General features: G+C 37.4%; 5 protein-coding genes across 7 annotated transcripts; 3 read left to right on the top strand and 2 right to left on the bottom strand.

The window, feature by feature from the left end:
• Positions 1 to 6,127: 6,127 nt before the first annotated feature.
• LOC311278079 (uncharacterized protein) lies at positions 6,128 to 12,522 on the bottom strand. Its single transcript, XM_084388660.1, has 11 exons — positions 12,487 to 12,522; positions 10,836 to 10,951; positions 10,478 to 10,642; positions 10,195 to 10,266; positions 9,914 to 10,060; positions 9,550 to 9,621; positions 8,243 to 8,272; positions 7,962 to 8,108; positions 7,592 to 7,681; positions 7,346 to 7,417; positions 6,128 to 7,212 (listed from the first exon to the last, which is right to left on the bottom strand). Exons 2-11 carry the CDS (start codon positions 10,906 to 10,908, stop codon positions 7,205 to 7,207), a joined length of 876 nt encoding a protein of 291 aa, XP_084244786.1. The 5' UTR covers positions 10,909 to 10,951; positions 12,487 to 12,522; the 3' UTR covers positions 6,128 to 7,204.
• Positions 12,523 to 18,833: 6,311 nt separating this feature from the next.
• On the top strand, positions 18,834 to 61,072 carry LOC311278275 (uncharacterized protein). Of its 3 annotated transcripts, none has more exons than XM_084388994.1 (13): positions 18,834 to 19,185; positions 27,269 to 27,362; positions 28,446 to 29,760; positions 30,223 to 30,301; positions 31,646 to 34,852; positions 35,117 to 35,239; positions 53,371 to 53,486; positions 54,880 to 55,033; positions 55,692 to 55,863; positions 56,041 to 56,180; positions 58,057 to 58,193; positions 58,290 to 58,379; positions 59,505 to 61,072. In XM_084388994.1, exons 3-12 carry the CDS (start codon positions 28,454 to 28,456, stop codon positions 58,369 to 58,371), a joined length of 5,517 nt encoding a protein of 1,838 aa, XP_084245120.1. In that variant the 5' UTR covers positions 18,834 to 19,185; positions 27,269 to 27,362; positions 28,446 to 28,453; the 3' UTR covers positions 58,372 to 58,379; positions 59,505 to 61,072. The 3 variants fall into 3 exon arrangements, with proteins under 3 accessions (XP_084245120.1, XP_084245122.1, XP_084245121.1); XM_084388996.1 differs by having other exon boundaries at positions 18,904 to 19,139; XM_084388995.1 differs by lacking the exon at positions 18,834 to 19,185 and adding an exon at positions 26,862 to 26,943.
• A 1,554-nt stretch (positions 61,073 to 62,626) lies between these two features.
• crybb2 (crystallin, beta B2) lies at positions 62,627 to 65,489 on the bottom strand. Its single transcript, XM_084389955.1, is given in 5 exon segments — positions 62,627 to 63,049; positions 63,171 to 63,313; positions 63,716 to 63,848; positions 65,195 to 65,346; positions 65,349 to 65,489. Coding segments are annotated over 5 exon segments (720 nt in total). The 5' UTR covers positions 65,472 to 65,489; the 3' UTR covers positions 62,627 to 62,880.
• Positions 65,490 to 72,060: 6,571 nt separating this feature from the next.
• kazald3 (Kazal-type serine peptidase inhibitor domain 3) lies at positions 72,061 to 76,855 on the top strand. Its single transcript, XM_084389454.1, has 4 exons — positions 72,061 to 72,672; positions 73,856 to 74,016; positions 74,479 to 74,626; positions 74,721 to 76,855. The coding sequence occupies exons 1-4, from the start codon at positions 72,174 to 72,176 to the stop codon at positions 74,804 to 74,806; spliced, it is 894 nt and encodes a 297-aa protein (XP_084245580.1). The 5' UTR covers positions 72,061 to 72,173; the 3' UTR covers positions 74,807 to 76,855.
• Positions 76,856 to 84,426: 7,571 nt separating this feature from the next.
• Positions 84,427 to 105,340, top strand: dok2 (docking protein 2; the record flags this gene model as incomplete). The annotated part of the gene is given in 8 exon segments (XM_084390367.1): positions 84,427 to 84,465; positions 84,467 to 84,520; positions 84,522 to 84,581; positions 86,588 to 86,719; positions 88,092 to 88,259; positions 93,885 to 93,987; positions 102,669 to 102,844; positions 103,790 to 105,340. Coding segments are annotated over 8 exon segments (1,728 nt in total). The 3' UTR covers positions 104,786 to 105,340.
• Positions 105,341 to 125,319: the final 19,979 nt, after the last annotated feature.

Here is a 125,319-nt window from a genome sequence, read left to right as displayed (position 1 = left end):
CATTCATTCTGCACTCGTCCTGTGAGTGCCCTCATATGGAATCAAAGTGGAACTGCAACCATTTCAGAAGCCGGAAGTGTAGTGAGAGTGAAACTTCTCGCCTTATTAGACATTCTCTGGTAGGGCGACAATTTGTGTGAATGATTGTTTTAACCCACTGTTTGTTATGAATTTGAATGTTCATTTATAGGCTATTGACAACTTTGACTAAATTTGTTTACGACGCCGTTGTTTATGCTCACTGGGAAACGTGAAGCTAACGTTATCTTGCTATTATTGCGTCCTTGTATGGGAGCTATAGTTATAACTTCAGATGGCGAAACGATTTTAAGATAATGTTTCTCTTTTTCTGCATTCTGTTCTGCAATATATAAAAGCATTTATCTAACTTGGCGACATTACACATTGAATGAAGTATCAGTAAAACTTAACTTTGTCTGTAGTGACTACTTTGACTTTCCTTTATGCCGGAAGGGAGGGGAGGAGGGAGGAGACGGGATGAGGAGGAGGGAGGCAATTCCCGGCATCACTTAGAGCACCTTTAAGAATTGCAATGTGAAAATCACAAAAGCAACAGCAAGTGATGGAGATTGAGCAAAGTGAGCCTTTTTATACATGCATGTACTGTGACGTCACATTCCAAATTACATTCCAATAGAGCTGGTAAGTCCCGCCCCTTCCGCTAACCCCACTGGACCTCTAGGTTGAAAAATCATCAATGCAAGTGAATGGGAGAAAATAATAATTTTCTGGTCCCGTTTGAATTGTGCCATGAATGTGAACATATGTTGTCTGTGAAGTTTTTATATAATTTTTCGTGTAAAGAATGCTACAATTTAGCGGGTAGAAGTTTGATACGGTTAGACTTTGTGTGAGAGCACTTTGTGGACTACAACTCTTCGCTGCTTTCGACGCGTTTGAAACGTCACCACCACTCGCACACGGACACTAGCTCACGGATCCCGCTAAACATGACTGTGTCTTTGGTGCACTTCACCGCCTTCTTTCAGGGAGAGGACAAAATCGTTGAGGTTGGCGAAAACCAAGGGTAAGTCAACTTTATGGGGTGACGTCACATAGGCGACATGTAGTCTTTCTCGTTATGTCTTTTCCACAACTGCTAGCCGAAGAATCATACCATATACTGTCAAACTCGTAACATGAAAAATTATATAAAAAATTCACAGACAACATATGTTCATATTCATGGCACAATTCAAACGGGACCAGAAAATAATTATTTTCTCCCATTCACTTGCATTGACGATTTTTCAACCTAGAGGTCCACTTGGGGTTTTACGGATGGGCGGGACTTACCAGCTCTATGCTGCTTGCAGAGTGTCATTTTTGGGCGGGGCTTCTGCGAACCCACTTAATAACTCGGAGCTTTTATGTTTTTTTTTTTACTGTACTTTTAGGAGGAACAGATTCAAAATATTTATTTAGGAAATCATCTTACCGTGCTGTTTAGTGAATCAATGCTTTGTGCTGATTTAATTCGTTTACAGCTAAGAATGGTCTATGTCTTTTGCGCTGTAAATGATGTGGTGTACTAGTCTCTCATTCATTATTAGCCTACTGTTATTATTGATGATATACTTGCTGGATTAGGCTAATTAAAACAGTGCACAAAGACTCACAGGTATTCATTTTCATTTATGCATTTTTATTTCGTTTAAAAAACTTTTGAATGTGGTTACATAACTGCACAATAAAGCCTTTAAAATCTCCTGATAACACTGGTCTCTGACAGGAGCGTGAGCCATGAGGCGTCTACAGCCTGAAATTGCGCGTGGCAATCTCTTTTGTCGTCATATTTTTGTCCGTTTGTTTTCAATTAAAATCGTGTAATTATTGTTGTTCTGTTGCTTTTATATGAAAATAAATAAAATTAACAAGACACCCAAAGTACTTGTTATTTAATTCCATTCCAAATACATGTTTATCAATAATTTCTTCTTTAATACAGACATATGTTTTTTTTTTTTTTTATAAAAATTAAATTGCATAACCCAAAGAGATTGCACTGTCAGATAGTTTGAGAATATTCACACATAACATAATAAAACATGATATTAGAGTTTTAAAATCAAACATTTTAAAAGAGAACAATACATCACAGTTGTTTAAACCAATGAGCATTAAGCTGTGTCGTCAGCAAGTCGTTTCCCATCATGCTTTTGATCAGCGCAGTCGGTGGAGAGCAAAGTGCGCTCGCCTGCAGAATCCGACACGTCTGCCTTGCACTCGCGAGAGATTTTTGACATACGTCAGCATGACATCAGAGCAAGGCGGACTGCAGTCGGACACATTTCTAACCGGCATGCATCTCGCGCTGATCACCGGTGATCGGTTCTGCGCAGATTTTGCTCATCTCAAACAAGCCTATTGAAAGTGTTATTATAAAAGTAGTATTTCTTATTTAGTTAATATTTTATTTAGCAATAATAAATAATAATCATAATTATTATTATTAGTCATTAATATATCAGCACAACATTTTTGCGAATTTTAACCAGAAAAAAAATAGGATTTACCAGGATTGTCTTTACTACAACCCGTCAAAATAAAAGTTCGGTTTAACTAGGAAAAATTATGACAGGAATATATTAGGCTACTATTGTAGGCCTAATAGAATGTACTTCTCAAAATAATAACAACAGCAATAATAATACAATTTATTTAAACATTATTTAAGGAATATTTTTTTTGTCCATGGTTTAATTCAGTAAATCTGTTTTGCAGCAAAAAAAAAAGGATAAAAGTTTACATTTTCATTTGATTTGCCACTGTTTTTGACAACATATTTGTGTTAAATCATAAAAAAGAAATGCATTTCATAGGACTAAACATTTTAATAAATAATGTTAAAATAAGTTGTAAATCTAATTCATTATCATTTATTGAATTTAGTTTATTAGACATGTTTTAATGAATTTTAATAAACAAAACCAACAAATGGTTTCAAGTTTGTTATAATAAAAGCATGTTCAACTGAGAAAAAATGTAACTCATTTTAACTGATGATAATAATAATAACCAATGTAATAATACTGTTTATTTATTTAATCATTGATTAATACTGTAAACCGTGATATTTTTGCAGACATTGTCATACTGAAAATCTCATACCGTTACAACCCTACACTGGAGAGTCCCCCACCCCACAGGTAAAAAAAGTAACTCAGTAACTTTTACTCTTGAGTATATTTTAAATGAGCTACTTTTTACTTTTACTTGAGTAGATTTAGTCATTTTACTTGTACTTAAATTTAATTGAAGTAGTAATACTTTTACTTGAGTAGAATATTTTATTACTCTTTCCACCTCTGGTAAGATTTTACAGTTCAAATAAATAAGTATACTGAAACATACTCTATTGCTCTCTCTCGGCTCATTTTGTTGGATCATTTAGAATTTAGGCAAAAAAAAAAATAATAGGCAATGTTTTCAAATTTAGTCTCACTTCAACTTAAGTTATGCTGTAATAATAAATAGTTATTTTTCCAATACCTTTCACGCAAAGAAAGAAGCTCAAAGAGTGGTTCAAATAAATATAATTTTAAACAGGATGGGACAATAAGAGGTTTTGGGGCCTTCATATTCTCATAGGGCCCAACAGTAACAGAAGTTACAGGGAGCCCTCATAGTTCAATTGCCTATGGGACACATATATTACAGCATAAATTAAGAATTATTATTAAATTTTTTTTGTATACTCAGCAAACTCCAGTAAACACAAAAGAACTGCTACAACAACATGGTCATGTCCACATTAACATACATAACACATCAATATAGAGTAACGCTTGACCAAAAAGTCTCTCGACTTTGTATGTGAACTCAGTAGTGAAATTCATAAAGGATATCAAAATCCACAGCTGCTCGATCTGAGCAGTAAAGTAGAAGATGCACGAGCATCCTGCCGAGAAACACGTTCACAATCTCACGAGGAAGCTGAAACCAGACACCCAGCGAAGTTAAAAACATGCATGGGTTAATCTTCGCTCTACTATGAGAGGACAAGGTAAAAATCTGCATCTCCACTCGAGCACTCCATCTGATCTCCTACACACCTGTGCCACTTTAAAGAACTGCAGATTAATAATATAAATGTATAAAATAATATTTTAATATTGTTGCAGTGTTTTTTTTTTTTTTTTAGATTTGTCTTTATCATGCTTCTAGGTTGCAATATTTGTCTCAGTGGAAATTTTAAACAATTTACAATAATTGATTATATGCAATTCAGGTCATTTTATGATCATGATTGTCTGACTGTACATTGTCATTCTTATTCAAGATTTTATTTGTCACATACACAGTTATATACAGAATATACAACCAGTAGTGAAATGTTACAACCTTATGTAACATCTTTCTTATGTTACATAAGAAAGAGTTTTGTTCAGAAACATGGTGTCTTTCCCTTTAAATTATGCAGTATAATGCATATCTCAGTGAAAGGTGTAAATGTTGCAAAATACTATTATTTAAAAAGAAGATTGTTTCTAAAAGAGGACAATCTTGAACTTGAACATTGTTTTTCCTTCTGGCTTTACTCCTGCACTTACCCACTGCAGTAGTGTTTTTATGTTAAATAGTATCTACAGTCATGGTCAAAATTGATGGCACCCCTGATAAATATGATAAAAAATGGCTGTAAAAAATAAATCTGCATTGTTTATCCTTTTGATCTTTCATTAAAAAAATTCACAAAAATCTACCCTTTCATTGAAGTAAAAGAACTGAAAGTGGGGGGTAAATCACATTATGAAATAAATGTTTTTCTCCAAAACACGCTGGCCATAATTGTTGGCACCCTGTTATTAAATACTTTCTGCGACCTCCTTTTGCCAAGATAACAGATCTGAGTCTTCTCCTATAATGCCTGATGAGTTTGGAGAACACCTGACAAGAGATCAGAGACCATTCCTCCATACAGAATCTCTCCAGATCCTTCAGATTCACAAGTTCATGTTGGTGCTTCTTCTCTTCAGTTCACTCCTCTCATCAGGTCAGGGAACTGGGACGGTCATGGCAGAAGCTTCATTTTGTGCTCAGTTACCCATTTTTGTGTTGATTTTGATGTTCGTTTTGGACCGTTGTCCTGATGGAAGATCCAACCACAGCCCATTATAAGATTTCTAGCAGAGGCTGTCAGGTTTTGATTTTTTATCTGTTTGTATTTGCTAGAATCCATAATACCATGTATCTGAACAAGATGTCCAGGACCTCCAGCAAATAAATAGGCCCACAACATATAAGATCCAGCAGTATATTTAACCGTAGGCATGGGGTACTCTTCATCCCTGTTTGCACCAAACACATCTGGTGAGTTTGCTGCCAAAAACTAAAAGCCCTTTTTTTTGTTTCATCTGACCACAGAATCCGGTCCCTTTTGAAGATCCAGTCATGTCTGACAACTGAATATGCTGGAGTTTATTTTTAAAGGAGCGAGGAGGATTTTTCTTGAAACCCTCCCAAACAACATGTGGGGATGTAGGGGTTGTTTGATAATTTTTTTTTGGCTTTCTGACCCCCAAAACTCGACTAATCTCTGCAATTCTCCATCTGTGATCCTTGAGTCTTTGGCCACTCAAACTTTCCTCCTCACCATCCATTAAGACAATATAGACACACGTCCTCTTCCTGGCAGATTCGTAACATCTTTAGTTGATTATAACTTCTTAATTATTGCCCTGATGGTCAAAATGGGGATTTTCAATTCTTTAGCTATTTTCTTACAGCCACTTTCTATTTTGTGAAGCTTAACAATCTTTTGCTGCACATCAGAACTATATTATTTGGTTTTACTCATTGTGATGGATGAGCAAGGGAATTTGGCCTTTGTGTTTCCTCATATTTAAACTCCTGTGAAACAAGAAGTCATAGCTGGACAGTTTCATGTTCCTAGTCAACCTGGTTACTTAAAAATGTAAATATTAATGGGAATATACTTCAGAGATATTTTTCTCATAAAAAATTCTAGGGGTGCCAACAATTATGGCCAGCGTGTTTTGGAGAAAAACATTTATTTCATAATGTGATTTACCCCCCAATTTCAATTATTTTACTTCAATGAAAGGTTAGACTTTTGCAAATTTTTGGAAGGAAAGATCAAAAGGATAAACAATGCAGATTTATTTTGTACAGAAAATAATATATGACCTTAAAGTACAATTTTAACATTACAAAATGCATATTTTATAAAGTACTGTATAAAACACAAAAGCTGTTCAAGAACATTTTTTTTTTTTTTTTAATCTTCAAACTTGGACATTTACTTGGACAGTTTTATTCAGTCAAAAATTTACAGTATTATATCACAACTAGGAAGTTACAACAAGTCGGCCTACACTCTTCCACTCTCGTGCATAGGTGTTATCCAGCATGATCCACATTGCACTCTCTAGCAATGTTTCATTTCAGTTGCCTGTATATGGTAACTATAAGCTAACTACAAGCACATGACACATTATCACAGAATCATTTTCATGAGCTAAGCCTTGACTTTAGTCATTGCAATATATTCCTTTTCACAAATAAGTTAGGCCTAATGGATGAATATCACATACACAACTCAGTTACTAGGTAGCTATAAAAGCAAAACTATGGACCAGAATCAGAAGATTTGGATCAACTCACTGAAGCAAAAATTAGCAAAGATGATAGTAAGAAAGAATAAAGACAATTAACCAGTCAGACCACTGGAATGCAGCTAATTTCTGAAATTCAACCTCACTTTCTCAATTTCAAGGTCAATGTCTTGTTTTCACATTCCAAAAAATTACTGAGTAAAATGTTCATCAAAAATGAATGCAGTTCAGTCCATTAAGACAAAAGGGGAAAAAAAACCCGGCTCGCCAGTCCAAACCAGGGATAAGAATCCACAGCCAGGGCAGGATTCAGGATCACAGCAGCAATTTTTCAGACACTCATAAGAGAAAAATAACACACACACACACACACACACACACACAAAAACCCTGGCCTTGCAAAAACAAAGCCAAAACAATCATCAGTAACTCATTCAAATAAAGTTTCAAATGACCAAGTCTGTCTGTGCTGCTGGTCTTAATTGAAGTTGACTTTTCTTTTTTTTTACTTGTTCTCCTCATCATTTTCATTGAAAACTGAACTGCCTGAGCATTTTCTTGAAACATATCCTGAGTCACATTAACGGACAGAGCTGATAAGAGTCCTAATGTACTGTGAAGGAAAAACACGTTCAGATTAGCATTTTTGTCTTCATTACTAATTATGAGTAATAAATCTAATGCATGATACACTTTATACTCAGTTTACTTAAGTGATGTTTTTTCATTTTCAGTTGAATACTCACACATATCGTCAGAAATCCTCACATCGCATCCTGCACTGAATGTCTTCTGTTTTTGGTTTTCACTTATGCTCTCTGTGAAAATTGATTACAAAAATTTCACTGAATGCAAATTGTGAAAATATGCCTTTCAACATATTCATTGAGTAACTCAGATGAAGGACTACACATTCACTCAGCACATAGAACACATCACTTTGAGTATAATTACTGTTAATTACTTAATGCCATTTACAATGTCATACGCACCAGATTCAATTCTTGAACATGCAGGATGTAAAATCTTTAAGTCATCTGACATACTGGTATATGTTATTTCCACTGTTTCATCAGGAAGGACTAAAGAAAAGAAGAAGAGACACGGGACCGATGAAAGAGAATATTTCACTCTTGTATAAACTTCCACACTGGCTGTATAATGCCCATTACACAACAGAAAAGGTTTGTTCAGTAACATGTAAACTATTTATACTGTCGATTGGCTTTTATTAAAGTGTTAAAGATACTGGCTTCTCTTATTTGCACTGAAAAAAAAAGAAAGAAAAGGAGACCACAAAATAACTAGAGAATAAGAGAATAAGTCAATATGTTATGAACTTTCATGTATTGTATGACTCACAATTAAGAGGATAGTCCTTGCTCTTTTTGACATCATCATACTTGTTCTCCTCATCATTTTCATTGAAAACTGAACTGCCTGAGCATCTTCTTGAAACATATCCTGAGTCACATGAACGGATAGAGCTGATAGAGTCATTTCTATGTGCTGTGAAGGAAAAACACGTTCAGATTAGCATTTTTGTCTTCATTACTAATTATGAGTAATAAATTTAATGCATGATACTCTTTATACTCAGTTTACTTAAGTGATGTTTTTTTCATTTTCAGTTGAATACTCACACATATCGTCAGAAATCCTCACATCGCATCCTGAACATAAACATACAAACTGGATAAAAATGATCATTTTAGAAGAAAATTTCAGATGGCACTTAGAGGCAATTGGCAAATAAAATAAACAAAACTGGCATAAATCTAAAAAAATGTACATTTAAATCAAGGTCTGGTCCTAGAGCATAAACCCAAAGTGGAACGAACTTTCTATCTCATACACACACACACACAAACACACACAAACACACACAAACACACACATGTATGTCACTGCAACAGAGAGCATTTTTATAGAAATTGGCAAATAAAATAAATAAAACTGGCATTAATCTAAAAAAAATTTACATTTAAATCAAGGTCTGGTCCTAGAGCATAAACCCAAAGTGGAACAAACTTTCTATCTCATACACACACACACATAAACACACACAAACACACACATGTATGTCACTGCAACAGAGAGCATTTTTATAGAAATTGGCAAATAAAATAAACAAAACTGGCATAAATCTGAAAAATGTCACATATGCAACATGGAACAAGCTTGTTCCCACACACACACACACACACACACACACACACACACACACACACACACACACACACACACACACACACACACACACACACACACACACACACACACACACACAGTCATGTCATAGTGGTGACTTGTAATGTTTCTGCAAATGTATGTATAATAATTTGATAATAATTATATAATTAATATTATATAATTATAATAATTAATAATTAATTTGATAATAATAATTTGATTTTTTATGTATTTCAAAATGTTTATATTAAAATATATATATCAAAGTTGTGAAGAGAAGTTGAATGAGTGAATGAATGGTTCTCTATGGCCCTCTATTGGATACATTTGGCCATTGGCCATTAATTCCTTACCCATAAGAAATAATTTTTTTCGACTAACCTTTAGATGGCAGTATTCTATCCCTAACACATAGAGCAATGTCCAAAAACTATTTAGATTTAATTAAGATCATCATTTAAGTGATTTTTTCTTTAAAAAATCATTTTTCATGAGCCAATTTATGGCCTAGTTATGTAATTGTGCAGTAAATAGGTAAAAAACTTCAAAATTTCCACAAAAACACAGCATAAATGTATAGTTGAGAAGTAAATAAAAAAAATGATATATAGTTTTCCATATAAAAAATGTATATTTCCTTATGTAATTGCTCTTTAAAAGTTTGGGGTCAAAATGACCCCAAACACCTTAAGTGTTATCCTTTTTTAACACTGATTAAGGGTTAATTACTTAATGCCATTTACAATGTCATACGCACCAGATTCAGTTCTTGAACATGCAGGATGTAAAATCTTTAAGTCATCTGACATACTGCCACCTGTTATTTCCACTGATGTTTCATCAGGAAGGGTTATAGAAAAGAAGAGGAGACAAGGGACCGATGAATATTTCACTCTTGTATAAACTTCTGCACTGGCTGTATAATGCCCATTACACAACAGAAAGGTTTGTTCAGAAACATGTAAACTATTTATACTGTCGATTGGCTTTTATTAAAGTGTTAAAGATACTGGCTTCTCTTATTTGCACTAAAAAAAAGAAAGAAAAGGAGACCACAAAATAACTAGAGAATAAGAGAATAAGTCAATATGTTATGAACTTTCATGTATTGTATGACTCACAATTAGGAGGATAGTCCTTGCTCTTTTTGACATCATCATACTTGTTCTCCTCATCATTTTCATTGAAAACTGAACTGCCTGTGCATCTTCTTGAAACATATCCTAAGTCACATGAAAGGACAGAGCTGATAGAGTCATTTCTATGTACTGTGAAGGAAAAACACGTTCAGATTAGCATTTTTGTCTTCATTACTAATTATGAGTAATAAATCTAATGCATGATACTCTTTATACTCAGTTTACTTAAGTGATGTTTTTTTCATTTTCAGTTGAATACTCACACATATCGTCAGAAATCCTCACATCGCATCCTGCACTGAATGTCTTCTGTTTTTGGTTTTCATTTTTGTTCTCTGTGGAAATTGTTGATTACAAAAATTTCACTGAATGCAAATTGTGAAATTATTTATTGCTTGTGTCAATGATGTTTTAAAAATAATGCCTTTCAACATATTCATTGAGTAACTCAGATGAAGGACTACACATTCACTCAACACATAGAACACATCACTTTGAGTAAAATTACTGTTAATTACTTAATGCCATTTACAATGTCATACGCACCAGATTCAGTTCTTGAACATGCATGTAAAATCTTTAAGTCATCTGACATACTGCCACCTGTTATTTCCACTGATGTTTCATCAGGAAGGACCATAGAGAAGAAGACTTTTAAACAAGGGACCGATGAAAGAGAATATTTCACTCTTGTATAAACTTCTGCGCTGGCTGTATAATGCCCATTACACAACAGAAAAGGTTTGTTCAGTAACATGTAAACTATTTATACTGTCTATTGGCTTTTATTAAAGTGTTAAAGATACTGGCTTCTCTTATTTGCAAAAAAAAAAAAAAAAAAAGGAGACCACAAAATAACTAGAGAATAAGTCAATATGTTATGAACTTTCATTGTATGACTCACAATTAGGAGGATAGTCCTTGCTCTGTCTGGTATTGATTTGTGGCACATTATCATCAGTGTTCTCTGCCATCATGTCCACATTCTCCAGCTCTGTGATCCAGCTCCTTTGATTATTTCTGTTTTGAAACAATGTGTATTGTGAAAGATACAAATAAATGTGGCTTTTTTTGAGATTTTTGAGCTTATCACTGATTTCTCATCCAAGTAGTGCATGAAAGTATATATATATATCAAAATATAAAGTGCATGGTAATCTCTTAAATCTGATTTGCTATTTTCTAAGTTGATTACTACGCATATTGAATTTCATTCTATGTTTCTAAATTATTTATGCAAATGTATAAGAATGTGTTAACATAAATCTACAGTCCCCTCTTCTGGCTTGTGTAAATACATCTTCCACAACACACCAGATTGACCTGGGCTGTGTTTTCCAGGATATGGTAAGCCTAAGCAAATCATAATTGGCACCAATAGTCATACAATCCACTAGCAAAGAATGTAAAACGAGGCACATATTACTAACGTTAACTGACGGTATAAAAGAGAGCACACGCACTTCTGTTGCATGCATATTCTTTTTGTTTCTCTATCTAATATATTTAAAAATTACAAATAAAATGAAAATATAGGTATTGGTATCGACAGATAACATAAATGAAAGAATCAACATCGGGCTCGTTCTGGAAAAAGTGGTATAGGTGTATCCCTACTTATGATGTTTTTTGAGAAATGCAGCCCTGGATGTTTGACGTCAACTTATTTAACCTCTCCATTAATCTATAATATAGAATACACATCAAACTGTGATCTGTTATGCTTTGACTATGTAAATATTATATGAAATATCTAATTTAACATTAATAATAAATATTACAACTCTTAGTTTAACTGTTTACAAACATTTCATGGGAATATATTTATAATATAAATATATAGGCTATATAAAATATAATTAAACATCAAAAGATACAGAGTAAGACCTTGAGAAAATTCTGTACAGTATGACTGTACATAAAAAGATTAATCACAATATTAATTGTACAGTACAATATTAACAGTTCTTTACAATGCGATAGGCATATAATACTAAGAACCGCTGAATAGAAAACTTTAAATGTTTGTACGCAGGATTAAATCACTACACATGAACCGGTTTAAGACCAGAAATGAATAAAGACAATACACAGGCATTATTGAACTCAACAAACTAGGAATCGTAACCAGGAACAACCATAAAGAATGACTAAGCGAAGGTTTAGGACTCCAACATACAAAGTTGATCTGAATAATGAAAACATATTATTTCATAGAAAACATATACAGTAACTGCCAAAATGCACCTAACATGACACATAGTGTCATAACTCAAAACTGAGGATTAATTTCATACAACAAACTCTTTGTCTGTTTCTTTCATTAGTGTACTACAGCAAAACCATGTTAACTACCAACACTGTGAATTTGTAGTGCAACTAAATCACTTCCACATTACATTTTCATTTATAACAGTGTTAACGCAGACAGAAAAACTATAGCTATTACTATAGATAAACAGGTACTCATAGACGGAAGGATACCAATGCTCATATTTAGCAAAATACGTATTTTACATATGAAATTTTGTATTTGTTAATATAAAATGTCTTACCTGACATTAATGACACAATTCCCATCACTCTTCTGAGTAGACGGAAATGCAAACAGAAAAAAACAAAGTTCCTTCTAATGTGACATAGTAGACCTTCTGGTTAAGCAGGAAGAAGTATGCATGACACACATGAACATATGTGTACCATACATACTTCTTCCTGCTTAACCAGAAAAAGATCTAAATAAGAATATACTTATTAAGTGTTTTAACCACAAAGTTATATAAAAAATGATTATTAGGTACAATGTTTTTTCGTTTATGTTGTATTGCAAAACACTTTTACTGCTATTGATGATATGGTTAGGTTTAAAAGTGGGTTAAGGTGGAAATAATGGGTCAACAGTGTAATTATAGATACAAATTAATGCATTACACTGTAATTTCATGCAGGTATTTATATCATATATAAGTATTGTAAAACATGTATATGTACACAATAAGTGCATTGTATCATATGTATTTAAATGTTATTACATAGTAGTAAAGAAAAGACACTTAATATAAAGTAAAGACCAAGTACACTGTCCAAATGTAAAATCAAACCTAAAACATGCTTCATCTAATTAGAAGTCAAAAATATGATTTAACATGACCAACTCATCCTGGCTGCATTAGCTTCCACCAACAAAGGTCAGATCAAGCAATAGTTCATTAAAAATAACAACTACCCACATTTACTTTTAAGTGTACTTACAGTCATGTTTTGAAAGCCTGAAAGTCATAATGCTTTAGAATAAATATTTAGCAGCTCAAAAACATATGATCAACATTCATGCTCTTTCGTGTATTTCAGGCATTTTACTTGATACATCAAACAAGTACATGAACTTCCAGGTACATTATATTACAGTAGTGTCTTGTGTAGTCAGTAGAATTATAGAATTACTGAATCTCCTATAGATACAACCAAAAAATATGATGACAACCCACCATATCCTGAACTTGTAGACAGAAATTTACAGGCGTCTGAGGTTTTCATATCATCATATTCCACCCAGCTAAGTCACCGTGCAAATGCTTGAATTTCACATTCACCCTTCCTTCAACCAGTGTTTGTTCCCTGCATTCATTTAATAAACTTTGTGTATACCTGTCTGTTCTCTTCCGTTGTTTGACGAGATGTTCCCTCATCCCAATCCAACTCTGTATTTCTGTTTTCTGTCAGAAATGAGATGGTGAGGTGTGATACTGGCTTTTGATACTATCATTGGCACAATCTCATCACCTAGTGGAAAGGAGAGACACACAGACGCATGAGTGGTTATCAATTAAAATGAATCACTATGCTTTGAGCTTACTGTTATGAATATTAATTGCTGTTACTTAGGCAAGCTTTTGACTCACAAAATGTAGAAAATTCCATGCTGTTTGTATGATCATGTTAGTTGATTCATATTTTTTCAGCATCCCCAAGCTTTTATTTTGTCATCTCTATTTTCTCCAGCTCTGTGGCCTGACTGGCTTCCTCAATGTCAGAGGGGTCACGACTTTTGTTTTCATCCTCCTTTTGTGACTTCATTTTCATAACCATGGTGGTCCTCATTAAAAAAAAAAAAAGTTTTACAATACAATAGTTTTACAATACAATAGTTTTATTAAAATGAAATGCTAAATCAAAGTTTTCTATTAATTACTTCCTTCTGAATGCAAAACTTGGTTGTGTGTGAAATCTCCTCTTGAGTAGGAACTCATTCTGAACAAGTAATTACTTCACAACCGCTAAAAAAGTATGTTCTATATAGTATGAGTGTGTGTAGTATGAATGTAATCTGGATGCTGTAGGCTACATATGCCATGTTGTCATTATCATGTGACCTACCAGCTTCAGTTGCCATTCCACTTCACCTCCATTCACAAATCCTCTCCTGTGACCTCATGGGATAGTAAAGTGTCCATTGTATGCACACTTCAAAATCTATGCTATACGGGTACTTTTTGTCAATTCTTTTGAGTAGCCTACTGTGGATTCAGACATACAACTTTTGTCACATAGGGTGAATTGCCCTAATGTGGGACATTTTTTGCACTTCGGACTTCTGTGACATATTTCGATGTGTAACCAAAACATTAAATCCACACCCAATACCATTTAAAAAAACCCAGGATGTATCCTAATCAAATCAAAAGAGAAAATTCAGATAACCCATTCATAAGATAAATTATAGACATATTAGTGCTCTTATTGCAAGTCGTCTGAGAAAAACTGCAGCTTCCTAATGTGGGACAGAACGTGTCCCCAATGTGGGACACTGAAAAATCTATGATAAAACACCAAAAAAATCACATTGATACATGTTGAATAGTAAAATCTTTTATTTTAGATTCACTGGAGAGTAGATTTAGGGACATTCCATGCCCTGGCCAACAGTCTCAGCTGAGGGACCCCACCATCCTCAACAATCTGCCTATAGTCCACTATGGCTCCTCTCATCCTGTCCTGCCTCCACTGATTAAGTTTCTTTCTCTTATCCTTTACCTGTTTCTGCATCTGACAATCTGTCCCTGTCTTTATCACCTTTACCATTGTGATCTAAAATGCATTTCATTGAATTAATCAGATGCATAAAATAAAGTGGAATTGCTTTATTGGTTTTCTACGGCATTTTTAAATTCAGAGCTATTTTTAATTTTAAGTCAACTATACCTTTTACACATACATGACACATACATGACACACACACACACACACACACACACACACACACAGAGAGAGAGAGAGAGAGAGATAGAGAGAGACACACACACGTATGTAGGCATGCACACGCACAAAAGAGCCTTCAAACCGCCCTCCAAGAATAAAAAATTCACATGACTGTAAAAATCTGCATTAACAGTATTGTAATATTGCATTACAAGACTAAAACCATGTAAATAACCATGTTTGTCCCACAAACCATGCCCCACCACACATTTTTGACTCAATGAAGTACTGTCCCACATTAGGCTGATCATACTGTCCCGGATTTGGAAACCACATTTCCTAATGTGGGACACTAAGAAATTTGATAAAAATAGAAAATATATAGTTGATACGCACAAAGTTAGACTATTTTTTGATGGACAAACATTTCATAAGCATATTAGGCTAAAAAGTTGCAGGATTGCATTGTTTAAAATGTATTTAACTCCTTAATATCAAACTGGTTAAAACTCTATGTCATTGGCCTTCGGATGGTCTTCACACAAGGTGCCTCCTGTTTGATGATTGCTCCAACCTCAAATATTATTGGACATTTGATAAGTCATGTGATTTTGATCACATGACACCACAGCTTTGTCTAACCCATAGTTTCACTCAGGGTTCTCAAGTCTCACGCATTGGCCGTGAGACACACGCAATTCAACCAGTTCACACGCTCACACGCCACACCGTGTATTTCTCACGCTGAAAAGGCAATGCCAACCAAGTTGTCCTGCAAGCTTTATATATAACATTGTATACGAGGCGCAGGCACACAAAGTGAAGCTTCCTGCCGCCAGCACGTATCAGACATTCTCTGCACGTATCTCGGCCAGATTGCGTTCGTTACTAGGCAACATAGATGCGCGAACCATAGGCGCGAACACACGGAAGTTGACGGAAAATTCTCGGCCGCCGTACGTTCGTTATTAAGTAACCAACAACATCACGCGAACACACGTCGTGATGGAGAAGGTAAGTTGGAATTAAGAAAGCTCGTCTAACATTTTTAGGCCAGAACATTAAATATATCAATGTTATCAAGGCGTCAAAATGTGCAACAAACACTTACAACACAAAACACATTTCATAAGCTGCAGTGTATACTCTTGTGTACACACACACACATACACACACACACATGTAGTGTTTTAATTTTTTATGGGGACTTTCCATAGACATAATGATTTTTATACTGTACAAACTGTATATTCTATTCCCTTACACTAACCCTACCCCTAAACCTACCCATCACAGAAAACTTTCTGCAATTTCACATTTTCAAAAAAAACATAACTTTTTTGATTTATAAGCCGTTTTCCTCATGGGGACCAAAAAATGTCCCCACACGAACAAGGATTTCGGATATTGCCATCCTTGTGGGGACATTTTGTCCCCATAATGTAAGGTTTACCAGGCCACACTTACACACACACACACACACACACACACACACACACACACACACACACACACACCTTAATACTATGTCATTTGTTCACAATGTCCCACCACACAATAAACCATTATACCATTACGACTAGACACATTCAAAATGCAAAAAGATTTGTTTTTCCAAACTGTTTGGAGCAATTTGTTATATTTTTGTATATTTGTAATTTTGAAATATAACATTAAAGAGTATATTTGATGTGATTAATTGCTCTGTCATTTATCAGATTTACCAATTGTTATCATTTCAATTTGTGCTGGTTAATTATGAACAATGGTTAAAATTGGGGGGTGGGGATGGACGGGCGGGGGCGGGGCTCCATTAGGGCTCCTCCCCTAACCGCATGTGATCTCACTCCAAGCTTTTGATAAAACTTGAGAACCCTGTTCACTGTCATTCATGTATTTATGGGGGACCTACAAACACTAGACCTTAGGTGTCCCACATTAGGCAGTGTCCCACATTAGGGCAATTCACCCTACTGCTTTTTGCCTATAATAGGGAAGTATGTGATTTCGGATGCAGCCCTTTGCAGCGTTTTAATTCGCCTACTTATACTACGCTCTAAAAGTATGTAGGCTACTCTTTTTTTGTGAAAAAGATACTACTGAGTGTGTAGCAAAAGAGTAGCCTACACAAACTTTGCTTTGGGACATACTATCACGTCATAAAATTGTGTCTTTAACGGTTGCTCCATAGACTGTAAAAAAATAGGGGTTGCTCTCTGTCGCATCCACAGTAAACTGGCCTGTCAATCATATTGTCACAGTTAAAATCCTCCACATTTAATTTAATTTAATTTCCTACCGAATCGGAGAGAAATGCAGTAGAAAATTCTACTGCAGAATTTTGATCTGCAGTCGCGGGTCTTTCATGTGGAGAACTCTCCTCAATATTAATGCATAATTCATTTAAAAGTTAATGGCCAAACGGATATTTCTAAAAGTTCACTTTGTTATTTCAGATTAAATGTAACACATATAACAATATATATAAATCAATATATATATATATATATATATATATATAAATCAATATATATATATATATTTTTTTTTATCAGGTTAAACTTTGATTAGTCACTCAAACCTTTATCTAAACCTCTCACCGTCGGTTGCGCACATCCGCCATGTTTTGTAGTTTTTATTACACATTTTACTCGTGTTTGTAGTTCCTCCTCCAAAGCGCAATAGGTTGTGGGCAATATTAGCCTTTAGAGTTAAGCCGGGGACTTTTGACATAGGCCTACTCTTTTCAACAAACTATGCTTTGGGACACACTTATTCTAATCTCACATTTAGGATGGATAGTATGGACATTGGGACGCATGGAAAGTCTTTATTTAAAAGTGCAATGGCCCCCTCTGCTGGCTACAGAAAACACCTCCATTCACAACTAGATAAACACCTATTGATGCCATCATCTGTAGGCTACTTCCACAGCATTCATTTATAAAACAGAACAACAAATTAAGAAATAAATACATAAGACATTGCAAAAAGAGACATTCACATGTATGGAACACATTTTATTATTATTAATGTTTTTATTTAAAGTTATCGGCTAGTTTGTGTGTGAAGCATGTTATTTTATTTAGATATGTCTTAGACATATCTACACAGAATGCAGATATTGTATAACCAATTTGTAGCTGAGAGGCTGCATTCCAACCTGAGGAGGTCAGTCGTTGTAATACTTATCAGGCAATGGCATGCTTGTGGAAAACACTTAGTGTCTTTTATCTACTTTTATTAGTCTACAAACCACTACACATACAGTATGTACACACAGCCTTCAAAACTGAGGACATTCAAAACAATATATATATTCTTTTCACATTTCTGTGCAAATATGTTTGTCAATGTAGGTCTTTGTGAAAAAGAAGTGCACTTTAGAAATGAAATAAGTAGGCCTACACTAAATAATAAAGGTATATAGACGTTATAGGCATGCAGGCCTAGCTTGTTATGACTAGGCCTACTATCAAGCGTGCATATAAATATGTGTTTTGCTTTTGTGAAGTAAATGATTGCAGTGTCTGCCTAACTGATTAAATCTGGGAGTTGTCACGGTCGTACTTCACCCACGCAACAGGCTTGAAGGAAATAAAAATCCGTTTTTGCGCCAAGCCAAGCGTCAATCGAGGACATCTTGGCCTATTTTATCATCACCCACAAGGGGGCACACGGACTCACTCTCCCCCTCCACACTGTCCCAGTCTGGCGTACCAAAACAAATCCTCCATCCTTCCGTGCAATGCGATCCCATACCGCCTTCCGGCTCCCTCAGCAAGTTTGTGTGAGCCAGTGAGCCTGTGATAGTGTTTATAGAAAGACGGCCGTTTATACAGCGGTACAGGTGTGAGGAATGGTGTCCCGGTGCGATTCATGCGGGATGAAGCTACTGAATAACGAGGAACATTAACCAGCGATCAACAGGACGACGCTCGCTCGGGTCTATCCCGACAGACAGCAGCGAAGTTTGGTTGAGCTCAGATCCCAAACTGCTCACACACAGGTGGGACAGACAGACAGACAGACGGCTATTTGAACTTGACGAAAAGGTGTGTAAAGTGAAACGTTGTGCTTTTATCACTTTGCGTGTGTTTAACCTGCTTTATATCACGTTGCTTCTGTTTATCTTAAGACAAATGAGAATAATAAAGCAGGCTAGTCAAATCAGCTAACAAAGAAACTCACACGCGAGCTATTTACATTTCTGACCATTGCAAAAATACCACTGTAACCAGTGTTTGCGGCGAAATAATATGTTTACTTTATGTATTGTTAATGGAACAAAACTTTAACGTTTTCATAGGGAACTTCTAGGTATTGTCGTATTAGCTAACAATGTCAACACAATAGAAATTAAACAAAATTACAAATATTATGAAAGCTGTTTTGAAGGGGACCATGATCCCATAACTGATTTTCAGTCGTTACTATGGTATTCTGTTTTGGTACTGTGGTATTTTAAGTGTCTTTGTGGTTTAATGTCACCATTATATGGATGGACATTTCCAATAAGCTTGAACTGTGGTGGACTTTACATTTCTGCCTCTTGTATGCTTTATTGTACAGTGTAACGTTACAATGATGTAGCCTGCTTCAGTCATGCTTGCTCTGATTTGTTTTGTTTTTCTCAGTAATAATTTACATTTTTCTGTTGCCAGGATAAACATTAGTTGTGGTTTATTTCTGGTAGTTGTTAATCAAGTTTTTCTCTATTCAATCAAGCTGTGGATCTCCAGTTATTATGACCTGTGATTCTGTGCTTTATGCATGCCTTACAAGTTTCTCAGTTTGTCTTGAAACATTTGCATACAGTACATGAGTTTGTCTTTAAAGGGAGGGTATCAGCTACACTGCTTTTTAAAGATTTGAGGTCAGTCATATTTACACTTTTGTTCAACAAGGATTCGTATCGTACACTTTACTGATCAATATAATTATAATGTTACGAAAGATTTCTAAATGCTGTTGTTTAAAACTCTGAGAATCCTGAGAAAAGTGTAATTTTTTTCCCATAAAAATATTAAGCAGCACAACTGTTTTTAATATTAATGATCAATTTAATGCATCCCTTTGACTGTCAGTGTAATCGTAATTCCTTGAGCACCAAATCAGAATATTAGATGTGACTCTGAAGACTGGAGTTATGATGCTGAAAATTCAGCTTTGCCACTACAGAAATAAATTAATAAATTAAAATATATCCAAATAGAACAGTTCTTTTAAATTGCAATAACATTTCACAATATTACTCTTTTTACTGTATTTTTTATCAAATAAATGCAGCCTTTATGAGCATTTGAGACTTCTTTAAAAAACATTATAACTTTTGAACTGTAGTGTTTGCATCTAAAAGCTGTTGATCAACGTAGTTCAGTTGAATCTTAATAAGTCCAAAATGAACCAAATACAGGCATATTTATGTATCCTTTAATTTTTTTTAGAATTTAGATTTTTCTTTGTGATTCCACTTTCCCAGTAGTCTTTTCTGACAGGTTAGCTTGTAAGGAGATTTCCACCCAGATATATGCTGAATGGCGTCAGCTGTAGTTTGTGTACAGGTGATGGGCTTTATCGTGTGTGTACTGAAGCCCTGCCAGTCATGCTCATTCATTGGTGTTGTTGCTCAGGTAGAGCATGAAAAGTATTTTACTTCTGCCAAACTGGCTGAACCAGAGTTGTACACACACACACATACACACACACACACACACACACCATGAAAAAAAGACAGGAAACACAGTGGCGTAAAAAGGCTTCAAGGGAATCAGTTGGTTCTTGCTGAACTGGGTTTTTGCCAGATTAGGTGAAAGATAGTAAAACTATACTGAAGGAAACAGTTACATTCCTTCTTAGAGCGTCAATAACCTGGGCTTGGCCACCTTTTTTTTAAGAGTATGGACAAAAGTATTTTTATAAGTAGTTTGACTTGTTTTTTAATAATTATTTTGGCTTAGAGATTCTCTTTGCAAAGTTAGCTTGAAAAAGGTTGAGGTTATAATGGGTTATTGTTGTCCTAGAACCTCAAGTTAAAGAATGGATACTCTGTCAGAATTGTACTCAATAAAATGTCAAAGTATCTAACCCAAAACATACTTGAGTGAAAGTCAAATAAAAGTGTTTTCACACTTGGCATGTTCAGTTTTATTAAAATGAACCCTTGTGCGATTGCTCAATTAGTGCGGTTCATTTAAATATGTGTGAACGCTGCCATCCGAACCCTTGTGTGCACCAAACAAGCGGACTAAGACCGCTGAAAAAAAATTGGGTCTCTGGTGCGGTTGAATGAAATTTGAACGCTACACGGACCAAAGACATGTAAACAAACCAAAAACAGGACATGATGTCACAAGATGTGACCCTTAAAAAGGACAGGATGCTCAAGCATATCTTTTTTCTTTTTTGTCATAGTCGCGATGTTGCCCATCACAGTTCGGCACAGCCTCCAGAACCGCGTCTCCTCACTGCAGATCTTCGTTTCTGATTGACGGAGGGATTCCTGCTGCTGTTTTGACTCCTTTATAGATTTTATAAGCTCTTCACGAGTTGTCAGCTCCATCATATACCATCATATGTACACACATAACAGCATTGGTTTGGATGTTTGACAAGTTCCATCGCAATATGTCATAAAATCTTTTTTTTGTTTTTTGTTGGTATCTTTAGGTTCTGTGTTAAAAAATGACAGTGTGAATGCTAAGCGAACCAGGGCTAAATGTATTGTTGGTCCGGACCAAAATAACCAAGAGACCCGAACTACAAGTGTGAACTAAATTTCCACTTTTTATTACACTCAAGTGTTTAAAACTAAAGTAAAAAATTTTTTTCGCTTTTAAAATTGACTGAAATTAAGAGATTTAAATTTTCCTATTAAAATACATTGATACAGCAACTGTACAAAGCAGCTTGTTTAATCACAATGGACGTTAAACTGAAACCGATTTCCAGAAATCTGTTACCTGATATTGTTAAAGTAAAATTCTGCAGCTGATATTGATATTTTTTGTCACTTGAATATAAGATATGAAATAGTGTGTTCACACAAGAGCCAAACAGCACTTGTATGGGGTGGCCCGATATAAGAAGGTTTTGAGAAGTCAGGTGACTGGTTGAGTAGTGGCCCCGCTCCCGAATCTGAGTTAACTAGTTAACTCCATTTAACACAGATTTAACACATAACCTAAATGCATTGCTTTAGGTTAAAGACTCTGTTGTGGGACTGATGACAAGTATGAATGATCATAGTTTTGGCCTATTACATTTCACATAAATGGTAACATTCACTGTAGTGTGAGCTCATTAAGAGTATTTTTTTTTTCTTGAGAACAAATTTATGCCATGATGACATGTGGCATATTTGTATTTTCAGTATTTAAATGAAACTGAAAGGGGTAAAAAGTCGAGTTTTGAGTCTGACCTAGGTCAGATGAGACTACCCCTCTCTCTTTCCTCCACTTTCCTACATGTTGATGTTCTTGTAAATAAACATGCAATAAGCCCAATTAAATAAATGTAATTGAGTAGTTACAATGGATGTAAATTCCTCCAGATTCCCCAAAATAATGCCAACATATTGTAATGAAGTACTTATGCCCATGGTTTGTCACTGCATTTAAGAAACAGGCTTGTTTAAGGCTTGGTAATTTTAAATAACCTGCAAGTATGATTTGATTCCTGATAATTTTTACTCATTATCTCTCTGTATAGAGTTCCCAAAGCCATTAAATCTTTATGGTTTTGAATTGATAACTACAGTACTACACAATGATTATGTGTGTGAACCCAGTTACTCTTTTATTCTGCCACTCGTAGTTAGAGAGCACATTTATCATCCAGAAGAAACACCAGTCTGATGATCTGATCTTCACAGGAACTCTGGAAGCTTTTTGTTAATCGAAAAATGTTCATTTACAACTATAATGCATTGCCTGAGGATGGTTTTCCTGTTTAACTTTCCACTGGAATCTGAGTTGATCGAGTGCTTTTTACAGCCTTGGTTTATGTACCTACTGTGAGCTAGTTAAGGTGCTGACATTTTTATTATTGTTTTTTTTAATAATTGATTTGATAGTGAATTTTGAGAACAGGTACATGCTGGTAAAGTTTGGCACTAAGATTGTAAGTTAAGTTCTGTATGAAAATTATTTGCTAGTATACGATGCACCGATCGCCCAGTCAGGGTCCATTGACCGGAATTGGCCAATTTTCAGCATGATCGGCCCGGGCCGGTGACCGGCTGGTCAGTCTCACGTCTTTCCGATTCTAATCCGGTCTGTTTTGTTGTCAGCGAGTTCTTGCTCTCTTCTCTCCGATGGCGAAGTGACACACACCCGCCTCCTCTCACTCACTCGGCTCATTCGCAGATTTCGCACCAGTTAAATAGTGCTTGTATTGCGCATAATTGTAGTCATTCCCGCAGGTTTCGCGCTCACACCAAAAACGTGTGCATCACTGATGTATATAAGTGGAGCGCACAAGCCGCCTCTCAGTCTCAAACAGATTGTGAGTCACAAGTACAAAAATGATTGGCTTACTGCGCTTAAACTGTCAAATACAAAATTATGTCAAAATGCATGTCTTGGCGAATATTCAGTTTAACACAGTCAGTTTTGGAACGTAAATATAGTTGATAAAGATAATGCATGTCGTGTAACAGTATATTGGATCTGTACATAAACTATTAAAGTGACAGCAGCCTAATATTCCTGCTGCTGTCTGTCATGTTAATAAAAGAACAAAAGACAAAGAAAATCACTCTCTGCTCTTGAATGAATAAGTTTTATAACTTTTAATTTGATTAATCTGTAGGTCTATTTAATGTTTGCAATGAAGACTATTCAGTGTTTTGATACACTGTATCAATACATTTGATTACTTTAATTTCTGTAGTAATTCTTACCTGAATAATAACCTACTGTTAGACCCACCTGAAAAATTTCATAGCTCTCTTTATTCTATTGCATTTATTTGTGCTGTTGTTTGCAATTTGTTTATTTGTTCTTATTTAATTACTGACTTGTTACTTTTACTTTGTTAAAATTACTTTGTTTTTTTTATGAAAATAAAACTTTGCATTGAAGTAGATTTTTGTCTGTGCTGTCAATTATAGTTCTTAGAAAGAAAATCTGAATTGACAAAAATCGGTATCGGCTAAGAAAATTACATTCGGTGCATCTTATTTTGATTGAGTAATAATCGGATAATATTTTTTTGTGGTAATAAAAATAGAACTAAGTGAACAATAGCCTTAAAAATGCAAATTTAAATAGGCATAGGCAATAGTAATTTTTTCAAAAATAATATGGTTTTATTGAACAACACAGTTTAAAATACATATTTTAATGTACTATAAACAACTTATTTTATGTATGTGTTTTGGGAAAAAATCATAATCATAATTATTTTGGTCAGTATTGAAATCACGATTATGTAACACGATTATTTTACATGACTTTGGGAACGTGTTGCATTTATTAAAAAGACACCTTTCAACAATTCTTAAAAAAAATCGAAATTTTAACATTTATTGTACTTTTTGAACTATTAAAATAAATAATATAACAGATACTACTTCAATAAGTATTTTAATAATTCCCGCAGGTCTACTACATATAATGCGGGAAATTCCCCCGCAAACATTGATTCACTTTAGCAAGCAGATTGTATGAGTAGCCTAAATTAATCCACAGATTATAAAATCAAATCAATCATTTTAAAACTTTCTCCAAGACGCAATTTCACAAACCGCATGAGTGTTCAGCGGTGCTGCGTCTTCTCTCTCTCTGTCTCTCAAAATAGGTTGGACAAGGCAAGTGTCGAAACTACACTCTCGCGTTTAGGAGTCGGGACATGACGGAATTGTCACTTGCACAATCGGGCCAGCATTTCATTGTAACTAAAGTTAATCAATTTCACTTCTTTTTAAGTCTTATCAGTTTAAACATTCAAGCTGAGAGAATTTATGGCTTCGGGAGGGGTGGATGCCATGTACTATTTTGGTGATCGTTGGGAGCCAAAATCGAAATTCAATTAATTGCACAGCCCTTGTGCCAACGGCCAACTGATTGTTGTTGTTACACTTTACAGCATGATCAAATCCTTGTTTAACTTTTTCCTCTGCAGCTTTTTTTTTTTAAAGTTGCCAGACACCACCAGCATTTTTGATAACTTTCACAAAAATGCCCCCTGGAATATTGTGTTGTATAAGCGAACGTGAGTCGCAGCACAAATCCGCAGCAGGAGTCAGATTTAACCTCATTTAGCCCATTTAGCCTCACTCTTGTCTTGACTGACAAGACGACGGCAGAAGATTTGGTCAAAGCGAAATGTAAAAGCGCCTATTTAAGCGAGTTGTTGCTGTTGTTGTTGCGTTTTTCATTAAGAATAATAATGAACCCACCTTTCAAGTAATTGGAACCTCCGAATTGCCACTAATCATAATGGTGCGTGTCCACTGATGCGGAGAGAGCGGAGCAGAGCGAGCGTTTTCAGTTCATTCCTATCGAAGTTGAGCCTCCATAGGAATTACCTGAAAACACTCGCTCTGCTCTGCGCCACCGCCCCAACACCACCACCACCACCACCACCACCACCGATACATGTAGTACAGGTGTTGTCACATATTTCCCCTAAAGTTTCATAGAAAAAGACACATTTTGAGCAAAAATGCTGGGAAAATGAATTTTTGTCAAAGACTATATCCAGATCGGATTCACAAAGATGATCAAAACATAGATGGAGTAGATTGAGTCCATCAACACCCCCAAAGCTTGCATAGTCCTATACCTCGTCCTGGGTCGACATTTCATTCGGTAATATAAGGCAGTTTTGATTTAGCCTATATGCTGATTAATGTTGATAATCGCATTGTTTTACATAGGCAACTGCTTATATGCTATCGCTTGTTTCTGCTTTTTTTTTCACATCTTTTGATCAGGAGATTCAGTACTCTTTCAGAAGATGTGTAATATCACCCCCTACCGTATAACAGTGAAAATACGGAAAGTAGGCTTGCTACCATTGAGGTCCATTGATTCTCGTCCGTGGAATGTGCCAATTCTGGTCTTTTGCTTGTTTAATGATATGGGTAAATTACAATCGAGGATTACTTTCAACCAAGCTTTCGAATTTAATAGAGGAATCATGACAGTCCTATCTTGTAACGAAGTTTGAGACAGAACAACATAATGCAAGCACTGTAAAATGTTTTGCTACAAACTAAGACAGCTTTCACCTCGATGAGAAATAATGTCACGTTCTTGTAGCACTTAGATCTCATCACCACCCTACAATTCGACCATTTAAGATTATTAGTTATATTTACTGTAATTGTCTGTATAGTTATTTTTTTTAAAGGTGTGACATTAGCATTTTAACTGCCAAGTTTTTGCCAAGATTAAGATTTGCAGTGTAACTTATGTGAGATAAGTGCTGCTATAACTTTAATACAGAGGTGTAAAGATCAGCCTTAATGTTTCTAGGTCAGTGACTAGATCATGTTTGTGTGTAAATGTGTCTCTACGGGATGCCAGAAATGACTTCCCTAAACACTCTGGTTTTGAAGCTGTAGATATTAAACATTCCAGCTGCAGAGGCGTTTCCTGTCAACAAGCGAACGCCAGTCCATGCACTCTGACCAGGATCCTCCTCCTTTCCTTCCTTCGCAGTCATTCTCCCTCTTTCTGTTCATCGTTGGCCGTCCCCCTGCTTCCATGTCCCTTGCGTAACCACACAGCTAAGATTTCACTACCGGAGACATATCAAATGTGTTGGTTTGTTTGGTAATCTGTAGATATAGGTCAATCGTGCTGGTAAATATCTTGCTTCGATCTATGTGTGTGATTTATGTGTATTTATTTGTTTGTAAAAGAGACTGATAAAGTCTAATTTTCATGTTTCAAAAATGTGCAGATTTCGTATACATGTTTATTTGAATCTGTGCTGTGTCTCAAAAGTCTTTGCCAACATTCTCATTTGACTTTTCAATTATGATATTCAACGATTTCAACAAGCTGCGCCATTGACAACAAGTGTACATGTGCGTGCATGTGTAGAGACTTCACAATTACGACAGACACTGATACCCTAATTGAGCTGAAGTAACCGTGTCTGACCATGCTGTATTCCCTGCAACAGAGTCTGGCTCCGCCTCTTCTCCATATGATATGACATCACTCTGCGGTTACCACAGAAACCAGGGCTCCACTGCAGACGGTTGACAGCCAGGCAGGTGAGTTATTATTGTGATGTTGGAAAACTGCAGACAAAGCACAATTTGATAACTGCACGGGGAAGCATGGCAATTGCATGTGCATTTACACAGGTATGTGAATGTGTTATGAATCACGGCTTTGTTCGGTGTAAAATGTGAGTGTCTGTGTGTTGTAAAAGTCTGCATGGCAATTTAAGTGTGAACACGTGTTTGTATTAGCGCACAGCTTCCAAGAGCGACATGTGTATTGCATTTGCAAAAATGGCTCTCTGGGTTATTTTGTGAATTCCTTTTGTTTGATGTGTATTTGCCTGTAGTAGCAGGATTTTTATGCACAGACCTGTCTCAGTCTGGACTCTTAATTCAGCAAATTGATCCCTCCCTCCTGGGCAATGTCCAATCATGCTGATTTAATACACCCGCACACACACACTCTCTCACAGCGTGATTAATGATGTGTCAGTAAAACGTGCATTGTGCTCTTGTGAGCTCTTTATCTCCCAAGTCCACAGTGGTGGAGAAGAAGAGGGTTAGATAGCATTTTTCTTAAGGTTCATAGACACCCCACTACAACAGCATTTTATAGAACACTGTATTTGTTTTGTGCTATAAAATTATAGTGCTGGGATTCTGCTCGGCATGTTGGATGTCAAGCAGTGCTGAAACTGACCAGTGGTTTCAACTGACTCCAGACTTTTTCCAACCAACCTAAAGGAAGGTCTACACTGACAGCGATTACCTGCGATAACGTGACCGGATATCATTCTCATTTTCAATGAGAGCTTGTGATTTCTGGTGACACGAGTGACAGTTGGCAGTGAGACAGCGTTGAGCAGAGCTTAACTTTATGCAAATGAGCAGTGAAAAGATTTGGAAATGACCAAAGGGAGTGGATAATGTGATCTGTGGCCAGATACAGTTGAATACCATGACAGTTTAGGACCGCCCTCTACAAACTGACAGCCTAGGGACTGTGCTATCTCCAGTGATTTAATCACTGTTAGTGTGAACTCAGCTTGAAATGTAATATGATTAATTTAAATGATTGTTAGCTAACTCAAAATCTGTTTTTTATTTATTTATTTTTATTTCTTGTTTCAGGTGGTGTGATGGCTGCCCAGGTTGAGGTTGATGCTGGGCGGCCATGTGTGGTTGGGAGTCGTCTGCACCTTAATCCTCTTATAGACTCTAGCAACAAGAGTTTGATGGAGAGTTCAGGTGGCCCCCAGGGGACACTTACTATTTCATCAGAGCCTAGAAAACCTGTCCCAGGCCCCAAGCCCAGACTCACTCCAAAACCTTTCACTGTGAACAAAAATCCTACTATACGCCCCATTCTTGCTCCCAAACCACAACCAAAACCTAGACCTGAATCCAGTAAACCAGTTTCCTACAATACAGACCTGTCCAGTACACCTAAAACACAGCCAGCCAATAAACTCAGTTTACCATCTGCCTTTAATACAGGCCCGAAGCCCAGCGGACAGACAAACAAACCTGTGGCACAACCCTTTAAACCAGCACCTACTATTCCCTCTTCTGATTCCAACAAATTAAGAACATCCCAAACTGGGGACGTGCTGAGAAGAACAAGCTTTGGAGCTACACCGGCACCACACCGGCGCGATGGTCAGGCCTCCACTCCTGGTGTTGAATGGCCTTTTGCTTATCGGAAAAAACAGGCCAGCCCTTCGATCACTCGTGCTAAATCAATGGGCTTCCTATCAGAGATAGGACTTAATTATGAGGACAGTAAAAAAGATTCTGGTACCAAGGAAGAGTTTTCTCCTACAGTTCTTCGGCCCCAATCTAAAGGTTCAAGGCCCAGGCCGGTGTCAGCTGTGTTCCTCCAAAACCCCAATCAGTCTGAGCCTCAGGTTGTATCCCCTACACCTGCCCCTCGTTGGGGAAAAGGACGACCCCTTTCATCTGACCTTACCTCAAAGTTTGAGTCAATTGGGCTTTCCCTAAACTGGCGACCTCCCAAGGAGGACTGCAAAGAAAACACTCCTGAAACACCAGAGGGTGTTGGAGCTGTAACTCAAGAGAAAGAACATGGTGCTGAAAGGGCAGAAGGGCCGAATAAGGCCCCTGTGCTTGAGAAAAGTACTCAAAAGAAGGAATTGAAAGATGAGGACTCCAAGAAAGACTCAAAACCTGAGGATACTGGAGGTAGCAGTATAAAGAGACGCATCAGCCTGCTTTTGGACTCTTCTTCCACATCCTTCTCAGTGGCACGTGTGGATTCTCCAGGGACGGAGCCTCGGTCACCGGGGCTGTCCATCTCTGATACTGATGGAGCGGTGGGGGTAAAACAGCGCATCAAGGAACTGACCGAAGAAGTGCCTACTACTCTATCAACACTCCAGAAGCCACAATATAAGCCACGAAACATAGTATCTGACCGTACTAAAAGGTAATATCCAGTGGTTTTCAGCATTCATTATAGAAGTCTACAATGTTAGTGCTACATGTTAATCTGTTATCAATTTTATGTTCATCAGTTTATCAGTGTTGCTGTAGTTTTACTGCCTTCGGGTCCTCCTGAAAAGTTTTTATGAATAAGTTTCATAAGTCGCAATTACACGACTGCTGCAAAATTAGTATTAGTGGATCTGCATTATGTGCATAAGTATTTTTTTGTGTGTTTGTGCTGGCACAGAGAATTCTAAAAAGTGAAATGATGTCTCAAAACATGTTGCCTCATAAACCAGCACAATTAATACCAGTTTGCTTTCATCATGATTTACATTCTCTACTCTGAAAATCAAGCCTCAAAGAAAATACAGTTTCACACTGGTAATAATGTGGTGGCATTCATTCATTAGGTTCTTAAGATCATTCCGATCTTTTTATTTTATTTTTTATTTGCTTACAGATTTGAATCAGAGCTTGACAGCCTCACTTCCAATGATTCCAAAGGCCCCCAGCTGTTTGAGGAAGATCTCAGCACAAAGGTATGGGAATATGAACCACTGCCATTAGTCATACTCCACTAATCAAGTATCTTTACAAGGTGCAGTAAGGCACACCTTGTTTTTGTTTTTTAAAGTACATAAGAAAATTCTACATTTTCTTGAACCCTTTTTTTTTATTTTTTTTTTACCAATGACACCACAGCATACTCAGTTGACTATTACATAAAAGTCAATCACAATTTGGCTGAACTAGCTAATTGATAGTTAATAATGATTTATAATATGTATGTGTATTAATATTTGACATTTTCTGCATTTTTCACGAGTACATGTAGCTCTTTATACAACGAGAGAGCATTCTATGTATTCTATAACAGTCACATGTGCTTGATAAATTAAAACGATATATTTTTTTAAATGAATAGAAAAATCTTTTATGACATTTGGGACAGTAACTGCCTAATTGCGGTCACAGTCTCAAAATGAACATTGCTCACTCTTTATAAAAATAAAAATAAATTTCACATTGATAGAGAGAGGAATAACAAAGGAGGTTGAAAAAGGCACTTCTGATGTCACAGAAGGTGCGGCACTCCAAAGACGTGTAACCTGAGTTGTGGCGTTAGTCATATTGTGATTATGAAACATGCACGCTTCGAAGGGAGGGGGGTGGGAAAGGTCAGTTTGTGAGAGAAGAGGATTCTTTGATTATGGCCCCTTCATTCCCCACCCTGCTTTATGAGCTTTGACAAAGAGCATACGGATCCCATTTCACTGTTCTCAGTCACACGCGTCAAGCTCCTCTCCCTTTTCATGTGCTCTCATGTTTGCTTCTTTCTCAATCTCCTCTTTTCAAGACTTTCTATGTCAATACAATCCACATTAGTTGTTTCCAGCTGTTTCGTTATCTTGTACTTCCTCCTTCTTGTTATCTTTTTTTTTATAACCTCTCTGTGAAAGAATAACTTAGATGAGCAATTTGCAAGATTTGCTCTTTGGAGTAGAAACATATTCATTTCCCTCCCAAAGTTTGACTCAGTCTACATCAAATCAGTCATGTAATACACATACTGCACAGAGCATCCACAGTAATGATAGCTTATATCTAAGCAAAGAAAATGTTACCTGTAAATGGCACACCTGTCAGGTAGGTGAGGGAGGAGGGGGGTCGACAAAGGCTGCTTCTTTAGGGATCACTGTTGTAGAAAATCTCATCTTGTCTGACTGAAAGTCAAACCAAGTTCCAGGTTCTTGCTTACTTTTCAGAGACTTTTCAAAAAGTCAACATCTGCAAATAAATCCCCAAACAAGTTTTGCTTAACAAAACCAATGGTAAATGAAATGTAAAAATATACTTAATTTCATCTTTATTTTATTTTTTAGTTTGATTACTCCACGATTGAAGGACAGTTCAACAAACAGGAGGACAGGAAAGTATCATCACTTGGTGTTCATGACTTGCCTACACACTCTGCTTTTAATAGTGATGGAGTGCAAACAGTGCGAGCGTCTATGTTTGAACATGTGGTGGAGAGGCATAATGTTCAAGTGATGGAAGATAGCATTTCACAAGGCCCAAGAGCACAGCGGGAAAGCACAATTAAACCCATGCCCAGACGGAGCCACTCTTTGCGAATTCAGGACAATATCTTTAAAGCTCTTGAAGATGATGACCCTGGAAGTTTGGTCAAAGCAACCTATAGAGAGCAAGTTTCTCCTTCCAGCCCTGTGCGTGTGGAGCATGTCTTTGATACTGTAGCTTTGCTTGGAGAGAGCCGTGCTGTTAGTGAGGCTTTGCCAACCGCTCAGCTTGAGGACAGAGCTCTCACGCTACGTTCACGGCGATCAGCTCCTCAAGGGGAAGGCGACAGACCTACCCATGAGATAAGTGACCTGCAAAAGGATGAAGCAGCCATTCCACGTTATCTCAGGGTAGGGGCACTACAGAAATGGACTGCCACAGAGGCAGACCGAGAGATTGAAACCGAGAGGGAACGACAGAAAGAGATGGTGAGAAAGATGGAAGAAGAGATACAGAGGCAAACAGAATTGCACATGGCTGCAGCAGCAGCATTGGCGGAAGATGAGGCAGAGAGTGAAGCAGAAAGGATGAAACTGTTAGAAGCACAAAGGGACAGGGAAAGGGAACGAGAGGAAGTTGCTGCACCCAAACGGCCTAAGATGCTAGATGCTGAAGAGCAAATGAACAAACCCAGAGCCACTTACTTTGCTCTGACTGGTCAGATTCAAGAGCCTGTGCATCAGGGTCAGAGAGTGGATGACGAAGTAATTTTTGGAAGAGGTAAACAAAGTATGGTGGGTGGAGAGGACAGGGGGATGAAGGATGTTCCATTTGAGGATTTCACTCTTAGATCAGGGAAGTGGAGTCCTCAGAATCCAACTGCTCAATTTAGAAGAAATCCTTCATTGGAAGCTGCACTCCAGAGAGATTTGCATATAAATGACACTGGACTGAGAACAGATCCTAGATTACAAGAAAGGGAACTGCAAAAACCATCCAGGGAGGAAATAGAGAGACAAAGACTTGCAGAGTTTGAAAAGATGAAGGAATTGGAAAGGCAGCGAGAAATGAAGAAACAGAGAGAATTGGAGGTTGAGAAACAAAACAAAATTGAAAGGGAGAAAAGGAGAGAAGCTGAGATACAGAAAGAGAGACAAAAAGAGCTAGAAAGACAGAGAGAGCTAGAGAGGGAGAGACAAAGGGAGTTGGAGAAACAAAGGGAGTTGGAGAAACAAAGGGAAATGGAATGGCAGAAACGAGAGAAGGAGCGACAGAAACAAATTGAATATGAGCGAATGAAGGCTGCAGAAAAAGAACTCGAGCAGCAGAGAGAGTTTGAGAGGCAACGACAAAAAGAGTTTGAGCGAGAGAAAGAGAGAATGCTCGACCAAGAGAGGCTTAGGTTGAGAGAATTTGAAAAACAGAAGGAGATAGAGAGAGAAAGAGAGAGACAGCTGGAGTTGGAGAGACAGAGGGAAATTGAAAGACAGAAGCAGAGAGAACTTGAAAAACAAAGAGAGATGGAGAGGCTAAAAGAGTTAGAAAGGCAGCGAGAATTGGAGAGGCAACGAGAGCTGGAGAAACAGAAAGAGCAGGACAGGGAAAGACAGAGACAGTTGGAAAGGCAGAGAGAACTGGACAGGCAAAGGGAACTTGAGAGACAACGAGAGTTAGAGAGACAACAGGAAATTGAAAGACAGAAGGAGATTGAAAGGCAGAAAGAACTTGAACGACAAAAGCAGAGAGAGATAGAGATTGAGAGATGGAAGCGGCAGAAAGCAGAGGAGAGAGAGACCAAGAGAGAGCTGGAAGAACTTGATAGGATCAAGGAGCTTGAGAGACAACAGCTTCTTGATTTTGAGTTGCAGAGACAGCGGGAAAGGCCACTCCAGCAAGAGAAAGCTACACGGAGATCAAAAAAAGAACGAGAAGAGAGAAAACAGCAGCCTGAATGGCAGAGAGGAACAGAACGACATTGGACAGAGACAGAGCAAGAGAAGGCAACACATACACCTACATCTCCACTTCGGCCTAAAGTTCTAGATCTGGACGCAGTGTCTCTGGGTGTTAGGACTGGTAGAGATAGTCACGAGAATAGTCCCACAGCTCGATGGAAGCAGCCCTCACTTCGTCCTGATGAGGTTTACAAACCAGCCATCTTAGACATTGACTCGTTCAGGAACCAAACCCAACCTGATACGTTCCCTTTACCTGGATTTGGAGGTTTAGAATCAGGAGGTGTTAGTTCAATGACTCAAGCTCGTCCACAGGCCACACAAACGAATATTCTCCAGCCCCAAACAGCATCTCAAGTTCAGTCTCCTTCTCATCCCCAGTTCCACCCTCAGTCCCAGGCTTTCTTCCAGCCCTCCCCAGCAGAACGTATGAGAACTCAACTCCCGCCACCTTTGCAACCTCAAATTATGCACCAAGTCCAACCTCATTCACAGCCATTTGATACAGAAAGACCTAGGCCACAACCTCACTCATTGATTGAGACCTCAGATTGGGCCTTTGGCACTCAACAGCCCATCTCAACTTTGCCATCTGCACACACTAATGTTTGGGGACATAATCAAGCAGAGTTGACCGTAGATGAGCCTCTTTGGGTATCAGCCATGGAGGGATCCAGAAGACCAATTAGCACTAGACCCGGTGGTCTTGAGCATCAAAACTTGCACCAAGAGGATAGAGGCTTAAGTATCATTGTGACACCCAGTTCGACCTCTTCCATGATTCCTGTCTTTACTCCGGTACAGCATCCTTCTCTTGCACCACCCATGGTTCAAATTCAAACTCCTATGTGGACTACACAAACAAGTGTTGGTCCCTCTGTAGCCCCTATACTGACCCCAGAAAGATGCTGGACCTCAGTACCTTTGAATGTGGGGTCAAGTGGAGCTTTGGTTCCTTCTCTCGCAACACCATTAGCTAGGAAAGAGACATCGGTACCCACTGGTCAGGTTGCAACCTTCTCTGTCACTGATCCTTCATCAAGTCCAAACTGGGAGCTGGCATCCCAGGGGCTGAGAGAGAACCGTGCCTCGCACAGGGACAAAGTACAACAGGTGAGGAAGAACTCACTTTCACAAACACCCATTCCCACCATATAGTTTTTTTGTGTGTGTTTAGCAATACAAAATGTAAACAGTAATTATGTGCACCATCTTAAATTGGTCACTTTAATTGCAGAACCACCCAACTATCGGTATTGGCAAATGTACTTTAGAGTGATCAAATATCAGTGTCAGCGTATCCCTATTTGTGTTACATTGAATTTTCCTTGAATGGACTGAAGAAGCTTGACTGTAGGCCCTTCTATGTTTGTGTAGAAACGTTCAAGGAGTATGTGTCGAAGATCTGCCCCAACGGAAAGCTCTGCTGATGGTCCGGTTGTCCACGTGAGAACTCGCAGAAGTCGCAGTGCGCACAAAGAAAAATTTGGAGATAGATCGGTAAGTAAAAGTATGCTGAGAATTTTGTTTTGTGTATTATTCCTTGTCACTCATTTTCCCATACACATGCCACATACATAAACCCATTAAGAATACATTTTTACTAATCTATTTAATATTTACTCAGGGATGCGTCAATATCAAGTTTTGTCTAATACTGAATTTACCATGTTTTGTCGCTGCTGATTTTAACTTTTGCGATCGGATTGCATTTTTGTACGTGGATTGTATTTTCTCTGTAAATCAGTTACACCATTTTTTTCTGATGTTCTAGGTACATTCAGACATTTTGGTTAAACGATTCTGAATTACATCTGTTAATTGGATGAAGCTGAAACTAGTCTACAGTACATTATAATATATGAAAAAAAGTAGATATTCTAATATGACAAGTTTGACAACTTTTCATAGCAGATTGTCATGCTTTTATTTTTATATTTGCATTTCTAAACAATAATGCACCGCTTTTTTTTGTTACCAATTGTGATTTTAAACTACTTAACTTTTTATAATGTAAACTTACCTTGCCAATTAAGGTGCAAGCTTCTGCATGATATTTTTCTCTGTTAATTTTTCATCAAAGTCATCATATATGTAAAGGAACAATGACTTTTTGGTCAGTTCCTAACCTAAAACATTGTATGGCTTCAGAAGACTTGTAATGTAGCACACAAATTGTTTGAAGCAAGTAAATGATGAATGAATTTTAATTTTTGGGTGCACATAAGCCATTGCAAAATGATTATATCGATATTGAGATATATTTCAGATACTGTCAAAAGGCTGAAAAATATTGAGATGTAATTGCCCAGCCCTACATTGCACATGGATAAGCATGCATCTTACATAACAGTCGATTTCCTCACCGTGTTCTAATGGAAAGTGTTCAAAAACCAAAGATGGAGAAATTGCTTGTTGGCTTCTGATGATGTCACCAAACTTTAGAGACCAGATGTTGGAGTAGTTCCCCAACAATCTGAATAACAGCTGTCATATGACCCTTTCTGGCATGCAGTGCTTGGCTAATGATGTTTTCCCATATCTGATGGACTTGTTAAAGTGCAGATTGAAATAGTTATTTTGGCTGAGGGTCATTAAAGCTGAATGTTTATATTTATATGCATGTTTGTTGGGTATGGAGGCTAACTCAAGCTTGTGTTTATATGTGTGTGTGTGTGTGTGTGTGTGTGTGTGTGTGTGTGTGTGTGTGTGTGTGTGTGTTAGTGTGGGTGGTGCAGGAATGCAGTCTGATGACAGAAATGAGTTGTGCCTTAAAGTTTAGTGTGTAATGGTAGAGCATTTTCTAACAAAGATACACTGCTAGTAGCGAGTAAGATTGTGTAAATCAAGGCAAAACTGATTTAATAATGATCACGTAACAAATGTGTGGAAAAGTGTGAACGCATTTGTGGACAACATTAAGTTTAAACGCGTTAAAGAGCTTAAGATCGCCTTCTTGTTTTTGATTGACAGGTTCATTGAAATTTCTTAATTTCTTAAGAGTAAAGGTTATTTTTTTTAATTTTTTTTTACTGAGAGACTTTTGTCTTTTTTTTTGCAGAGGTGGTCTGAGTGTATAAATATTGCCATCTGCTGTATGAATTGAGTTATTACAGTGTTGATTTTTATGATTCACAGTGGCTACACATTGTGGCTTATCTGACAGCTAATAATATCCTCTTAACCTTTAATTTCATTCGAAATGGAAAACTTTCCAGGACCGATAGTGTGTTTATTATAGTGATGTTTGGGGTTTTTGTTGTGAACCTGTTATGTGGGTGTCTGCTCGTGGCCTTAAAGAGGAAGCTCTCTCTCTCTCTCTCTGTTGCTCTCTCTCATCTTTTCTCAGTATTGGTCATCATAGGAAGAGTCATTTTTACATCACCATTTACTCACGAGCACAGGCGAGTTACAAAGACAGAGAGGTACAGAAGTAATGAACATTCAAATAAACTTCGCAAAAGTAAAGACTGTAGAACATTATTTTGACCTAAATAGAAGGATTTGCTACATAGAAAGATGGCTTATCACTTTTGTCCTTCCTGCTTTTGGTGGCTATGGGTAAGCTTACTTTTGTTCTTTTTTTTTTTTTTTTTTTACTGTGAAGATGGTAATACAACTACATATATCAAAATAATTCATGCTATCTGAGACAAGTAGACAAATCTAGGTGGAGGTCTGATAATATTAGACAACACACAAGTTGACTGATGTTTGATTGTTGGAATTAGTTATATTTTGAATTATTCCTGATGCTCTTGCTGATTTTTGATCAATTGTTTTTTCTAGAGTAGATACTGTACATTCACAATCTTTATTACACATTGTTTGCTGAAGTTGTTTCTTCCCCTGTGATTTGTATCATTCTGCTCAATAATATTATCTTCATGTGACTAAGGTGAGGCCTCTGTAGATGCTTCCTGTTGTCTGACTAATTAAATAGACATTCTTTTCACTCTTTTCTTTTCATTTTCTTGGAAATTATTCAAGTTTTTAGTTAATTTTGAATTAACTTAGCCTCCATAAAAAAGGACTGTTCTTCAGTTTCTCTCTCCCCAGAATTCTTTTAATGAAAAATATATGGTTTTGGGCTCAGGTAGTACAGTTTCTGTACGAGCCTTGAACCCATGCTCAGTATCATAAACATATATATCATAAATTAGGGATTATAAAGCTATAGATTTTACATTTTAAATCGACTGGCTATGTGCATCCTCCAGCTAGCCTAAAACATCTCTGTAGCATTAGTCTTGTCGCTTATGAATCATTTTAGTATGCATAGCACATGTACGAACCAGTTATTTCAATGTAAATGCCCAAGCCTATCTTAAACAGTGCACAATAAACTTATTCAAGCAACCAGGTCCAGTTCCCTTCTGTATTTTCATTGCATCAACTGTGTCTCTTTAAACAGTCACATGACTGCCTATAGGAGCAGATTAATATAAAGAAGCTGCCTCATTATAAAAGTCAATGCACCTGCACCATGGACCTCTAAATTTGCATTTTTAGTTACTTTACAGTTGTGTTTATGAAAGAAGTGATTGGTATCAACATAGTATTTAATTAGTTAGCTGCTTTTAGTGCTTTTTTTTTTTTTTTTTTGATTGTCTACTTCCCGAAACCAACTGAGCTTCTTATTTAGAATACATTTATTCAAAAAATGTATTTTATACATTATAAAAATACATTTTGAAATGCAAGCAAATCTTTTGCTTCAACTCTTAAAAGCTGTTCTTTGCTGTGTCAGAGGACCTGTTCACTTGTACTGAGTCATAATACTGGGCTCAAATTTTTGGTCACCATTTTGGCCACCAAAACTGACCATTTTTGGTCATCGTCTTTCTCACAGATTTTGTTAAATGTGCATGGTTTGAAATATGAAAAGCCAACTACCTGTGTATGCTGTAGCTTTTAGCATTGATGTGTTAAGTGTTGACAAAGGAAGTAGCATTAGCCTTCCTGTATGTGGCCATGTGTGGTTTAAAGAGGAACATTACACTATTTAGACCACTTGTTGCTTTTGGACTTTAGAATTACTCTGTTATCTTGATGTGGTTAGGATAATAGGATGTGACATGCCTAGTTATACCTATAACTGCAGATCACATCAACCTTGATGGTATATTGTTGTCTGACCCTTTAAAATGTTACTGGGATATTGGAACAGGCGACTCCGACTGATGGAACCGAAAATGGGGTCATGTCATTTCATATGAAATATACCTACACAAAGTGTACACGCATACACACTATTGGGGATATATTTATTTGATGACTTAACTGATGTAGTGTAACTTAAGTCATCAACAGGATTTTGAAGGTTTGCCTTTTCTTTCAGTTGTCCTAAACTAAATTGAAAATTGCAATCTCAATTAATATACTGTATCAAAATAGTATTTCCAGAAAACAGGATATTCTTGTTCTCTAGGTGGTTTTACCATCAGGCAGATGACTGAATCATGAGCAGTGACTCTGTGACTCATTCGAATACCAGGATGACTTTTGTTGAGATGATACATTCATAAAACTATGGTCAGCAATTTACCACTCCGCACTGTGGCTAATGTATGCACTTGATCAATATTTGGATATAAGCCAGATCCCCCTAATGTCATTTAATATTGTAGCTGTATTTGAAATCTTTACCTCTATCCTGTTTATCTTGTAATGTGGCTGTGTACCGATTGTTTTAAAGGAAGGAAAGCAGATTTTGTCTACATACATAATAACCATTGTTGTCTCAATAAAGGGAACAAAAACTCATTGCTATTGATTAGCTTTTGCCATGTATAAGACTCTCTTGTCTGACTGGTTCTTAATCTAATCTTAGTGATATGTGTCTCTTTTGTGCCAACCGTACTTTTGGAACTGGAGTCTGTAGTTTTGCCATTTAAACAGCAATCATGTTTTATTATCTTTGTGATTGAAGGAGTTCACATGCAAGTTTGCTTGTCAGATTAGTGATCTAAATAGTGCATAATTTAACATATTTCATATTAATTTTACCTCACAGTATGTAAAACTTGTGGAGCCCACTGTATGTGCGAACAAAAACTCAACTGTCTTAAACTAAATGCTTTAGAAAGCTGTAATAGTTCAGTGGTGTGGTTTTATTATTATTATTATAGTAGTATTTAGATGTAGATCTAATGTCAGATTAGTTCAATCAAAATGTATGATGTTCTCCATTAATATCATAGTGTAACTCACTCTCTGCCCACTAGTAGGCGCTAATGTGCACCACAACATTTCACTGGCTCTGAACCCCAAAAATAAATTAATCCAATAATCTATTATGATGTACAGGAAGATGTACATTTTAATGTTAATTTTGCTTGTAATCTGTGATGATTTCAAAGGCAAGGCCAGGAAGCGATTATGGAAATAAATACCAGGTCAAAAATGGACAGCAAGGTTTGGTTGGTCTTCAGTGATGTTTGCATGATGGATGTGTCAATTTGCAAAGCAAACTAACTCAATGTGCCATGTGCTTTTAACTCCTTATAAGCCATAGTGATTTACTCTGTATAACATGCACAGGTATTTGCTGGCAATACTTTTTTTTTTTTTTTTTTTTGACCATTTCTTAATTTTTTTGTTACTTTACATCAAGCATTCTTCTCTCAGCAAAATGAGCTGCTGACAATATTGCATAACCAATGCACCTTTCTCCAGCTGTCTCTCTCTCTCTCTTTCTCTCGTTCTCTCTCTAAGCTGGGACAGGAGCAGGGAATACTGCAGTGCATATATCTTCCTCTCTCTCTCTCTCTCTCTCTCTCTCTCTCTCTCTCTCTCTCTCTCTCTCTCTCTCTCTCTCATATATGCTCATATTGCTGGCTTCCCTTACCCCTCCCTCTCTGTCTCTGCTCTCGTTTTCCTCCTCCCTCTGTTTTCTCCTTGAGCACAAGTCCTGTAACACAGGGGGACAGAGGCAGGAAAGCTGACGCATTTCTGTTCTACCTGCCAGTACCTGCAGGGACACATTTAAGGACGCCAAAGGAAGAGACCACCTCGAAACAGTATATGTATTTTCCTGTCAACACCGGTCAAACCACCTGGATACTTCTGGCTTGTAACTTCCATGTTTTATGGACAGACTTTCATCCTGGACCTTTTTTGTATACTGAGCTTTCTAGCAACAAAGAAACAAGGAAACACTCCTCTTGGTCTCCAGCTTTCTGTTTGACCGTACATTGAGAGTTGTGGATGTTCTCTGAATGGACAGGTGGACAGTTTTGATGCCTTTTAGGAGATGAAGTTGTGATGAAGCAGCGCACACTGCCTGATAGGTTTGAGACTTGACTGGGAAAGTGTATGTGTGTGTGTTTGACAGCTCTGATTCATGAGTTTACTTGCATTTGTTTGAGTATGTGACTCTGCTGACAGATTTACTCAAAAGACTTTCAAACATTCATGTAGGAGTGATGCACTGCTCATTTCAGACCTTCTCTTGTGACACAGCTCAAAGCAACATGACATTTTTCTATGAAATTTGAGTGGCATTGTTGTTCGTTCATTGATGCATTGATTGATTGAAATGTAACTAGGCCTATTTAAGAAGTGTCGTTCACGTCAGTAGGTAAGAATGGCGTATTGAATCAGCTTCCATGACATCACTTTAACCTATTCTATGTTTATGAACGTAATTGCAGGTACCTTTGTGGTTACATAATAACTGTAACTTTGTTTTGTCGCTGAGCATGAGGCATTGCAGAACTGTTGTGATCTGGGACAATCCCGTGTACTGTATTCCAGCTCTTTCTATAATGTCTCAGGTCACAGAAAACTGCATTGTAGGATAAGGACTCGTATGAGCCTAATTGGTCCATCTAATTTTGAATAATATCATAGAGCATCTTAATTTGGGAGTACCTGAGTGACTTAATGTTACTATATGTCTTTGTCTCGCTGTTGAAGACGTAGGCTACTGAAAATGGTCCGCAAACTTCGGTCAAGCACGGTGGGAAGTTAAGATCGCAGTCGACTGCCTAGTGGCAGTTTGCAGTTTGTTTCGTACTGCAGTGCAGAGTGGAGCATAATCTGTCCTGGCCTCGCTCTGGAGACACTGTGTACCAGAACAACGCTTGAGTTGATGGACTGGGCTAAAGAGGAAGGTCCTCTGTCATAAAATGTTATCCACCATGGAGTTTAAAAACAGATGCACTTTCAACTGGACCTGACTGGACTGGATTCCCATGTAAATTAAGGCTACTTACCTGAAGGTGAGATTGGACTACCATCAACAGACCTTAGAACCTCACTGAAAAAGCTTATCTTGACATTTAGCTCCATAAGGGCACAAACCTCTTGGGACTCACTCTGAAACAGTGGATAGAGATGGAGTACCTGGGTGACAAGTTGTCGGTGGCCCATTCGCAAGTGTCGGGCTGGATGGGAAATGTACGCCGTTCCCTTCAAGGCGCTCTCAATTTGGTCTCCAGCAACATGGAGAGAAGATCTGGAGGAGGAGATGGAGAGGACGGAGGTGGCTTTAAGAGGGCCGCGTCTCTACGTAGCCTAGCCAGTCGCAGCCGTGATTCCTTCCGCAGATTCAGCCTGCGCAGCCAAAATCGCTTGTCCCTGCGCAGACGAACCACCTCACTGGCTTCACCGGGCACTCACTCTTCTGTAAGAAAAGCTATTTGCAATTTCTATCACTGTATTACTCAACATCATTATCTCTCAAACCATCCATCACGCACCACAAATACAGAGTAGTGCACATGCTGATTTCCCCCTGGCACCATGTAACCCTCAATCTTTGTGTAGGTGGTCACTTTCCATTTAAAGAAAATTGGTTAATTGCTTTTTCATTGTCTGAAACTGAACTTTTGTCTCAAGTTTTATGGCAGAGACGGGCAACTCCAGTCCTGAAGGGCCACTGTCCTGTAGAGTTTAGCAACATTCCTAATCAAACACACACCTGAAAAATCTAACTTAAGTCTTCAGGATCGCTTTAAAATGGCTGGCAAGTGATAGATTAGGGATAGAACTCAACTTTGCAGGACAGTGGCCCTCTAGAACCGAAGTTCCCATCCCTGCTGCACAAAGCTACCAAAGCAGGGTTGCTCAATCCTGTTCCTGGATATCTACCTTCATGCAAAGTTTTGTTGTCATTGTCATGTGACTTAGCCGTCAGTTGTTTCACTTCCCCTCCTTTAACAAATCATTATCCGTGTCTTCATAGGATAATAAAGTGGGCGTTGGATGCACACATTCGATTTTTGGCAAGAATATCATATCATCTGGGGACTTTTTGCCAGTCATATGAATACTATGAATTCAGGCATACTTCTCTTTTCACATACTATTTAATAGGGAAGTAGGCATATTTGGACGCAGGGTAAAACCTGAAATGGATGGGTCAAATAAGGGAGACATCCAAAATATGTATTGTTGATGTGCATACTGGAACAGGGTTGGGGAACATTGGGCTATAGCAATGGAGTTTTATTGGAGATGAATTTAGAGACCTCCTGTATGTCATTCTGTCTGGATAACCTTTAGAGCTCCAACAACTGCTTATTTTTATATGATCTGTTTCTATATGTTGTATACATTTTTCTTTCTTTTGTACCTGGTACCTCTCCATCTCCCAATGTCTATTTGTTTACATGTGTTGTTGGATTGACCTTTGCAGTGGTATGAGAGAAGCTTTGAGATGCACAGGGAGCCCAGAAGGGCATTCTGGGAACGCTAGGTCACCTTGATAGACACAAAATGTAAGCAACGTCTGCATAGATACGGTTTCATGCATACCGAAGCCTTGTACATAAGAGATAACCTTACAGTACATTGCAATGGCAGTTTGCATATACACTTCCTGGATTTTTACATGCATGTTCTCAGCAGATATTTTCTTTTAACAAAAGATCACATACATTTTTTAAGTATTTGTGCTGTTGTTTGAATTGTGCCTCATAATCAATGCCTGTTGATATTTAGGTATGTATAAGTTGGGTTCAAGGGTTGTTGTCCATGCGTGCCAAACAAAACAGTGAGTGATCTCAAAAGCAATAAACTGCTGATTGTCTTAGACAGTGAGGTGAAGTGAATTAGGCAATGCTGGTGGGCAGGTTTTCAACTAGATTATAATACCCCCCGATAGCTGTGTTTCAGTCATGTCACATCTCATAATGCTCATTCATTCTACAGTCAGTCAAGGGCTTTTCCTTCATCACTCTGAAAGAGTGAACTAAAGGAAGAACTGCACCGCACATTGATCCTTGCATTCAGTGTCACAGGAAACAGGCAAAACAGGTACATAATCATTGTAACAAAATTAACTAACCATAATGAGGTGTTTCCTGTGTCCTTCAGTCATCAGCACTCAGCACAGGCAGAGTGCTCCATTTCCCCTTCAGGCTTACTATATATTATCACACATGAACAAGCTGAGATATGAACACTTTGCCTGAAATAGTTTGAACTTCATAACAATGGCTCAGGGTTACAGGCTCAGAATTATTATTATTATCTCTGTGAGAGATATAAATACAACCATTCATGATGTGCATTTTTAATGGATTAATAAATTAACTTGGTTTTAAAAACCAAAAGAATTGTAGAAAGATGTATTTTGAACGTTTCATCTGCTGAGCGATTGGTCTCTGGGTGCATAACAGTGCATATACCACAGTACTATATGAGCATATTGACTGATCTTGTAAATTAAAAATGGTATTTATTTTGACTAAGGTCCATTCTGGAAGGGGATTCAGAGTGATGCCTGTTTTTACGCGCCTGCGCACATATATTCAAATGCACATGCCTATAGACTGAACTCGTAATACGCATGTGCACGCCATCGGCGTTCTCACTGGTTCACGTTTTTGAAGTTTGAGCATAAAGAACTTCAGAGTTTTCTGTTAAAATGGTGTCGTGTTAGCGGCCCCTAAGTTAATAACTAATGATCATTGCGACGGAAGTGAATCAATCAAACTAACTTTAGCTGGACAATAACTTTATTCTAGAGCTGCTATTAAGCCAAAACACTTTACTTTAATTTCTTATTATCAATGTAAAGCTGCTTTGGAACAATCTACATGGTTAAAAGCGCTATATAAATGAAGATGACTTGACTTGACTTTTAGGCTACATATTCCAGAGTAAGTCCTGGTCTTGCTGGGTTGACATATTTTAAATTCAGTCCAGTCTTAAAATCATCTTACACTGCTCCTTCATAACACAGGAAACTCAGCTGTTAATGTTTGATGTTCCCTGAGGTAAATGTCGCCACACCTTTGGTGGGAATTTGTGAGAATGCCAGGAGATGAAAATGAGAGGCTGTGAGCAAATACACACACCTATAAACACGTCCATGCACTACTGGGAATGAAGAGAGGTTTAAAAATTGCGTTGAGTATGAAAAGCCAAAGAGGAGATTCAGATTTGGAGATGAGACTCGCAAGTGTAAATAGAAACACAAACGCATCCATTTTTACTCCCTATAACAGGCCAAACATCAGCTTGTTGGATGGTAAAGTGACGACTACCCTTTCTCTCATCTTTTCTTTCCATCCGTTCATTGTTTCTTTGCTTCCCCTGACTCACACTTCCTGTTCATGTATGAGATGGTGAGAGGTTTTCGAGTTCTCTCTCCCTCTCTGCTGTGTATTTATTTTCACACTGAAAGGTTCAGATAAGAGTGTTCTTATCCAGGGCTTTGCCCTTTAAAATAAGATATTGTTCTATCTAGAGCCTACACCCTTATATTGTCAATGTGGTCCTTTAGGCAGTTACAACTAATGTTAGTCCTAAGTACCACTCCCTCTCAGCGCGTGTGTGTGTGTGTTTATTCATGAGTGATCGGCTGGCACAGAATATCAGTTTCCAAGGTGATCAAGCAGTTCATAGGTGTGTCATCATTCGAAGTGCATAGCTGTTATTAGCGAGCTTTGTTTTTGAGACTTGGAAGATCTACATGCCGTGAATAAACTCAAATTGTTTCGATAGCCAAAAATTAAAGCATTTATAACAGAACACACCCATTCCACAGTTTTTGAGGTTTGATTTATGCAAAGATGTGCAAAAGTTCACACAGACATTTTGCTGATACATTGTTTTCATAGCTGATGCTAAGGAATTAGCGATGCAGTGCATGCTAAAAGCTTTAGGTTAATCAACCACCAGCTGTTTAAGACATTCCTCTTGGCTTTTCTGGTCAAGTGATTAGCATAAAAAGTGTAATTCCAGCCTGTATTTTGGATTTGGATTAGTTTTTCAGGAAATATTTTTTTTGTTTTTGCTTAACACAAAGATTAAGAGAAGCTTTGTAAAAATATATTCTGTTTCTTGTATTTTCTTCAGTAGAAGCGTCCATTGTATTACCTTAGTATGGTACTCTTACAAAAATATACCATAGTTTAAGTTTAAGCAACTATGGTTACCCTGGTTTGACTTGAGGTTCATATTTTAGTGACTCTAGTGGTTACTATCACAGAGCTGTCTGAATCATTGTTCTCTTGTTTTTGAGAGGATTGTACAGTCATTTGTTTCTTTGTTTGCTCCAGCATGTGTTTATGACTAGTGGTCATACATACACTCACCTAAAGGATTATTAGGAACACCATACCGTGTTGTGGCTTCACAAATGCTTTGCTGCATACCTCGGTTGTAACGAGTGGTTATTTCAGTCAAAGTTGCTCTTCTATCAGCTTGAATCAGTCGGCCCATTCTCCTCTGACCTCTAGCATCAACAAGGCATTTTCGCCCACAGGACTGCCGCATACTGGATGTTTTTCCCTTTTCACACCATTCTTTGTAAACCCTAGAAATGGTTGTGCGTGAAAATCCCAGTAACTGAGCAGATTGTGAAATACTCAGACCGGCCCGTCTGGCACCAACAACCATGCCACGCTCAAAATTGCTTAAATCACCTTTCTTTCCCATTCTGACATTCAGTTTGGAGTTCAGGAGATTGTCTTGACCAGGACCACACCCCTAAATGCATTGAAGCAACTGCCATGTGATTGGTTGATTAGATAATTGCATTCATGAGAAATTGAACAGGTGTTCCTAATAATCCTTTAGGTGAGTGTACATCGACATGCACTTGCACTGCGGTTCATCTCAAATCTGACAACGCATATGCATCTAAAATATGGTTTGTTGAAAATAAACAAGACATATATAGTTAGGCTAATGTATATTTCTCGATGGATGCGCCATTTTGGCTTCCCCTGAACTTTGTTCAGTGCGAGTACCGCTCTATGCCGAATACTCAAATTTAAACATTTGAGTGCAAGACGTGAAAGAGAACTCCTAGCAAACATTGTAGGCTATGTCTTAAGTGAACATAAACAGTCGATGAAGAACGCATGTGTACAGTATCAGTGTACTGGCTCCATTCATTATATCTTAAAGGGACAGCAGCCTATATATTCCTGCTGTCTGTATGTGTTTTTAATGTTAATCAAATAACAAAAGACATGTAAATCACTCACTGCTCTTGAGCTTTAGCTTTTGTAACTTTAATAATGATTTATCTTTATTTAATTTATACAGTGAATATTATATGCAATGTTGTTTTACTATAGTTGACTACTTTATTAAATTACTGTACCTGAAAACTACTGTTTAAAATACCTAAATAATCTGAGAAGCACTGTTTATTTTATTTGTGTCTTTGCTCCATTTTATTTTTTTGTTCTGTTGCTTGTATTTTTATTTTTTTTAACTGTAGACCTTTTTTCTCTGAACATACCAAACCGAAACTGTGACCAACCGTGATAAAAACTGAACCGTGAGTAATTTAGAGAGAGAGAAAGATGCTCTCTGATTCTCACTGCTCTGTTGCCTGTTACTCTTCCTGACAGGAAAGGCAAAGCTGATAAATGACATCCTGTACTGTGTTCTCTAATGCAAACAGCCTCAACACACATTCTCCCTCTCATTCAGACACTCAGTATTACTAATGACTTGATGCTCAGGTCGATACCTGTCGTCTTAATTTCTGAATTTTGCTCTGGGGACTGTGTGTCAGTTAGTTCCAATATTTTTTTTATGTGAATTTGAAGTGATTTGCTCATGCCCCACAAAATGTTGAATTCAAATGGCAGGAACAGGAATTTATTGAATGGACCCTTTGCAATTTGGTTTTCAGGTGACACTGCGCTTGTGGGTTTAATTAATCAAAATAAGGTTGAAAATAGGTTGAATTATTTGTAAAATGTTTTTTTGTTGTTGTGGAGAAGACCAAGGAGTTGATTTGTCACTCCCTCAGCCATTGTGTTAGAAACACCCTCGCAGAAGGTGTTAATTTTGTTTTTTGTAATTTCCTGCCAAGGTGATATAACACAAAGTATAGGTCTGGTTTCACAGACAGGGCTTAGATTAAGCCAGGATTAGGCCTTAGTTTAATTATAACATCTAATGGCGCTTTTCCATTACTAGTACCAGCTCGACTCGGCTCGGCTCGCTTTTCGCTCCGTTTTCCATTGCAGATAGTACCTCCACAATGGTACCTGGTCGTCATAGCGACGCCGCAGGAAACTGCCGTGACTTAATCTTCTACGCGACACACACCCGACACAGGACAATGGAGGAAATCGAGTGTATGCTGTTTTTGGATGTTTTTGTTTTTGCTGTTTTTTATTCAGGATACTCCGTCTGGCGCATGCAATGATGACGCAGTGAATAGTGACGATTCTCTCTGACCAATCAGCAGTCTGCCGTGTTTTCACGTCACATTTTAGTATCGCCTCAGCTCGCTCAGAACCTCGCCGGAGGTGATACGAAAAAAAGTACCTGGAAGCAGCTTACAGGTACAACTTTTACACAGTGGAAAACCAAACAAAGGCGAGTCGAGTCGAGTCGAGTCGAGGCGAGCTGGTACTGTGTGGTGGAAAAGCGCCATTAGTGGCTTTTATAAATGTGCCTTAGAAAAAAATAAAAAAGACTGATGTGCATCTTGAGACAAAACAATGGCACTAATATATTTTAAGATATGCCAGTGCAAGTTGTTTGTAGTTAGAACAGCTTAAACATGCTTTTTAAAAATAAAATAAAAATATGAAAATATGACTAGATTTGCAATGTTGATAACTCTGGAAACACATCATCACAGTCTGTGAAAAAGGTCCATTGTAATTAAAAGAAAGTCACGCGTCAGAGAAACTTTATTATTTCACCACAACAACAAATTGACAGGTCACGGGTAATGTTAAAGGTGTCTGTCATGTAAACCTGCTTCATGGTGTTTGGCTACATTTTGAAGAGGAATTAGAGCATTATGGGAAATTCTGTTCTTTCACCATGGTTGATATGCATATACAGACCCTTTCCAAAAATGTTTAATATTACATGAAATCACACAGTGATACCATGGTCATTGAACCAGGTTTTGGTTCTTTTGGCAGTGTGGGCAGGTGCAAATCCTGCTGGAAAATGAAGGAAGCATGAAGTGCTCTGAAAAGGTCCTGGTAGACGGCTGCGTTGACTCTGGATTTAATAAAGCACAGTGGACCAAAGTCCTCTTTTCTGATGAGAGCAAATTTTGCATCTCATTTGGAAACCAAGGTCCCAGAGTCTGGAGGAAGAATGGAGAGGCACACAATCCAAGATGCTTGAAGTCCAGTGTGAAGTTTCCACAGTCTGTGTTGGTCATCGGCTGGTGTTGGTCCACTGTGCTGTCCACTCAACGCAGCCGTCTACCAGGACATTTTCAGAGCACTTCATGCTTCCTTCAGCAGACAAGCTTTATGGAGATGCTGACTTCATTTTCCAGCAGGATTTGCACCTGCCCACACTGCCAAAATAACCAAAACCTGGTTCAATGACCATGGTATCACTGTGTAATTACTGTGTGATTTCATGTAATATTCTAATTTTTTGAAATCCTATTTTCGTGGGTTTTATGAGCTGGAAGCCCAAATTATGTACAAATAAACAACTAAATACTTGAAATCGTTTAAGTTGTGGGCCCTGAATCTATAATCTATGGAAGTTTAACGTTTTGAATGGAATTATGGAAATAAATAAACTTTTCCATGATATTCAAATTTTTTGGAAAGGGTCTGTATATGAAATATGTCTATATGCAAATAGGCAATGCAAATTTTATAGATAGCATTTAAAAAATTAATCATTAATATCATCTATTAAGTAACATTACATACTGCAGTTTCGTTATTGTTAATGAAAACTATTAAAAAGTGTTTTTGCTCATTGAAATGAAGCTGAAATAAAATATAAATATTAGATTAAAAAAAACATTTCAACATTTCAAATTTGCATTCATTTTTTTTTTGTTTGTTGAAGTACTAAAATTACTAAAACTAATACAAATACAGTAAAATAGAAATATAAAAAAATGGCAAAAGCATATAAAATTAATGAAACTTAAGCTAAATTAAAATGAAAATTCTCCAGGCATTTTCAATTCAATTCTGATTGGCACAAACCCCTTACTGTCACATACACAGTGATCACACTCAGTTCTGCTTGTGATCAAGGAGCTGATGACTGTTTGTGTGTGTGTTAGATACACTGTACCCTCTGTAGTCTCCTCATTAAAAGAGGCATGGTTGAATAGACACACTCACCAGTTCAACCAGTATATTTCTATGAGGTCATTGAACTACTTTCATGGGAGTCTCACCAGTGTCTTCATGTCCTGTTTTTCCTTGTCATTCACTTTCACTAAGTGTTTGTGACTCTGTTTCAGGTTCATTTCCTGGTATCACATTAATGCCCTTAAAATATCAGCAGCTGCCCAGCTATGACACTATGGAGGTTCTGAATACTTTGTTACAGGATGGCGAACTGGTGATGGTTGGGTTTATAGTTGAAATGTGGTCGGGGTTAATAGTCCTGCTGCTCTGTTCTGTGATATGTACAAGATGGTTTTATGCCCTGCTGGACCGATTTCATCTCTTCACTCAGTAATTGGCTAATGTCCAGCTCTTGTGCTGTGATGTCACACCCAAAGGGAGTGGCTGCTTTTTTATGACTGGCTTGTGTTGAGCATGAGATTTAGCTTCACCTCGCGGTTGTTTGCAGTGCTGCAGCAGGATTGAATTCCCTCTCCATCTTCATTCAGGCTGTTCCACTATCAGAAGCATCATGCCTATTAATAAAACAACAACAACAAAAAAACATGGTGCTTTCAAGTTCAGTTGCAGTATTTTTGTCTTAATAAAGAAAATGACAATATTAAAGGTAATTATATACACTGACTTTTGGGTCAGTAAGATTTTTTTTTTTTTTGAAAGAAATTAATACTTTAATTTAAAAGTTGACAATAAAGAATCACCTAATAGAAATTGCATGTGTACATAATAAAAGAATTTAGAAAAAGAATCCGGATACCACAAGAATGTTTATTTGTACAATCATTTTCAATATTGGTAAAAATGTTACATGTTTCCTGAGCAGCAAATCAGCATATTAGAATGATTTCTGAAGGACCATGTTTTCTTAATCCTGCTCCCGCAACGTGTGTGTTCCAGCCCCTCCCACACCTGCAATTCTGTTACAGCTTGTAGAAATTGTGTGAAAAATGTCACACACATTATGGCTATGCTAAACGTTCAGAATAGCAGACATAAAACATTGCGTTTAACTAAACTGACCGTATAAAGTACTGCAAGCACCAAACATGACAAGTTTTTTTTTTATTAGACCTATAAAAATATATTAACTTTTAAAACAAAACATCACAACTAGTGGAGCCTATTTAAAATATGAGTAACAACACAAACCCCTTAAACAATTGTTAATGGGATAGTTCACCCTGAAATGAAAATTAACTCATAATTTACTCACCCTGGTGTTGTTCTAATGCTGTATGCCCTTTTTTGTTTTATGACCACAAAAGGAGAATAAAAAAAAAATCCTGCTCGCACTTGTCCACATAATGGCAGTGAATAGCGACCAGTATCAAGCTTTTTAAAAAAGACGCAAAAAAAGTATCACAGAATTATCCCAGGTGGCTAATTCGTACGAATTCATGCGACCTCACTCGTACGTTTTTTGTTAAATCGTACATATTTTACGAGTTGCCCAATTCGTATGAATTCGTACGAATGACATAGCCCTGACCCCGCCCCATCACTGGGGTTTAGACAAATTAGACAAATTGTACAAATTTGTACGAATTGGTCTTGAGATAGCGTTGTCTGTGCATGACTGTACGTTCATGATACAGTGCCGCAGTTCATTAGCCTGGTTCTACCAGACTCTCGTACATTTCATTTGTACAGAGAGTCTGGCCTCTCTCCATTGACAAGCGTTAACTTCCTTGTAGGCGGGTACTCTGTTGAAGTTTAAAACTATTGGATCTGACCAGAGTCACTCTGGATCTGCCATAACCAATTGCTAACGTTTGGTCGTGACGTATGTCAACTCAAACTAGCGCACGATCTCAACGTCATCGTTCTCAGCCACTCCCTCTGTTCGCTGATTGGACCGGTTAAAAATTGATCGGAGAAAACCAAAGAATACACCACAATCCCAGACGGAGTTACTGAAGGAAAATGAAATTGAGCGGAAGTACGTAGGAGGGCGGAGCCAGGCTAGCAGTTCATACCGACTCGCCCAGAAAAACATGCAATTGGTGAGAAATCAAGATGTACAAAAACGCAGAAAACACAAAATACAATCCACGTACCTTCTTCTCTGAGGTGAATATATCTGTTGTGTTTGTCGTAACAAGAAGTTGCGCTCAACTCAGTCAACTGTTATTCTGACTGTCATCTGACAAAGGGAGTTCGGTCCGGGGATATTTAACTCAGTGAAGAAAGTTTACTGACACTTTGTTGGGGATTTCGAGACGTTGTGTTTCATGTTGCGTATTTACTTAAAGGAGAACTTGGTAACTTTTTTAACTTAATAAAACTGTCTAGAAATCATTTGGATGGTTAAACAACCTGTTCTAGTGATATTGGTGACTTTCCCCGCTCCCCCCAGCGTTCCCAGGCGGAAAACCAACCTTGCAACTTTGGGACTACCGTCCCGGCAAGATAGAAATTGGAAGTCTCGTGAGAAGCGAGAACAAGAACGAGAACGAGCGCGAAACACGAATTGCTTTACGGCAATTCAACATAAACACACGCACATGTATAATGATTACCCACCTCGGTAGACATAGCTCCACACGATACAGTTGGCTTGCTCCGATCAAAACAAACGCACATGAGCAGCGGTAGAGAGGGGGAGGAGGCCGCCGCAAGTGAGTTTCTTACGACAGTGTTGTTATATATAAGCACCCCCACAGCTGTAGGGGGAGCTCGTGGGGAAAACATGCGACAACAAAAGGGAAAATCAGCGAAGAAGTGACTAGAGTTCGCTAGAGTTGCCGAGTTCAGCTTTAATGAATGAATAAAAATAAGAAATCACTTGGCCTAGCCTACTACAAATTGCTGTGGAGGAAGAGAATGTTACTGATTGACTGTGTGAACTTCATTTGTTGACTCATCAGAAAGCATAACATTTTTTTTTTTTTTTTTACTGCTGAAAACACATTTTAACAAATTAGTGGAAATTAACTGCTTTTGTCTCGTCCAGACAGCCACAGGTCTGGGAAAAAAGAAAAAAAACAGGTTCATGACTTTCCTGGGTAGAATTTTAGATTTTAAGTTGGTATCTTTTAAGTTAAAAACATCCTCTTTTCTTCTTTCTCTTTACAGGAGCTGGTAAAGCAGAGTGTTAGTGGACAGGAGGACATTAAAGACACAGATAATCTGGTGCAGGAGACCGACAGTCAGTACGGCACATGGGAGACGGGACTTCGCACAGATGACAGGTGAACACACACGCCTCACCAAAACCAAATTCATTCTTAAAAGAGCCATTTTCTCCCCAACTTCCCAACATAGACACTGTACCCGAACGACTCCAAAAACTGACCTAAGCCACTGCTTGTAACTCAACACCAGGATCAATTGCATCTATTGAGTGGGTCATCTGTAACAGAGCTATAATGCTTTAATGATCTCATGGACAGACACACAGGCAGATACATCTTCATTACAGAGCAGACTTGGTTTGTCAGAGAGGCTTGGATACAGTAGAGACTAATGCAAGAGGGATTCAGATGAAATGAGAGCTGATGAATGTCGATCATTGGGTTGGATCTGTGTTTTGAAATGGTCTTTGGATGCGTGGACATTGTGTTTGTCTGTTGACAAGGATGTCGCAGAGGCAATGTATCCACATTTAACTTAAGTGAGTTACTCATCATAGTTAGCTGGTAACTTTATTAGGAACTGCTAAATTAAATCAAATTATACGAACGGGAGTCTGACCATCATTCAGGCTTAAGTGATGTGTGCAAATCAAATTAAATACATGGGCTACAAACCATCTGTTACTAAAACTGTGATGTTACGGAAGTAGCAATCTTTGAAGTAGTCTTCCATATCCATATGTAAAAAAAGTTGGAACTTGATACTGTCCATCGGTTGTTGATTGGATATAGGCAGATTTGAAGGAAATGTAATCTTGCAGTCGATTGTAAGAAAGGGGCAGGATTTAATCAGTCAAAATTATTGGAAAAGTCCATCAAGAAGCTTGTCTTTCCGGAAAATTTAGTTAGGACATTATGATTAAAAATTACGAGAAAAAAAAAAGGATAAATTGCTCAGAATATGATAAATAATATGCATTTATAAAATAGAGGGTGAAATTTCATTTCAAGCCAACTTTAAATATGCTACCACTGTTGCTACAAACTACTTTTACTTTGCAGAAATTTGCCATAGGGTGTTTTATCGCCCAGCTATATTTGGTCAAATGTGACATTCTTTATATTATTCCAACAAAAACAGAATATGACGAGCATGCACGAACATGTCCTTAAAACAACCCTTAACGTTCGTTTTCAAAACTGTGCAACTCACCGAGTGGTTAGTGGTGTTCGTTGTTCGTTTGTTCATTTTGAACAAAAATCTGAGAGAATATTTTTTTTATATCAAATTCTACAACGTGCATAAGCAATGCTTTTATCGCTTGTTTCTTCTTCTTTTCCCTGTGTATTCTGCACTCTTTTAGAAGATGCATAATAGCGCCCCCTACCTTATAACAGTGAAAACCTGGGGAGTAATATTAACTAGTCATGTTTTTTGCTTTCTCTATGCATTTTCTGCACAAATTAAACATGACAACATGTGTTCAAATATCCCTTTTCTCCTCCTCAGCCTCACTCCAGCTACACCTTCATCTGAAGGAAACCTCACCCTGTCTCCACGGAAGGCAACCCCACCTCACTCGGCCGAACAATCCCTTCTCTTCGACATACCCGATGGCTTGACCACATCTCCTCACAAGCAGACAGAGCTCCCGTTCCCAGAGGTCAGTCTTCATCCTTAGACCGTAAAGGGATAGTTTATCCAAAAATAAAGAACTCACCCTTGCGTTGTTCCAAAACCATCTGAAATACAAATGAAGATATGTTTAATGAAGTAGAAGAGATTTCTGTCAATCCAATAAAAATCCAAGCAATCAAAGCTTCAAAAAGTTCATAAAGTGTTTGTAAAAGTAATGCATGTCAATAGAGCTGTTTAATCCAAGTTTTCTGAAGAGACACGATCACTTTATGGGATGAACTGATTTAATTTAGGTGGTACATAGGTCAAATATTTATTTAGATGGTCATTGAGGTGGAACAAACATAGGTGGCAAACGAAGCTAAAACAATAGCTCTTCCGAAGACTTATCAAAAAGTTAAAATTATATGGATTTCTATTACGATGCCTTTATGAACTTTTTGAAGTGTCAAAGTTTTGGTAGAATGGACTTCTGATTGACAGAAATCTCTCAGGTCTCATTAAAAATATTGTCATTTGTGTTACAAAGATTACCCGAAATCGCATATGTCTGGAATGACATGAAGGTGAATAAATGAAAATGTTTTTATTTTTTTGGGGATGAACTATCCCTAGAAAACACTTATAGACCTTAATTTGAAGGCAAACACAGAAAACAATCCATGGCATTTGTTTTTCTGTAGGCATCCACGACACTGTTAGACTCTAGTGCGCTACGGGCCAGGGTCCACTTAAACAAGAAGAGCACTCGCAGAGCCCCTCCCTCACGAGCCGCCCGTCACAGCGCCCTCTTATCACAAGTACCCGAGGGAACCGAAGCAGGAGATGATGAATGGCGCTACAAGGACTCAACAGGTACTTACACACATCTTAGCAGCTGGACACGTGCGTACCTGTACATCTCATCCCATGGGTTTGGATTTTAAGTAGGTTGCGGGTCCTCTTTGGGTCATAATTGTCTCTGTAGTGTAGCGGAGCCTATAAAAGCTTATAGTCCTCGACACTCACTTCAGTCTTTCTCTCTGTCTGTAGAGGAGAAGAGTGACTCTCCTAACCAGGGGGAGGAGTCCGACTCTGAGGAGCAGGCCAAGGGAACCGACTCCCGCACTTCCTCCGTGTCTCAGCCTCAGAGAGTGGCTCTCTTCCCAGGCATGGACCCATCTGCTTTGATGGTAAGACTTTTGGGATTTCCCCCCCATGCAGTTGCATTTCTTTAGCCCTGTAAAGCCTGACATATGAAATAATTATCTGAAAAAGTTTTTTTTTTTATTGAACAGTTTATCGAACTTTTAGACACAATTGAAAAATATGAGGAAAAGGTTTACGTTTTTTGTTGCTTTTATAGCCCATATAGTATGATATAGGAGAATATCGGACTGAAAAAATCACCTCAGTTTTATTCAGTGCCCGAAACTGAGCAAAAATATGCAATTTGATGCAGATCCAAAAAGTAAGATGAAATTCTGATAGCTTGAAATGGAAATCAATGAGCAATATAGCAGACTGTTTGCATAAAATGCATAGAAATATCAGTTGTTAATCTATATCTCGGTATATCTTAAAGTTGCGATCATGTTGATCATTTAGAGGCCTTAGACAAATGTCTATGTCAAATGTATCAATTATAACAGTAGGTTTTATAGAAGCTCTGTTTAGCCAGCAACACACAAAGCAACATGATTGCATTCTTTTTTAAATGGGAACTGGCAACTTCCTCAGATAAATTATGTGTAATATTATAATTGATAGTTCTTGCTAATTTTATGGTGCAATGAGAAGTTTAGCACTTCTGCAGTTTATAGCAAAATTATTTCCCCTGCACAATGTTCATTATTAGGGACACAAGAACACAAATTCAAATTACATTTTTGGCATTATGAGTGAGTTTATTATATAGATTGTGTAAAGACAAATACTGTATCATACTTTTTACATTTCTGTCAAGGTCCTTGAGTAGAAAGTAGTAACATCAATCAGGGGATTAATTTTGGTTGCGGGTGTTGCATTTTGGTTGGAAATGAAAGCCGGGTTGACGACTTTAAATAGGGCACTATTTGAGGGAACAGCCATTTTGGGTGTCCGAAACCATTGTGCACTTATTCAATCTCACATTCAATCCCACTACTGGAGCTGTGTTCTAGAAATGAATTTGATATTGATATGAGGGTAGGCAGGCATAGATTCAGAGGCATAAGGTACTGTAAGTATTACATGCAACAATGCAACAATAATAAAACAATGCATTGACATTGACTTTTTACTGTGTTGATACTTAAGTACTTTTAAAAACGAGTACTTCTGGACTTTTACTTAAAAATAGGTCTTTACAACTTTTACTTGTTATATTTGACAAGTAGTATCTGTACTTTCACTCAAGGAAGGAAGTTGCTTGTACTCGTACTTCTAAAAATGCTCCGATACCAACAACCGAAACCACGCAGCGTGTGTACAGTGCAGGTCGACATGTGTTTTGACTGAAAAATTACATCGGCCATTACCTACAGCCAATGAGAGTGCAAGATACAGGGCAAGGGAAGGTTCAGGGGAAGGAGTCATAGACCTGCAACAGAACATCAGCAAGCATGGCTTCTGCAAGCAACCATTCTTTCCTTCATATTCTTTTTTTTTTTTTCTGTAAATCAGCACACAGACAACTTGGATCACAAGGTTCTTGTGTCCATTATTTTAACAAGATAAAAAAATCCAGTCTCAAGCGTGGTCTTATGTTATTTCCTCCATCAATTCTAGCGTGGTTTGATGTGAAACGTAGTTTGCAGACCAGAAAAAAACATTTCTGCGATTCTTCCTATTGAAGTGTTTAGTGTGACCCCCCTGTCGCCAATCCGTCGTATAATGTGCACACAACAGCAACTAAATGATGGTACCCCAGACAGTCGTGTAATGTGAGAAGAACAGCGATCTGATGACTTTGAAAAATGTCCCAGCATAACAATGTTTGTTTTAGGCCTTACATGCCAAAAATTGCATGAATTTGTAAGGAAGCTTACAAAAGAAGCGTGTGACTTGAGGCTCATTTGTTCATTTCAGGCTCAGCTAAAGAAGAGAGGAGAGTCAGACAATCAGACAGACGGCCCCTCGCCCTCTCAGCTCTCGCGCTCACCGAAATCTCCATTCTTGCCTCGAGCTGCCCGTGTGCTGCCTCCTGCTGGCGGTAAAGAGAACGGGTGAGTGCTTTGTTAGGTTCATGGACATCAGAAAGTTTCAGAATCATCTCTTGTCTGGCAGTCTTGACCAGTTTTTCTGTCTCTGTCCCCTCTCAGAGAAGAGTCCTCACCTCAGTGGCTGAAAGAACTAAAGACTAAAAAACGTTTGAGTCAGTATGAAGGCGACGGTACAGCCTGAACAAGCAGGTAAACGCTCTTATGTGTCTGTATGAGTAATTGCATTATAATTAGACTTATACTAAATCACAATACTAAAACTTCTGTAGTAAATGGCAATAGCAATGGTTGTTTTTTTGATACCACAGAAAAAAACTATTATAAAAATTGTAAAATATTAAGAAACTAAAACAAAAATATTTGTACAATTTATTTAAAATGTTAAATATTAGTATAAATATTAACAATTGATTCAAAGACAATACTATGGTGCCTTAAAGTATTTCTCATTTATACAAAACTTGCTTAGTTTGTTTTATTATTATTCAAGCAATATATCAAAAAAAGACAGCAGAACAATGATTGCTTTAAGTGCTCTAGGTTTTTGGCAGCAGCATTGAGTGTTCAAGTAGATGAAATACAAAAAAAATAAAATAATAATAATACAATTCTAAATAACTTAAATTAGTGGCATGATAGTTTTCACTGCATGATTTTTACATATAATACATTCATACTGATTAAGTTCTGTCTTTTTAATTTTTTTATTTCAATTATTTTTTACGTTCACTTAAAGGGATAGTTCAGCCAAAAATGAAAATTCTGTCATCACTCACCCTCAATGTATGACCTTTTTCTTCTGTGGAACATAAAAAAATAATATTTAAATCTGTTTGTCTTTTGTGTGCGTGTGCACATGCTTTGTTTTTGTGTCCAAACAATGGAAGTCCGTAATCCCCAAAACTTTTTTGGTCGCCAACATTTTTTCAAAATATGTTCATAATTAATTTTGGAGTGTACTGTCTCTTTAAGAACTCAAGGTCCAGAACTTTACTGATAACTATAAAAAAGAATCACATTAAATAAACCACCAGAACACAGGCAAAACACATCAAGGTAATGAGCAAAAATCCATGTAAGATGATCAAGTTTTGCTTAAAGAGTTTATGACCTTTGACCCCATAAAAGTACATAGTATAAGGCATTTACATGACACATTGGTGAGTTACTAAGCATTATTGATGTGTTTCTATCAAAAAGCAGTCAGGAAACGTGGAGGAAAAGTGATCCTTTTTTTGAAATACATTTTGATTTGCACTTTTATAACGTATTTTACTTATATATTATGTGTTTTTCTCCCCCCCACCTTCCTAGGATGCCTTATAACTGCAGTATCTGTAGCTGTAAACTCGTGACTGAAGCCTTAACCTTTGACCTGGACTTGACGGGAATTCTGCTGCTGCCGCCGACTACGACATCATTCAGTTTCGTTGTTTGTTCTGGCCTTCCTCTCCAGCCTGAGTCGTGTACATGTGCATGGTGCCTTTCTAAAAGATTTCTGGCTGACATAAAGGACGAAGCAGAGATCTGTGTTTGAAGCGTGTGTCCATGTGTGTGTTGTCGAGTTTCTCTGCAGTCCTTCGTCTCATGAGAGAGAATTATTTTTGCATAGAGCCACTTTAACCTCTAGTGAGCGAGCGATCATCGTTTATAGTGGAACTGTGGGACCACACGCACCTACAAGTAACCTGAAGTGCTTCATATAACTGGAGTATGATGCTGGTTGATTTTTTACCCTTTATGTTCATATTAGCACAGTTCTCATGCTTTTTTTTCATTCACTTGATGATTATAGGCATCAGTTGCACATGCATTTCCATAGACGTCATGATTTTATTTCTAAACTTTATTAGTCAACCAATCATTAATGAGCTGTATAGAAAGTGTATTTAGTTACGACACATGTTCATGTAATCACAGAAAGTTATATTTGTATTAATGTCGGTTTGAAAGAGGTAAATGATCAAAAAAGGAGTCGAAATTCTTCATTTGAGAAGAACTGCGGCCCTCTGACCTGTATGTGTGTTGATGTGCGAGTGTGAACCTGATCGGATGGGCCACCAAATGAAATTAGTTCATCATTTGTTTGCACACGTTTTCACTCCCAATATCCCATATTTTGCGTTCAGATTCGGGGCGTTTTCACATGCAACGGTTGCCGTATAATGGATCATTTGTTTAGTTTCATCTTTTCAGTTGAATCCATAATATCATGATTGGAAAAAAAAAAAATTGCGCATGTACAATCAGTCATTCCCTTTCTTTCACTTTATTTTTTGGTATTTGTATCCCAATACTTTACTTGCTTTAATGATGGGCCAAAAATGATGGTAGGAAATTGCACAATCAGCATATAAATCTCTTTTTCTTCCCTTACAATGTAATAATGAATGAATACAAAGGGAAAATGTTTTATTTGTGTCCCTCACTCACATCTTAAGTTTTTTTGTTTTGTTTACTAGTTCGCTTAAGGGAAGTTTGAAATGTCAAAGTACTGTAAACATTGTTCACATTACATTGCACACTAGTTGTTACCGTATTTTTAAAAGAAAAAAAAATGCTGGGTCATTTTGCCACTTAACAAGCACTTTCCACCTGTTAATGAACAGCGTTTCTGACCAATAGTCACTTTTGTAACGCATGAATCTTCGTTGATGTCTATGTTGTGATGTTGGTATGCCGACGGTATGTGAGTAATGTGTCCTACGGTTCTTTTTTTTATTATTATCAGCTTCTTTTATTTGTCTGCCTACAGTTGTTATAGTCTGTTTAAGGGTAATTTGTCCTTTTTATTTTAAATTTGACTGTAAAGATGTTCATTGCACTGTTGTAATGCCAGTGTCCAATACTGTAAATTCGTAATAAAATTTACTATAAATTGATTTATCCCCCCTTCTTTTTCTTAAAATTGTTCTTTTCAGAACTTGGGAAGAGCTCATCTATTAACACCATTTTTGGCAGACAACTTTAATCACAAAAGGTCATGTGATTTTAAAGGTCAATTTCCATGCACTTAATTTTCAGTCACACGACTTTGCCTAAATTTATGCACTGTAATACATTTGTTTTTGTTTTTTTAATCTTCAGTTCATTTCATCTAAGGCTGTGGCTGGAAGTGAGTTGTAGTTCTTGTGTTTCTCTTCAGTGATTCTGCAGGTGTTCATTACTAATGCCCAATCATCACTTAATTAATCACTTAATCAACTCATTAACTTTAACTCAGAGTGTCTTTAGAGTGGGACCATATGTACTCTGAGCAAAGTTGATTTAACTCTGGGGATTTTGCTGTGTATTAACTCAACTTTTTATTTTTAATGAACTAGGCAAAGCAACCAGGTAACTTACTTTTTTCAGTTAAACCAACAATATAATTTTACAATGTAAAAATACGTATTAATGGTTAGTAAGGTAGTTGTCAAGTTTAAGTATTAGGTAGGATTAAGGAATAGAATATGTAGGATATGGTCATGCAGAATAAGACATTAATATTTGTTTTATAAGTACTAAACAGCCAATATCCTAGTAATATGCATGCTGATAAGCAACTAGTTAATCGTGAGAATTGGACTCAAAACTAAAGTGTTACCTAATTTTCTGATTAAAGCTTATTCTGAAAAGACGTTAACATGCTTAACAGCTATTACTGTAATCATATAATCAGAATATTCCAAATAAACTAAGACATATACACAATATTTTTCTGGGGAATGTTTGGTCTTGAAATGTACACAACCATTCAAAAGTTTGGGGTTAATTTTTATTTTATTTTTTAAGAAAAACTTTTAGCAAGGATGCATTACATTTCTCAAAAGTGAAAGTAATTTATAATGTGGCAAAATATATCTGTTTCAAATAAGTGTTCTTTTGAACTTTATTCATATAATAAACCCACAAAAATATTAAATGGCACAACTGTTTCCAACATTGAAATAAATAAGAAATGTTTCTTGAGCAGCAGATATTAGAATAATTTATGAAGGATCATGTGACCGAAAACAGCAGTAATTATGCTTAATTATTCACAGGAATAAATTACATTTTAAAATATATTAAAATAGTTATTTAAAACTTTAATAATAATTACACAACAGGAATACATACATTTTAAACTAAATCAAATTATATTCAAATTCAAAGCAATTTCACAAATATTAGGTGGTCACAAGAAACTGAAGGCGTGCAATATGACTGCTGCGTATGACGTTAACATATTTTTTTTCTACAATTTTCTCATAATGTGATGTCTTATTAATATTCCATTTAAACGTTTTCTCTGAGGCAGAAGCTAAAGTGTTTTCAAGATGCCCGTTTTTTGTTGCTGTTGTGACAATGAGGTCAAGTACATATTTGTGTAGGGATGCCAAAACGAGTCCCCTTTTGACAATATTTAGTGTTTTGTATATAGATAAAGAAATAAATATGAATTAGTATGTTTTGAAAGAGACTGAATTTAATAAATTAATTATAAATCCAATCAATCAAAAAGTCCAATCCACTTACAAAACAGTACGAATGCTCAAATAAAAGCTCCGAAACATTCATAACGCAAAATCACTTATTTATTTCTCAGCAGTAGCAAATGGAATCACTGACACAATTGAAAAGGTCAAAGATAAGCATTCAAAAGTGAAGAGTGGGGACAGGAGGGGGTGTTTCAGAAGCTTGGGTGGGGGGGTTAGAGGCTGGGAACTTAGTTAGAGGGTTGAAATGCCCCTCTTGGGTGATATTGCATGTCACGGATGCGCCTCACAGATTGGATCTGAGGAAGCAGGGCCCCGAACTCAGAGCACTCCTTAAACTCTCCTTTCTCAAACAAATACTGGTAGCCTCTGTATCCTGGGTACTGATAGCCCACCCAGCTGTAATGGAGATTAAAACAAGAAGTGAAGCAAAACTGTTATTATACAGGAGGACATGGAGAGTATCAGAAGATGTGAGATTAATGTATCACGTCAGCGATATTTTTAGGTATTTACTCACGTGCCACTCTGCACACGAACTGAAGAGACTTTCTCATGGTATCCATGAGCGTGGAAGCTGGGGACATCATCATCTACGATCTCAATCTTCTTCCCAGCAAAGTTTGGGTTCTCGTAGAGTACGATCTTGTGTTCCTGGCTGTCCTGTGGGGACATAAGAAGTGTAGAGAAGTATACTGAAAGAACCCCTTTGGGACAAATCAATATACACATTTGGACATGCTTGACTGAAATGATGAAACTGTGATCATAAAAATCGTTTGATCTAAAGATGAATGCATAAACGCTTTGAAATTAGTTTTGTAAATTTTTTCCAAAACTACTTTATATAGGCAGCAACTCTTTTTATTGGATGTACCTCAAGGACATGTAGAACCTAAAATGTTACTTGGCTTTGACTTAATATCACATAATTTATCAACAATTTGTTTTTCATAGGTTTTACAATGACCTTATCGTTATTCTAAAATGTGTAATATACTTATAATGAAGAATAAGTGTGCAAAATGTTGACTGGTTACTGTATATTAGCTATTTATTAGTTACCACTTTAATGGGGCGGAAGGCGACGATGCAGTCACTGCGTCTGCTGTTGGTCCAGGCGTCCCAGCGAGGATACTCACCCTTCTCAAACACATACTGTTCCCCCTTACAGCCGGGCTGCTCATATCCCACCCACCTAGAACAAAAAGTGAACTTCTTTGTCATGGTTTCTCACTCAGTCATTTTAAAATTTCCCAGTGCTAATTTAAGAGCACTGGGACATTTTACCCTTTGTATCACTCCGCTTGTGTTTGTAGCGTTTCAGAAAATAGTCTATGAGCGATAATGAGTTGTTGGGACAGGGTTGTCTGGGACAGGGTTGCCAGATATGTGTAACAAAACCAGCTCATTGGCCAATCAAAATGGTTCCAACGACAGTTTAAAGGGATAGATCACCCAAAAATGAAAATTCTGTCATCATTTACTCACCCTCAAGTTGTTTCAAACCTGTAAGAATTTCTGAAGATATTTTGAAAAATGTCTGTAACCAAACAGTTGATGGACCCCATTGACTTCCATAGTAGGAAAAAAAAAAATACTATGGAAGTCAATGGGGTCCATCAACTGTTTGGTTACAGACATTTTTCAAAATATCTGCTTTTGTGTTCAGCAGAAAAAAGAAATTCTTACAGGTTGAGGGTGATGGCAGAATTTTCATTTTTGGGTGAACTATCCCTTTAAACTAATCCAAATACCACAACTCAAAATATGCCACTCTTATACCTAAACTATGTATTTTACAGTCACAATTACTATAAAATCTATGTATAGAAGTAATCATAATCAGTCTGTTTTCAAAAATAAATTATCTTACCTAAGACTGACATCCTTTTGTGGGGTTAGTAATCCTTTATTTTTTTTTACTTTTTCAAAAATAAACTATTTACAGTGTGTAATCTAAACTAAACATTTCAAGATATTGAAAATTCTTCCATAAATGACATGATAGTTTTGTTTTTTGTTTAAGTTTACTAGCAACAATCCAGATTTGCCAATCTGTTACCAGTGCTACTCCCTCACAATACCCACCTGGCATATCATCTAAAGAATTGTATCATTGTTAGAATATAAGTTGTTTTCAATACAAGTATTTCTGTCAAATATAGTGTATGTAATATGTCAAGCCCAATTTTCGCGGTAAAACGGCAATGCTTTCTCTTAACTCCAGGACCACTTAGTGCCAGGACCAGGACCGTTTTCTCTAGTGAAATTGAAAAACCGAAGTGGAATATTTGAGCTGTTGCTTCGGTCCACATATTTAGTTCCAGTCCATGTGTTGCATGGTACCAAGTGAAGCTTGAAGCTGTTGCTTCGTCTGAATTCATTTCCCTTGGTAGCGGAACAAAATAACCATTCAAACTGAACTTTTATGTTGTTCCTGTGTTTAAAACTTCAGTTACTCAGTATTAACTTCTTGTTAATTGAAATTAATGCAATATTGCATTTGCATTCAGTTGTTTTTCTTCTCACACACAAACTTACGGTCCACACAGCACCAGTATTGAGCCCACTTTCTCCACGTCCGCCTCCTGGAGGTTGTTACAGGGCCCAGTCAGCTCATGACAGCGTCCTTGAAAGTTTTCCTGTTCGTAGATCACCAACTTTGAAGGAAGAGAGAGTATAAAGGAAGATAAGTAGGATTAACGGATAAGTAACATGCACCACAGGTCCTCTGAGTCTGACGACGTGTTTGTACCTTGAAGGCACTGGCAACTGGTTGTTTTTGCTTGGTTGCAGGGTTCAGGTGATCAGTTGCCATAGTGAACCAGGATGGGTGTGATGAGCTTTGTTCAGAAATCAAATTAGGAATAGAGTAGGAAGCAAGCAATAATTATTAGTGTCGAGAGTGTAGATGACTGAATATTGCAAAAGCATTACAGTCTGCATGAATGACATGGCTGAGTTACATTCCATACTTAAGTAGATAAAACGGTGGAGATGAAAATAACACAATAACAATAATAAAGCAAGCAATAATATGTATGTCTTACCAGCTCCGGGGTGTGTCAGTCGCTGTGTGGTGGCATCAGCGGCTCAATATATATCGGAAGCTCAGGGGCGGAAACACTGCCAAACATATCTCTGTCCAGAACACGCTCATAGTCTGGTCCTAATAGGCTGACCGGCTGGCACTGGGAGGGCTGAAGAAGTGCCAGCCAAACATCCTAACCCTCGCCATACTACCCTCCCTTTTCTTTTGATACCCCACAAAGTTATTTCATTAGTTGTCAGTTTTCGCCCAGCCACGCTTTGTTCCATATCCCATGATTCAGCACAACCTGTGCCAAGAGTCGAGGACCTACAACCAAGAGTGACAGACTCTGGATGTGGAACTGAAAGAGAGAGGCAGATGCATCTTTGCTATTTAGAATTACTGTGAAATTTCTGTGAAAACATCTTAGTTTGTCACTAAATGTGTTTCAGGTAATATTATACATATATATATTTTATGGCGTATTGTTTGAATCCACCTTGCTGTTAACATTAATGCAAGTCTATTTAAATGGGGCTTAAAAAGAGAGATAGAGTTAGCAGATCTGATATCCCAGTGGAAGCTTATACAGGCCTTTACTGCAAAGGCTCTATAGCAGTGGTTCTCAACCAGGGCACCTCAGAAAACTGCTAAATGGGCCTCAGTTTAATGGTACTGGAGGAGAGCAGGTATGAATTAAGGTGTGGGAGTTTATTCAGGAACACAAATCAACAAGGCTTTTGCAACACAGTCTCGTTAGCCAGCCTTTTGCAGTCCTTAAATATGAGGCAAACATTTAATTCAGGAATGTATTCACTGACACAGTTCAGAATCAAACATCAACTTAACTAGAAGTCCATTCGGAGAATAATCCATTCATGATCACAAGGAAGATAAGTCCATACTCATTGAGCAAGGTAAGTATCCCTTACTATGGCCAGACAAAAACTAAGGGTGTGTCCCAAATCGCCACCTATTCCTTCAAATAGGGCACTATTTGAGGGGACAGCCATTTGTTGTGTGGGGAGGGGACACTCATTTAATACCACAATGCACCGCAATAACGAGTGTACAACCGATGTACGATCAACGGCTAGAGAATACCCATATTGCACTGTGAGAATCACGCACTGTAAGGCCTGCCCAGTCGGTCCAACGACAGTTTCCAATAAGCGGGTGAAGGTTTCAATTTAATTAACAATTTAATTGGTTATTGATCATTTATATAATAGTTTAGCGACACATTTGATTATTCTATTTAACTCTTTACTCTTATTATCCTCGTTCATTCGGGTGGAAAAGTTGCACAGGGTCCTCACACCGGTCGTTAATATTATGCAGGCCCACAATCACAAACTAGAGTTTTTGGTCACTAAACAGAGGTAACTGGCTAATATCTTAGGCGATTGCATTCACGCTTACTCAATCTAAGATATTTTGTACAGCCCCCTGTGGTCAGTATACACTTGAATTAAAGTAACGTTTACTTTAGACAGAGGTCATGGCCATGGCAAACGGTCTGTGAACCATCCCCAAAAACTAGCCTGGGTTACCCCACGCTGCCGCTGAATTTATTCACACTGCTAGGCAGCCTGGATTCCATGGACCAGATTTTCGCCTCAGCGAGGGGACCAATCACAGAACGGGGAGGGAGCAGCAAGACGATGACGACGTCTATGCGACACACCGAAGCAGTTTGTTTATATCTATGAATCCAACATGGCAGCAGACGTCTTCTACCCTCATGTTTGTCTTGCACAAACGGCAATAGTCGCTGAACGCCATCGTGTACACATAAATCTCTGACCCATCGTCTTCTTCCTAGTCGAATTTCTGTCGCTCTACATACGTCATCTGGTATAATTGAAACGACTGGCTATGAGCTACGTACAGGCGCATTTGATAGACATTCGTAGCGCCCAATAAACGGCTCTGGGCATTCATAAACCACGCCTCAAATACGAGAAAATGAACATGTGGTTCCTAGACGTTAGCCAGGCTACCCAAAAACTGCAACTAACATCCGAAATGCAGCTAACACCGGGCCTCTGGTTACAGGACACATGAAGACTGATAAGGTTTATGACCCAAAGGAATTTTAGAGAGAGGTTGAACTCTCACTTAATTCTTATTGAAAATGACAGATTAAACCCATATATTCTAAATATAACCACTTAGGAAATGTATAAACATGTATACAATTTTCCCATCTCAGGAGTGTCCTTTTATAGGGATATAGATATAACTTTTCTATGTATTAATTCAAAGTCTTTTGGATTAATGTTTCAGAATTGTATACTATGGTTAACTAAGATCACATGTGTAGTGTGTTTGGTATCTATGAACTCCAGTTTTCATTCCCTATTTGTTAATTTACATTACATTAGGCTAACTCTGTGACATATTAGCATTATAAGAATCTTGAAGGTTCTTCTCTTAAACACCCAATCAAATTACATATGCAAATGCCCTGCTAGAGGACAAAGGGTCGTAAAATTTCCGTCCAAAGGAACAACTTCTTACTGGCTCACATACCCCCAGAGGGTGTGACATCTTCACACTTTAAAAGATCACTGATCATAAGATCAACACAGTTTTTTCCCCGATTCTGAGAAATTCTAACATGAAGATGATACTGATCTAGAAAGCTACTACGGACCTAAGTTTGTGCCAGGCTGCGGTCTTGTTTGCTTGATGCAAGCAAATGGTGGTTTTATTATTTTATGATTTCTATGCTGTTTAAATGTCAGAATATATGATCATGTAACATAGGCTATAGGCTTATTTATAAAAAAAAATATATATTTTTTTAGTAAATGCACTTAAACTTCCAAAAACCTCTAGAGTAGTGGTCTATAGGTTCAAAGATTCCGACATGCAAAGTGAAGCATTCACGTGACTGGAAAGAAAGTGAGGCTTCGTTTTTCGTTTGATCAAGTGTTTCTCTGAAAACAATACGCGCTCTGGCACGGAGCTTCATGAGAAATTGCGCTGCGAATTCGATACATGCTTTGAAGCTTCAGTGTCATATGTAACATAACTAATGTCAAGTCTTTGTTTTGTATTTTGATCACGTTTGGATATAAATAAACTGCACTTGGGTTCTGCCCAAGTGGACCTCAGTGGACCTCATTACAATGTTAGATTAGTCTAGTTAAAGGGGTCATATAATGCCATTTTTGTACAAGCTAATATAATTCTTTAGGGTCTAAATTAAAAGTTTGTAATATACTTTAATTAAAAATTCTCATTAGTATTGTAAGAAAACACAAATTTTACCTGGTCAAAAACAGCTCTGTTTTCAGCATGCCGTTTAAGTGCATGTGTCTTTAAATGATAATGAGCTTTGCTCACCCCGGCCCTCTGTTCTGTGCGTACTGCGTACACAGTTTTAATAACACAATAACCATAACGCGTTGTTCATTATAAACGTGGGATTATGAATTATATTGAGAACGTCGTACATAGAAAACATGCCGTAATGTACCCTGAGTGTAAACAGCCGCATTCATTGTGAAGCGTGCTAGTGATTTAAGAAAGATTAATATAAAGATTAATATAAAGGTTAATAAAACGTTACACTCTGGAGGTGCAGCAGGAACACGAATAGTTGGTACCGATCCTTTTTCAGGAGCAGCTTCTTATACTGACCCTCGTTTGTAAAGCAGTCTGGTGTGTGAAATGATTCGCGCAAACATGAAAGCATTGACGTTGATCGTGGGGAATATTCCCTTCGAAAACAAAACTCAGCCACTGCGTCTTCAGCGGTTCGGATTTAGGAACATCAAAATGACTGCTGTGTTCCTTATTACACCCAAGAACAGAACACCACAATCGTTTAGACGCCATTCTGCTCATAGACAGTGCTCCAGCGTATCAACAATGACCGCGCGGACTATGATGACAGACAGCTCGCTCATGAGCGAGGGCGGGTCTGTGTTGAAACGCTGCTGTCAATCAACAATCGTGGGAGGGGCATCGATTTTGTGACGTCACAAAATCGAACGGCGTGATTTGAGACAGGGGAAAACATATAAGAAGATAAAAATAAAAAACACTGGATGGATTTTTATCATTTTATGATGGTTGTGTACAGGCACTGCCAACACACATTTCAGTACAATCAACTTGTAAAACTGCATGTACCATTACGTATATGACCCCTTTAAAGGGGTATAATGCCCTTTTCACAAGATGTAAAATGTGTCTTTGATGTACCCAGAGTGTGTATGTGAAGTTTTAGCTCAAAATACCCCACAGATATTTTTATATAGCATGTTAAAGTTGTCACTTTTTGAGGGTGAGCAAAAAAGCACCGTTTTGTGTCTGTGCAAATGAGCTGCTGCTCGCGGCACAGACTGGTGGAGCTTCAACAGCTTGTGTCATTTTTAGAAATGCACTGAAAATTTCTAAAACCTTTAGCCTTTTATGTTCAAACCGGAGTCAGATTATGTCAACGATGGAGAGTCAAAGATGGAGAGACTCAAGAAGAAGTGACAACATGTAGAATGCAACAGGTCATCTCTGAATGGTTAGTTGATGAATTTATGTAGCTTATGTGTAGTTATCTTCTAGTCATTGATTAGCATATTCTGTCTTGATAATCATTAAATCGTGTTCAGGGGGCGTGGTTTATGTAAATGATAGGGTTGGTGATGTCACTAACCCTGGAGGAATGTCTTGTAGTCCCTACCAGCCATTTGTTGTAGTCCTTAAAAAGCAATTTCTTTAAAGGCAAATATCTCCCTTTGCTTTGAACTTTGAGCATTGTAACTTTGCAGATGTTGTTTATGCTCAAACAGCAGCATTACACACTAACTAAAGTTAGAAAAGTGAAATTATAATCAACCACCCTCTTAATAAATTCTTGTTTGTGTCACATGTAAAGTTGTTTGTGGTTCCTGCTCATATACTGGAGTCCTTAATTATGCAGATTTTGGCTACATGCTCTGAGTAGTACTGTTAAAAAAAAAAAAAAAAAAATATTTTGCTGCCAGTGGCAACAGTTAGCACACATCATCATCCAATCCACTTTGGAAGCAGTGAATAAGAACATGATCATCCCTCGCCGTATAAGGTACCAATACCCAAAGACCTCCTCCACATATTCTTCAATCCTCCTCCCATCCCAAAATATGGTGCAAAGGAAAGCCTGAGGTTCAAGGAAACCTCCAGCTGAATTCGTCACATACAGTCTGGCCATTCTGTAATGATACAAGAGGATAGCAGGTATATGAATCCAGATGCGCGGCAGTTTATTCACAGGAACACAAATCAACACAGTCTCATTAGCCAGACATTCCACATCACTCAGGTAAGTATTCACAGGATAGGACTTTCAAAGTTGTTAGGAACCGAGTACAACAAATAACTAAATTAGGTTGGGATTTTCAGTCTTTTAAGCGTGGCATCCAACCTAACATAAATCTGCATTCACAGAAGTATGTTGAACTCAAACATAACTCAGGTTTACATTAACAGGAAAAAGTATTGCACAGTCCTTGAAAACGAGGCAAAAACAGTTCAAACATCAACATGACTATAGAAGTCCATTCAGAGAATAAGAATTATTCGTGTTCACAGGAGAATTCGCCAATCTAGACCTGGAAAGTCATGGAAATTAATAAAATGTTAAAATGCCTTGGGCATTTTTATAATGAATATTATTAAAGGTAATGGCAAGCTCTAAAATAATTTATCGGGTAGAAACTGAATTGATTGATTGATTGATTGATTGAATATCCAATAAATGATGAACTACTGGAAGTTTCATGCAAATTCATCGGTTAAAAAGAGTGGGAGCCTTGGGGAACATTTTGCTTCTTTGGAATCCTGAAATGTAATTATTTTAATTATAATAATTTAGGAATGTTTTTTATTTTTTTATAGAAACTATGAATGAAAAAATCTAAACAGAAATAATCAAAAAAGTTAATTAAAATGATTTAACATAAATTGGTTCAAGTTCACTTGTTTCAAAAAGAATTCAGCTGTGTTTTAAAATGTGGATTTTTATTTTATATAAGCTATTTTAAAGTCGTGAAAAAATACATTTTAGAAATCCTGAGAGAACGCATGGCTCAAAATTGGCAATCCACTTCCGGATTTCATGACTACAGTAGGCAACAAACATTAGAATTCACTTTGAGGTTAAAGTTTAGAGATATACCGCCACCTAGTGGTCGTTAGCTTTCGCCCTCTGTAATTAGCCTACACTCCTTTAAACTCAATGTATCGTTTCGTAAACTTCTAACACACCACAAAAAAATCACCATGATTTTTTTTTTTTTTCTGCAACTCTGGCATCCAATAGCTGAAGCTGTAAGTTGGCGGGAGTGGGGGAGGATATCTGTGTTTATTTTCTTTCACAGCCACAGATGGTTTCAGGGGCTGTGAGACTGACTGACACGCAGAACGGCTGTCGGGGATGAAGCCGCAGAAAAGTTGTATTTATTGGATGCATAGCTGGGGCACGAGACATAAGCTCTCATGATGTTAATGCAAATAGTTATTTTTGCTGTTTTGAGCGTCAGACCCGGAGAAGGTTTCCCCAATTACAAAGATGACTACATGGACGAGGACTTGGCCACCTTCGACTATTACAAAGGGACGGATGAGTTTGATGAGGGGAACAGGACGCAAGAGTGTGAGGAGTGTGTGCCGGAGCTGTGCCCGCTGGCGCAGGGCTGTAGAGCGGGGCTGGTGCTGGACAGTTGCGGCTGCTGCTATCAATGCGCCAACCTGGAGGGACAGTCCTGTGATCTCGGCCAGAGAAATCTCTATTATGGATTGTGTGGAAAGGACATGGAGTGCAAACTGGACAGGTCAGATGGAGCGGACGGTGAGGAGCCAGAAGCTCAGTGTGTGTGTTCGTCTCAGAAACCTCTGTGTGGATCAGACGGACAGACCTACATGAATCTCTGCAAATACAAAGAAGCGGCTTATTCAAAGCCTGGACTCAATGTGAGCGACGGGCCGTGCAGGACAGGTATGAACAATACAAACAACCAACACAGCATTTTACAACCATATTTACTTGTTTGTTTACTTTCGTTTTAATGCATGATTTTCTTTCTTTCTTTCTTTCTTTCTTTCTTTCTTTCTTTCTTTCTTTCTTTCTTTCTTTCTTTCTTTCTTTCTTTCATTTAATTTAATTTAATTTAATTTAATTGTCCACGCTTTTTCTTTAATAAATTGATAATACATGTGTTTCAAGTGTTTTTTTTGTTTGTTTTTTACCAGCATTTATTAATTTAGGCTAAATGAAGTATATGTCAAAAGTTTTTTTTTCCCAACAATATTTTCTTTCTTTCTTTCTTTCTTTCTTTCTTTCTTTCTTTCTTTCTTTCTTTCTTTCTTTCTTTCTTTCTTTCTTTCTTTCTTTCATGGGGTATAAGAGTGTTTTTACCAACCTTTATTTATTTATTGTTTGTATCTCAAGAGTGTTTTCCATCAACCATTATTTAATTTAATTTAATTTTCCACGCTTTCTTTAATAAATTGATAATAAATGTGTTTCAAGAGGTTTTTTTTTACCAGCATTTATTAATTAATTTAAATGAAGTAGCCTAGATTAAAATGAAGATGTCAAAAGTTTTTGTCCAACAATATTTAATTTCTTTCTTTCTTTCTTTCTTTCTTTCTTTCTTTCTTTCTTTCTTTCTTTCTTTCTTTCTTTCTTTCTTTTCTTTTTTCCAAACTTTATTTATTTATTGGAGTAGTATCTCAAGTGTTTTTCAAACCGATATATAGTATAATTTAAGTTTTTGTTTTTCTTTCTTGAATGCATAGAATATACATTTTTCAAGTGTTTTTCTATCTAACATTTATGCATGTATGTATTTCTTTAATAAATAGAGTAGAAATGTCTCAAGTATTTTTTTCCAAAAAGTATTTATTTATAATTTTATTTTATCTCTCTCTCTCTCTTTCTTTAAATTTTCTTTCACACATGGAACTGAAGTGTTATATCAAGAGTGTTTTTCTCTCTAAGCTGCCAGCACTTGGGAATTTTGGACCTCGCCCCTATAATTTTCCCAGTGACTTTAAAGAGTGGGTTTATGACCTTTAAACTGCTCTTCACATCAAGCTGACATAGGAAGTGGTTTCTGAATGTGATCTCTAAAATGTCCTCTTTACCTCTTTCTGTTTCTCTGTCTATTTCTGGTAAGCCCCTGTCATCAAAGTGCCGCCGCATAATCTGGTAAATGTAACGGGCAGCAGTATAGCATTTCTCTGCGAGGTGTTTGCATTTCCCATGGCGCTAGTGGAATGGAGGAAAGATGGAAAAGAGGTCATTTTACCGGGCGATGATCCCCACATATCTGTTCAGGTAAAGTATTTCCATGTAAGAGCATTGTTTTAAACAGAAACTCTGTGACTTATGTCTATAGGGCCACACAGAATCTGCAGCCACAGAACTTTATAAGCTCTACAGATTTCCATGCCATTCATAAAAGTCTACTCATCTCCTTCCATGTGTCCGTTTATTAAGTATTTAGGTTAATATGTGATACCACGTTGAAATAAATCATTCTCAATTACACAGTTTTTTTTCCACAAAACGAGTGCAGAAAATGTGATTAAAGCCAGCAGATTTGATTGGATTATTCATGTCTAACTGCAGATGTTTATGGTTTCAAGATTTAGGACATTCCTAGTTATGTGCCTTAATGAACTTGTCAAGAATTACAAAATATATATATGGATCCCCTTCCTCAGCAGATTTAGGAAAAATTTGATATATTACAGGATCCACCTCAGCCTTTCCATTTCTTTTTCCGTTTTCCTGTAGTCACGAGGTGGCCCTCAAAAGTATGAACTTTCCAGTTGGCTGCAGATTGAAGAGGCCAGTCAGATGGATTCTGGCACATACAGGTGCATTGCTCGAAATGAGCTTGGCCACATCTCAGCCACAGCAATCCTAGGAGTCCTGCCACCAGGTAAAAGATATACCCTGAGCTGTAATGGCCCTCACATTAATACTTCCTGTCCAATTACCTTTATAATCTTTTTTTTCTTTTCTTTTTTACTCAGATGAAATGTCTGCCTATGTGGAACAAAACACGAATGAAATGATGGGCTATGACCAATTACAGGACTATGACAGGGATTATTACTAAACTTCCAAGACCCTCAAGGGAAACAATGTTTTTCACTCATAGACATTAACTTTGAGACATGGCAAGAAGACACTCAGGCATTGACTGCAAAAAAGTAATAAGCCAGTAAAAAGAAAACATCCCCCCAGAGCTTTTTCTACATCTGGATAATCAAACATGGAGGCGGCGGGGAAGAAGCTTGAATAAATTCCCAATGGCACAGGCCACTAAAATGGATGAAAAACACACCATGAGATGAGCGGAGGAGCGATTGGAGCAGTTCGGGAGCTGCTAGAAGCTCTAAAATTCGGCACAGAGAGTAGCTACTGGAGCTCAATGTCTCTTTTGTTTCACCAACACTCTCCTTCAAAGTGACAAGTTGAATAACAAAACATGAATACATGTGAAATGTGTGAGATCTGCACGATTATGACAAAAATATATATTTGTTGATCCTTTCTTTTCATATTAAAAGTGCAGTTATGAATTTTGATCTGTAGAATTTGCATTTCAACACTTTTTTTCGCTTAGGTTGTAAAATTTCTTTTTGAACGTATTGTAAATACAACATTACGACTCAACTGGAGTAGACAGAAATGGAATGTTGTAACCGTCCCTTTCACGATTAGTTAATCGTAGAAGCTTTAATTGTAATTTTAAAAACTATACATTTATACAACAGTTTAATAACTCTCATATTAGACACAATAGTGCCAGTTAATCGGTCTAGTTTTTGCTCGATCAACGGAAATAGTTCCAAACTAAGCCACAGAAGAACTGTTCTGTCCCCAAGCAACATTGCTGTTCGTGAATAAATCAGTGATTTTTGACAAATCTGTTGAGTGAATGATTCAATGACTCATTCATAAAGAAAATCACTGGCTGCATCCAGATATGCATACTTCCCCAGTAGACGAAAAATAGTTTGTCTGAATTCATAATTAAAACCAACAAAAATTACTCAAAATTTCCTTTGAGATGCTGACCTGCGTATCGAATAGACACTTTAATATCCCATGAGGCCAAAGGAGAGGTTTTGCAGTGAAGTGACACAACTGTCGCTGGTAGGTCACATGACAATGACAACATAAATGCGTCCGGATTTCATTCACACTGCACACATTCATGCTATAGAACATACTTTTTAACAGTCACAAATTACTTATTCAAAAAAAGTATCTACTAAAGAGAATACGCAATTTCAGATGCAGCCACAGGATTTGTTGCTATGGATTAGTGCCTTAAGACAACTCTGTTGATTCTGTGATTAACTCTTAAAGACAATGCAATAAAAGTCACTGATAAATCCCCACCACTGAAATGCACAGATGGACAGTCTTATCTTTGAAAGGGCACTGTTGTTGGAGTCTCTTTTGCCGTCTCTTTTGTGCCAACTCAGTTCTTCACAAACCATCCCTTTCTACTCAAAGAAGAATGTGCATCGGTTTATGTAGGCCTGTGTTTCCACATGTGGCATCCCTCTTTTACTAGCCTTTCCTTTGAGTGTGTGTGTCAGATCTGGGTGAACCATTTGAGCACACAGCTGGCTTTAATATATATATATGATCTCCTGTCTTAAGACATAAACACAGAGATCATTTTCTTCAGTACATGTGCATACAGGTCGCACTCATGGGACTTCTTTTGATGACAATACAACAAACACCATCAGGCTACTTATTAATATAAACATCTCTTAACCCTCTAATTTCACCTCTTAGAGGTGAAGAGACCTGCATTTAACAGAATGGCTGTGGATAACGGAGCTTTTTAACCCTCATTCTCTCTTCTGCCCTCTCATGATGTTCTCTGGTGCTTTTAACTCAGAGTAATTATGGTTACTTACAGCTATGCATGCAATGTTAGGTTATGGTTTTGATGCTACATTATTTAAACTGATGTGCAAAAGATTCCTATTTTGACACTATGTTTCAGACCTCTGTTTAGAAGACCAGGAAACTTTGGATGATGTTTTACATAAATGTTCTGTAATTTAACTGTAAAAATACTAATGCAGAGTTATACACCATTCTTTCTTTTCAAAAACAGTAAGTGTAATAAACCAAATGTAACAACATGTGGTTAAAGGGTCCATTTGCATTGACTTCCACCCAACAGTCAACTGTTAAAGCAATTAGTCTGCAGTAAGGTCTAAATCATTTCAAACGGAGAGCACCCTGGGAATGCCGGTTTCCTCTGGCCTTAAACAACCAAACATTCTGCAAAATCAGAACACTATGGAAGCTTATGTCTGCCACATAAGAAAAATATATATATAAAAAAGGGAATTGTGACTTTTATACCTTGCAGTTCTGATTTTACATCTCACAATTCTGACCTTTTTCTTTAGAAATCAGAATTTCTCAAAAGAAAAATATAAAAATAGGCAATTGCGACTTTTTATCTCCCAATTCTAACTTTTTCCCCCACAATTGGGTTTATATCTCAGTTCAGAATATTTTTCTCACAAGTCACAATTGGGTTTATATAAGTTATAAACTTGAAATTCTGAATTTACATCTCACAATTCTGACTTCTGTTCAGAATTCTGTGTTTACAGCTCACAATTCCCTTTTCCCCCCTTGCAATTCTGAGTTTACACCTCACAATGGACTTTTTTCTCTGAATTCTTGGTTTATATTTTACAATTCTGAGTTCTTTTCAGAATTCTGAATTTACATCTCGCAATTCAGATTTAAAAAAAAATCAAAATATATAATATCCAAAAGAAAAGTACTTACAAAAGTCCAAAAAGGAACCATCATTGGGCATTCCCAAAACATGCCCAAATAAGAACGTACTGTAGATTTATGTAGATGACAGTACGGATCAGATTCAACCTTCATTTTATACAACACACAAGTAATATAAGCCCTATTAATACATTTATAATGGATCATCTGGTGTGCTAGGTTCTTAGATGCGTGAAATATCAGTGAAATATCTGGCTCATACCACGTCCCAATCAGGTTTAACTAAACCTTCCCTTTCTCATAAGTAGATAGCTGGGATATAAGAGTACTGCCAGAGAATGTCTAATAAGGCGAGAAGTTTCACTCTCAGTACACTTCCGGCTTCTGAACTGGTTGCAGTTCCACTCTGATTCCATATGAGGGCGCTCACAGGACGAGTGCAGAATGAATGGAGGGCTATGGCAGTATACCCATCAAAATCCACTTTTCTCAGGATATCATTTTTTGTCTAGTAATTTGAATGTTGTATTCGAAAGGAGATGCAAAGAAATTACACATTGCTGGGTGTTAGATTTTTTAGAGTCACTTATTTGCTTTAAAAAGTCTTTTAAAGTGTCAATGACGTCATACACATCGTACGACCAGAGATACTGCTTTACGGCAATCCTTCAGTCACTCTGGTGCTTTCGCGCTCTGCACTCTATTTTCTCTGGAGGCATCGACAACACAGCTGACACAGGTAAATACACGTGCTAGACGACTTTTTGTTTTGTTTGTTTCTGGTCCCGCTTCGGATGCCATCAAGCGGTATCTCTGGTCGTAATCAGTCCTTCACTGACCAATCAGCATTCATTAGCAGAATGCTAGCGTGTTATGGGCAACAACAACTCAACCTGTAAGAAATCGAAAGGACATAAGTACTCGTTCATTCAACTTTCGACCTATAACCCATGTTGAACTTGCAAAACCTACTATCGAATCTGAGATTTCTCAACGGCAATCGGGTGAAAGAGACACATTTAGCCGTCTAGCCCCATAGACTCCCATTCATTCTGCACTCATGGCGATCGCCCCCAGTGGAACTCTGGTGGAACTACAACCAAAATTCGGTACAATAGGACTTAATAGGGAGTGGGCAGGCTCTCCGTAGACGGGCTCTGGTACTGCAATAAAATAATTTAATTATAGACTTAGCCACTAGAGGGGGTATTGGAGTCCAGCCACTCCCACAGAGGATGTGGTAGTACGTTATTGGCCCAAGGAACACCATAGGCTTTCAGGGCTGACCTCAGTCTTAAATTTAAAAAGAAAGAAAATCCAGGTAAAGAAAACTCTGTACTTAAGTACTGAAACGATATGATGCCCTTATCACAGAAATTGTCATTCAGTGTATGAAGGGTTTGTTCAAACAAACAATTATTATGTCATAATGGTGTCTGGGTGTATAAGAAGGGGCCTCCCATAATTTTCTCAACCTTTTTCCATATATCAAGGGATATATATCCATATATCTTCTTCATCTCCTAAAGGACTTGTTACTGTGTTTTGTTATTGTGGACAGTGTTGTTTCTCCGTACTCACCTTCATCTTCATCTGTACTCCTGTATATTTTCTCCGACTCAAATAAAGGCGAATTCATCACAACTTATCCTTTTGTCTTGTTCAACATCACATGACATCAACATTATCAAATTTTTTTCACACAAATTTCTAGACACCTGACCTGACTCATGAAAGTTTACATCTCGCAATTCAGACTTTTTTCTTCTCTGAAGAAAAGTTACAATGTGAGTGTTTAACGATTTCTTTGTCACAATGACATTTCTCCTCAAGACAGAAGTGCACATCTAGCTGTTTGAAGCAGTTTAGGTTTTGAAGCAGTCCTATTTCATTGGCATCAGTTATTTTTCTTCCCCCAAATTCTATGGAAAAACTGAAGAAATATTCAGGGTCTCGTGTGAACCTCCAGAGCCAGAAGCGAGGGGCTTCCCATCTCTGCCCAAGAATCCGCTAATATCCTGTGTCCTGAAAAGACATTACTGGCACAGAGATGATACCAAAAACAGACAGAGAAATTCAAACAAACAGCTTTGAGAAATGCAGTAGACAACTAAAAAGATGTGCAGAAGAATACATATGGATTGTGATGGTTGGAAAAGCATTGTTTCTGATGCAAAGAACAAAAAAAAGACATGGATTGTCGTTCATTTTTTTCTTTTTGGTTTCCATCAACTACAGTCACCACAGGCACTCAAATCCCCTTGCAGGATTCACTGCACGCCTAATGCTAAACCATGATAGCCACTTAGAAATGCCTCTCTGCTTTCCAAAAGAGCTGTCTCTGTCTGATTTAAATAAAGCAAAGTAGTTCCAGACTCTTAAACAAGTCATTTCCATGCTTTTGTTTTCTTTCCAGTTTTGAGGAAAATTAGATCCATGTGCTGTGTAAAACATCATTAATCTTCTAAGTGGATTTATAGTAATCAATACCGTGATAGTCGAAGACAACAGGAAGAGTTCATGTTCACTACTGCGGAAGAATAACAGACAAATGAGGAACAGCATAGGCAGTAAAACTTATAAAAAAATAACTATGCACTCAGATGAACTTATGAAGCAAAAACATAAAGCTGGCAGTTGCTAAGTCATTAGGGTTTGTATCTAAGAGCTTTGTTTTGTCAGTGGTTTATTATCTTTTAGTGTTGTCAAATTATATCTGTAAGAAATTTGTGATGATATATACTGTCAATCATGTGTTTTTGTGTGACAGCAGAAGCGTGTGCGGGCCTGTGTGGTTCGTGACAGATCATGTGCGATACTGATTTAAGGCCCTAGAGGGCAGTGAGAAGATACTGCTTACAGTCAATGCTAGCAGCCAGAAGTCTTTCATACTGTCTTCATCTTTCATGAAGTCTGATCGTATTTATGATTAGAGTTTTAAACGAAACCTTAAACATTAAAAATCGGCATATATTTAACTCTGCACTGTTTTTAAATCCTAATACAGACAAGATTTAGGCTACTACACCTCAAAAGGTGAGCTATTTCTTTTCAAAGCGATCTGCTCTAATGATAAACTAAGCAACTTAATCTTGCATTGACGGATGAATTTGAATATCACAGAGACTCATTTCTGCTAATTTCTTTTGTACTAGAAAGCAACCACCCAAATGAATATAACAGGCCTCGAGGGCTGCCAACTCTCACGCATTCAACGTGAGACTGACGCATTTAACACTTTTCACACGCTCTCATGCCACGCATCCATTTCCTCAGGCAGAGAAAAATCGCAACGCAAAGAGGACACAGAGGACATGACAGAGCAGGTTACTTTTGATATGAAACAAATTCTCAGCTCTCAGATTGTGTCAATTTTTCTACGAAATTCAAACAATAAATAGCCTACCATTTTGGCGCTTGTAATGTGACGTGACAGATCGCCTCAGTTCAAGCGGCACGTGAAGCGATCATCTCTTTACTAGGCCACTACACAGCAAACACAGAACGTTGGCACAACATAGGCTACCCAACCTTCTAACAAAGTTTTAACAACAAGGTTGCTATAACTACGTTGTGTTGTGAAGGTTGTTACAGCGTTGTCACGATGTTGACATTGAACCACAGTTCTGTGCCGAGGGTGTCTGGACAACCACTGGACTACATATGTAGCCTACTCACTCCCCTAAAGCGTGAAAATCAGCCTTTAAAATTTTATTTGGGCTCATTGTGTCGTCTCATACTTCATTCAAACACAACCTACAACTTCCTTGTCTAATGTGACATTTATTTGTTCAGCCTAAATGAAGGGACAGAATAACATTAGGTGCCCATGTTAACAGATTAGAACATTCACACCCACGCCCCAGCAAACACATTTACGTAGTGGCAACGTCTGTGGCACGTTGCATTTCTGCTATGGCAACGTCCAGGGTTGCCAGGTGCCAGCAAGGTTTTCCAGCCCAAAACCTCGTCAAAAACCGCGAGAATGCACAAAAAACCACCCAATTTTTGTGTGTGGCTTGTTTCTCGTTTAAACACATTTACATCATCAACAGGCTTTAAAATGACCCATTTTTCGACTTAGCCTATCCGATTTTAGAAACAATATTCAATTAAATGAACGCAAAAGTAGGCTACACTGACTTCAGTCAGACTATTCTACTATTAAACTATAAGCTTATGTTACGGAAAATAATGCAATCAACTTATAGGCTATCGATGAGTCTGTTTATTGTCAATAAAAGTCGCTTGGAACAAAAGCATTCAGTAGGCCTAACATAAAAACATTGAGTGGATATATGGACATAAAAAAATAACCCACTTTTACATTTCAGTTATTTCAAATGGCAACATGAAACATGCATATTAGGGCTGGGAGAAAAAATCGATTCACCTAGATACCCTATTTTTTCTCTGTGCGTTCCCCCCCCCCCCCCCCCCAAAAAAGGAGAAACGTTGCAGAGTACAGATGTCATCCAGTGGTTGTCAAGACACCATAGGCACAACCTTAAGCAATGGCCCTGAACGGTGGTTTAATGCCAACATTGTGACAACGCTGTAACAACCTTCACCACACAACGTAGTTATAGCAACCTTTTGGCCATGTTGTTAAAACGTTGTTAGAAGGTTGGGTACGTTGTGCCAACGTTCTGTGTTTGCTGGGGCAGAGGTGGCGCGGCAGCGTATAGCAGGAGCAATGCAGAAGCAGCAGTGCCGCGATTGTTTCGGTACCGAGTCTATTTTTGCCTCCAGGATCATAAATAGACCAAACGCTAACGCCTGCAGTGTGAAACCGGCGTCAGAGATCTAGTTGTATTTTTTGGCAATAACGGTAACGGCGTTATTAAGATGAGAAGAGTAATCAATTAGATTACTCGTTACTGAAAAAAGTAACGCCGTTATTCCCATCACTGCACTTCAGCACTCCTTGAACAGTAATGTTTTTTTTTTCTTTTTTTGAAACGCACAGAGAAAAATAAATAAATTGTAACCGCTCGCACACCTGTTTAGTTTTTCCTTTGATTTGTCTGCTATTTAGTCTCATTCGTTTCTTTGCTCCTCTGGATTTGTTGATGTTTCCTGGACTGATTCCGGTTACTGACCTTTATCGCCCGGCTTTCGATGCTCCCCTGTCTGCCATGTAGCATACAGAACCCGGTTTTGTTCATGAAATGTTCTGATCTGCCTTTGCTTGTTATGTTTTGTTTATTATACTTAAAATAAATTTGTATATTCGTTTATTCGTTTTTTTCTTTTTTCACAAATGTATGACTTTTGGAAGTGCAATTTGATGATTACCATATGCCGTTTTAATAAAGTTGAATTAACGTAACCTTCTGTCATTTTTACTCTTCAAAGTGTACACTTTCAGGTGTTGATTATAATTAATTTACTGTTAGGCCCATTAAATAATAATGATAAACAATATTTAAAAAGTATATAATTATCTAACATCTGACTAATTAAAAATTAACCTCAAACCATAACATGTTAAATGGGGGATATCTCTAGCATAATTATTATTTTTTTTTTTAATTGTCATAACGTCCTCTGGCATGCTGAATGTGGCGCCAGCATGAAGACAGCGACGTTGCCATAGTAGAATGTTTGCTGGGTAGTTAATAGTAAATAAACACAAAGGGATAGACTTACCGTGTTTTCAATTGAATCCACGGTAAAAAGCTAGGTGTGAAGCCCCTAGATCTCTTATAATGTCTACTGAAGTTTCTTGGAAAGATATTTTGCAGTATTTCGTCAGCAGAACAATCCAAAAACACATTGAATAATAGTACAACCCACTGAAGGGATGTATGTCTTTCCCTCACAGTCCCGCTTTCATTCCCTTAAAAATCAAAGATGGCGCTGCTGTGAATAAGGTCTACAGTTCGCCGGAAAACATGCATTCTCGTCATCGCCATCATTGTGCCAACTTTTGCACAGGCAAGCATCTCATTTTCTTTACACTATTTCTGATTATCTTTTTTCTTTATAAAAATCGGTTTGATTTTTGATCAACTAAATACAAACATCCCTTGAGAAAAGGGGGTTGTTAATAATAGGTCTGACAGCTGTGTTTCATTAATGTTGCAGGCCAAAAGGCAGAGGCCTACAGTGGCATTGGGTCATTACATGATGATTAAAAGCATTTAATTAAATACGTTTTATAACAAAGGCCTTTATTGTGTAACCTACAAATGCACATAAAAGTGTTTTTCACTATTTATTTTCTTTTAAAGCAGCTTTACAGAAACTCAGAACTCACACTACAATAAATACACACATGCTAAATATTATCTAGTTACACAGTAAGCCTACTGGTATTGTGTTCATTAAATAAAATAAATTATTTATGATGATTAAAATTGGAGAGCAGCACACAGTGGTCAGCTCCCCTCTGGCTGGTAAGTTGGTTTGCGTCTGTGTGTGCGTGTGCGTGCGTGTGTGTGATGGAAACTTGACACATCATAGAACAGGAAGTTTTGCAGTTGACCTCAGACCCTGAAAAAATAAAGACCTCAGATCTTAAAATAGCTCTTATGTGATAAATATAAATCAGTGACAGTACTTATACCTGCTTGATGAATACTTTATAAATGCATACAAATTTAGTGATTAAATTCTCTCTCTCTCTCTCTCTCTCTCTCTCTCTCTCTCTCTCTTTCTCTCTCTCTCTAAAAAAGAGACAATAATACGGGAATCCTCAGGCTTCGTGTAATCAACCAAAAAATGTAAAATCATTGAATTTGCAATAAACATTAAAAATAAACATTTAAAATGTTTTCAAATGTTAAATCCGTTATTGTTTCCTTTCATTTAGGTACGACATGAGGAAACTTGTGATCTTGAGTAATCATGTGGCTTCGACACACACTGACGCTCTTGCACAGCTCTGCAAAGAAGTGTAAACTCTTTGGGCTATACAGGAAGTAGATATGGCGGAACTTGGAGATGCTGTTTGCGTCACAAGCAAGTTCAGCAGAAGAAGTATGATACACTAGATGAGACAGTCTCTAGGAGCTGGGTCGGAGACAAGACCGAGAGAAATGGAGGAGGACATTAGAAAGAAGGGGATGCTGTATCTACAACAGCAGCGGTTTGGGAAGGTAAGACAGAACATGCTTTACTTACCAGGGGTTTCGAGTTGGGGGAATGTTTAGAGACAAAATCAAAGAACGTGTTCTTTCAGCGTGGATGTTTTTGAGAACAGTAATGGTCTGTCTGTAACTATTGGCATATAGCACAAAATGAAGGCTGTACTAAAAAGGCTTAAATCAACAGGCCTGAGTGCAGGATGTAGCCGCTCCATATCATAAATGACCACAAAATAATGAAACCAATGAATATTGTATAAACCCTTTAGTTGGATGCTTGTCTACTTTTAAATTATATCCAAATCGAAGAGCTTTCTGTTGCAAAATACTACTGGACAGTTACCCGTTCTTTATTTCCCGTGTAACACCCACAATTTTGTATGCGATTGTTTGTAAAATTGCACAGCTGCTGTTCATATTGCAAACAAGTAGATGAAAGAATAAAATATAAAATAATAATAGTAACAAAACGTTGTTGATATGTGTGCAAATTTGGTTACCTACCCAAACATCAAGGTCTCATGGAAAGAAACCAGTAATGTACTCTTGATGTTGAGTAGTAGTGCAATGAAAGCATGTAGATCAGTTCACAAGGCTATTTTCAATTGCTTTTCTTTTTTAAACCTTGGGGAACATATTGAATTGGTTGTTATTTTCATTAATATCCAATACTGAAGACTTGTCAAGGACTGATGGAGATTTGGAGATCAGACATTCACGTCTTCATAAGGGTACAAACGTATGTGTTCTTACAATATGCGTGTTAGTAGTGTTTAGTGTGCCATCAAATTCCAAAGTCAATCAAATGAAAAAGATAAATATGTCATCAAAACAGGGCTTCTGTATTATACATTTGTATTGAGCTTGATGGGCTTGGTCTATCAATTTCAATGAACTGCTTTCACACTGGTTTGAACCACACGTTTGTCGGCAAATACCCCATATCTTTAGAGCAATTACAATAAGAGAGACATTCATGAATCATATTAAGCTCATGGGCAGTGTCATGAACAACTTCATGAACTGTGAACATGATCCACTTTAAAAAGTTCATATTCTCATCTAAAACCATTTTCACTTCATTTTGATTGATGCCACTGATAATATTGTTAGTTCCGCCATATGGGACTACACTAGAGAATTATGGCCTGCTGGAGTCCATTAAAGTGAGCTAATGTTAGCAATAGGATCAGGGCCGTCTCTTTAGGAAACCATAAGGAGAATGTTGCATCTGTAATAGATTAAGTGTTGTTTGAGGCCATGAATTTCTCTGAAAGGGTTGGTAATGTCCGTACCACAGAGATTCTCTGTACAATCTCGTCTTATTATGGGCATTTCCTGAATGAGGAATCTCACACTTTAAATGCTATCACATGATGCACTTGTGATACAACCGCGCTTAGGCACTTGAACCAATGTTAAAGCAGTAACAAATTCTCATCTTTTTCAGTATTCTACATTGACATGTTTTCATATTTTACCTTTGGAATTAGTTTGCTTTTAAGTAAAAAAGTCTTTATTGGTCTTTTCCAATAAAGAAAATGCTGTCTTTATTGTAGGAATTCAGCACTTGGGGTATTTTTATGTGCCTTGAACCACTTCCAGTTTCACTTCCAAAGGTCAAAAACAAGCTAAATTGCAAAAATATTGGTTATACTTTGGAACGCCGACGTTATAAAAACTATATTCGGTTTAATACGGGGAAGCATGGGATAATGTGTGTCAGTGGGTAAGATGTGTCACCCTAGCTGTGGATTATGTCAAGAGCTTACTCGTTTAAATTACTCAGCTTACTGCTTTAAATGTGAGACAAGTTGTCATAAGACCATTTTTCTACAAGTCATATTTTTATGGCTGTAATATGTTAGAGGCTTTCTTCTAATGCTGGTTGATAGTAGACATCCTGAAATATAATAAGGTCCATTAGTTTTATATCTTATTTCTTCATGCCTACAGAACAATGCAAGTAAAAGTGTCACAGTTTACATCACTTTCCATTCTTCTTCTTTCTCTTTCAGAAATGGCGAAAGGTTTGGTCCGTGTTGTACCGCGAGAGCTCCTGCTCTATCTCTCGCCTTGAGTTCTTTGAGTGCAAAGATGGAACTGGCAGCACGCTGGAGAAAGCCAATCGCAAACAGGAAAACAAAAAGGTGAACAACAAACTTAGATTTTCCCTCCACTGCGTACATAAATAAGTTGCGGTGAATCTGAGAGTGATGCAATTCACTGATGTTTCACGGAACACAAACAATCAAACTCTGTGAGGGGTCATGCACATGCCTTGTGTGTGGGTGGACAAGTACAAACAATTTGCAGGAAGTACCATTACTGTCACGTTTTGTTCCTTGTTCCTTGTTCCTTCTTCTTCTTCTGATTTTTAATGGCGGTTGGCAAACAACGTTTTAATGTGCATTACCGCCACCTACTTATAGCCTACTTTACTCACTACTAATTAAATAAATAAATACATAAATATCTAATAAAATTATTAATATTAATACATTATCATTCACATCATTATTAATACAATTTTAATTACAACTAAACTCATATCCTTCTTGTGAGCTCCAGTTTTGTCCAAAAAACTAAATATTGCTCTATTCCCCACATGCCCTGAATTCATTTTTAATGTCCTTCATTTCAAATCTATTTTTTTCTTTACTTAGCCTATCTTTCAGAATCATCCTTTCCTGCTTATATCTACGACAATTAATAATTACATGTTCTAATGTGTCACTTCAATTACACTGCTTACACAACCCAGGTTCATGTTTCCCTATTATTTTAAGCATACTATTTAATCCAGTATGCCCAAATCTCATTCTCGAAATAATGTCGTTCCTTGTTCCTGTTTCATGTATGTCATGTGATCCCTTGTTCAAGTCATGTGATCCTGCCACGTGTTCCCTTGTCATGTTGTCATTGGTTCATTGTTTCATTGTTCACATGTGTCCCTTGTCTAGTCATTAGTCTTGTGTATTTAGCCCTCATGTTTGCGCTGTGTCTTTGTCTAGTATTGAATATTTCATGCAATGTTGTGTAAGTTTATGTTCTTGTTTTGAGTTCCATGCCTTTGTTTTATGTTTGATCATGGTTTGGAATAAATTGCATTTGGGTTTTCACTACTACTTGCTTTCAGTGGTTTTCAGTTGTTACAATTACATATGTTCCCATTTCTGCTATGAAATATGACAAATAAAAATAAAAAATACCCCAAAATACCATCACCCAAAAAAGGGTTGTCAAAAAAATGCTGTCTTCTGCAATTAAAGCATTTGGATGTTGTTTATTTCAGAAAAAATAAAAAAATGTAAAAGAAAATGCTCACACATCAAACCACCCACCCAAATGGCAAATCTGGAGCTTATTTAAATTGTTCTGATGTGTATGACACAGATTCGCCTTGTTAAGTTTTTGTAAGCAGTTAGAAGGCATATTGAGTATATAGGCTGTCCAAAAGTTTGAACTAAAGCACCCCCCTCCCCACACCTCAATTCCCGAGTTTCTTATTGTTCTTTACAGGTGATAAAAATGACCGACTGCATTCGTGTTTCGGAGGCTGATGTCGAAGGCTGTCCACGGGATTGTGGACCCTTTTTGGTGGAGACAACTGAAAAGACGTTTGTTTTCGCCGTTGAGACAGCTGAACTGGAGGATTGGATCCAGAAACTGTGTGAAATCGCATTTCCGGTATTTATCACTGAATTTAAATTGTGCGATTGTCTCTTTCCAGTATTTTTTCCTGTCATAGAAAATTGGTGTAACGGCTCACTTAACACCTGATTGCAATCGTGTTGAGCGGTTACATCAAAGTTTCCAGGTTTTGTCCTCGCTTTTGTTCCTGGCTTTGCAACCACAGTTGTACTCAAACTCTTGTTGCATGGCAGTGTAATCATAGACATTGTATGTCTAACTTCTGCCTTCAGCCAAGGCTAAAGAGGTTGTTATTGCTAAAAGCTTGTCAGCTCCTTACACTAAAATTTCTGCAGACGCAAGGATTCAAATTACAGTGGCTTGCCACTTGCTAGGGATTTTTTGTCACATCAGCAAATGTAAAAGCCCTTCAAAGCTGATCAGAAACTTGCTTGTGACTCACAGTGCTCCTCGTGCTGCTAGTTAATGCTTGTGCAAAGAAGAACAACTGTTCCCATGAATTTTGTCTGATGTGTTTTTTCTATATTTAAAGAAGGGAAGTTGTTTTCATATCTCATTGTACCACATATTTGTGCTGTGGCTGACGGTTTTAGTTCAAATGAAGGAAGTGCATGCCAAGTAACATTGACTTAATGGATTCTGGAGGTACATAAGCTTTAATCGGATAGTTGCAACATGCAGAGCCTTGCTCTAGCCATGAGTCAGAGTAAATGCTTCATGTCATTACATGAACTAAGAAGTAAGTTTGGAGCACTGGGGCCTGTACTCAAAGAGTTAACCGTTACGAAAGGTTCTCCACTTATAACTTCTCATTTTATCACTCACAGCAGTACTGCAGTGTGACCCACCCGATTGTCTGACCTCACACTCTTTCGATTGAGCTAAAATGCTTTTATAAAATTCCTCTCTTTAGTTCCATATCCACTTAAACTACATTTAATAAGGGATAATGTACATCCAGCCGGTTGTTCTCTCAAAATAAACCCCCAACAGGGTGATGAGGGGTCTTGATCAGCCTGAAGGGGGTTTATTTTGAGAGAACAACCACCTGGATGTACATTATCCCACTTATTACATGGCTACTTGCCACATAAGTAAATAATTAGACACAAAATATTGATCTGAGTTTAAATATTTTATTGGCTCTTTAAACGCAAAGCTTCGTGGAGAGAGCAGCTGCAGCGCGGCAAGTTCAAACTAGACGGACATTCAAGAGATACAGTTTACAGTCATACCACTTATTACACAGCATTTCGCCTCATAATTAATTATGGAGATAAGAGATATTGCTGTCAGATTAAACTTTTAAACGGTGTACAAAACAGTAGTCACAAAATGGCAGCAGCGTTTGTATGAAACGAGAGAGAGTATTTGTTTATTTTATAATTCAATATTACGTTGATCGTTCGCTGGTTCCCGTCTCCTTCTTCCCAGAGCCTTGAACATTGTTACACTTTACTTCCTGTACAAGGATGCACCAGAGTCCGAGTGCTTTCACATTCATGCAAACGCAACACACTTCCACAGTGGAACCGAACTTAGGCGGCCTCCTACAGGTAGTCTTGGGTTCGGGACCCCGGTGCGCTCCCGAGTCCACTTGACAGCTTTCACATTGCCTGTTTTTTACGTGAACCATGCCCTGTTTCAAACGAAATCGCAAGTGTGAAAGCACCCTTAGAGGTTTGTTCAAATCCCTAGCCTGGGAAACAATAATAGTGATGCTTGTCAGACAGATCAGTCAGATATGAATTTCAATATATGGGTCAAATCACAATACTGGTCGTGGCTTGTTGGTAAAATGGACAATTAATCGGTATTAACAGACAGAACACCAGTTCTGCAGCATATTGCAGATGTTTTTTTGTTTTGTTTTTAAGAATTGTCATATTAATTCTATAATTAATTAGGACTGTTGTTTAGTCTGTGATTCTGATTAAAATATCTATGTTACCAACTAAACCCTCAATCCCTATTCCCTACATTAGTCCACTAATACAGCAGTGAATGAAAACGAGGGAGTGAATTCGGACGGTCGTTGAGTGCATATTGGCTGTGCAGTCTTTATTGCGGTGCAATGTGGGATTGAATGAGTGCAATCAATAACGTCCACTATGGTTTCGGACACCATTACAAATGGATGTCCCCTCGAATATTGCCCTATATGAGGGTACAGGGGGCGATTTCGGATTCAGCCCTGTATTATGTTTTGACCCATATTGAAATAAACTAATGGGAATGTTGAGATTATGTATGACGTCTCAGTTTCCTCCAGCTTTTTAGCTTTTCCTGAAAAAAGGCTGCTGTCTTTCAGAATTTGAATCTGAAGAGGTGCTACAGAAAGCCAACACTAAAAGCTGTGCTGTGCCCATTGAATGAGGAACACTGTGTGGAATAGAAGCGCTTGATGTAATGCATTTGGGGAAATGAATACGGCTTTATGCTGTGAAGGTTTCTGTCGTGCAACATAATGATCACTTTGGCACAGTTTTGGAGAGTGTTTCTTGGCTCATCATGTGGTTCCTCAACAAAGGCCATTTGTCCAAACCTCATGTGGTGAAGTTAAAGTGCATTTCAGCAAATGCAAAAATAAAAGTGTAAAGAGAATTTCCATAGCACATACCACTGATGACACTTGCAGATAGAGGGCTAACGGTGTGAAAAAAGAGCATATTTTGCTGAGCTGTAATTGTTGTAGTTATAATGGTTCTCAGCTTTTTTATTTAGGACCAAGATTTTATAATGGACAATAAAGTTGTAACCTACATTTAGTTTTTTACTTAAGTTGTGCTTCAGCACTGCTGTCTGATGGTTTGAGGTAATTCCTACGGTTGCCTGTGATCACCACATCAGAGCTGATCAGTAATATTTTAATATAGTTAATATGCTATTATATTTTTTACTGATATTGTGAAGTAGTTTTTATAAGCATATTTTCACTTTTGTTTTTATATTAATTTTAGTTTAATATTTTAGCAAATTTTTATAGCCACATCAGTGGAAATTCTACTCAGTCATTTTTTTTTATTGAGTAGATATTTTTATATTACCGATAGCAGGGTTTCACTATGAGTGTTTTAATGAGAAGAAGGGCATTTGCAGGGAACCTTGTAGTTAGCAAGGTTTGTGGCATTGTGTCTTAATATTAATATTTAGAACATGATAAATATACACAATAAAAGTGTATAAACTAAATGCATATATGAAACATCTATATGATTATTTTGATAGTCTAATTAGTCTTAATTCATTTTTTGTTTTAGCTTTATTTCAGTTAGCAATTTTAATACTTAAACATTTTGAAAACTTTAAGTTGATCTATTATTTCTATTTTATTTTAGCTTTATTTTAATTAAAGGCACAATATGTAAAATTTTTGGTTTAAAATATTCAAATAACACTGGAACTTGTGTACTTACATTATCCCAAATGTTTCCAACAATGTTTAAATGCAGACAAAACAGCACTTTTAACCAGTGTAAAGGCCCAGGTCATTGCGCCACCTGTCAATGACATCATATCTGTGTTACCCTCGATTTCCGTACTTCCGTAGAAACCATGGAAACACCAAATACGCTTTAATATATGATGTGTTTAATTAGACAGGTGAGCAACTGTTTGGATACCTTTATCGACAGAAAATAATCTGCCAGGTAACATTAATCATTGTTATATAGCTCAACACGGTTAGTCTTATTGTTTGAATCTAATATTTTCTTGATTTACCGTAAGTAATATGTTTGTGTCCCATGAGAGTGTACTCTGTGTACCTCAGAGACAATGCCATTTTGTCAAGTGGCTAACGTAATCAGAGAGAGCTTTATTTGTAATAACAGTAATACAGCATTTTCTCCACCATACAATATATTTTAAAATCAATTGCATTCCATTTAGCAACACAAGTCAGCGTTGCAAGTGGCTTTGCATGTTCGTGGTATTACCCGTGGATTTTACTGTTATCAGGCAGTTCTTGTATATCGCGTACTCTTTGTCGATTTTGTTTGTCCCATCAATGGTATAAAAGCCGAAGTGGGTCCAGACTTTGGACTTAAACGTGGCTGGGGAATCTATTATTTTACTCACACTGCTGTCCGCCATCCCGTTAAAAAACTATTTTTCTTAGGCTAGTTAACTTATGTTCACGTTTCCCTCATTCATATTTTGAGCGCCACCTCGAGGAGCCAAGAAATAGCAACGCTGGGAGCAGGGAAATCTATTTAGAGTGCCATATGTTATTAATTAAAATATCAATATTTGCCGCCAGCATATTGATTCTCGTATCGCACGGAGAAGGACAACGATATATTGCCCTATCAATATTTTATCCCACTATCTGCACGTATTGTAGTATGATTGTTTTGACCAAGTAAAACAGCTCTGCATTTCCCCACAATTTGAATTCATCAGATAAAGTGGCCTGTATGAGTAGTAATTCAGAACTTACGGCTGTTTCATTAGAATGAAATTAAAATAACGTGAATTTAAGTGATCAAACATAACTGTAACAAAGTTTAAGTTCTGGAAAGAAGAAGCATTCGCTCCAGCGGCCTTGTTCCACTACCAAGGCTCTCGGCCTCACCCTGCTTCATACCACAGTAACATTAATAAAACTTCATTACATTAGCTCATCCGTGAACATTATTCAACAAAGGCTCATTGGAAAAACCTACCTGTGGCAACATTTTTGCAAAACGCCAAAAACTTACACTATACGTACATATCACTGCAGTTTCCAACAGAAATGAACTCTAGAGGCAGTAAAACAGCAAGAACTTTTAATCGTTTTCACACACAATAATGATTACAGGGCAGATTATGGATTAATAAAGACTTGTTTTCATGCGGCACCTTGCACAATATAATGTTATAACCTCAAAACATTTTTTTACCATAGTGCATGATTTGTAAACAAATATATTTTGGAGTTTGAATCACTTAACCAGCTCCATATGTTTCGGTTTTACTGGCGTACTAAGCTTGCTCGGTATTGCTTTCCATCGGCTGTGGAGGTAAAGATGACAGCTCCCATGAGTCCACGCTCATTCACGGCATCATCAAGCTACGTCTTTGTTATTGTTTTGAATAAGTGACCTTTAGCGGCGAAACTTACATACTGTGCCTTTAACAAAAATGCTTTCAATAGATTTATTTTTAGTGACTGATAACACTGGAGCAGATCTGTCATTCTACACCAAAATCCCCTAGACAAAAAGACACACTGTATATGCTAAATATATTTGTCTGAACAAGCAAGTAAAATCACCATAGTAGCCGATTCTTCTTTTCTGTGTTTTTGGACATAACACTAAAATCCAGGTACAAATGATGCAAACATTAAGGGCTGGTTTCACAGACAGGGCTTAGACTAAGCCAGGATTAGGCCTTAGTTCAATTAGGACATTTAAGTATAGCTTTTATAAACATGCCTTAGAAAAGGTTGAGACAAAACAATGGCAGTGACATATTTTATGTCAGTGCAAGTTGCTTTCAGTTAAAACAGACATGCATTTTAGTCTGGGACTAGACTTAAGCCTTGTCTGTGAAACAAGGGGAGAATTTCCTACCAAATCCGATGAGACCAATCAAACTATAAATCATTGATATAGACTTATAATTTATGTGTGATGCCTGTTATAAACTGCCGTATATTTGGGTTCATTGTAGATGAGCTGGACAGAGAGAGGAGCAGTGAAAGGAAACAGTTTACATGGTGAATTTGATGATGTAACAATGGCGGACAACACCCTCTACTGCAGCAGAGAAACTGGTAAGAAAGTGTACAGAATGTACAAAAACACAATAGTTGTTTTGGAATTATTTTGTTTAGTAATTTTATGACCGAACACACTACTAAAGTCACCAAAGGAGTTACATGTGGCACTGCTCTGATGGAGGAGCTGGTAAAGTACCTTAAAAGGTCACACAGCCAGCTCATCTGCTAGTTCTGTGAAAAAAGACATGCAGAAAGTCAATCTCATGGCAAGAACAGAGGTCATTTCTAACCGATTAGGTGCACCTTTTGTACACATCTGACATGCTTATGAGATTGGCTTGTTCTCTAGTCTGACACCTCTAGTTTATTTTGTGCTGTGAACATCGTGAACCAAGAGCTAACTTCTTCATTCCTCTATTACGTAGTGGAAAGTTGTGGCTCATCTTTGTTCACTTGTGGTGGAAAGAAACACAAGTGTCCGCCTTGTTTTGCAGATTGACCACCTATCTTTGTAAATGTGCAATATCCTGCTGTTCTCAAAGATGGTTCAGTACCCTATTTGACTTCCTTTACATCCGGTTTTATTTTTATTTCTTCATTAATGATGGGTAAGTGCTGTTTTTTATGGTTAATTTAGTCTTCCGTGTCATTTGGAACATTATTTTGGCTCTTTTGCAATTACACAAAACAACAGCACTTTTTCTACAACAGGTGTGTCTCATTGTGACTGTGCATATTTTCTCCTTAATACGTCAAAGCTGTGTCTGATTCAGAATCAGCTGATGTCCTCAATCAAATTATAGTCCTTATTTTAAAATGTTGCAATGTTTGAGGATGTAACCATGTACAGTAAATACAGCGAGGTCCAAATGTATGTTTATATAAACTACAAAGTTTGTACTTAGTACTATGTACATTTTTATTTGATCCAAAAATACAGAAAAACAGTGATATTGTGAAATATTATAACAATTTAAAATAACAGATTTTTATTTGAATATATTTTAAAATGTGACTTATTCCTGTGATGGCAAAGCTGATTTTTTTAGCATTAATACTCCGGTCTTCAGTGTCACATGATCCTTCAGAAATCATTCTAATATTCTGATTTGCTGCTCAAGAAACATTTCTTATTATTACCAAAGTTGAAAACGGTAGCTGCCTATATTTTTTTTTTTGGTATCGCTTTAGATTACAGCCCGGAAAGTACTGCATAATTAAGTCGAAATGACGGCGTAACTTTTGGTAATTATAGTGTACCTATAAAGTATTTACAAGTAAGGAAGGAATCAATATGTAACATTTTGGGATTAAAGGGGTAACAACCAGGAGAATTAACAAATTATTTATACTGTTAGTATTTTAGAACCAAGGGGTATTTATTCTACAATTATGATAGGGCCTACAACAATCTTACATTTGGGAGCAATTAAGTGAGAACATACACTGCGTACCATTTTTTTATTTTTTTTTATAATAGTGTACCAATACATACTGTATAGGCTTTTTAGAAAGATGTTTTAGTTTGGGCTTACATGTTTCAAGGCAAGTAAGTAAAACTATTGCAAAAATGTTTTTTTAAATACTGGGGAAATATACTCTTGTCCCATGTAGTTACAGGGTTGCATATGTTACACTTACCCTGTAACTACATGGAACAAGAGTATATCTCCCCAGTATTTAAGCAAACGTTGCAATAGTTTTAGTTTTCAGTGCACTTTTGTTAAAAACAATTACTGTATAAATGCACAGATATGTACCCTGTAATAATAAAAAAAAAGCCTATATGTATTTGGTACACTATTATTACAAAAAGGTACACAGTGTATGTTCTCGCTAAATTGCTCCCAAATACTTAGTTTAAATACTTACAGTATAAATAATTTGTTAATTCTCCTGGTTGTTACCCATTTATTCCCAAAACTTTACGTATTGTTCCCTTATACTAATATGTAAGTACTTTATAGGTACACTATAATTACCGGAAGTTACACTGTAAAACGTTTTAATTACAAAGTACTTTGTGGGCTGTAATCTAGAGCGTTACCATTTTTAAACAATTTATTATTATAAAATGCCCCAGCTCAAGTAGCATGAGGCTGAACTTGAACTCTCCATTAAACTCTCTGCATTTTCTTCTGTCGTGCTACTTGTTTCTTCTTCCATCTGTTCAATTAAAGTGAGAAAATTGAAAAAGAGGCCAACAGACAAATCCATAACAACAAAATAACCAAAACACATCCCTTAAGACAGAAAAGACAGATAAAAGTCCTCAGTGGACATGTTTCATATTGTGGCTCTCAGCAAGATGACAGTCAAGAGGGGAAGTGGAAGTGCAAAAACACGCATCACTGATGCAGTGCAGGTGCCAGCCAGTCGAATTTCAGCGGTATTTAAATACAACCCTGACTGTTAAAGCTCGGTTGATTATGTTACTATATGTGGCCGCAAATAGTGCTTAAATGATCTAATGATCCCTATGTCTGTCTGAGCTTCAGCGTTCTGTTGCTTTTTCCTCTTTAGGAATATATCAGGCTTGGGGGAGTTTCAGATTCAGGTTGTTCTGTCAAGCGACAGCAGGGTAAAGGGGTGCACAAGGAATTAGATGATCAGAAGGGAACTGTAAAACTACAGCTTTATGTACAGTACACACAAATGTTTATGTCAGGATTCACCATTTTTAGAACAAACACAATTGAGCTATTAATGAATCAATTCAAATAAATTATAAGTGAGACTAAAATAACTGTAAACCACATCAAGTAGTAGCAGATCTAATAACATCTGAAACCACATGCCAGATTCGAAAACAGTAATTGGAGCTCAGAAAATAATGTGGTTTACTATCACAACTTGACTACGGCAATTTATTTCTGATCTCAGATTCAACACATTGGCGCATTCATTTACACTATTAGTTAATACTAGGTGTTTATAGGGAATTAATCCACAGTGACGTATTTAATAATAGCAATTCATATATGTGACCTTGGATCACAAAACCAGTCATAAGTCGCACGGGTATATTTGTGGCAATAGCCAACAATACATTGTATGGGTCAAAATTATTGATTTTTCTTTTATGCCAAATATCATTAGGATATTAAGTAAAGATCATGTTCCATGAAGATATTTAGTACATTTCCTACCGTAAAGATATAAAACATTTATTTTTGTGAGTGAATGCAGCACAATCGCGAACATAAATGGACAACTTTAAAGGAAAGTTGTATCTCGGCCAAATATTGTCCTATACTAACAAACCATACATCAATGGAAAGCGTATTTATTCAGGTTTCAGATGTATAAATCTCAATGTAAAAATAAAATTACCCATGTGACTGGTTTTGTCATCCAGGTCACATATGACTTAAACTCTTAATCAGATTTATTAGTAGGTGATGCAGCAATCATTAATGAAGGGTTTAGTTCTTCATGAGTCATACAATAACTCAAGATTATCTGTGCATTAGTTAAGCGTGAATTAATGCATATTAGTGCGCCATTGTAAAGTGTTACCAATATTTTTGTTGTTGTTGTTGAAAGAAGTCTGTTGTGCTCATCAAAGCTGCATTTATTTGATCAAAAATACAGTAAAAAACTGTAATATTGTGAAATATTACCATTTAAAATAACTGTTTATACTTTTGTATTTTGAAACAAATTTATTCATGTAATCACAAAGCAAAATTTTCAGCATCATAGACTGGAGTCTTCAGTGTCACACGATCCTTCAGATATCATTCTAATATGCAGATTTGCTGCTCAAGAAACATTTCTTATTATTACCAATGTTGGAAACAGTTGTCTTGCTTAATATTTTTGTTGTTGAATGTGAAAGATGTCCCAGAATGTGGAAAACGTGATTCATTTTTTCAGGATTTCAACTCAAAAGTTCACAAGAAGAGCATAAAAAAAATAATTGTTGATAACATTATAAATGTTAAATGTGAGTTAAATATAAGGTAATCTACTGAAAAAAAAAAAATCTCACCAACCCCAAGACCATCATATTTATCCCCTGAGAAACCTTTGAGTTGTTTGCAATCGAACGCAACGTTTCTTGGGGGAATGCAATAGTTTTTGCAGGGCAATGGAAAAGTTTTGCAAGTGAACCTATAGGGGCTCCATAAAAAATAGTGCTTGAGTCGCAAAATATTCTATTTAAAGGCCTCGTTTACACTGTCAGTGACCCAATTCCGATTTTTTGCTCATATGTGACACAGATCGGTTCTATGACGGTGTAAACAGGAAAAAAACCCTGCATGCATTCGGATATTTCGAGTTCGGTTTCAGGCCTCATTTATATTGGAAATAAATCAGATACAAATCAGATATGTGATTTCATGTAAACGGGCAGATCGGATTTTCTGAGGCATTAGGCAACGTCTCCGTGGTTTAATGACTAGAGCAATCTCAACGTGCATCTGCAAAGGGACGGATGGCCCAATGAAACGTTGTGTCGTCGTAGGAGAGGAATGTGGACAAACGTTGACACAACATATCAAAGGTTGGCTTGCTCATCCTAAAATTTCGGACACACTGCTCCTTCGTTAAAGCCCGCCACAATGTGCTCACACCATTCCTGAGAACTCTCTCGCACACAATAATTGAAGTATATGCGCAATGATACAATGATGATGGCCCTTTCCGTCCTCCTCCGCCTCAAAATCATGGTGATGTTTGGCATCGGCTATATCGCAAAGCTAGCATCAAGCATATTTCACGTTTGTCCATCTGTGCAAGAACCCCCTTTAAGCATGCACGATGTTTCAGATAGTATGGCAAGTGTGGGTCACAACTGAAAGAACGTGTAAACGGACGGTCGGAAAAATCGGATATAGGCAACAAATCAGAATCGGGCATCAAGACCTGCAGTGTAAACGAGGCCTTAGATTAGGAAGGGGTTCCTGTGGCTGGTTGAAACCTTATGCTTGACTAGTAGCCACTGGCTAGTGACCTTCTACTAGCAAAGGATGCCACAGGAAATCCTACATCTCAGCTGATAAAGTTCTCTGTTTATGCCGCTTTACATTGAAAATGACATTTAGACCCCACTCTAAATACTTACATGAAATGTGTGTTGTTGAATAGAACACAGAACTTCCTGAACATAACTCACACCTGGAGGGAGAATGAGATAAAGTGTATGAGAATGTTATGCAAATGAGGTCATGTGGAAAGTGAGGTGGAAATGGGGGGTGGTTCAACCACAAAACAGTTGCCATAAATTTGGTGCAATGCCAAGTGTAAAGCAATAGAAAGAGAGAATCTTGCATATGAATCTTACCACTTGTTGCTCATGACAACAGGATGTAAATGTGGAAATGCATCTCGTTACATTTTTACACTAGTCTGTGTACACTGTGGCTTTTTTTGTTTTGTTCTTTTGCAGGAAGTCTCATTTTTTCATTTGTTGAGAAGTGTGGAATGTTCGCTTCTGTTCTGACAGCTGCAAACAGAAGCTAGCATTGTCTTTGCAAAGGCACACTTCCTCTCAATGAAGTTTGACTGTGGCTGGAGTAGCCACAATTTTCAAACGGAAAAAGATACCTCCAAACCACATCACACTCTTTGTCTTTCTCTCCTTCTTCCCCTTTCTAGTATATTTATCAAAAGAGTTATTTAGTCCTTTGTAGCTATGGCATAAAGTAATACTTGTAGCTGTATCTCAGGCGACCGGAGGTCAAATCACAGCTGGAGTTCCCTCCTGTTGTTACCTCTCTTGTCTATAATGTCCTATCCAATAAAAGCCAAACAAATTCAGTACTTTAAAGTTACTTAAAAACTTTAAAGGCACAAAGAAATCTTGCCATGTTATGGTGAATTGTGAAAAATGTCCTGGGACATACAGTTACAAGAATAAATTTATTGACAAAACACTGTAACATGCGATTGGGTGGTTGTTAAAGTTTTATTTTATTATATTAAGGTCACTGTCTCATTCACTAATAATTGCATGGATTATTTGTATTTATACGCACAGGAGAACTTCTCATGAACATTTTTGCCTATAATTCACAACACGCGTGTATTGTTCTTAACATGGATTTGTTCTTAACCTCATTCTAAGGGATCGTTTACACGATTCTATTTCAACTAACAATGAAAAAACATATTTTGAAAAATAAAATAAAAAATACAGTCAAAAGTGCACATTTTGAAAACAATCCTATTATCGTCTCCGTTTAAACTACAAAAACGCAAATTTGTGAAATTGATGACAGCATGCACATGCGTATTAAGTGTTTAGTCTAAAGGTGCATGCTGTTTCTTTACAAAGTGATATCGCCAACTACTTATGACATGCATAATACAGCATTTTTAGTCATTTTTGCAGATCTGTGCAGTGAACAGGAAAAACTGTAACCAGGATAACGCTCAGAGTTGCAGTGCAACAAGACTTTGCAATGAGAGACTGAATAAACAAGGCTTGTATAGGCAGAGTTAACAAGGGTAATGGGAAACAGGTGGTAATAATCAGAACATAATGAGTCTGGGCAAAGGTTTATGGGAAATGTAGTTCATGATGGAATGGCAAAGGACAAGGGAGGAGTGCTCTCTGGTGGAAATCAAGGGCATTCCAGCTGGTGGATGTAACAAACAAGAATGAAACCCAAAAATTGTTTATTTTATTTAGATATTTTTATTTTATTTTAATTTAAGTGATAATTAAATAACAATGTTAGGGTAGATTTAAAGGATTAGTTCACTTCAGAATGAGAATTTCCTAATAATTTACTCACCCCTACTTAATCCAAGATATTCATGTCTTTCTTTCTTCAGTCGAAAAGAAATTACTTTTTTTGAGGAAAACATTCCAGGATTTTTCTCCATAAAGTGGACTTCAACGGTTATCAACGGGTTTAATTGTCCAAATTGCAGTTTCAATGCTCAAGTGAGCATCTTGCACTAGCTGTGATGCGCCACACATTACATAATCATGTTGAAAGGTCACGTGTGACGTAGCAAGATGAGCATTTGTGGTTAAAAAGTATATAGGCTATATATATTTACAGACCCTTTCCAAAAAATTAGAATATCATGGAAAAGTTTATTTATTTCCATAATTCCATTCAAAACGTTAAACTTCCATAGATTCAGGGCCCACAACTTAAACGATTTCAAGTATTTAGTTGTTTATTTGTACATAATTTGGGCTTCCAGCTTCCAAACCCACGAAAACAGGATTTAAAAAAATTAGAATATTACATGAAATCACACAGTAATTACACAGTGATACCATGGTCATTGAACCAGGTTTTGGTTATTTTGGCAGTGTGGGCAGGTGCAAATCCTGCTGGAAAATGAAGTCAGCATGAAGTGCTCTGAAAATGTCCTGGTAGACGGCTGCGTTGACTCTGGATTTAATAAATATATATATAAATACAAATCAAATATATATATATTATGTTTTTTTTTGGTTTTTTTTATGACCGATCGTTTCGCTAGATATTACCCTTATTCCTCGGCTGGGATCGTGTAGATCCCTTTGAAGCTGCTTTGAATCAGCAATTTGGACCTTCAACCCGTTGATAACCATCGAAGTCCACTATATTTCTTTTCGACTGAAGAAAAAAAGACTTATCAGGATTATCAGGAAATTTCAATTCTGAAGTGAATTAATCCTTTAACTACTGATATGAAACACTATAGTAACAGGTCCCATTAGTCAATATTAGTTAATGCATGAACTAACAACGAGCAATGCATTTGTTACAGTATTTATAAGCTTTGTTTACATTAGTTAATAAAATACAATTGTCCATTGTTAGTTCATGTTAGCTCAGGTCCATTAAATAATATGAACAGATACAACTTTTGATAATAATAATGTATTATTAAATGTTTACATTAAAACATTAGCTAAAATGAATAAATGCTTAATAAGTCATTTTAATTGTTAACTATGTTAACTAATGTTAACAAGTGAAACCTTATTGTAAAGTGTTACCAATACTATTAAAGCAGACTTTGAGAAACATCCACATTTACAATAAATGAATGCAGAGCCTATTAATTAATAGTCCACACTTTTGGCCTGACTATTTTTGGACTGAATAGCATAAGCAGAAAATCTCCTTTTGACACTTCACCTCAGGAAATTAATGGAGTCTCATCACCCATCTCGGCTCCCGTGTAGAAAAACATCTGCATGGCGAGCCCTCTATTAGACAATCCCTCTGGAGAAGCAGCAGAATCCTGCGCGCCACAGAGTTCACCCTAGGTCAGCAGTAACGAATGGGGTGTTGACCTTTCTCAGCAGAGAATATCTAATAAGGTGCTTGTTTCTCAGCAGCCATGTGCTAAATCTGTACAAAAACAATTATATTGGGTATATTGTTTCATCAAAAGAAATCTGCTTTGGATTATTGTACATATGTGAGAATGTAACCTCTGATACATACAATCTGCTTGCAAAAAGAGTTGAAAACAGGTAAAAACCCCACCAGTCGACTAATACTCAACTAACATGCTATTTAGAGTTAGTAGGTGCAACGTTACTTATAGTCAACAGAATGTGTTAAAGGGACCATCAAAATAAAATGAAATCCAATCTTTTATTTGGAAGATATATGGCAACGAGACTCATAAGCCTTCAGGAGGCCACATGTGTGCTGAATCCACTGTTTTACATCTGAGAGTATCTTTGAGTGTAAAGCGGCTATTACTGTTTACATTGTGTTCTTTTGGCACGTTGTTAATATAAAGCTTCTCCTCCCTGTTGTCTTCAGCAATGAAAGATTTTAAGGTGACAGTGCGGCGCACGGAGGCTTCTGACAGATGCAGCCTGAAAGGAGTAGTGCTGCTACGGACTGATTCTGATAGCCTTCTTCTGAAAGAACCTAAGACAGGAGAGGTTCTCTACGCCTGGCCCTACCGTTTCCTCCGCAGGTTCGGACGAGACAAGGTATGGCTTTCACAGTGACCTGCGGTCAGTCATTTAATGATAGTGAGGCAAGCAGGGAGGGTGATCTCTGTGTGAGTCCAGTATAGTGATGATACTGGAAAAAGACACTGTCCTTTAGACAAGATGTTAAAGTGATGTCAACAGACTAAGCTAGTTTGCTGGTCTCTGTTGCCTGGTTTAAGAGGGGTTTAGACACTTTTTATTTGGTCAGCCTGGGAGACCATGTTAAGCCATCTAAGTCTAACATACCACAATAGGCCAGTTTAAGCTGAATGATTTTTTTTATTTTTTATATACGTTATAAACCATCACTAGCAATCATATCTTTATCAGTCAGTAAAGCTATAAAAGTACAAAGTTTTATTTATTTATGTTTTATTAATGCTTTTATTTAGCAAGGATGCATTGAATTAATCAAAAGTGATAGTGAAGACATTTATAATGTTACAAAATATTTATATTTCTAATAAATGCTGATGTTTTAATCCTTCCTTTTATCAAATTATTTTGTTTTTTAACATTGATAATAATAATAAATGTTTCTTGAGCAGCAAATTACAATTTTCTTAAGATTTGCTACAGATTTAAGGATAAATATTTCAAAATACTTTACAGTTTTTATAGTATTTTTGATCAAATAAATGCAGCCTTAGCGATCATAAGAGAAATATATAAAAAAAATATCATGCATTGCTTTTGAGAATTAAATTCTAAAAAAAATTGTCATTTCAACTTAAATTACATTAAACTGACAAAAAAAAAAAAAAGTTGAATCTCGAATAACTTTAAAAAGTAACGTTTAAAATGGCTTCACTTATTTTGATGAGTTGAAGTAATGAAGAAAACAAAAACATTATTGTCATGACGTATTGACCATGTCATTTTTTGCAGTGTATTTACTACTAATTTGACTTCTAATTACACATATAATTTCTCAATAAACAGGCAACATTCTCCTTTGAGGCTGGGCGAAGATGCGACTCTGGGGAAGGCAACTTTGAGTTCGACACAAAACAAGGCAACGCCATCTTCCAATCCGTAGAGGCCGCCATCAATCTACACAGAGTCCATTTACCTGTGAAGCAGATAGCAAGTGTGGAGCGAGATCCCATGTCCTCTTCACCTCGAATGAGAGCTGAAGAGTCGTCTGTCTACAGTATGGTGACTGAGGGAGCAATCAGAGATGGTCTCAAACAACCCCAGAACCCTCAGCTTTCCAGACTTGAAGCCCCTACAGACAAGCTTCTGACAGGGGTCAAGAGTCTGAACCTGGACACCAGGCCTCCGCCACGTAAGAACCAAGTCAAGAACTTCCGCAGCTGTCCCTTGGCCAACACAGAGGATGAGATGTATTCCCGGGCCATGGCGCCGGCGCCGGATCCAGATCGGGGAAGTCCAGGGGAGAAGAGAGAACCAAAAGACAGACGTTCCACGTGCTCCAACCCCGAGGACTCAGACTACTCGCTGCCCTTTGACATCATTGCCAAGAATGTTATGGTAGACATTTTGTCCGCATCAAACCCTCCACCCTCTTTAGTAGAACCCAGTTGTGAAAATGACAAGAAAGGCAACGTAGAGAACACAGAACCGCTTTATGACATTATAGATGAAACTGCTATCAGAACCCGTTTCACGAACAAAAAAACAAAATCGTACAAAATGGAGCACATCTATGATGAACCGGAAGGTTGCGGTGTGGCCCCAAGTGGGCCTCCATCTCTCTATGATGAACCGGAGGAGGTCAAAGGTCACGCTTGGAAGATGTTGGGGACAGTAATGGACCCGAGTGGTCACGAGTACCCGTACAACGCTTCTGTCGATGACTACGCGGTTCCTAAACCTCCCAGAAGAGCCTTGCTGTCAAAGCAAAAGGACAGTGAGGAAGAAGAGGGTTCACCATATGATAACATCATGGTGAAAGTAACGCAAAAAAATAACTAAGAACTGCTTCAGAATCTTATATATGAGAACCATAATGATTGGTGATGCTCAGTTACGTGGCATCACCACTACAGAGGACAATGAAGTGTGCGAATGGATAAATGAATGAATGCAATATTTAATCAATTAATATGCTAAATGGATAATAGTTATCAGAGTGCTTTACTGTTCTCCAAAAAGCTTTGATCCATGGAAGCTTGTTTCCACAGGGGGAAAAATAAAAAAAGTAATTGCAACAATTCAAACTTTTTTTTTGGAATTGCAAGTTAATATCTCACAATATTGACTTCATAACTCGCAATTGTGAGTTTAGATATAAGATATAAAATTGCAATTTTGATTATTTATCGAACTTAGGCTTTATAACTCACAATTCTGACTTGAATTGTGAGATATAAACTCGCAATTTTGACTTAAATACGTTATCAAATTCCAAGCTTATAACACACAATTCTGCTTTTTTTTTCTTCTGAATTGTGTGATATAAACTCGGAATTGCGAAAAAAGAAAAAAGAAAGTCAACTGTGAGATGAAGTTATGAAGTCAGAACTGCGAGATAGAAATTTGCAATTGTCAGAATTGTGAATTGATATCTCACAATCCATACTTTATAACTCGCAAGTTTATAAATTAATTGCAAGTTTATATATTTTTCAACTCTGAGAAAAAAGTCAGAATTGTGTGACAAAAAGTCGCAATTACCTCCAGAGCAAAACCCTGAATCTTATGCGCTAATCGCCCACAAACCAGTTTAACAAATAACTGCGCTAAAATGGAGCTGTCTCAGGAATGTTTAAACTGTCATTCTTTTAATCACAGACACACTCCTTTTTATGTAAATTAGACTCGTTATAGCACATTATTCACAAATGGCATTTGTCAGTGCGATAAACGTTGCACTGTATTAATCATGTGTAAATGAAGTGTGAAATAACCAGACATCTATTCGGATGAGCCCACTTTTGGATTTATAAAGAACACCCATAATTCAGATTAACCAGAAGCTAAATTAGTTAAAATAGGGTTGCACAATGAATATTCCTTTTTTTGAGTGCAAACACACCTCTATTTTATGTAAATTAGGTTCATTATAGACTGCACCTTAGTCACAACACACATCGCTATTTTCCGGAGAAATTGACGTTGCATTATGTTGATCAGGACAGTTATTTGTAAAAAACATTATTCAGATGAGCACACTTTTGGATTTTTAAAGAGCACCCATAATGTAGTTTAACTAGACGCTAAATGCTCTAAAGCAGCGATGAATATTCTTATTTAAGCACAAACACTCCTTTTTTATGTCAATTAGGTTCATTGTAAACTCTTATTCACAACACGCATCACTATTTGTCATTTGTGAAATCGTTGTGTTATATGTGAACATTTTATTTGTCAAATTTGATTAATTTAGACAAGCCCACATTTGGCTCTTTAAAGAGCAACTGCAATCCAGTTTAACCAGTTGCTAAAGTAATGATGCAAAGTGAATATATATATATTTTTAAAGGTTTAAAAGATTTTTTACTTTTTTTATATATATATATATATTTGTGTGTGTGTGTATGTATGTATGTATACTGTACATGTAGGCCTATTCAGATGAGCACCCGCAATCCAGTTTAATTAGGCTCATAGATAACGTATTATTCACACAACTTTCGCATTTTAAAGAGCCAACTCAGGTGTCTGAATCCATACAAAAAAGTATAGCAGATTGTGATAGTCTGATGTATCCTCCACAATCTAGCACTTAGAACCAACCAGCAAGATGGGGATTTATGCTAAGCATTTGCATTCAGCGCAAATTCTGTGGGCGTGTTTGCACTATTAACTAATTTGCGTAACCACAACTGCACAAGGGCGTAGTGCATTCCTCGTGAATTTCTCACTACCTGTCCAAGTAGCAACCATATCTACTGTGACCTTCACTATCTACAAAGGAGTAGTTGATTTTATCCGGTTGTAAATCAAAGGGTAATTTAGCTTCGATTGAACACGCGGCTCTAATAGCCCTGCTTCTCTTTCCTTGCTTTGTTCTCATTTCAACGGGACTGTGATGGGAGCTCGCACAGGTAATTAAAGTTCTGCATATCTCTTCCAAAATGACTCCCATTACTTAATCCTCTGCTCGCTAATGATGGACAAGGGAGTTCCGCCGAGTGTCATGGTTTTATTCAGGCCAGACTCTGACTTTCCCTCTCACAGGCTTCCTATTTTGAGGAGCACATGAATAATAATAACTTGACTTGCAGAGAAAAACTGGGGCACTGTTAGGATGCTGCTGGGCTCCCTGCTTGTCACGGTTCATGAGTCCCACTCTGTCTGGAGACTTTTAAAAGTCTGAAAACACTTTACAGCTTTTTTCAATTCAGTTTCTGTTCCTTGTTTCAGAGCACTCTAGAAATTTGAACTGTGTCACATGTGAAAAGATTTGTTTTATGTATTTTACTGTACATTTTAAATGCACACAGCATATCGTTGTAATTAGTTCAGATGTCAATTTAAAGGTATTTTCCGCTATCAGACTGCAGAGGACAGTAGACTAGGCATGATGTGGCGGGAGTCTGCTACTGGAGCGGTGCAACTGAATAAAGTAGTGCATACAGTACACACTGATGCACTTATTCCAGATTTAGGAGTATGGTGTGAGATGAGCTCTTTGCTAAAATGTTGAAAAAGATGAAAGCTTTGCTGAGCACTGACTCTATATGGCCTAATTCCTTGTTGTGTAAGATAGTTTGTTGAACACCAGGGGGCACTGTTTCTCCTCAATAGGGAAACTCTACAAAACCACTGCGTTGTTGGAGTCATGGTGTGCATCATTGGTGAGAGAGTCAAAAGCTTCAGATTTTTTTCATTTTTTTATAATAAAAAAACTCTTATTGTTGCACAGAAATCGACTTGATGTATTCAATGGTATGTCTCAAATTATTAATGGGGAAAAAAATCAACTCAAATAACCGAAATGTGCTCAGTGCTCCCTTACTCACTAAATAAGAGCACAGCATGCTTATTTTAGGTGGAGATCATGAGCCTCATGCCAAATTATGTTTCACACCCACAATTCATTTGAAACAGACTTGACACTAAGTCTAATGTTGAAGCTCTGAAAACAGATATTTCAAATATTGGTTGTTTCAGATCTAAACTGCAAAGGAGCGTCCCCATCTGACACTGACTACAATGAAAGTAGTATATATAGAACTGATATGTATATATATACAGTATATAATGACATGCTGTTAGACATATCTAAAACATTACAAATCATCCAAAAGCTTGTAAATATATAGCATTTTTCTTTCATTTTTATATAACCTAAGCCATGGAGAAAATCAAACAGAATAATCAAGTTTCAAAAATATGTTAAGATGACATTGTGACCGGCCCCATCTGGACCCATCACACTAGTTCTATAGTGGAGGTAGCCATAGGCTTGAAGCTAATATAAAGGCTGCCTGTTAAATCCCATTCAGCAGAGAACAGTTGATGTACTGAGTTTACAGTCCTGCTCAATCATTTTTGTTCCCTCGAGCAAAACACTTGACCCCAGGTTATCCCACAGGTAATGTGCTCACAATTAGTGCACCGTAAGCCACTTTAGATGAAAGCATCTGCTAAAATGGCAAATATCTATCTGGAATAATAAACTGCTTCCCATATGCAAATATGAGCTTGTTTTTTTTTTCAATGGAAGTACAAACTCTTGGTATAATTAGCCATATAACATATTTAGTACATGTGTTGTTGAAGAGCGAGAAGCGTGCTTTACAATGCTGATAACCCTACTTTAAAGCAATTGTGTCTGATCAATAAATACATGAGGATGTGCGGCGTTCAATGTCTTGAAGTGGTTAATTGGCTCCAGTGGATCCAATTTACCAGTGGCACTTTCTAATGATAAGCAACTACCTATTAGAATGGACCAAACTTAACAGCCGTTTCATATCCAGGAACGACACCTTTTAAATTCCAATTCATCACCATTGATTGCACCAATGACAATATAAAGATTCTTATGCAGGCTGTGGGGTTGTCGGTTGTCATGAGATTGACCCTATGCGCTTTTATTTGCACTTGTGCGGGTTTTATTCTCTTTCATGAACGGAATGAGTGAAGAAGCCTTTGTTTTTTATTTCACTCACTGCACGGTCATATCAATGTTTCCGTTGCTCTGATATTTCAAACTGACTCTCGCATCGGCTGGTTCAGTGACATCGGAAAATGGAAAGAATTTCTTTTCCAACACCCTGGCGCAGCGCAATGCTGTTCTGACAGCTTAATGTATGGCATTTAAAGCCATTTCACCAAATGACTTCTACTCTCTGCACTGCGTATCAAGCAGGATGACAGCAAAGTAGGGGTCACTGTCACTTAAAAGATATATTGGTACGTATTTGCATAAAGTGTACTGAGTGTTAGAAACGTCCTGTGATATGATGCTGGGATTAATTTTTTTTATTTCTCCAAATGACTAGTTGTAGTATTGCAATACTTGACTCACAGTGAAGACATCAAGATCTAGTAAATAACTGCTCTGTGCAATCTTTGAATCTATAGACCTATATGATTAAAGTTATAACAGCCTACATTTACAAGTAACGGTAACACTTTATAATAACTGCATGCTATTAATCATTAGTTAAGCATTACTAAACAGTTAATTCATCATTTATAAAGCATTAATAGACATTAATAAGCAGTTTATAAATACAGCTATAAATACTTTATTCTTGATTTATAAGCATAACTATAATGTGTTTAATAATTGTATTTTCATACTTTATTAATGATCAATTTATCATTTCTAAATGAAGTATTGCATTATTTACAAACCAGTTACATTATTTACAAACTAGGTGTTGTCATTGATTAATAACATCACTTAGAAAGTGTAAGTAAATTTTGTAGATTCAGGTATTTATAAAGCATTTAGTAGTGGTCAGTTCACTATTTTCTGTGAGCTCATCTAAAGTGAGGACTAGTTATGCCTTGTAAAGCTTTTATAAAGGAGATTTAAAGACTCTGTTATCTTCTAAACAGAAAAAGGAAACACACACACAGTGATACAGAACATAAAATTATTTAACAGCCTTTAAATCTCCTTTATAAACGTTTTACAAGGCATAACTAGTCCTCACTTTAGATGAGCTCACAAACATAGTGAACTGACCACTATTAACTGCTTTATAACTACCTGAAATAACCCTGAATTACAGTAGAAATACATGTTAATAAAGCATTTATTAACACACTAAGTAACTATTACTATATGTCTGAATAATAAGATGTATTTAAACAGTTTATTAATCATTTACTCACACTTTCTAAGTGATCTTATGAACCACTGACAACTCCTAAATAACCGGTTTGTAAATAATGCTATACTTCATTTAGAAATGATAAATAGATCATTAATAAAGTATGAAAATACAATTATTAAACACATTATAGATATGCTTATAAATCAAGACCAAAGCATTTATAACTATATTTATAAACTGCTTATTAATGTCTATTAATGCTTTATGAATGACGAATTAACTGTTTACTAATGCTTAACTAATGATTAATAGCGTGCAGTTATTATAAAGTGTTACCCAAGTAACTTTTCACCTCTTGATTAGCTCAGTTGGAAAGGCATTATACTGTTATGAAAAATCCTGTGTTTATAGAGTCTAATGGTGAGGTCACAGAAATGGGAACGCTCTGTCCTCATGGAACTGATGCTGCCAACACAATCAGCTTTATTTAAATGACATCTAAGCCCAAATAAACATACTGAACAAAACTACACTTGCTAGACCTGCCTACCTGATTAACTGCTGTGCAGAGGTGAATAGCAGCAAATAAACACAGAGTGCAGACCTACATTAATTCATGAGTTCACTCTTACATATAAGTATAAAATATGCGTATTAGGCGTGCTGTCTGAGGAGATGCCTCCGAGCTCAGAATTTGGCCCGAACCCAGAGCACTGGCTGGGATAGGAATAATCGAGAGTGAGGAGTTGGGCTGGAGGAGAGATGCTGAAAAAACTGTTGTGGAACAGAGGTAACTATGCTCCATATTATACTGTAAGCAAGCCTCCTCTCGCACTGATATATACAGTATATATATATATTATTATTATTATTAGTGAATGACGTCCTGGTTCAGTAAAGACCCGAGAGTGTTAATATTAAGGGTTAATATAGTTCCAGCATTCGTCTTGTTGTTAGGCTTTGTAACTGACTATTTTCCTCACATGTATTTTTCTGAAGCATTAAGACAATCAACAAGTATGATCAAATCAAAACCAATGACATTCATGTCCATGTATTTATTTATTTGGTAAGTAGCTATGTAATAAGCAGAATCATTTTCAGTCAGTCGGTCACTATCACAAAATAAACCAAAAGCTGCTTCACATTGGGGTCCTAATCACCCTGTTTGAGTTCATTTTGTAGCATAAGCTGCCTGTTCATCATACTTTTCATAACTAATTGAAAATGCATTACAACATAAGCTATTAAAGATTGGTATTGGAATGGATGTCCTGATGCTTTTGAAAGACCTTCCTATGAGATTATACAGAGAGCAAGTTTTTAATGGCCACAAGTAATGGCATACACAATTTCTAGTATCTACTATTTATAAACTGTATTAATACAAAATCTGCCATTTGTGAATACATGTTAATATGCATAGTTTTATGCATAAAGCCCCATGCCTTATAGAGGGGCAGAGAGGGGTCCTGTGCAAATGTCGACCGTAAGAGGGCCACTGACAAACTCCCCCAATCCTTACACAACACGCCAACACGACTCAAATCACATTACCCCTCACTCACATTACCGCTCATTGTGAGGGTTCTGCAGACTGACAGGTCAACACCGATTGCCACTGGCTGTGTGACACAAAAAGAGAGTGAAAAAAGCGTAGAAAAAAAAGAAGAATATCGTTGTGCGGAGAGCAATGGCCGCAATTCAGAACCTACGCAGCATGAGGACAATTATCCCCATTTTTCAGCCTCCCCCTCCTCCCCCCTCAGCTAAGTCTCCTCCAGCTAGAACGAGCACAGGAGGAAAGTGCCAGAACGGTCTGCGTGACACCTGCATCTATTACCCCACTGCAGTTCTGCTCAGTGAGACGACTAGTGCTGCGCTCGCACCAACGCGACTGGAGCCGCCGCGCTGCTGTTTGCATAAAGCCCAGTGTGAATAGCATCACGCCGTTTTCACCAAATGCTTGTTTAGAAATGGCTCTGGGCAAATTCCAATTGTAAGCGAGCATCCCTATATGCCCTACTCACTCTGAAAGGCAGAGTCCTTGAAGTAGGGATTTGGAGGCAGCAGGGCACTAGTATGTCATAATGTGGCCATTTGGTACGCTCTTGGCGAAGGGAGACAACATGAAAGCTGCGTTCTAATATGCATACTTCCATACTATATAGTAGGCGAAAAACAGTATGTGAGATGAGTAGTTTGTCCGAATTCATTGTATTCATTAAACCGTAGGCAAAAAGTACCCGGATGACCTTCTACTTCTGTCGAGATTCTGAAGTGTGAACTCTGAACACTTTACTATCCCAAGAGGCCATGGGAGAGGATTTGTGAATGGCAGTGAAGCAAAGCAACTGATGCAATAGGTCTCATGACAGTGGCAAAGTGGCAGATATACAGTAGAACGTCCAAATTTCATTCATACTACACACATTCATACTATAAAGAACATGTTTTTAACGTTTGCAAAGCAAGTTTCAAGCCAAATGTAGTCCTGACTATACAGTATGCGATTTTGGATGCAGCGAATGTAATTTTCTCATTACCTTCACCTGTTTTCATGACAATGCAGACAAATTATATAATTGTTGCAAATAGACAAATATAGATAAAATAGACATTGTATAATGAACTTTTTAAAATATGCTTCATATGTGTGTATTCCCTCTCTGCTCTCAACATTAAAACTTTCCGTCTCTTCTTAGGACCCTGCAGGTAGTAATTTCCCTAATGTATATAAAATTAAACACATTTATTACCTATGAAACTTATTTCAACTTTGTTTATACATTGACTCAAACAATCCCCCCATCTAGTTCAGAAATGAATCGCAAGGACTCGTCAGCCTGGATCACATGACCATAAATGATACAATTACTTTAGTCTAGATGGAAATAGGGGTCCACGCGCACCCCCCGGCTTTTTTTATGCCACCTGATTTTTTAAAATCCTTAAGCTGAAATAATGTCCCAAAGGCTTCATTTTTAACCCTTTGCTGCACCCGACCGGAACCCGAAAAATCGAAAAATGATGTAGAAAGTGGCATAACATTTAAACAACATACAGAGACAAGACACTTGAATGATAAAGAAATAACAGTTTGTGAAAAAAATAATAATAATCACCCTATGCGCTTGAGAAAACGAAAATATAGTTGATCCTCTACACATCTTTGGCCATTTTTTGCAATTTTTGTCCAGAAATAGGGTCAATATGTTGTCAAATGTCAAAAATAACCATTATATTAAATTCCTGGGGTCAGAATTGTATGGGAAAATTTGTTAATTTGTCTCTGTATGTTGTTTACTTCAAATGTTATGCCACTTTCTATATAATTTTTTTGATTTTTCGGGTTCCGGTCGGGTGCAGCAAAGGGTTAAAAATGAAGCCTTTGGGACATTATTTCAGCTTGGTACCCAGCAGATTCTGAAAATAGACACTTAAATTTTTTTTTTTAAATCAGGTGGCATAAAAAAAGCCGGGGGGTGCGCGTAGACCCCTATTTCCATCTAGACTACTTCCTTGAAGTGATGATCGCATGCACTCTTAACAGAATTGTGGAAGGGCCCTTTGTGAAGAGATTCAGTTGTTCACTTTCTTTTGGAACTTTTATCATTTCCCAGAAGGTGTGCGGATGAAAGGGAATGAGACGTGCCATGTGGCCGATGTATGCAAATCCATCCTGTTTTTTCATCTTTCAGTCATGTGCGCATGTGCAATTTGAGCACCTTTAGGGTGAATTTCTAACAGTGTTGTTGCACCCTTGAAGGGCTATTTGGGAATTAGATGCAATTTGTGGGGCGTTCACTTCCCGAGGTTCCTTTTCAATGGCGCAAAAATGCTGTTTGGAACATGGCACGTCTCATTCTCTTTTATCCACACACCTTCTGGGAAATTATAAAAGTGAAAAAGCGAGGGAACGGAAGGGTGAGGGGAAAATACAGGTATTTCACCCGTCCCTCCTGCAGAGGCTTGTCATCATAAACACAGAACAGGTGTCAGTTCACACCTGTTGCCTGTGTGCAGTCTGCTCCCCCAGCCAAACCCTACCAGCCCTGCCAGAATACCAAATTGATTAGTATTTCATGCTCGGTGACTTTCTGCATTCTGCTGAGTACCCCAGCGATGCCTTCTGGGCAGCATGTAGTGATGTCTATGTCAAGTCTGCGGTGATATTTACCGTGCAGGGTGAATGAGAATAACGTTCAATGCATCTGGAAAGACAAAACCTAGTAAGCTGCCTCGCTACCACTGCCTACAGAAGAAAGGATTCATTTGAAATGCAAAATACATCAAATCTATCATGCAAATAGTGCTCCTTAGGTGCTATTCGAATATTTGGATCGTCTCAACTCATGCAATATAGAAATGACACAATACTCTCTATTGTACATAAATATCCAAGGCGCAGGCTAATTTACAATCATCATTTCTCTCAATTTGTTGTAAGTGCTGTAACCCTGCCAATATGGCGGAAGTTTGTTATTTTTTTGTAAAAGAGCAATAGCATTCCACTTAAGTTAAACTTTTTAAAGTTTTTTTTCTATGGAATGTCTATGGAAGTTAATATTGACTTTTATATATGGAAGTTTCGATATATAGATAGATAGATATAGTCACAATAACTAGTAATACAGCCAATATATGAAATATAAAGTGGCAACATGAGAAAATTTGTAGTTGCAAGATAAAGTCGAAATTACCTTTTTATTTATTATACTCAGAGATAGAATACTTTGAAGAAAATCCAGTCCTGAAATTTTGACTGTCACTGTGATTCACATTGACATTAAAGGTCAAAGGTTAAAAGTGTTTGGTACGGTTGCAGCGTTTACACTTCCTAGGATGATCAACCAACAAATGGTTTACCTGAAGTTGTCACTGCATATTAAGCTTAGAGTGAAGAAAGTATTTTAAGACCGACAAATACACATCACCTTCAATATAAAGGAAAACGGTTTATTTAAGCATTTAAACAGCATTTTTGTTCAGCTGATTTACTTGAAGTATATTATTCATGAAAAAAGGGCAAAGAGAGAGTGAACATTATGCCATGATAAACAAAAGAAGGCTCTAACCAATGGCTATGTGTCCATCTAAATTCGAGACAATGCGTCCCATGCTGCCATTCTGCATTCTCTAGCATCTGCTTAAGATCATCCCCAGGCTTTTGCTCTTCATATGCTGCCAGACCTCATCTTGCCTACAGTTAAGCCAGACCTCAAGCTCACTAACCAGAGGAAGATCCACCATGACAGTGAACTGATAAGTTTGGTCCGTTTCACTCTTGGCAAGACTCTTAAGCACAGAGCTCGGTCCCAGCCTTATTTGTTGGACCGGGCCTGATCTTTATCATTGACTTGTTATCCCTCTCCAACAAATGACAGTGGGAAAGAGGACCAAGCCTCCTCATCCCTGTTTACTGAGAATAATTGAGCCCTGGCTCTTTCCTGGTCTTTTCCAACGGATTCTCCCTGAGCTGCCCCCGAGGGAAAGCAGGCAGGAAATGAAATGATAACATCCATCTGCACCTGACGAAGAGAAGAACTGGGAGGTGCGGAAGGGGGATAGTGGAAAAGAAGGAGAGAGTGAAAAAAAGTGGGAAAAGAGGAAAGCTTCTCATAGGAAATAAAAATCGCAAATGAGATCTCTTTAATATCGAAGTTGCTTATCTTGGACAGCTACGAGATGAAATGAAGAGCTAATAAAGAATTCTGCTTTTCAGATTTTCCAGTGTGAGTAATTGAATCATTCATTCAACATGAATCATTCAGGAACTAAATACCACTACTGTGTGGTTTTCTACTGCGGCTTTACTCAGAACTATTTTTGATGGTGAAGCAAAAACATCTGAAGTAACTGGGAATATTGTGACTACGGTCATTTTCACACCTGAAAGTCTGCACCAAGGTCCGGACCAAAGTTCATGTTTTGATACATTTTATACATTCGGAAATTTTTGGTTTGATTTCACATTGCAATTATGCGAGCGCGCTAAAGAACTTAAGACATACTTGCGTCCTGTCGTCATCATCTATGTGGGCTGCATCTTGACATTGATTGGTTTGTAAACGGACGTCCATCTGACCTCAGCGTATTGTCAATTCGGCGGGTAACTTTGACAAGAATGAATGAACAGACGCATATCGTTGCCACTATACTGTTATTATTACGGCATTACTACCTGCAGCACCAACTATACTCGAGGCTAGTTCAAAGTCGCCAAATGACGTCCTCGTTGTGCGAACATTTTATCGTCGCCGGCAGGAAATCTGCAAGCAATCCTGCGAGAACCACCGGAACTTCCTGTAAATGGTCCGAACCATACAGAAAATGCTTTCACACTAGAAACAAACCAAACCTTTGTTCAGTTTGATCCGGACCGAGACCACCTCTTTTCGTCTGACCAAGCTTCGTCTGTTTGGTCAGGTGGTTTCACACCTGTAATTTTAACACACGGACCAAACAAGGTAGGTGTGAAAGGGCCCTAAAATGTGAGTTATTCAATATTAACTTAGTCTTTATATAACTGTTCTAAAAAAGGGTTTCAAGTCTGGTGTCATCCTAAAAATTTAAATTTAAATTTAAAAGGAAATATCCTAATTCACACCAATAATGTAAATAATGCAAGAATTTTCATATTTGGGTGAACTATCCCTTTAAATGGAAAAACTTGTGAAAATGTAAAACTGAGAAGTATTCTGAGCAATAAAAGAGCAACCTATGAGCAATACAATTTTCCATTTGAGTGGGAAGCAAACATGGTCAAGGAAGGGAGAGAAAACGAAAGAAAGGGTGGGAGATTTGTAAATGTGACTAAAAAAAGCTACCAAATGAAGATGCAGTCACGCAGAAGGAAATACTTAAATTGTGAGAGAAAAAGAGTGAGTGGAGAGCAAGCATACTCCAGGGTCTTGGCCTGGCTCATGCCCAACTTTCGTAAGAATGTTGGAGATTTCCATCCGTAATCTCCCCTATTAATAATGTATATTAGTCCCATTAAATCCTCACTTCAGAAAACCACTTCAACTGCTTCCCTTACCGTTAACGTGAATGCTCCTTCTGCTCCCCTCTAGCAACCTCACACACATACTTTCTGTGGAATGGAGCGTGAGAAAGTGTTTGTGTGTGTGTTCGGGTAGGTGGCTTCACCATCGACACATCCTCTCCATCTGGCAGCGCTCCTGCATTGCTCCTTGTTCGTGGCTATTTAAAATTTCAGTAGCCTGTCGCCTTGAGTAACACAGAGCAGTGCTGTAATGAGGACATGAGGGAGGTTGTATTGATTTACTCTCTTGCCTATTGTTAATCATTGGGGCTGGGATATGTGCATGCAGTAGAGGGAACCCAGACCTGTCGCTAATGCTAAATGGCGTTGCCTTTACTTGTTTGCCTATTAAGCTACTCGTGTTATAGTGACTGTAACACTGTTAGCTACTTCTATGACTACAGCATTATAGTGCATTTACAGAGCAGTGCATGTACATTTGCACACATTTTTTTTCTGTGCATGTATGTATCTCAGACTAACATATGTACCATGCTGGTGTGCATTTGTTTGTATAAAAATGCATGGAAGTGGCCATGAGAATACCAGAATGCCGCCTTTGCATCCTTGGTTTGAACCAGCGCGTCCAAAACCGGTCTCGGTTGGCACACAGTCTTTTCAAAGACTTCCTCCCAGTGCAGAGCATTCATAAAGAATTCATGCAGAAAGATAAAAATGCAAAAAAGAGCCATAATGAAGTTGTGACCGGGGCAAGTGAGCATCTAAGGGTGTAGGAGTCAGCGGCTGTATTAAATATAATGAGTCTATTTCTCCTGTATGCTGTTGAGACCCATGAAAATAATGAAATAAATGAGACGCAATAAGGATTTCGCCTTGGAGCTTGTGTGTTCAGCAGATGAGACCCCTCACTAAGATGATAGATATAACAGTAAAGGGCCGTTCACACAAAGGACTTTAGCTATAACGATAACTATAAAGGTTTAATAATCATAATGATTCCACACCACAACTATAATGATAACGACAGAAACAATATCATTGGAATCACTTTTTTTAGCTGATGAACAATAAAAACATTGACAGCCACTCAGAATCCACCAGTCTTAGAAAAGCTTTAAAGAGACGACAAAACTGTTTTTGATAAACACAAGATCATTGTGCGTTGGTGTGGATGCTAATATAGTTATCGTTATATTTATTGTTCTTGATGTGAATGGGCTGTAATCAGGGTTCTCAAGTCTCACGCATTGGTCGTGAGACACACGCAATTCAACCAGTTCACACGCTCACACGCCACACCGTGTATTTCTCACGCTAAAAAAGGCAATGCCAACCAAGTTGTCCTGCAAGCTTTATATATAACGTTGTATACGAGGCACAGGCACACAAAGTGAAGTTTCCTGCCGCCAGCACGTATCTAGGTCAGATTGCGTTCGTTACTAGGCAACATAGATGCGCGAACACACGAAAGTTGACGGAACATTCTCGGCCACCGTACGCCAGTTACTAGGTAACCAACAACATCGCGCGAACACACTTCGTGATGGAGAAGGTAAGTTGGAAGAAAGCTCGTCTAACATTTTTAGGCTAGAACATTTAATATATAGCCCATCGTATACATTATTATTGATGCAGTCAAAAACTTTACAACTACTTTGCAACTAGGCCAGAAGCTTTGGCTCAGTTTGGCTAGCTTACGTTATCTGAAACTAAGGGAAATGTTAGTGGGTATGGGAAGGAATGAAGATGTATTTCTTCATTTTATTTTAAATATTATATAATTGTATATATTATACTGTATTAATAGTCTTTCTAGTTACATTAAGGGTACATGTATTAAAGCAGAGTGCTCTGGGTAATATTTTAATTTAAATGTCTGGCATCGAGTCACGGTGCTTCAAGTGGTGCTTAAAATTGGGGGGCGGGGACGGGCAGGGCCGGGGCTCCATTAGGGCTTCTCCCCTAACTGCATGTGATCTCACTCCAAGCTTTTGATAAAACTTGAGAACCCTGTGTAATACAAGCTGCACATCAAGACTAAATCTACAATATGCTAATCATCTCTGGAAGCTTGTTTCCGCCACAAAATAAAAAAAATTAAATGATAATTGCGACTTTTTATCTCACAATTGCGAGTTTACATCTCGCAATTCTGACTTTATTTCTCAGAATTGCGAGATACAAAGTCAGAATTGCGTGAAATAAAGTCGCAATTGCGTGTTATAAAGTCAGAATTGCGAGATATAAAGTCAGAATTGCTTGAAATAAAGTCAGAATTGCGTGGTATAAAGTCAGAATTGCGAGATATAAAGTCGCAATTGCGTGTTATAAAGCCAGAATTCTGACTTTTTATCTCGCAATTGCGACTTTATATCACGCAATTCTGACTTTTTTTTTTTTTTTTACCTCAGAATAGTTTATCTCACAATTCTGACTTTATAACACGCAATTGCGACTTTATATCATGCAATTCTGACTTTGTATCTCCCAATTGCGTATTATAAAGTCAGAATTGCGTGATATAAAGTCTCAATTGCGAGAAAAAAAGTCAGAATTCTGACTTTATAACACGCAATTGCGACTTTATTTCACGCAATTCTGACTTTATATCTCGCAATTCTGACTTTATAACACGCAATTGCGACTTTATTTCACGCAATTCTGACTTTATATCTCAAAATTCTGAGAAACAAAGTCAGAATTGCGAGATGTAAACTCGCAATTGTGAGATAAAAAGTCGCAATTATCTCTTTAAATGTTTTATTCTGTGGTGGAAACAAGCTTCCATAATATTTGACAAAGAAAATCAGAAAAAAGCATAAACTACGAAGGAAACATAAATTATGAGTATGCAATCAAAGATAGGGTAGGTAATTTTGGAGTGGCTAGCAATAGCAAGCTAGCTTTGAAAGCATGAGATCCCACCCTCTTCCCTTCAGAGCGTCTCAAAAGCTACGCCTCCTTCAAAACACATGAACGCACACAGCAGAGTCTGCAAAGCGTCACGACACGGCATTTAAATTATGTCTCAAAGTTAACATTACAATAATAATGAACGTAAACAACTTACAGAGCTCTTACTTGTACCACCTGACTGCTGCAGATTCATTTCGGAATTGTTAGTGTTGACATAGAAACACACAAATTCGAGTTTGAGGATGAGAACAGCTCCGGGTAGAACGTCACGGGTTGCTATCTCGTAATTACGGTTACGACATGGCGTGAATGCAGCATAGGCTCGTTGTTTTGGTTCAGGATGACTGCTGTTTGTTTACGGTGCTCGTTGACTGTCTACAACGCACTGATGACGTGTGATGTCTGCGTGAGTAGGGTGCGCGGAGGAATGGAAATACGTGCTGACAGGCAGGTAGGACATTGGATCATCGCATTCAGACCGATTGGAGGGAAATGTTTTGGTCTTGAGACTTCCACAGAAGACACATGTTTTAATATTTAGACCACTTCTATCGATGATTGCTACCAGGATGTGAAGAGAGTTTAATAAAACAGATTACCTACCTTAACTTTAATGTGAAGTAAAATCATAGACTGTAAAAAATATGGACGTAGTGTGCGTGACGTCACCCGTAGGTCTCTGAAGAGCATTTTTGAAGCCCAAAGTGGGTAGAGCCGGCCATCACCATCTTGGTAGTGCGTCACTCCAGGATAAACAAAAAATGGGCAAAAAGTCGGGATTAGCTGAGGTGACTTGATGGCTAACAGACAGCAGACAAATGGCTAGAAGTGACAGCAGAGACAATCCACCTGTCACTCAAGTGGCCACGCCCCTAATTATGCAGAACTTTAAGGCTTAATGTAGAGTTATAAAAAAATTCACCCCCCCACGGTTGTCATGAAGGGCAAAATTAGCTATATAGACCAAAAACACTTTTTGCACCAGGCTATAAACACATTTTATTCTGCTGTAAAGTTGGCCATTTTAACATGGGGGGTATATGGGATTGACTCTCTTTTGCAGTCTGTCTCTAGCGGCCAGTCAACGATTTGCAGTTTAAGTCACTTCCGTGTTGGATTCAAGAGAGAGACAGGAATGTTGCCGCTTGAGTAAAATACAAACATGGAAGGGATTTTAAGAATTCTACAGAAATTAGCATTTTATATATTCACTATCAAACACATTAAAAATAATAGGTTTTCTTTTTGACATGAGCGTTAAACACCCTAAATGTGCATTTGGATTTATATACGTACAACAGTTTTACGACATAGTCAACTTCGGACCAACCTGCTTTGATTATCTTTTACAAGGTCAGTGCCATAAAGTTTTAAGATTTCCACGAGAGCCAGTGCTCAGCTGTGTTTGGAGTAAATGACGCTGATAGACTTTTAACAGTCTCCTTTTAGACTGACCCTGAGTTTTAAGTGTTATAGGTGAGCTATAAAAATAATAAATAGGAGGATATGATTAACGGGGACAATAAAAGCATCAGCCATGGACAGTAAAAGCCAGGGCAACAAGCACAACATTTGTTTGATGTTGACTGGCATAAGAGAAATAACATTTTTATTTCATTCATTTAACAAAAAACTACATAAATCAAGTATTTCATCCCTGTTGACTAGATGATCTACCAGCATTTTGTATCAGCCTGCAGCTTTTCATTCAGAGTGACTCCAAGGCTTTGCGCACTGCACTTAACCTTGGATTACTGTCTTTTTAAACCCAGGCCAGGGTTCAGGTCGCTTTTAACTCTGGGTACCCAGGGTTTAGAATGGCTCTGGGTTAAGTGTGAAAATACCATTACAGTAAGCTACTTGCAGAAATAGTCATAAAGCAGTAACCTCAGGTTAAATGTCTTACTTCTGGGCATAACAGTGACAGAGCACAATTACGTTCTCAGTAGTCTCTAGGATCGTTTGCTCCAAATATAAGCAAATGGATTTTTGTGGAACCTCTCTCCTATTGCCCCCTGGCAGTCCTATCCTCCATTTTTTCCCCCCTATCCCTTAGATTTTTGCCTCTGCACAGATAGTAAACAGCTATCGGAGGTTGAATCATCTGCTGTAAAATTGCTTTTCATAGCGAGCCAAGCCTGGTGGCAGTGCTGGAGCATCTCTGTGCCCTGGAGCCAGATTTCTCCTTCTCTCTTTCAGTTTTTTTTTTTTTTTTTTTATGTCTCTCTCTTTGATCTTTCTGATGAAACACATCCACTCAGATGTAAACAAGTACATAATATAGTCATCATGATATGCATATACTTGTACTTAAGTGTGGAACATACTTATGTTTATATAAGAAAATACAGCATTTTGCTGAGTATAATTAGATCCAGAAAATGAACCCATAAAAACAACCCATTTGAGTATTATTGCAATAAAATACTGGTGATGGTTATGTTAATTTGTGTTGTATTGAGTGTTCAATAGTTAATTACGACTGTTAAAACTAATGAGATTATTAAAATGTGGTGAGTTTTATGTCAAGTTAAGGTCAAGTAATATTCAAGTTATGGTCACGTTATGGTCAAGTTTAGTTTTAAGTCTTGGTTTATTTGTATTTGTTCATGTTTTGGATCAATAAAAACTGCACTTGGGTTCTCACTACACTCGCCTCTAGTGGATCTCTTACACTATACAGTAGTTACCAATAATAATTCTGCTTCTGCAACAATACAACATCTTTATGAGGTACATTTTGTTATAAAAAGGGGTCACTTGCGCTTCAGCCTGGTTGGTGCTCACGGAACAGGACGCAGAAATCAAAAGAGGAGACCCAAGGTCTAGCTAGGACCAAGGAGCAGGACCGGAGCACACAACGTTTTAAATGATTATTATTGGTACAAAACGACTAACGTTTCGACGCCCATGCGTCTTCTTCAGAGTCAAAATGTTGTTATGTTTTGTTAGGTTAAGAGAGGCAATAACCTGAATTAATATTTTTTTAGGGGCAAATTTTAGCAAGCTGAACATTTAGTATTGATAGAATCCAAGATATATATATATATATATTTTTTTTTTTATAATATATTTCTATTGTATTTATTTATTTATTTTCACTTTCATGTCCCTGTTAAACTTGAGCCTTAATTTCCTCAGAACAATTGTTTATTTAAAGTTAATTAATTTCTAGGGTGACAAGGAAAAAACTGACAATAAGCACGAACAAACATAAAACATGAATATACAACTGACAATATGCAAAACACAGACACAAACAAACAATAATGCTCACAAACAAAGCCAGCTGCAGGAAGTCACTATATCCATCTTCCATAATCTCATTTTCAGATATTCACTGAGGTGATAGGCTACACAGCAGATTAAATTAATTAACCAATTTTATTCATGAAGGAGCCCCATCTCTTAAAAAGGTATTATAATCATTATTTATCCTGTATATTAATTTCTCATATCAGGATTTTTTATTAATTCTTCCATCCATTCTTCAAAGAGAAAAATTCCAGCAGATTTTCAGTCCTGGTGTATTATTCTCCTGTTTACATTTTTAATATGTTCCTCATTCTGTCTCCATAGAAATAATAAAACACGCTGCTCATCTCTCTCTGTCACTGCGTGACATCAAATGAACCCCGGGACCTTAGTTTTCACAATGCCTCAAACTGCTCCCAAATCACCACCCAAGATGACCCTTGTTTCGCATTATAGGCGTCATTTAGAGTGTTCACATATCGTAAAAATTCAAGTGAACTAATATTATAGTTTGAACAGTACTTTTTTCTGGGTGCACAGATTTAAAACATGTAGTAAATGGATGATGTCACACACACACACACACACACACACACACACACACACACACACACACACACACACACATTCTTGTACATCTATCTTTATTAGGACATTCATTGACACAATGCAATCTCTAGCCGCTTACCCTAACCCTTACCCATCACAACTAAGTGGCTAACCAGAACCCTTACCCTAAACCTACCCTTAACCTAATTATAACCTTATCCCTAAAACCAAGTCTTGACCCTCAAACAGGCCTTTAAAGGGGTCTCAGAAAGTGAGGACTGGCCAAAATGTCACTTTACTGTCTTTGTCCTCACTCTGATGGTCTAAAACTCAAACTGGTCCTCACAAAGATAGTTGTACAAGTACACACACACACACACACACACAGAGAGAGAGAGGCAGTTGCACATTTTGTATAGCTCGGAAAAGGATTAGAAACATCATCCACCAAGCCTACGCTATAAGACAAACAACAGAGAAGGCCTCAGGACATCTTACCAGCTTTGAGTACTCCATTGTTTTCTTTACACACTAGCAATAAAACTTGGAGCTCTGCGGCTGTTTCGCTATTGGAGGATAAATAAATAGATTCCTCAGCTTACCTCCAGGGCATATACTTACTAAATATCAACATCTCATAATCTAATTGCTTGAATATGCTTTAGTATTGGGTTGGGTTGTTGCTTTTTAAGAGTCTAATTTTGCCTCAAGGCAAATCTAATAAAAGTATCTTCTAGGCTATTATGATCAATCAGTGGTGCAGTGAATCACTACCTGATTCACCAAGAGTAACAAGAGGGCTTATTTCTGAAAGGGAATGTTTGCTAAATTTGGCAAGAGTTTTTCTACTCAAGAGAGCTGTTCTTTCTCTCAGCCAAAAGCAGCACTGGAGGACTGTGGTCTTGTTGATGGACTCTCAAACTAACTGTACAGTGAGAATTAGTGGCTCTGGGATTGATGGGTTTGGGTGAGATGTCATAATTGAATAGTACAGGCTAAAAAAAGTTCATTTGTGTGAATCAGTTGTTCAGCAAAGACAGTGCTTTTTGTTTTAGCATCTAAAATGATGGCCAATTTATTAGTCTGACAAACCTAAAATGAAGGTAAATCTGAATGTAAGTGCAAGAAATCACTTCTGGCAACAATAATGAAAGCAAAATATGTAAAAATGTTTGATAAGGGCTCAGGCCAGAGTCATCTTTTCTATCTATTCCCCTTTATATAATTTTTTTTTGTTTAACAATTAAAAAAAAGATTGGACCATTAAAATATATGTGCATCTACTGTGTATAAAGACACCAATGAACCTTCAATAATTAATAATACTTTACAAAGTATACAAATGCAGTTTAATAATTAATCTCTTAAAATCTCTTTAATACTTATTCTCTTAAAACATTTATCAAAGCATTTGCTGCTGACCTTTGATGATTAAATTCCACAAAAGTCGCAAATGAATTAACTTTAGTGCACCTATTATGCTATTTTCTAAGGTTCCTGATTTTCTTTTGGAGGTCTCCTACAACAGGTATAAATGC

The sequence above is a fragment of the Rutilus rutilus genome (genome assembly GCF_951802725.1).
Source record: "Rutilus rutilus genome assembly, chromosome: 19".
NCBI lineage: Eukaryota > Metazoa > Chordata > Actinopteri > Cypriniformes > Leuciscidae > Rutilus > Rutilus rutilus.
The sequence above is the reverse complement of the archived record's forward strand: the minus strand, read 5'-3'. Positions and strand labels throughout refer to the sequence as shown.

Bases quoted from the DNA above. Each gene is read 5' to 3' on its own strand.
- LOC311278079 (XM_084388660.1), bottom strand. From the start codon at position 10,908: ATGATGGCAGAGAACACTGATGATAATGTGCCACAAATCAATACCAGA. The intron at 10,643-10,835 runs GTGAGTCATACA...GGCATTATACAG, and splicing joins CAAGGACTATCCTCCTAATT to CCAGCGCAGAAGTTTATACA. The intron at 8,109-8,242 runs GTGAGTATTCAA...TTTCCTTCACAG, and splicing joins GAGGATTTCTGACGATATGT to CACATAGAAATGACTCTATC.
- LOC311278275 (XM_084388994.1), top strand. From the start codon at position 28,454: ATGGCTGCCCAGGTTGAGGTTGATGCTGGGCGGCCATGTGTGGTTGGG. The intron at 56,181-58,056 runs GTAAGACTTTTG...TGTTCATTTCAG, and splicing joins TGGACCCATCTGCTTTGATG to GCTCAGCTAAAGAAGAGAGG. The intron at 58,194-58,289 runs GTGAGTGCTTTG...GTCCCCTCTCAG, and splicing joins GCTGGCGGTAAAGAGAACGG to AGAAGAGTCCTCACCTCAGT.
- kazald3 (XM_084389454.1), top strand. From the start codon at position 72,174: ATGATGTTAATGCAAATAGTTATTTTTGCTGTTTTGAGCGTCAGACCC. The intron at 72,673-73,855 runs GTATGAACAATA...ATTTCTGGTAAG, and splicing joins CGACGGGCCGTGCAGGACAG to CCCCTGTCATCAAAGTGCCG. The intron at 74,627-74,720 runs GTAAAAGATATA...TTTTTTACTCAG, and splicing joins CCTAGGAGTCCTGCCACCAG to ATGAAATGTCTGCCTATGTG.